This window comes from Ornithorhynchus anatinus, chromosome 5 (genome assembly GCF_004115215.2).
Source record: "Ornithorhynchus anatinus isolate Pmale09 chromosome 5, mOrnAna1.pri.v4, whole genome shotgun sequence".
Taxonomy (NCBI): domain Eukaryota; kingdom Metazoa; phylum Chordata; class Mammalia; order Monotremata; family Ornithorhynchidae; genus Ornithorhynchus; species Ornithorhynchus anatinus.
The window spans coordinates 58,946,443-59,090,265 of NC_041732.1; the positions used below are offsets into that span (position 1 = coordinate 58,946,443).

General features: G+C 46.7%; 3 protein-coding genes and 3 non-coding genes across 6 annotated transcripts; 4 read left to right on the top strand and 2 right to left on the bottom strand.

The window, feature by feature from the left end:
* Nucleotides 1-35,128: 35,128 nt before the first annotated feature.
* On the top strand, nt 35,129-42,798 carry LOC103166456 (basic phospholipase A2 homolog). The gene is made up of 4 exons (XM_029066752.2): nt 35,129-35,172; nt 37,748-37,892; nt 39,159-39,256; nt 42,520-42,798. The coding sequence occupies exons 1-4, from the start codon at nt 35,133-35,135 to the stop codon at nt 42,690-42,692; spliced, it is 456 nt and encodes a 151-aa protein (XP_028922585.2). The 5' UTR covers nt 35,129-35,132; the 3' UTR covers nt 42,693-42,798.
* A 7,966-nt stretch (nt 42,799-50,764) lies between these two features.
* Nucleotides 50,765-50,902, top strand: LOC114812488. The gene has a single exon (XR_003760141.1). It is a non-coding gene; the product is annotated as a small nucleolar RNA SNORA7 (small nucleolar RNA).
* A 5,670-nt stretch (nt 50,903-56,572) lies between these two features.
* On the top strand, nt 56,573-61,579 carry LOC100073869 (group IIE secretory phospholipase A2). The gene is made up of 4 exons (XM_001505509.4): nt 56,573-56,612; nt 57,966-58,110; nt 59,712-59,818; nt 61,348-61,579. The coding sequence occupies exons 1-4, from the start codon at nt 56,573-56,575 to the stop codon at nt 61,488-61,490; spliced, it is 435 nt and encodes a 144-aa protein (XP_001505559.2). The 3' UTR covers nt 61,491-61,579.
* A 21,671-nt stretch (nt 61,580-83,250) lies between these two features.
* OTUD3 (OTU deubiquitinase 3) lies at nt 83,251-113,926 on the bottom strand. Its single transcript, XM_029065615.2, has 8 exons — nt 113,662-113,926; nt 107,741-107,889; nt 102,844-102,956; nt 94,948-95,070; nt 91,270-91,377; nt 90,529-90,625; nt 88,366-88,571; nt 83,251-87,807 (listed from the first exon to the last, which is right to left on the bottom strand). The coding sequence occupies exons 1-8, from the start codon at nt 113,898-113,900 to the stop codon at nt 87,631-87,633; spliced, it is 1,212 nt and encodes a 403-aa protein (XP_028921448.1). The 5' UTR covers nt 113,901-113,926; the 3' UTR covers nt 83,251-87,630.
* An 8,095-nt stretch (nt 113,927-122,021) lies between these two features.
* On the top strand, nt 122,022-122,159 carry LOC114812600. Its single transcript, XR_003760251.1, has one exon. It is a non-coding gene; the product is annotated as a small nucleolar RNA SNORA7 (small nucleolar RNA).
* An 18,626-nt stretch (nt 122,160-140,785) lies between these two features.
* On the bottom strand, nt 140,786-140,923 carry LOC114812349. Its single transcript, XR_003760005.1, has one exon. It is a non-coding gene; the product is annotated as a small nucleolar RNA SNORA7 (small nucleolar RNA).
* Nucleotides 140,924-143,823: the final 2,900 nt, after the last annotated feature.

Below are 143,823 nucleotides of genomic sequence, written 5' to 3' on the forward strand. Positions count from 1 at the left end.
TGGCAGAGCTGGGATTCGAACTCATGAGCCCTGACTCCCAAGCCCGTGCTCTTTCCACTGCGCCACGCTGAGTAATAAATAATATACACAAATATACACAAGTGCTGTGGGGAAGGGAAGGGGTAGAGTGGAGGGAGGGAGTAGGGGGAATGGGGAGGAGAGAAGGGGCACAGGGAAAGGGAAGGATCAGTCTGGGAAGGCCTCCTGGAGGAGGTGAGCTCTCAGTAGGGCTTTGAAGAGGGGAAGGGAGTTAGTTTGGCGGAAGTGAGGAAGGAGGGCATTCTCGGTCAGTGTTAGGATGTGGGCCAGGGGTCGATGGCGGGACAGGCGAGAACGAGGCACAGTGAGGAGGTTAGTGGCAGGGGAGCGGAGTGTACAGAGTGAGCTGCAGAAGGAGACAAGAGAGCTGAGGTAGGAAGAGGCCAGGTGATGGAGAGCTCTGAAGCCAAGAGTGAGGAGTTTTTGCTTCATGCGAAGTTTGATAGGCAACCACTGGAGGTGTTTGAGGAGGGGAGTGACATGCCCAGACCATTTCTGTAGGAAGATGATCCGGGCAGAGGAGTGAAGTGTAGACTGAAATGGGGAGAGACAGGAGAATGGGAGATCGGGAAAAGCTGATGCAATAATCCAGTCGGGTTAGTATGAGAGATTGTACGATCACAGTAGTAGTTTGGATGGAGAGGAAAGGGCGGATCCTGGTGATATTGTGAAAGTGAGACCAGCAGGTTTTGGGGACGGATCGGATGTGTGGGGTGAATGAGAGAGCGGAGTCAAGGATGACACCGAAGTTGCGGGCTTGTGAGACGGGAAGGATGGTAGTGCCATCCACAGTGACGGGAAAGTCAAGGAAGGACAAGGTTTGTGAGGGAAGATAAGGAGCTCAGTCTTGGACATGTTGAGTTTTAGGTGGCGGGCGGACATCCAGGTGATGTCCTGAAGGCGGGAGATAGGAGCCTGGAGGGAGGGAGAGAGAACAGGGGAGAAGATGTAGATTTGGATGTCTTCTGCTCAAAGATGACAGTTAAAGCCATGGGAGCAAATGAGTTCAGCAAGGGAGTGAGTATAGATGGAGAACAGGAATTGTACTCTCCTAAGAGCTTAGTACAATGCTCTGCACCTAATAAGCCATTGATTTATTGCAAATACAATTCATTTATTGAATGATTGAGAGAGAAAGCCACCACCTTACCCCTTCTTACCTCCCTCTACAACCCAGCTCTCAAGCTTCGCTCCTCTAATGCCAACCTTCTCTCTGTGCCTCACTCTCACCTATCTCACAGCTGACCCCTAGTTCATGTCCTGCCTCGGGTCTGGAACGTCCTCCTTCCTCAAATCTGACTGACAATTACTCTCTCTGCCTTCAAAGTCTTATTGAGAGCGCATCTCCTCCAAGAGGCCTTCCCATATTAAGCCCTTCTTTTCCTCTTCTTCCACTCCCTTCTGCATCGCTTGACTTCCTCCCTTTGTTCTTCCCACCTTTCCAGCCCCACAGCACTTATGTACATATCTGCTTATTTATTTGCATCGATGTCTGTCTCTCCCCCTCTAGACTGTAAGGTTGCTGTGGGTAGGGATTGTGCTCTATGAATACGATTGAATTTCATTTGATCTGTACTTATGGAGCGCTTACTGTGTGCAGAGCACTGTACTAAGTGCTTGGGAAGTACAGTTCAGGAATGAACGAATAAGTGAAGAGGATGGAGAGGATCTTGAGATTCTCCTCTAGGTATATGATTAAATGTCTTGAAGCTAATATGAGAGTTGGAGGAGTTGGAATTTTCCAGAAGAGGACCAGAGATGATGGCCAATAGCTTAGAATTTTTGCACCCACACCATTTGGGTAGAGGGGTGTGAAGTATTCTCAGCATTTTACGGGATGATGTTTTATTTCAGACCCAGGATCGAGCTGTACAGAGTCACCCGAAGAACATGTCGTTCCCATCCTCCCCCCAGCAACAAGCACAGAACTTTCCTCGCTTGCCCAGGGCAACAGTGTTGAACAGTCCTCCTTGCTCTGGCCGAGTCCTTCCTGCTTAATAATAATTATTCTGGCAACCGGTAAGCACTTGCTATGTGCCAGGAACTATACTAAACTCTGGGGCAAAATGGGGATTAAGACTGTGAGCCCCATGTAGACCAGGGACCGTGTCCAACCAGAATACCTTGTATCTACCCCAGCGCTTAGAACAGTGCCTGGCATAGTAGGCATTTAACAAATACCATTAATTTTAAAAAAAGGGAGAGTGAGTCAAGGAAAAGAGGCCTTAACTGAGGAAGGCTTCTTGGCAAAGATATGACTTTAATAACGCTTTGAAGATGAAGAGAGTGGTGATGGCTTAGAGCCAGAGACCAAAAAGCCCAGTGGGGAGAGCCTTGGCAGACCTGCAGGGAAGAATGGAAACCAAAGCAAACACTGTGGCTTTCAGACTGGAAACTGCCCCGGATACTTCTTCCCAAATGCCCAGCTGCTTCTGTCTGGCTTGACAAGCCCTTCCTGATGTGCTGATGATGATGTGGCAAGAGCAGAGAATGTGTCTGTTCCTTTGCACTCTCCCAGATGCTTAGTTCAGTATATTGCACAGAGTAAGAGCTCAAAAGTTGCCATGGATTGATTGATCGATCTGTGTCGCTGCTAGAGTCACAGTGGGGAGAAGTGGGGTCAGGAGGCTGGAATATAGCGATAGTCTGGGATTAAGGAACAGAGCTGGGATTAGGGAAGCAGCGTGGCCCGATGGAAAAAGCTTGGGCCTGGGAGTCAGAGGACCTGGGTTCTAATCCTGGCTCTGTAACTTGCCCACTGTCTGACTTTGGGCAAATTACTGCACTTCTCTGTTCTCTTTCCCACTTAGACTGCCAGCCACATGTGGGACCTGGTAATCTCAAATCTACCCCAGTGCTCACTACAGTGATTGGAACATTGTAAGCATTTAACAAATCCTACAGTTATTATTATTATTATAGCTCAGAATAGAGATGGAATGGTGGAGTCTAGAAAAACCTCCTCTAGGGAATATGTGGTGGGTCAATCAATCAGTGGTATTTACTGAGCACCTATCCTGTGCAGAGCACTGCTCTAAGCCATGAGGACCTTGGTGTTATTCTGTAAATTATTTTAATGTTTGTCTCCTGATCTAAACTGTAAACTCTCTGAGGGCGGGGATCATGTCTACTAACTGTGAGAAGCAGTGTGCCTTCCTGGTTGATAGAGCCTGGGAGTCGGGAAGGACGTGGGTTCTAATCCCAGCTCTGCCACTCATCTGCTGTGGGAACATGGGCAAGTCACTTCAATTCTCTGTGCCTGAGTTACCTGATCTGTAAAATGGGGATTAAAATTGTGAGCCCTATGTGAGACAGGGACTGTGTCCAACTTGATTAACCTGTATCTACCTCAGCATTTGGAACAGTGGCTGGCACATAATAAGCACTTGAAGAACACCATAAAAAATGCTGACATCTTCATGTGCCTGCTGTGTGATCTTGGGCAAGTTACTTAATTTCCCTGGGCCTGAAAATTTTAAAAATGCCATTAAAAAAATGTAAAAATTTTACTGTATTGCACTCCCCAAATGTGGAATACAGTGATTTGTACTCAGTAGGTGCTCAATTAATGAGACCCTCCATTAGACTCTCAGTTCTGTTGTATTTTTTATAATATTTGTTAAATGCCTACTATGTGTTGGGCACACTGTTCTAAGTGCTGGGGTAGACACAAGTTGATCAAATATGACACAGTCCATGTCCCACATAGGGCTCACAGCCCTAATCCTCATTTTACAGATGAGGTAACTGAGGCATAGAGAAGTTAAGTGACCTGCCCAAGGTCTCAAAGCAGATGGTGACAGAGTTGGGATTAATGTAGTCTCCCAAGTGCTTAGTACAGTGCTCTGCACACAGTAAGCACTATATAAACCCTATTTTAAAACAGTATTTGTTAAGCACTTACTACTTGTCAAAAGCTGTTCTAAGCACTAGGCAGATTCAAGGTAAGTCAGACACCATCCCTGTCTCACATGGGGCTCACAGGTATCGAACAGGAATTGAATCCCTATTTTAAAGTTGAGGAAACTGAGGCACAGAGAAATTTGACTTGCCCAAGGTCACACAGCAAGCATTTGGGTAGAGCCAGGATTAGTCTTCTGATTAATCCCAGATCTGTGCTCTTTCCATTAGACCATGCTGCTTCTGATTGATAAATACCATTGACATTATTATTTCCTTGGGCCATGAAGACTTGTTTGCAGGCGTCCTTTCCTGGGAATTCTTTATCTCGTCAACCACCTGATCAGAAAGAGAGGGGAGCTGGGAAGGGGGAGAGAACATACATCCAGGGGAAGCTCCTCTTCCACAGGGAGAATCGAGCTACTGTTGCTGAGTTTCTGCCTTCAATCTAAAGAAATTTTTCAACATCCAGGCCAGAGGACAACTGGGATTTACCTTTTCCAGGAAATATAGAAAATAATGATGATGATGGTACTTGTTAAGCCTGGATTATGTTCTAAGCACTGGGGTGGATACAAGATAATCAGGTTGGACACAGTCCCTGACCCAAACGGGGCTCACAATCTCAATCCTCATTTTACAGATGAGGTAACTGAGTCACAGAGAAGTTAAGTGACTTGCCCAATGTCACAGAGCAGACAAGTGGAGGAGCAGGGATTAGAACCCAGGACCTTCTGACTCCCCAGCCTTTGCTCTATCCACCACCCCACGCTGCTTCATCAGTGGAGGGGGAGACCTCCTAAGGTAAGTTAGAAGCAGGATAGGTGGGGGGAGTCCGGCCTAGGAATTGAAGCCTCCCTACACAATTCAATCACTCAGTCAACAGTATTGACTGAGCCCCTCCTGATTGCCTACTTGAAGATACAGTGGAAATAGTAGACATGAGCCCCTGCTCTCAAGGAGTTTACAATCTAGCAGGGGAGACAGAAACTTAAATGAATTACAGCTAGGAAGAAATGGCCTAATGGAAAGAGCATGGGTCTTGGAGCCAGAGGACCTAAATTCTAATCCCGGCCCCTCCACTTGTCTGTTTATGTGACCTTCACTTCTTCCTCTTCAAATGCCTTCCAGTCGTTTCCGCCCCATAACAACTCCATGCACACACCCTCTTCAGCACATCCCATCTTCTGTCATAAAATTGTTATAGTACGCATATCCACGGAGTCTTCTTGGTAAAGATACGGAAGTGGTTTACCATTGCCGTCTTCCACGCAGTAAAAACTTGAGTCTCTGCCATTGCCGCTGATCAGCATTTTCATCACTTGATCATCGGCCCTTGACTCTTTCCCATGCCACTACTGCCCAGCATGGGTGAATCGACTTTGTCTGACGCTTTGGCTTAGCCCTTTCCATTATGGGTAGCCCTAAATGGAATAGCGCTAAGGTTCATCAGTGTATGTAAACTCTCTTGGCACGATAAGGCCTCGATTCATAGGAGTGAATCAGCTACCTCATCTGTAAAATGGAGATTAAGACTGTGAGCCCCATGTGGGACATGAACTGTGTCCAACCTGATGACCTTGTGCTACCCTAGTGCTTAGAACAGTGCCTGGTACAGAGTAGGTGCTTAGCAAATACCATTAAAAAATATATATCCACATTAGTGCTACGGGTAGTAGAGAGCCACTCGAGCAATCAATCATTTTTATTGAGCACTTATTTTATGTAGAAACTGTACTAAGTGCTTGGGAGAGTACAATATAACATAAGGAGCTTGCAGTCTAGCGGGGGAGACAGACACTGATATGACTCCTTCCCTTCTTCCAGCAATCTGGGAGTCAGAGGATTTAGATTCTAATCCTGGCTCTGCTAATTGCTTGCTGTGTGACCTTGGGTAGGTCGCTTAACTTCTCCATGCCTCAGTTTCCTCAACTGTAAAATGGGGATTAAATACCTCTTCTCCCTCCTACTTGGACAGTGAGACCTGTGAGGGCCAGGAACTGTGCCCTATCCAAGTAACCTGTACGATCCCAGTACTTCAAACATTGCTTGACACATAGTAAGTGCTTAAAAAATAATGTAAAAAACTCAATCATTCATATTTATTGATTACTTACTGTAGGCAGAGCATTCTACTAAGTGACTAGGAGAATACAGTATGAAAGAATTGGTAGACATGTTCCCTGCCCACAAGGAGCTTTCAAGGCACTTACGTACATATCTTTATACTAGATTAGAGCACGGGTCTGGGAGTCAGCGGGTCATGGGTTCTAATCCGGGCTCTGCCACTTGTCTGCTGTGTGACCTAGGGCAAGTCACTTCACTTTGCCTCATTTGCCTCATCTGTGAAATGGAGATTAAGACTGTGAGGCCTGTGTGGGACAGGGACTGTGTCCAACCAGATTATCTTGTTTCTACCCCAGAGTTTAGAACAGTGCCTGGCACTGTTGACAAATACCATAAGGTTGGGGTTTTTTTAGGTTGCTTCCCCCTACCTTTAATTGTTTTATAAGGGTCTGTCTTCTTTTTAGATTGTAAATTCTCTGAGGGAAGAGATCTTATCTAATTACTTTACTGTGCTTTCCCTCCCTTCAAACCCTTACTGAAGGCACATGTCCTCCAAGAGGCCTTCCCAGACTAAGGCCTCATTCTGTCTTCTCCCATTCCTTTCTGCATCACCTTGATTTGATAGCACTAATCTGTAATATATCCATAATTCACTTATTGATATTAATGTTTTCCTTCCCTTCTAGACTCTAAGCCCCTTGTGGGCAGGGAATGTGCCTTCCAATTCTACTGTATTATACTCAAAGTGCTTAGTACAGTGCTCTGCACATGGTAAGAGTTCAATAAATACAATTGATTAAAAAGCTCCTTGTGCAGTCCTCTGCACAGAGTAAGCATTCAATAACTACTATTGATGGATTGATTAAGTGCTTATGTTAGATAAAAGGGTTCAAGTGGCAGCTGGGGGAAATAGAGTGAGGAGATAAGAGTTTATTGGGAAAAACTTCCAGGAGGAGATAAGAACACACAGTAAGTGCTCAGTAAATATGATTGAATGAATGAGATTAGAAAGGGACCAGAACTGAACCTTGAGGCACTCCCACAGATAGGGATTGAGAGGCAGAGGAGGAGCCTGCAAAAGATACAAAAATGGAAGGGCCAGAGAGTTAGGAGAACTAGGAGAGGATGATGTCAGTGAGACCAAGGTGGAATAATGTTTCCAGAAGAAGGTGGTGTTTGCCAGTGTTGAAGACAGCTGAGAGTTTGCGGAGGATTGGGATGGAGTAGAGGCCATTGGATTTGGCAAGATGGCAAGCATTGTGAGCTCTGAGTAGGAGATTTCTGTGGAACGAAGTGGGCAGAAGCCAGACTATAATAATAATGTTGGTATTTATTAAGCGCTTACTATGTGCAGAGCACTGTTCTAAGCATTGGGGTAGATACAGGGTAATCAGGTTGTCCCACGTGAGACTCACAATCTTAATCCCCATTTTACAGATGAGGTAACTGAGGCACAGAGAAGTTAAGTGACTTGCCCACAGTCACACAGCTGACAAGTGGCGGAGCCGGGATTCAAACCCATGACCGCGGACTCCCAAGCCCGGGCTCTTTCCACTGAGCCACGAGAGAATTGGAGAAGAGGAACTTGAAAGAGTGGGTATAAGCAACTTGCTCAAGGAGTCTGGAGAGGAAGGATAGGAGGGAGATGGGGCAATAACTGGAGGGAGCCATAAGGTCAAGGGAGAGTTCTTTTAGGATGGGGAGACATGAGCATGTTAGAAAGCACTGGAGAGTGAACAGTTGAAGATGGTAGTCAGGGAGGGAAGAAGGAGGGGGCAAGTGCTTTGATAAGGTGTGAAGGGATGGGGTTGGATGCGCAGGTGGAGGGGGTGGATTTTGAGAGAAGGCAGGCGATATCTTCTCGAGGTACTTCTAGGATAGTAGGAGGGAGGTACTGGAGAGGAGCAGGGGAGATTTTAGGGAGTTGAAACCTGATAGTTTCAATTTTCTTCACAAAGTAAGTGGCTGGGTAATTCATTCATTCATTCAATTGTACTTATTGAGCACTTACTGTGTGCAGAGCACTGTACTAAATGCTTTGGAGAGTACAAGTATAGCCTTATTTCTCACCCCATAATAAATATAATTCCTCATGGAAATGGTACAGAGGGGTCCATGAATTAGACCCTAAGATCATTTTGTTTTATAACTGCTTTTCAGATAGTCTTTTCTTTCCTGGTAAAAATTTGGAACCAGATCCTTTTTTTAAAACTGGTATTTATTAAGCACTTCCTATGTGCCAGGCACTGTACTAAGCTGTGGGGTAGATACAAGTCTAATCAAGTTGGATGCAATAATAATAATAATAATAATGGTATTTGTTATTATGTTTAAGCTCTGTTCTAAGCACTGGGGTAGATACAAATAACCAGGTTGTCCCACATGGGGCTCACACTCTTAATCCCCATTTTACAGATGAGGGAACTGAGGCACAGAGACGTTAAGTGGCTTGCCCAAGGTCACACAGCAGACAATACATGTGTACATGTCCCACCTGAGGCTCATAGTTTTAATCCGCATTTTACAGACGAGGTAACTGAGATCCAAAGAAGTAAAGTGATTTGCCCAGGGTCACATAGTAGACAAGTGGCAGAGTGGAATTAAAACTCAGGTCCTCTAACTCAGGCCCGCTCTATCTGGTCCACACTGCTTTTATATCCTGCATTCAAATTTTCAGTACCACGGCTCCCACCTCAGCTCCTTCCACAGCTCAAACAGTGCCTGTGTTCACCAGGACGTCACAGGGGGAAAGTACCAGCTCTGGAGCAGAGGGAGTTAGGAAAATTGGTCTGGTATGGGTGAATTCGGGGGTGATTCGTGGGTCTTGAGGACCTGTTCTGTGGGGTGTCAGGGTTGACCACCTCATTTTCTCCCCACCACCAGGGTGTCCCAGATCCCTTACCATCCTAAACCCCCTTTGTACATCTCTGTTATTTTCTCAGGGGCTTTTGCTACCTCACAGTGGCTGAACGGAGCACAGAGAAGTAGGCCTCAGACCCTGCCTTTGGGCCCCTAAAAGTAAAGAAGCCTGTGCTACTTAATCTTTTTGGTCCACCAAACTGGCTGCCTCGGCATAAAGGACCCCAGGCAGGGAGTTCGGTAGAGGTGGGGAGAGAAGAGAGAACCATATATTCATTCAATCGTATTTATTGAGCACTTACTGTGTGCCAAGCACTGTACTGAGCGCTTGGAAGAGTATACTATAACAACAAACGGACACATGCCTTGCCCAAATGAGCTCACAGCCCGGAGGGGGAGAATCGACAATAGACTGTGATTGGCGCTGTTTGAGATTCCTGAAAGGAATTCAGGACGAAGTGAATCTGAGAAAGCCCAAAGCCAGGCTGACGGAGATCTAATCAAGAAATAGGGTGGCCCAGTGGAGAGAGCTCCGGGATGGGAGTCAGGAAAGCTCGGTTCTAATCTCAGCTCTGCCACTTGCTTGCTGTCTGACTTTGGGCAAGTCACTTCTCTGGGCCTCAGTTTCCTCATCTGTAAAATGTATGATGTTACCAGGGGTTCTCAGCCCTAAATCCCACCTGAAAGAGCCCCCCGCCCCCGAGAGATACTTTAGGAGTGCCCAGATCTGATCCAGCCTCCACTGGGTCCTAAAATCCCTCTAGATCTCCCGTTCTCAGGGCTCCTCAAGTCTCTGCACCCCTGTCACTGCTACAGCTCTTTGACTCTTCATCACCCATTCTTCCTCCCCCTTAGGAGGTGAGTCCCGCGTGGGATAGATGGGGACTGTGTTAATCTGGTTGTAGTTTATCTACATAGTATAAGTGCTCAAGAAACACCACCATTATTATCAAAGAAGGCTGGTGAACTAACGGAGTTTCCACAGACTCAGGACCAGCCCCACCTGCAGGGGTCTGCTGTGACCCCAGGAAAAGGCAACCAGCCCTATTTTTTAAAGGTATTTGTTAAGCACTTAAGTACTAAGCACTGTACTGAGCGCCAGGGTAGATAATAATAATAATGTTGGTATTTGTTAAGGGCTTACTATATGCAGAGCACTGTTCTAAGCACTGGGGTAGACACAGGGGAATCGGGTTGTCCCACGTGGGGCTCACAGTCTTCATCCCCATTTTACAGATGAGGTAACTGAGGCCCAGAGAAGTGAAGTGACCTGCCCACAGTCCCACAGCTGACAAGTGGCAGAGCCGGGATTTGAAACCATGACCTCTGACTCCAAAGCCCGTGCTCTTTCCACTGAGCCAAGATGCAAGTGAGTCAGATTGGACACAGTCCATGCCCCCCATGGGGCTCACAGTCTTAATTCCCATTTTACAGAGAAGTGAAGTGACTTGCCCTGGCAGAACTATCAGCACCCTGGAGAAATTTCTTCTGCAGGCTCACTGGGAAGTTGTGGAACTGAGTGTTCTTGGCTGGGGAGAGAGGAGGCCATCTGATGTGTTTGGTAATATTATCTGGGGACAGCAATCATATTTATTCAGTGCTTACTGAGTGCAGAGCACTGTACTAAGTGCTTGGTAGAGTATAATAGAACAGAGGTGGCAGACATGTTCCCTGCTCACAAGGACCTTCCGTCTAGGGGGGAAACAGACATTAATATGAACAAATAATGGACAATTCCAGAAGTGCTGTGGAACTGGGGGTGAATAAAGGGTGCAAATCCATGTTCCAATTCCGGCTCCACCACTTGCCTGCTGTGTGACCTCGAGCAAGTCACTTCACTTCTCAGTTCCCTCATCTGTAAAATGGGGACTAAGGTTTTGAGCCCATGTGGGACATAGACTGTGTCAAACCAGAATACCTTGTATCTATCCAAGTATTTAGTGCAGTGCCTGGCACCTAGTAAGTGGTTAACAAATACAGAAAAAATAGGAGCTATAGGGTGTGAATCACTTGAAATACGCTCTCTTCTAGAGGATTGGGAATCATGACCTTTCAGAGTAATGACCTTCATGGCCTTGTGTCTGAGAGCAGTAGATCAGGAACTGAAAGTGATTCATCTGTCATCAGCTATTAGCTAAGCCACTCTTTCACACCCAAGGAACAATTACCATCAGCTGCATCATCATGTCATACAAAAGGCCGATTTCATGTTTTGGTATTCTGGGCATGTTATGTTATGCTAAACTGACACTTTGGCTATCGAATAATAATAATGTTGGTCTTTGTTAAGCGCTTTACTATGTGCCGAGCACTGCTCTAAGCGCTGGGCAGCGCTTAGAACAGTGCTCGGCACATAGTAAGCGCTTAACAAAGACCAACATTATTACAGGGTAATCAGTTTGTCTCACATGAGGCTCACAGTCTTCATCCCCATTTTTACAGATGAGGTAACTGAGGCACAGAGAAGTTAAGTGACTTGCCCACAGTCACACAGCTGACAAGTGGCAGTCTATGAGGGGGTTGAAAGACAGTTAGTACTTTAGGTTGTGGATTCTGACAGAGCCATTCATGACCTTGGTTTCCTCATCTATGAATGAATCGACCCAGTGTTTAGCGCAGTTCCTGGTACATAGTAAGTGCTTAACAAATACTATGGAAAATAACCCACATGCCAGCGAGGAGGGATCCATCCCAGGGTGCTTCACAGATGAGATAGTAGGGTGAGCTTATTTTAAGTGCACATCCACTTCCACTTAGTAGAGGGAGCACAGGCCTGGGACTCAGAAGGACCTGGGCTCTCATCCAGGCTCAGCCTCTGATGTGCTGTGTGACCTTGGGCAAGTCAATTCACTTCTCTGGGCCTCAGTTACCTCAGCTGTAAAATAGGGTTTAAGACTGTGAGTGCTGCGCTGGTTACAAGCAAATTGAGTTGGACATAGTGTCCCATGAGGAACTCACAGTGGGACATGGATTGGGTCCAACTTGATTAGCCTGTATCTATCCCAGTTCTTAGAACAATGCTTGGCGCATAATAAGTGCTAACAAATACCATTAAAAAAAGGGTCATCTCCTGGCTAGATAAGTTCCTCTACTTGGGGTTATCACGCTCCAGTGAGTGTTACATCTCCTCCAACTCAGCTGCACAAGGTAGGGAAGTAGGAGGACTATTTGCGGTGAGGAGTCCTTTGGATTTCTGTGGGCAGTGCTTACGGAAAGGACAAAACAGACAGAGTCCTTAACGGAAAAATACAAGCTCTTTATTTCTTCCTGGCACAGGCTCAGTTATACATGCATCATCGTTACACCTGAACCACCAAGAGTGCACAACTTTGATTTCTAGCTAGCGTTTTCAAGGAGGGTGGGAGCAACTAATTCCTAAAGACTCAGTATCTCCCATTCCCTGGAGCAGTTTCTCAGTGCTCAAGGAGTCGGCCCCTTGAGAAGCAGTGTGGCCTAGTGGCTAGAGCACAGGCCCGGGAGTCAGAAGGGCCTGAGTTCTAATCCTGACTCCTCCATTTATCTGCTGTGTTACCTTGGGGAGGTCACTTCTCTTCTCTGTACCTCAGTTAAATGGGGACTGAGACCGTGAGCCCCACATGGGACGGGGACTATGTCCAACTCAATTTGCTTGTAACCACCGCAGCTTTTATTACAGTACCTGGTACATAATAATAATAATAATGTTGGTATTTGTTAAGCGCTTACTATGTGCAGAGCACTGTTCTAAGCGCTGGGGTATATAGGTTCATCAGGTTGTCCCACATGCGGCTCACAGTCTTAATCCCCATTTTACAGATGAGGTAACTGAGGCACAGAGAAGTTAAGTGACTTGCCTACAGTCACACAGCTGACAAGTGGCAGAGGTTAGATAGTAAGTACTTAACAAATGCCATTACTATTATTATTGTTATTATTCTTTGTGCCTCAGTTACTTCATTTGTAAAATGGAGATTAAGACTGTGAGCCTTATATGGGGCATGGACTGTGTTCAACCCAATCATCTTGTATTGACCCCAGTGCTTAATTCAGTACCTAGCACATAGTAAACACTTAACAAATACCTTTTTAAAAAAAGAGTTCCTCACTATGTCTCAGTGGTCACAGTAGAGGTCCCTCTGACACCAGGAAGCCGGCCCGGGTCCCAGACCAGCTAGAAAATCCTTACTTCTTCAGTTACAAAGATTCTTCAGGTTCGTTCTGTCCTTTATAACCCTTCCCTCAGTCTCCGGTTCAAGCAGTGCCAGACTGATCCATCCCACCTTCCTGATGACCACAGTGGTCAGCAAATTCCTCCTTAGAAGCTTCCTCTTTGTCACGCTTCCTCTTTGTCACCTAGCAATGAGGCAAAGTCTGCGAGGTTTTGCAAGCTGCACCTTCCTAGGCTTTGTGACGGTTCACAGCGGCTTAGCAGAAGCACAGAAATCTGGAGGTCAGTGGCCTAGGACATGGGCACAGAAACAAGGTTGTTTGTTCATTCATTTATCCATGCATTCGCCCATTCATCCATCCATTCCTTCATTCAGTGGGGTTTATTAAGCAACTGCTTTATGCAAAGCTCTGGACTAAGCATTGGGAGCAAAAACAACTTTGAGAGTAAGATAAGACCCCTGACTCCCAGAGATCACGGTCCCAGAATAAGGGAGGGAAAAGGGAACCCGCCATAGATATGTTAGAAAAGATAAAAGAATAAAAATACAAAAGGAACATAAAAGAAAAAGACAGTGGGAAATGTAATAATGTAATAGTAATACATGTAAAAATGTAATAAAATGTAATAATAATGAGAAGCAGCTTGGCTCGGTGGAAAGAGCCCGGGCTTTGGAGTCAGAGGTCATGGGTTCGAATCCTGGCTCTGCCACCTGTCAGCTGTGTGACTGTGGGCAAGTCACTTAACTTCTCTGTGCCTCAGTTCCCTCATCTGTAAAATGGGATTAAGACTGTGAGCCCCACGTGGGACAACCTGATTACCCTGTATCTACCTCAGCGCTTAGAACAGTGCTTGGCACATAGTAAGCGCTTAACAAATACTAACATTAACATTATTAATAACAATGGGTTTTATGGTTAGAGGGGCAGATTTTCAGGCTTCTTGAGGGTCACAGGTTAACAATCCTAGTCATAGCCACATCTTTCCAATTAATCAATCAATCAATGAAATGCATTTATTGAGTACTTAATGTGCGTAGAATACTATACTAAGCGCTTCCCAGTGTTTTAAAGACTGAGAAGGCCTCATGCTGATGCTGCAACTTCTCCCTGTGAAAGTGGTGCAGAACAGTGGCTGATGGAAAGTTCCAGTGGCATGTAGGCAGGGTAGCTTCTCTCCTAATAATAATAATTATGGTACCTGTTAAGTACTTACAATGTGCCAAGCACTGTTTTAAGAACTGGGGTAGACACAAGTTAATCAGGTTGGACACAGTCCCAATTTCACATGGGGCTCACACTCCTAATCCCCATTTTCCAGATGAGGTAAATGAAGCACAGAGAAGTGAAGTGATTTGCCCATGGTCACACAGCAGACGTGGTGGAGGAAGAATTAGAACCCAGCTCCTTCTGACTCCCAGGGCCGGGCTCTAACCACCAAGTCCATGCTGCTCCTGAGCATCAGACCCTGAGCTGGTGAAGTAGGGACCCGGCAGAGCCTCTCTCTTGCTGCACCTTTTCCCTCCTGTGTTTATTTTTCTTTCTCTCTTGTACATTTTCCTACTCCATGGCCAAGTAGTCTTTTTAAGTTGGGGAAAAGGGCTGGGAATTTCCCGGAGATGAGTGGTTAGTGTTACGGGCTCAGATTTTCCTTGAGTCTTTCTGGCCATGACCGATGCAAATTAAGCAGGATTACAGTCTTTGTGGCAGTGAAATCGTGACTAGACGTGAGCCCCGTGTGAGACAGGGATGGGACTGACTATTTTGTACCTCCCCCAGTTCTTGGCGCATACTAAACACTTATCATTATTATTATTTATTTAGTAGAAGTGGTAGTAAGAGTAGTGGTGTGAGCCCGTCATGGGGCAGGGATTGTCTCTATCTGTTGCCAAATTGTACATTCCAAGCTCTTAGTACAGTGCTTTGCACATAGTAAGCACTCAATAAATACTACTGAATGAATGAATGACGGAGGTAGAATAGTAGTGGTAGTATTAATAATGATGACATTTGTTAAGCGCTTAATGGGTCGGTCACTGAACCAAGTGCTGGGGTGGATACAAGCAAACCAAGTTGAATCCAGTCCCTGTCCCATGTGGGGCTCATTAGTCTCAATCCCCATTTTACAGATGAGGGAACTGAGGCCCAGAGAGGTGAAGTGACTTGCCCAAGGTCACACAGCAGACAAGTGGTAGAGCCAGGATTAGAACCCGTGATCCTCTGACTCCCAGGCCAGGGGTCTAGCCACTACGCTCTGTTCCATCGGGGATCAGAAGGCAAAACTATGAGGTCTTAGGGAGGAGAGGTCTGAATCAGTGGTGGTCTGAGCTGAGAATGCACAGGAAAACAAGGCGTTGACTCTGTGAGTTACACTCTGCCCTGAGGGTCAGACGAGAATGTTCTCTGTTGGCTCCTGTCAGAAATGTCTTACCTTGCAGCAGGAAGGAGGCAAGTCTGTCATGACTCTAAATTGCCAAAATGGCCACCATGCAAGGTGGAAGGGAAGCAAAGGATTCTGATGCCTAGACTGTAAGCTCCTTGTGGGCAGAGAATGTGTCTACCAATTCTGTTGTATTATACTCTCCCAAGCACTTAGTACAGTGCTCTGCTCACAGTAAACAGTCAATAAATGCCACTGATTGATTGATGTGTTGGCTGCAGATGGACTCAGGTATTCTGAGCCATCCAAGATGGATGGAGAGAGGGAAGTGGAACAAAAGATGCAACTGATGCAAAGTTGTGGCAACTTATGGTCCCTGGAAACCATTTGCCAGGCAGATTATGCCAAGCAGTCTGGAAGACAAGGCAGCGCGGCTCAGTGGAAAGAGCACGGGCTTGGGAGTCAGAGGTCATGGGCTTGAATCCCGGCTCTGCCACTTGGCAGCTGTGTGACTTGGGTAAGTCACTTAACTTCTCTGTGCCTCAGTTATCTCACCTTTAAAATGGGGATTAAGACTGTGAGCCTCATGTGGGACAATCTGATTACCCTTTATTTACCCCAGCGCTTAGAACAGTGCTCTACACATAGTAAGCGCTTAACAAACGCCAACATTATTATTATTACTATTATCCTAGGCACACGGGTCTGTCTCTAATTCTCAAATGCTATTCTTCAGGCACAAGTCCCACTGTTTCGCAGCACCCACTGCAGCACAACTCTCACCCCAACTCACCTCTCAACTTCAACTCTCACCTCAATGGTCCTTGCATCCCGATTTTCTCCCAGATGCCAATGGCTTCCATGCCTCCTGCCACTCAATTGCCTGGAGCTCAGCAGCCTAGATTGGCAGCAGGACAGGAATATCCTTGGCCATTGACCACCCAGCGTTTGACGAAGCAAAGAAGCAGTGTGACTTGTGGAAAGAGCTCTGAATTGCTCCCTTTATTCAGCCCCCCTTCCAGCACCACAGCACTAAAATATCTGTACTTTATTTATATTACTGTCTGTCTCCCCCTCTAGACTGAAAGCTCATTGCTGGCAGGGAATGTGTCTGTAATTCTGTACTCTCCCAAGCTCTTAACACAGGGCTCCACACCCAGGAAGCATTCAATAAATATGATCGAATGACTTAATGAATGGAAGGGAGAGAAGAGGAAGGGAACAGAGGGGAGAAGAAGAAGTACAAAGGGAGAGAAGAGGAAGAAAAGGAAAGCCCAGTGGGCTAGGACTGGCAGAGATTAGATTCCCTTCCTCTCCTTCCCCTTCCCTGCCACGTCCCCTCTCTTCAAGGATGCAAGAGGGCAGTACCCAAGGGTAAGGGCAGCTGGGCAGGGGTAACACTGTGTGGCTGCTCCTTCTTGGCCCGGGCCCACCAGCAGAAGACAGAACCCATTCCCCCTCCCGGGCACAGCCTCTTGTATGGATCAGGTGCTTCTGATCTCCTCAGCTAGGGAAGGAAACACAAAATTTATTATAGTAATAATTATGGTACATGTTAAGTGCTTACTATGTGCCAAGCGCTGGGGTAGCTACAAGTTAATCACTTTGGACGCAGTCCTTGTCCCACCTGGGTAAGTAATTTGCCCAAGTTCACACTGCAGACGAGTGGCAAAGCCAGGATTAGAACCGAGGTACTTCTGAGTCTGAGGCCCATCCTCTTTCCACTAAACCTACGCTGCTGCTCAATGTGGCGCTGAGGTACTGCCCGGCCCGGAGACTAGGGGAGGGTATCTCAGGGCTGAAGGGTCGAGGACTAAGACCTGCTCTGATCCTGCCCCTGCCCGTTCCAGCTTCTGCCCGCAGCCCCTCACCCCGGCTTCCCTGTCCCCCGGACTCCAAAGAGCTGTCGAATCTGGGGAGGTTCGAGCGTGGGCAGGGATTCCGCCGCTTCAGCTGACAGGAGGGGCAGGAATCCCTCTCTGCAAAGGGACAAGGGCTCCATCGGGGCAGAGCAGGGCAACCACAACCCGGCACCAGTGGCACAGAGAGAGTGGCCCCAGTGACATGGTCTGACTCCTCCCAGGACCACCCAGAATCTCCCAGGGCCTCCTCAGCCCCCCAGGGACCTCAGCCAGGGGCCTAGGGTGTTCTGGAGGTCAGCGTCCACGCACCGCACCTGGCACAAGTCTCCGAACAGGCTGCCTGCTGCTGAATATCCACACCTGTCCTCCCTCCCCCTCTCCAACTGTAACAGCCAGACAGAACCCAGTGGTGCAGGGCCATCTGCTGCCGCTTTTAAGTAACTTTTAGGGAGGTAAGTTATGCTACCGTGCACAGCACCAGCACTGTGGGCTGTTTTGGCAAAGAGCCTCCTCTTAGCCCCGGGATCCCGGGCTGAGGGTTTAAATGTTTCACCCTCCCACTGCTCCCAACCTCCCCTGGTTCAAAAGCCACATTTGCTTTCAAGAAGAGCGAGCTAGAGCTTCCGAGCCATAGGTTACCAACCTCTCACTCGGGACATGGGACTTGGGTCCAGGGTTGGACAAAGTGTGCCCAAGAGCTGGGCAGATGGGCATGACGTCCTTTCTGTCCCGCAAGCCGGTAACCTTGGCAATAGTCTCGGCTCAGCTCTTTCATTTAACTCACATATTCAGATCTTGTCAGTTCTTCCTTCGCAGCAATTCCACAAACTGCCCCTTCCTCTTCAAATTGCTATCACACGGGGCCAAGATCTTATCAAACTGAGCGTTGACCCCCTTGCTGACTTCTCTGCATCCTCTCACTCCCTTCTCCAATCCATACTTCACTCTGCTGCCTGAATGATTTTTCTAAAAACGATTTTTCTCTAGAAAAAGATTTTTCTAGGGAAGCAGCGTGGCTTAGTGGAAAGAGCACGGGCTTGGGAGTCAGAGATCGTGGGTTCTAATCCAGGCTCCGCCACTTGTCTGCTGTGTGATCCTGGGCAAGTCACTTCACTTCTCTGGGCCTCAGTTACCTCATCTGTAAAAAATGGGGGTTAAAAAATGTGAGCCCCACGTGGGACAACCTGATTTCCCTGTATCTACCCCAGCACTTAGAACAGTGCTCAGCACATCGTAAGCGCTTAACAAATACCATTATTATTATTATTAAAAACACTTTCAGTCCATATATCCCCTCTCTGCAAGAACCTCCAGTGGTTGCTCATCCATCTCCGCCTCAGAGAGAAACTCCTTACCATTGGCTTAACAGCTCTTTATCAGCTCACCTCCCCTACCTCACCTCACTGACCTCCTACAATAACCCAGCCCACACACTTCGCTCATCTAACATCAGCTTATTCACTCTACTTCGATTTCCTATATCTCGCCACCAAACCCTTGCCCGTGTCCTCTCTCTGGCCTGGAACTCCCTCCTCCTTCATATACCACAGACCATCACTCCCCCCACCTTCAAAATCTTATTAAAATCACATCTCCTCTAAGAGGCCACCCCAGACTAAGCCCTCATTTCCCCTCCTCCCTCTCCCTTCTGTGTCACCTTTGTATCTTAGATCTGTACCCTTGAAGCATTTGATATTCAACCCACTTCCAGCCCCACAGCACTTACGTACATATACGTTTTTGTCTCATGCTGTAGAGTCAACTCCGACTCGTACTGACGCCATGGATGCATCTGTCCCAGAATGTCCCACCTCCATCTTAATCGTTCTGAAAGTGAATCCATAGAGTTTTCTCGGTAAAAATACGGAAGTTGTTTACTATGCCTCCTTCCACGCAGTCAACTTGAGTCTTCTCCCTCGACTCTCTCCCGTGCCGCTGCGGCCCAGCATGGATGAGTTTTGACTTGTAGCAGATTGCCTTCTACCCGCTAGCCACTGCCCAAGCTAGGAATGGAATGGATATTCATTCATTCATTCATTCAGTCGTATTTATTGAGCGCTTACTACGTGCGGAGCACTGCACTAAGCGTTTGGAATGGACAATTCGGCAACAGATAGAGACAATCCCTGCCCAACAACTGGCTCACAGTCTAAATGGGGGAGACAGATAACAAAACAGAAAAAAACAAGTAGTCTGGAGTAAATATCATCAAGATAAATAGAATCTTAGATCTATACACATCATTAACAAAATAGAGTCATACATAATATAATAATGTTGGTATTTGTTAAGCGCTTACTATGCAGAGCACTGTTCTAAGCGCTGGGGTAGATACAGGGTAATCTGTTGGTCCCACATGAGGCTCACAGTCTTAATCCCCATTTTACAGTTGAGGTAACTGAGGCACAGAGAAGTTAAGTGACTTGCCCACAGTCACACAGCTGCCAAGTGGCAGAGCCGGGATTCAAACCCATGACCTCTGACTTCCAAGCCCAGGCTCTTTCCACTGAGCCACGCTGCTAATATATTCAAGTACGCACAATGCTGTGGGGAGGGGAAGGGGGAAGAGCAGAGGGCAGGAGAAGGGGGGAATGGGGAGGGGAGGAGGAGCAGAGGGAAAGGGAAGGCTCAGTGTGGGAAGGCCTCCTGGAGGAGCTGAGCTCTCAGTAGGGCTTTGAAGAGGGGAAGGGAGTTAGTTTGGTGAATGTGAGATGGGAGGGCATTCTAGGTCAGCGGTAGGATGTGGGCCAGGGGTCGACGGCGGGACAGGTGCGAACAGGGGACCGTGAGGAGGTGAGTGACAGAGGAGCGGAGTGTACGGGGTGGGCTGTAGAAGGAGAGAAGGGAGGTGAGGTAGGAGGGGGCAAGGTGATGGAGAGGTGATGGAGAGGTAATGGGTATGCTTCTGCTTGACTCTCCCGCCTGTAGTTGAGACTGGTAGAGTACTGGAAACTCTCCAGGTGTGACCCTGAGAGGGGGTACAGATTCATAATTTAATTTAACGTCTGTCTTCTGCTCTAGACTGCAAGCTCTTTGTATGTAGGGAACATGTCTTCCAACTCTGTTTTATTGTACTCTCCCAAGCATTTAGTACAGGCTCTGTACACAATAAGCACTCAATAAATAACATTGATTGATCAACTGATACTTGACAGACCACCACTCCCCCCCTCTCAAGACCCTACTAAAATCATATCTCCGCCAAGAGACCTTCCCTAACACCTCTGTCCCCCACCCTATTTGCCCGCTCCTCTGTGCCGCCTATTTACTGATATTCACCGTACCCTCAGCCCCACGGCACTTATGTCTATGTCCTTTTATTATGACACTTCTCCTATCTGCACCTTATTTTAATGTCTGTTTCCCTCTCTAGTCGGTAAGCTACTTGAGGGCAAGGTTTTGGTAGATCTGTTCCCTGCCCTCAGTGAGCTTACAGGCTACAGCGCAAGCTTACAGTCTATTGGGACCGTAATAATCAATCCTCCCAACGGTCAAATCGATCATCATTTTTCTATTCCGAAATCAAACGCATACTCTCATCCTGAACATATGGAATGAATGAGTTCAGGTTCACATTATGTCACCTCCTAGAAATGCTTTGGAGCCATGTCGGCTAACTGGAAATGAGAAGCGATGACTCGTTGCACCGGTTTACTGGACTGTGGCTCTTTACTGAGCATTTCCACTCTTTCCCAAGAGTCTCCCGACTCTGAGGCTCCAATAAGGGGAAACTAAGTACTTTCTCTTCAACTTGGCACCCAAAGTGGGTTCGCAGACCACTTCCCTAAGGTAAGGCAGCGGGGGAGAACGGGGGAGATGAGCCGGAAAGAACAGCCACTTCCTTGGGGGTTGGAGGCAGTGGGAGTCCTTTTGATTTGTCAAGGAAGAAAGATGCTCTGTACAAGCGGTCCACAGGGAGATCCTACAACCTGCCATTCAGCCAGAGCTCATCAGGAGGCGACTGGCCGAAATTGCCCTGGGGCCTGCACTGACCTGACTCTCTGCCAGCCCCGAGAGGTCTGTTTAATCACCCCGGCGATGGCCAGCATTGGCCTCCCCACTCCTCTGAGACCCATTGGTCAGACACTAGGGCAGTACCGCTCCGGGTCTTCTCATTCCCGACGAGAAAAGCCGAGCAGAGGAGATGCAGAAAAGGAAAACACTGCAAGGCCGGAGGAGGAGATACAGGCCAACATTCCTCGCGAGCCTCTGGTCATCCTATCGGAATCCCTATCGTGTCCAAAGCACCCCCATTTCCCAGGATGGCTATCGTTGGCCTCTTCTGTCAGCCTCCCCTCCTTCTCCACCCCTGCCCACCGCCGACCCATTTCAAGTGCACTGAGCAAATTCCTTTGCACTTTGAGACTCTTAGGCAATAGGTAGGATTCGCTAGCATAATTCACACATTAGCTCCAGAGCAACCACCCCTGGACAATTCCAAGACCCCCAGCCCAGTTGGGAAAATTGGGAGTCCCACTGTAGGATCAATCAATCAATCAATCACATTTATTAAGCACTTACTTTGGGCAGAGCACTATACTGAGCACTTGGGGGAGTACAATAAGAGAAGCAGTGTGGCTTAGTGGAAAGAACATGGGCTTGGGAGTCAGAGGTGATGGGTTCTAATCCCACCTCTGCCACTTATCAGTTGTGTGATTTGGGGCAAGTCACTTATCTACTCCGAGCCTCAGTTACCTCATCTATAAAATGGGGATCTAGACTGTGAGCCCCACGTGGGACAACCTGATTATCTTGTATCTACCTCTGTGTTTAGAACAGTGTTTGACACATAGTAAGCGCTTAACAAATACCATCATTATTATTATTATTACAACACAACAGAATTTGCAGGCATGTTCCTGCCCATATCAAGGATCAAATCTTTCCCTCATGTTTCCCCGACCATCTCCCCTGACTCTCCCTTTGTCTCTCATCTCGGTCTCCCTGTTTAATAACAGTAATGATGATAACAGTAATACTAATAGTAGTAGTAATAATAGTAATGATGATAGTGGAGAAGCTTGACTTAGGCATGGGAGTCAGAAGGTCTTGGGTTCTAATCCTGGCTTTGCCCCTTGTTTGCTCTGTGGTCTTGGGCAAGTCACTTCACTTGTCTGTGCCTCCACTCCTCATCTGTAAAATGGGGATTGAGTCTGTGAGCCCCAGGTGGGACATGATCTGTGCCCAACCTGATTTGTTTGTATCCACCCCAGCGCTTAGTACAGTGCCTGGCATATAGTAAGCACTTAACAAATACCATTATTATTATTATTACTGCCCAGGATGCGTTCAGTAAGATGAGGTAGGAGGGGGCAAGCTGTTGGAGTGCTTCAGGCGTTTCTAACTAATGCGGAAGTGGATGAGCAACCACTGGAGGTTCTTGAGGAGTGGACTGATCCTTTCTGTTGAAAAATGATCCATGACTCTCCCCGCCTTCAGAGCGTTATTGAAGACACATCTCCTCCAAGAGGCTTTCCCTGACTAAGCCCTCCTTTCCTCTTCTCCCACTCCCTTCTGCAGTTGGATTTGCTCAATTTATTCACCACTCCCTCAGCCCCCCAGCACTTATGGACATACCTGTAATTTATCCATTTATATAAATGTCTATCTCCCTCCTAGACAGTAAGCTCATTGTGGTCAGGGAACTTGTCTACCAACTCCGTTATATTTTATTCTCCCAAGCTCTTAGTACAGTAAGCTCTCAATAAATACAATTGATTGATTGACTGACTGACTGGAATTGGGAGAGACAGGAGGCAGGGAAGTTAGCAAGAAAACTGATGCAGTAGTCAAGAAGAGATAGGGTAAGTGCTTAGATCAGCATGGTAGCGCTTTGGATGGAGAGGAAAGGGCAGATTTTAGCAATATTTTACCAATACATTCGAGTTGGTACACCTGTTCCCTGCCCACATTAAACTTACAATCTCATCAACCTTTTTATCTCTTTCCCTGTCAGATCACCCAAGTGTGGATTAGTAGATAGACCACAAACCTGGGAGTCAGAAGGACCTGGGTTCTAAACCCTGCTCTGCCACATGTCTGCTGTGTGACCTTGGGCAAATCATTTAACTTCTCTGTGCCTCAGTTACCTCATCTGTAAAATGGGGATTAAAGGTGTGAACCCAATTTGGGACAGGGACTGTGTCTAAACAGATGGTCTTCTATCTACCCCAGTGCTTAAAACAGTACTTGGCTTATAGTAAATGCTTAAAAAAATACTATAATCATTATTTATTATTATTACCTTCACGAGGCCCCTGAGGTAGGTAATAAAAGCCACCCTCTATCTACCCCGCTTCAAGGGCAAAGCAACCAATCATGTATTGCTTGAGTTTCTCAGTTCTCATGCTAAAGTTGGCTGGGGGTGGTGGAGGAAGGGTTTATTGGAGGGGGCGGGGAAGGAAGAAGGGCACATAGACTATTGGGGTTAAATACGCCAACAGGATTCAGGAAAAGGACAAATCGATTACTCCAAATAGTCCCTCTGAGCTTTCTACATATCACGTGCCACTACCATGTCTGATGATTTTCAACATTTTGGTTTTGTTTTTTTGCAGCTCAGATAGATGCCAGCTGAGGGGTTGTTCGACATTCTAACTTTGGTCAACCTGAAATCCTCTGAACTGCAAGCTCTCTGTGGGCAGAGAATATGGTTAGATTGTTATGTGGTTAGATTGTACTCTCCCAAGCGTTTAGTCCAGTGCTCTGCCTACAGTAAGTGCTCAATAAATACGATTGACTGACTGAAATCTTGATTTGTCATCCCACAGTTGGATCATGTCTATTTCAATCAATAACATTTATTGAGTGTCTCTTGGTTGTGGAGCAATGTACTAAACATCTTGTGCATCAGGGCAGGTCAAGAGGAATCCAGCTCAGCCTTGGGAGGGGACTCAGTCTGGAAATAAGGTCGGTGGCCCCCGATAATGTGAGAGAAGCCAGGACCTTCCTCCAACTCTCCCAGTGCTAGGAGTGGAGGACGGGGCATGAGTGCTGGGCCTAGAGGAGAAGCCTCAGCAATCGCTGGGCCCTGCTGACCTCTGACTACATGTCCTGGGCCTCCAATCAATCAAAGGTATCTACTGAGCACTTCCTTCGTGCAGAGCACTGAACCAAGTATCTGGGAGCGTGTAATTCAACAGAATTAGCAGTCACATTCTCTGTCTCTACAAGCTTAGAGTCTAGAGAAGGAATTTACAGGCCAGGGAATGCACACCTAGCTCCACCACATGTCAGCTGTGTGACCTGGGACAAGTCACTTCACTTCACTGTGCCTCAGTTCCTTCAACTGAAAAATGGAGATTAAATCCTACTCCCTCCTACCTAGTCAGTGAGGCAGTTAGGACAGGGACTGTGTCCAACCTAATAACCTTGTATCTACCCCAATTCTTAAAGCAGTACTTGACACGTAGTAAGTGCTTAACAAATATGATAATAGTAATAATAATAATTGTACTATTTGTTAAGCACTTATTGTGTGCCTAGAACCTAAACACTGAGAAGCACTCAGATATAAGGTAATCAAACTAGACATATTCCGTGTCCCACATGGAACTCACAGTCAAAGAAGTGGGAAGAACGAGGATTTTATTCCCATTTTACAGATAACTGAGGCACAGAGAAGCTAAGCAACTTGCCCAAAGTCACACAGCGGACAAGTGGCAGATTGAGATTAGAACCCAGGTTCCCAGACTCCCAAACCCATGTACTTTGCACTCAGCCATACTGCTTCCCAGGGAAATAGAACCCACCATCACTAATGGAATCCGTTTCAGGATTTAATAAGCATCAAGAAGTTCTTCTTTGGGCTCACCTGCATCCTCCCTGTCTCCTGTCAGCAAATCAGTCTAGGTTAAACTGTATCTAGCACTACTCAATAATAATAATAATAATAATGATAATAAAGCTACTTGTTAAGCGCTTACTATGTGTGGAGCACTAAGAGCTGGAGTGGATACAAGCTAAACAAGTTGAACTCAGTCCCTGTCCACATGGGGCTCACAGTTTTCATCCCCATTTTAGAGATGAGGTAACTGAGGCAGAGAGAAGTGAAGTGATTCGCCCAAGGTCACACAGCAGACAAGTGGTGGAGCCGGGATTAGACGTTCTTCTGACTCCCAGGCCCCAGATCTCTCCACTAGGCCATGCTGCAGATCCACCGTAGTGGGGCACCTGGAGAACTTGAAGCGTGATATTGTACTCTCCCAAGTGCTGAGTACAGTGCTTTGCACACAGTAAGCGCTCAATAAATACAATTGAAAGAGTAGCCTGCAAGACCGGGAAAGGCATAATAGACACTACCAAAGTTCAGAACAATAATGATATTAATATTAATAAATAATTGTGGTATGTGTGAAGCACTGTACTGAGCAGTAGTGGTGATACAAGATAATCAGGTTAGGACACGGTTTCTGTCCCACCCAGGACTCAAGGTATAAGAAGGAGCGAAAATAGGTCCTGAAACCCCAGATAAGAAAACCGAAGCACAGAGAAGTTAAGCAACTTCGCCAAGATCACAGAGCTGGCGAGAGGCAGAGCTTGGATTAGAACCCAGGTCCTCTGACTCCCAGGCCCGGTCTCTTTCCACAAGGCCAGGACTGAAGAGAGGGATATTTTCATAATGCCCAAGTACAGTCCATGCAAGACTCTTTTCAGTGAAAGCAGGTGACTGATAGAGCAAGCGGAAATGGGTGAAAACTAGAATACAAGGGATTAGGGTTGTTTCCTGTCCGGTAGAGTAACCGATAGGAGTGCCAAGTCTTTGAAAACCAGAGAGAAGATTCTCACCAGCCTCCTGCCGCATGGAGGGGGAGCCATTTAATAGATTTAATAATAACTGTGGTATTTATTAAGCACTTACTATGTGCCAGGCACTGGGGTTGGATACAGCCTACTTACTAATAACTGTGGTATCTATTAAGTGCTTACTATGTGCCAGGCACTGGGGTTGGATACAGCCTCTGTCCCACATAAGGCACACAGTCTTAATTCCCATTTTACAGATGAGGGAACCGAGGCCCAGAGAAGTGAAGTGCTCAACGTCCCACAGCAGGCAAATGGCAGAGCCAGGATTAGAATTTAGGTCCTCCTGACTCCCAGGCCCGTGTTCTATCCAATAGGCCACACAGCTTTACTAGGCAATGCTGCATTTCTGTTATCCCTTTGTCTGCACCCGAGTAATGAGTTCTTGTTATGTCCTGATTTCCCCCACACCAGAGCCTTAGCCTTCCTCCCTCATCCAGCGTTTCCCAGTGTCTGCGGCCTCAACCGTCACGGCGATAAGAACCCCAACCACAATCCCACCCGGGCTCTGTCTGCCAATTTCATTCACTCATTCAATTGTATTTATTGAGCGCTTACTATATGCAGAGGACTGTGCTAAGCTCTTGGGAGAGTACAGTATAAAAATAGACACATTCCCTGTCCACAAAGAGCCTACGGTCTAGAGGAATTAGGCTGGGCGGAAAGGTGGGGGGGGTAGGGTTTCTGTGTGGGCATGATCAGGGAGCACAGAAGGGGAGGTAGGTGAGTATATTAGAATAATGTTGGTATTTGTTAAGTGCTTACTATGTGCAGAGCACTGTTCTAAGCCCTGGGGGAGATACAGGGTAATCAGATTGTCCCACGTGAGGCTCAGTCTTCATCCTCATTTTACAGATGAGGTAACCGAGGCACCGAGAAGTTAAGTGACTTGCCCACAGTCACACAGTTGACAAGTGGCAGAGTTGGGATTCGAACCCATCACCTCTGACCCCCAAGCCCGGGTTCTTTCCACTGAAATTATAGTATCCTTGGGCTGGGTAAAGTCTTGACCGGCAGCAGGGGTCTGGACTCAATACCCTTTTGAAGTCCCTTCAAATACTCTGATTTTAGAACCTGCAGTGAAACCCAAACATGGTTTAGTTTTTCCTAAACAACGGTCACATGTTATTATGGCCTCCCTTGTGCAATGAAATAATAATAATAATGATGATTATAATAATACTGGTATTAAACATTTACTATGTGCCAAGCCGCACCAGATTAAGTGCAGAGGTGATTCAAGGCGATCAGGTCGGGCACTGTCCCTATCCTACATGGGGTTTACAGTCCAAGGGGGAAGGAGAACTGATAATCTATCCTCATTTTGCAGATGAGGGCTCTGAACCCTAGAGACTTGCCCAAGGGCACACGGCAAGCAAATGGCGGGGCTGGGATTAGGGCTCAGGTTTCCTAATGCCCAGTCTTGCGCTGTTTTTTGTCGTCATGTGACTTCTACAAATGTGGTCTGGCCACCGGGGGAGGTTTGAGGGCAACCTGACCACCAAATGTTTGGGCAGTCAGGGAAGAGCTGCGGCCGTGGATGTGAGGCGGATCAATGGGGCAGTGAGATACCGGGGAAATCACCACCTGGCTAGAGGTCTCTGCTCACGGGTCTCAGGGGTCTCGCATTCCCAACCAAATCATCCAGATGTAGGCAGCTGATTTGCTACGCGAGCCTGTGGTCTGGAAGGTCCAGGTTCACAGGGGATGAATGATCATCAGAGAGTCATTCTGATAGATTCAAATTCATTTAAAAGCAGAGGTCTCGCCTCATTTTCTCTTCTCATTCAGTGGACACCCAAGCCGCGTGGCTTAGTGGTAGAGACCAGGCTGGGAGTCAGAAGGACTTGGTTTCTAATTCCAGCTTCGCCACTTGTTTGCTCTGTGCCCTTGTAAAGTCACTTCACTTCTCTGGGCCTCAGTTACCTCATCTGTAAAATGGGGATTAAGAGCCCCATGTGGGACAGGGACTGTTTCCAATCTGATTAATTTGCATCTACCCCAGTGCTTAGAACAGTGCTTGGCACATAGTAAACACTTAACAAGTACCATAATTATTATTATTAGAAGCAGCGTGGCTCAGTGGAAAGAGCCCAGGCTTGGAAGACAGAGGTTGTGGGTTCTAGTCCCGGCTATGCCACTTGCCAGCTGTGTGACTTTGGGCAAGTCACTTAACTTCTCTGGGCCTGTTACCTCATCTGTAAAATGGGGATTCAAACTGTGAGCCCCACGTGGGACAACCTGATCACCTTGTATCCCCCTAGCACTTAGAACAGTGCTTTGCACATAGTAAGCGCTTAACAAAGACCACCATTATTATTATTATTATTATTAGAACAGTACTCTTGAATAAATTCCTCAGATCTGCACTTGGATCTGAGACCTTTGGGCATTTGGTATTCACCACCCCCCATCCCCAAAGCACTTATGTACATAACTGTAATTTATTTACATTAATGTCTGTCTCCCCCTCTAGACTATAAGCTCTTTGTGGGCAGGGAACGTACCTAACGACTGTTGCACTGTACTCTCCTGACCTCTTAGTACTGTGCTCTGCACACTCTAAATTATTAATAAGCACCATTGATCGATTGCTTGATCTGCACCTGAGCCACAGCCTGCCCCAAATAATTATTTTTTACACTCTGCTTGCAAAACTCACCCATGCTCCTCCGTATAGGCCGTTCTCCATCTCTGAGAATGAAGATATAGACATCTTATGGTGTGAGAGAATGTGTTAAGGCCATGATTGCTCTGAATTTATTGAGCGCTTACTCTGATCAGAGTGGTCTCCTAAGTGTTTAGGAGGGTGCTGTAGAATTGTGTTATTTGTTGTGGCCAGGGAATGCATCTACCAACTCCACTGTACTCTCCTAAGTGCTAAGTAAAGTGCTCTGCATACAGCACTCAAGAAATATGATCGATGGATTGATTTAGAATACATTTGCACTTTTAGAGTTCACAATTACTGGGATTTCTCTTGATCAGCACACTGTTCTTTGTGAAGGAGATACTTTTCTCCACTGCTGTTGTCTTATGCTGTCGAGTCATGTCCGACCTATAGCGATGCCATGGACAGATTTCTCCCCAAATGCCCCACCTTCATCTGCAATTGTTCTGGTAGTGTATCCATAGAGGTTTCTTGGTAAAAATACGGAAGCGGTTTACCATTGCCTCCTTCCACCCAGTAAACCTGAGTCTCTGCCCTCGACTCTCTCCCATACCGCTGCTGCAGCACGGGTGAGTTTTGACTTGTAGCAGATTGCCTTCCGCTCGCTAGCCACTGCCCAAGCTTGGAATGGAATGGGTGGGCTTCTGCTTGACTCTCCCTCTAGCAGTCGAGACAGGTAGAGGACTGGAAACTCTCCAGGTGCAACCCTGTGAGGCCCTTTTCTCCATTATCTCTGAGAAATTTGGACACTTTCAAGAGATTTTCTTCCTTTTACTCCTTCCCCACTGTCCCTCCCCATTCCCCCTCCTCTCCCATCATCCTTCTCTTCCTTCTTTAATGTCGCTCTTTTTTTAATGGTATTCAGGCATTATACTAAGTGCTGGAGTAGATACAAACTAATCAGGTTGGACACAGTCCATATCTCACATGGGGCTCACAGTCTTAATCCTCATTTTACAGATGCGGGAACTGAGGAAAAGAGAAATGAAGTGACTCGCCCAAGGTCACTCAGTTGACAAGTGGCAGAACTGGGATTAAAACCCAGGTCCTCTGACTCTCAGGCCCATGATCTTTCCACTACCCTTACAGGCTTTTCAAAAACCCTTGTGGTCATTGAGAATATGAGTGCTATTATAAAAGATGTCATGTAGATGTGTCTGCGTGGTCATATCTATTTTTTGACTTCTGTGGGCAGAGAACAGTCTATCAACTCCATCATATGGTACTCTCCTAAGTACTTAGTATGGTTCTTTTACATAGTAAGCGCTCAATAAATGCCACTGACTGATTCGTTCACATCTACCAATTCTGTTGGACTTTTTCCAAGCCCTCATTACAGTGCTCTGCATGTAGTAAACACTCAATAAATACTATCGATTGACTGATTGATTGAAAGTCAGGGGTCAGGGAAGCCCTCCAGAGGAATAGCATGGGAGAGAAAACTCCTTACACTCATACACTCCCTGGCTCCACCCCCTCCCCACCCTGCCCTACCCCCAGAACCACCTCCGCTCCCTTTAGAAGGTAGGACTCAGGCGGCAACCGCTCAGTCTGGAGAGCGTTAGACCTTCCTGTCATCCCTAGAAGGTGGCACAACTCAGCTCTGCCCAGGGGAGATGGAGTCAGGCCCTGCCTGGAGGTAAGGAGGAAAGGAGAGAGGGAAGCGGGACAACCAAAGGAGAGAAGAGAGAGTGGCACAGGAAGCTGGGGATGGAGAGAAAAAGGAAGAATAGTAAGGGATGAGAGTTGGAAGCCTTTAATTCAAATCTGGGAGGGTGGAATGAGCCATTCTAAATTTCCTCTAGTGCTCTCAAACCCCTGCAAATTCCTAAGTTATTACTCTGCTGTCCAGTCCCTTAACCGTTTGTTAAGGCTGCATCAATAAATCCCACTTCCCGAGTTTCCTGCTAGCCAGCACTTCTGTGGGTGACATATTGTCGGTCTCTTCTCTGAGGTGTTAGAATGTGTGTTGACTCTCTTGGTTCCTGAGCAGCTCTGCTTCTCCCCCGAACCTCCCCAGATGAAACCCTGGGCATAACCAGAATGCAACGGACTCCTCTTTGGCCCAGTCCAAAGGAGTAGCACTTCCTTACTAGTTGATCATGATGAGAGAAGTCCTTCAGGTTGGCACCCTATATGACTAGGGGGCTTGGGTGAACTTGGTATGGCTAAGAAAAATTGAGAAAAATTTGCTTAATACAGTGCCAGGCAAATAGTAAGATTTTAACAGGTCCTATAATTGTTATCATTATTATTATTATTATTATTAAAGCCACTCTGGCTCCTCAAACTATCAAAGCTTTTAATTTTGAGAAAAATTGCCCACTGCCCACCAATGGGGGAAAAGAGGGGTCAATTGCTAAAAAGAAAGTGTTGTGGAAAATGCATGTTCTAAAAACGTTTGGGCCCAATCTTCTTTTCCCCCAACCATCATCTTCAACTGCTCAAACTCCCTATTCAACCTCACTAGCCCCAACCCCTCATCTCCTCATAGATCTCGTATTTCCCATTTCCTCCAGGACAACTCCACACGGATGGCTCATCAGCTCAGTCTGTCTAAAATTGAACTCCTCATTTTTCCTCCCAAATCTCTCCTCTCCCCGACTTGCCCTCTTCCTTTGACAACATCCTCTCCGGCTATGAAGTCTGCCACCTTGGTGTTATCCTTGACGCCCCCCTCTCAAAGCCCAAATTGGGTCTGTCGCTAAATCCTGTTGACTTTTCCTCAACAATATTTCAGGGATTGGTCCCTTCTTCTCCATCCAGATGGCCTCTACGTGGGTCCAGGCACTTGTCATATCTCAGCTCACTCACTGTAATAATAATGTTGGTATCTGTTAAGCGCTTACTATGTGCAGAGCACTGTTCTAAGCGCTGGGGTAGACATAGGGGAATCAGGTTGTCCTACATGGGGCTCACAGTCTTAATCCCCATTTTACAGATGAAGTAACTGAGGCCCAGAGAAGTGAAGTGACTTGCCCACAGTCACAAAGCTGACAAGTGGCAGAGCTGGGATTCAAACTCATGACCTCTGACTCCAAAGGTCCACTGTATCAGGAACACACAGAGAAAACATCTGCGTTCTCAGCACCCATCAAGCTCGACCCCTCCACACACTGCCTCTCCAGCCCCTGGAATTACTCTATACCATCTGTAGTCTGGGCTGACTCTCTCTCTCCCTCTCCTTTCCCTCTTCCCCTTTCTCTCTCTCTCTCTCTTTCCCACGCTAGTCTCAGGCGAAAATGGATTTACCTGGCAGCAAAAAGGGATGGGGAGGTAGTAGGAGGAGGAAGGTGCCTTTGTACCTTCTGTTTCTTCACCCAGAGAGAGTGGATAAGAAGAGCCTGCCCATCCAAGCTGTTCATTGGTTTTTGTCTTCTCCACCCAAGGAGAACAAATGAAGAATATTCAGTCCATCCTCTCCGGCATCCAGCCAGCCCTGATTTCCCGTAGGCATTAAGAGTCAGGGGTGCCCACTGGGGAAGCACGCATGCCCATGAGAGGCAAGATGGGTTAGTAGATAGAGCACGGATCTGGGCGTCCGAAGGTCATGGGTTCTAATCCTGACTCAGAGACTTGTCTGCTGCGTGACTTTGGAAAAGTCACTTTATTTCTCTGTGCCTCAGTTACCTCATCTGTAAAATGGAGATTAAGACTGTGAGCCTCTGTGGGACAGGGACTGTGTCAAACCCAATTTGCTTGTATCCAACCCAGAGCTTAATACAGTGCCAGGCATGTAGGAAGAGTTTAACAAATCCTATTATTGTTATTATTATTATTAAAGCTGCTCTGGCTCCTCAAGCAATCAATCGAATTTATTGATTTCTTTCTGTGGGCAGCACATTGTACTAAGAGTTTGGGAGAGTACAATGGATTTAGTGGCTGTAATCCCAGACCTCAAGAAACTTGCAATCTAGTGTAACTTGCAATCTCAGGGAGTGCTGCTCCAATCCAGGGACCTAGGGGCCTGTCCTGACCTGAATAATCAATCGATCAGAGGTATTTATTGAGCACTTACTGTGTGCAGAGCACTGTACTAAGTGCTTGGAAGAGTAGGGTACATACAGTCTGAAGACATGTTCCCTGCCCCAGAGAAGCTTACAATCTCCAGAAGCAGCATGGTATAGTGGATTGAGCATAGACTGGGAATCAGAAAGTCATGGGTTCTAATACCGGCTCTGCCACTTGTCAACTGAGTGACCTTGGACAAGTCACTTCAGTTCTCTGTGCTTCAGTTACTTCATCTATAAAATGGGGATTGAGACTGTGAGCCCCACGTGGGACAGGGACTGTGTTCAACCCGATTAGCCTGTACCCACCCCAGCGCTCAGTACAGTGCATGGCACATAGTAAAGCACCTAATACCACAGTTATTCTCATTATCTATTTCCAGCATGGTGATCCCACCTTCCTCAATTCCCTCCTGTCTCCCCTCCCCACTGCCCACCACTTTTCCTGTTACAGCATCTTCGTACAGTCATACCCTGGGTCCAGAAGGAAATGTCTTGTGTGGTGGGCACTCCCTCCTCTGCACACCGGCCTGGGAGATGGGGCACTGGGGAGAGGGAAGGGGGTGCTGCAAAATCAAGTAGCTCTTCTCCTTGAACGGATACCTAACCATGGCTTCAATGACACTGTCCTCTCCTGATTCTCCTCCTATCTCTCTGGCCGCTCCTTCTCAGTCTCTTTGGTGGACTCCTCCTCTGCCTCCCTCCCCCTAAATGTGAACATCTCTCAAGATTCAGTTCTGGGCTCCAATCCCAGCTCCACTACATGTCTGCTATGTGACCTGGGGCAAGTCACTTAACTTCTCTGGGCCTCAGTCACCTCATCTGTAAAATGGGGATTAAGAGTGGCAACCTCATGTGGGACAGGGACTGCGTCCAACCTAAATGACTTGTACCTTACCCAAGCTCTGAGAACAGTGCTTGGCACATAAGTACAACAGTAATAATAATAATAAATTAACCTGTCCAAAACAGAACTCCTCATCTTCCTACTCAAACCCTGCCCTCCCCTGGTCTTTACCATCACTGTAGACAATACCACTATCTTTCTTGTCTCAAAAGCCTTGACTCATCTCTCCCATTCAACTCACATAATCTATCACTAAATCCTGTCAGTCCTACCTTCACAACAGTGTTAAAATCCACTCTTTCCTCTCCATCCAAACTGCTCCGATGCTGACCCAAGCACTTCTATCCCTCCTTGACTGCTGCATCAACCTCCTCACTGACCTCCCTGCCTCCTGTCTTTCCCCTCTTCAGTGCTTACTTAACTGAGCTCAGATCAGTTTTCTAAAACAACATTCAGTCCACGTCTTCCCCCATTCCTCAAGACCCTCCAGTGGGTGCCCATCCACCTCTGCAACAAACAGAAACTCCTTACCATTGTCTTCAAAGCACTCAATCAACTTGCCCGCTCCTACCTTACCTCACTGATTTCCTACTACAGCCCAGGTGGTATTTTTCACCCATCTAATATTCACCTAATCACTGTACCTCGATCCCATCTACCTTGCCACTGACTCTGCCCTGGAACTCCCTCCCTCTTCATATAAGACAGTTATAATTCTCCCCACCTTCAAGGTCTTATTAAAATCATATCCCCTCTAAGACACCTTCCCCAACTAAGCCCTCATTTTTCTCAACTCTCTCTTTCTTTTATATCCTCTATTCACTTGGATCTGTACCCTTTAAGCACTTCGTATCCACCCCACCCTCAGCCCTAGAGTACTTATGTACATATCTGTAACATTTAAATATCTGTCTCCTGCTCTAGACTTTGTAAGTTCCTTCAATCAATCCATCAATAGTATTTATTAAGTGCTTACGGTGTGCAGAACACTGTATTAAGCACTTGGGAGAGTACAAAAGCAATATAACAGAGTTGGTAGACACATTCCCTGCCCCCAGTGAGCTGACGGTCTAGAAGGGGAATCATTACAGACCAACGTCTCCATTGCTGTGAGCAGATATGTGGCACCCGGTACTGACCTCATCTACCAATTCTGTTGTATTATACTCTCCCAATCACTTAATACCATGTTCGGCACACACTAAATGCTCTATAAATACCATCAACTCGTGGATTGAATTACCTACAGTCCTTGGGATGAGCAGCATAACAAAGTGGATAGAGCACAGCATGGGAGTCAGAAGGCCATGGGTTGTAATCCCACTTGTCTGCTGTGTGATCTTGAGCAAGTCACTTCACTTCTCTCTGCCTCATTTACTTCATCTTTAAAATGCTGTGAGCCCCACATGGGACTGTGTCCAACTCGATTTGCTTGTATTCACTCCAGCGCTCAGTACAGTCAGTGTTTAACAAATACCAGCGTTAATCCAGCTTTGCCTTCGGGGTAAATTAAGGGCTTTCTTTCCTGTTTCAAAGATCCTGGAATAAGATGGAGACTGTCTTCGTGCTCACACTCCTGGCTGTCTCAGGTGAGTCCCATGAAGGCCCTTACCCCGAGAACCTTGGCATCTTCTCCCAGATCTCTGGCGTTGTTCTCACTGGAATCTCAGAGATTCCAGCCTAGCTCAGCACCAAGAGAGCGATGTTGGGAGCAGAGACTCCATATCAAGCAGAAACCTCCGAACAGATCAGTCCTCTCCATCCTACACATTCTAGCTCCCCTCCCACGAATAATAATAATAACTGTGTTATTTCTTTAGTGTTCACTATGTGCCAGGTGGTGTACTAAGTGCTGGGGTGGGTACGAGCAAATCAAGTTGGACACAGGCCCTGTCCCACATGAATTCACAATCTCACTCCCCATTTTACAGATGAGGTAACTGAGACCTAGAGAAATGAAGTGTCTTGCCCTACGTCACACAGCAGACAAGTGGCAGAGCTGGGATTACAACCCACAACCTTCTGACTCCCAGGCCCATGCTCTATCCACTGCGCCATACTGTAAGCATCACTCTTTTCAAGCCCACCGCCTCACTGTGCCCTCTCTCTTGCTGTTGATCTCTTGCTCCTGTCCTTCCCCCTGACTTGAACTCTTTCCCCATTCACATCTAATAAAGATAACTGTGGTATTTGTTAAGCACTACTTGCTTTGTGCCAGTCACTGTACTAAACACTGGGGTGGATATAAGCAAATCAGGTTGGCCACAGTCCCTGTCCCATAGGGGGTTCATAGTCTCAATCTCTATTTTACAAATGAGGTCACTGAGGCACAGCGAAGTAAAGTGACTTGCCCAAGGTCACACCCCAGACAAGTGGCAGAGCCAGGATTAGAACCCATGACCTTCTGACTCCCAGACCCATGCTCTATCCACTACTCCTTGCTGCTTCTCTGGCAGACCACTACTTTTCCCATCTTTAAAGCCTTTCTAAAATCATACATGGTCCACATCCCCTAATGAATCTCTCAGCTCTCCACACTATTACCCTCCTAAAGCCACGCTGGCACTTCCGTGTCACCTAAAAAGCAGCGTGGCTCAGTGGCAAAAGTCCAGGCTTGGGAGTCAGAGGTCACGGGTTCTAATCCCAGCTCTGCCACTTGTCATCTGTGTGACTTTGGGCAAGTCACTTCACTGTGCCTCAGTTCCCTCATCTGTAAAATGGGGATAAAGACTGTGAGGCCCCCGTGGGACAATCTGATCACCTTGTATCACTCCAGCGCTTAGAGCAGTGCTTTGCTCATAGTAAGCACTTAACAAATACCATCATTAAAAACTTGGGTACGCACTTCCATGTGCCCCCTCCAGTCTTCCAGCCCTGAACATACCTATAAACTCTGCTGTTTCCTCCTACAGGCAATTTATTTTAGTGCCTCTGTCCCCTGCTACATTACTAGACTGTGTCCTACCTGATTAACCTGTATCTACCCTGGGGCCTAGAATGGTGCTTGGCCCATAGTAAGTGCTTAACAAATACCATAATTATTATTATTATTAGATCCTTTAGCATAGAGATCGTGCTTAGCACATGGTAAGACCTTAACAAATACTACCATTAATATTGTTGACCACCATTAATATCGTTGTTATTATTAGTTTATTATACTCTTCCAAAGTGGTTAGTTCAGTGCTCTGTAAGGAGCAAGAACTCCAGAAATACTACTGATTAGAACTAGATGGAGCAGAAGCAGTGTGGCTTAGTAAGAATCAACATGCCTAGTGGAAAGAGTACGGGCCTGGGAGCCAGAGGACTTGGGTTCTAATCTTGTCTGCTGTGTGAACTTAAGCAAGTTGTTTCACTTCTTTGTGACTCAGTTACCTCATCTGTAAAATAATAGTAATAAAATGAGGATAAAGACTGAGAATCCCATGCGGGATATGGAGTCTGTCCAACCCCATTATCTTGTATCTACCCCGGTACTTAGTATAGTGCCTGGCACATAGTAAGAGCTTAACAAGTACCATTAAAAAAAAAAATGGAGCTGGATTGCCCTAAGGAAAAAGGCAATACTGGGAATTAGGAGATCTGTGTATACAAGGCTGACATGCAAATCTTTGAAGCATTTGTATTTTTTCCTTTATTCATTCCCCTTCCTAGCCCCACAGCACTTAGGTACATATCTCTTATTTATTTATATTACTGTGTGGCTCAGTGGAAAGAGCCCGGGCTTGGGAGTCAGAGGTCATGGGTTCGAATCCCGGCTCTGCCACTTGTCAGCTGTGTGACTGTGGGCAAGTCACTTAACTCCTCTGTGCCTCAGTTACCTCACCTGTAAAATGGGGATTAAAAAACTGTGAGCCCTACGGGGGACAACCTGATCACCCTGTATCTAGCCCTGTGCTTAGAACAGTGCTCTGCACATAGTAAGCGCTTAACAAATACCAACATTATTATTACTGTCTGTCTCCCCCCTCTAGAACAGGAAGCTCGTTGTGGGCAGAGAATGTGTCTATTATTCTATTGTCCTCTCCCAAGGGCTTAGTCCAGTGCTCTACAAACAGTAAGCGTTCAAGAAATACAATTGACTGACTACACAAGGGAACCGTAGCTTTCCTACCTCCAGACCCAGACTGAGAGTCTAACTGGTTGGTCTGAGCTGTTTTACAGGGGTGATTGTCGTTCAGGGGAGCATTTACGAACTTCGAAACATGGTCCAAGAATCAACAGGCCAACCTGCAGTGCCCAATTACTCCACCTACGGCTGCTACTGTAGCTCGGCCAGACGAGGGCTGCCCCTGGATGAAACTGACCGGTAAGACCTTATTCCGACTCCCAGAACTTCCCACCTGGAAGGACAGATGGGCTGGGAGCAGAAAATCCAGCGGCCACCGGTCCATACACAGAAATACATAGGAATCCAGGCAGGCTAATGGAAACAGGTATTGGGACTTACCCAAGTCGGACCAGGAAAAGGACATGGATTGGAAAAGGGGTGGGGCCCAACTGTCAGAATTGGTTTCCTGGTGTCCCCTGGAGCAGAGGGGAGCAACGAGCTAAACAGGGAGGCAGATCAGCTTTCCACAACAGTGGGAGTCTGCCCTGCCCTCACCAGCACAAGTGTGTGAGCCCCACCTCCCCACTAAGGGGGAGAAGGACAAAGCAGACACAGTGATCTTCAAAAAGCCCTTCAAGGGCTGCCTTGTCCATTCCCAGCCCTCCAGGTGATAGAACACCCAAGTCATCCAGGGCACAGAAGGGCACAGAGTGGGGCACAAACAAGATTTGAAAAGAGACAACTGAGAAGCAACGTGGCCTACTGGAAAGATCACTGCCTGGGAGTCAGAGGACCTGGGTTCTAATCCCAACTGTCATTTGTCTGTTGCATGGCCTTGGCCAAGTCACTGAATTTCTCTGGGCCTCTCTTAGCTCATCTGTAAAATGGGGATTAAGACTGTGAGCCTTATGTGGGTCAGAGACTGACTGATCCAACCCAATTTTCTCATATTTGTCCCAGTGCTTAATACAGTGCCTGGCACCCAGTAAATCCTTAACAAAGACCATAAAAAAACCTCTTCAGCTTCTCCTTCCTCTCCCAGAAAAGATCCCACAGAATTCAGGGGGCACTCAATCAGAGGCAAGTATTCCAACGCCCCTGGCCCTGGGAAATGATCCCCCCCTTTTTTTTTAAATGGTATTTATTAAGCAGTTACTATGCACCAGGCACCATTCTAAGCACTGAGATAGATACAAGGTAATCAGGTTAGACAGAGTCCACACCCAATTTGGGGCTCACAATTGCAATCTCCATTTTACAGATGAGGAAACTGAGTCCCCGAGAAGTGACTTACCCAAAGTCACACAGCAGTCAAGTGGTAGAACCAAGACTAGAATCCAGGCCCTTTTGACTCCCAAGCCCATGCTCTAACCACACTCCCGAATCCTTCCCCAAAGCCTCTTAGGTTCAGCTAGTCCTTCTATTTAATCCCCAGTCTCACCCTGGAGCACAGAGTCAGAATCTCTTCTGGGCAGCCAAGCTGCATCATGTGACCCCCTGCCCCTGTTCTTCCTCTGCCACCAGATGCTGCCATAATCACAAGTGCTGCCATTCCCAGATTCGCAATTGCAAATTGAACTCCACCTACTCCTACAGCTTCTGGGATGGAATCATCAGGTGCAGTAAGTCGCTCTTGGATCAACCAATCAATCAATCATTGGCATTTATTGAGCGCTTATATGCTCAGAACACTGTACTAAACTCTTGGGAGAATATAATGCAACAGAATTAGGAGACACATTCCCTGCCCAAAATGAGCTTACAGTGTAGATGGGGGGGACAGAAAATAATGATAACAATAATAATAATAATAATGGTGTTTAAGTGCTTACTATGTGCCAAGCACTGTTCTAAGCACTGAGGTAGATAGAAAGTAATCAGGTTGTCCCACGTGGGGCTCACAGTCTTAATCCCCATTTTACAGATGAGGTAATTGAGGCACAGAGAAGTTAAATGACTTGCCCGAGATCACACAGCAGACAAGTGGTGGAGCCGGGATTAGAACTCACGATTACAAATAAATAAGTAAATTATAATGTATAATTTTAAGGTATGTATATTAGTGCTGTGGGGTTGGAGCGAATATCAAATGTCCATAGGTCACCGATCCAAGTGCGTAGGTGATGCAGAAGGGAGAGGGAGCCGGAGAAAAGAGGGCTTAATCGGGGCAGGCTTCTTGGAGAGATTTTAGGGAAGATGGAGGCTAAGAGGTGGCCTGGCTCCCTGCTAATGGGCCAGAAAGCCACCATTTGGGGGTCTCTTCAGCCCTGATTGGAAACCACCTGATCTTGTCAGAGATCTGGAGTGAGTGAAGGGGCCACCTCTATTTCCCCCTTGGTGTCGGCACCCATGGGAGAGACTCTTGGGATCGTATCTACGTGGCGCCCTGAACTCACTTCAGAATCTCTCCCAGAGAAACTACCTGGAGACCCTTCTTTAGCAGTGAGACTTCCCCTGATATTGTGGTTTTCACAGTTGAGATATCTCTTCAGAGAAGAGGATTTCATTCCTCAGCTTACTTAAAGCTCAGTCAATCAATGGTATTTTTTGAGCATCTACTGTGGGTTGAGCATTGTACTAAGCATTTGGGCCAGGTAGTACTTGGGGAGCAGTGTCGCCTAGTGGAAAGAGCACTGTCCTGAGAGTCAAAGGATCTGGGTTCTAATTATGTCTGTGCCTCTTGCTCACTATGTGACTTTAAGCAAGTCACTTAACTTCTCTGACTCTCAGTTTCCTCATTGGTAAAATGGGGATTAAATCGTACTTCCTCCTACATAACCTGTGAACCTCATGTGGGACAGGGACTGTGTCCAACCTGATTAGTTTGTATCTAGTCCAGTGCTTAGTTCAGTGCTTGGCACATAGTAAGCACTTAACAAGTACCATGATTAGTCCCTGCCCTTAAGGAATTTTCAAATGAACTGGCAAAGCTTCCATCCATGTATTATTTATAATGAGTGGGAGAAGGAAAGATACAGATTCAATTGGAAAAGCAAGAGGAAGGATAACAGACTCTGGGAATAAAGAAGTGAAAGAATAAGTAGAGTATATAGGTCATTATGTACATAATGTACACTGAAGAAGCAGCGTGGCTCAGTGGAAGGAGCACGGGCTTAGGAGTCGGAGGTCACGGGTTCTAATCTCGGCTCTGCCACCTGTCAGCTGTGTGACTTTGGGCAAGTCACTTAACTTCTCGGTGCCTCAGTTACCTCAACTGTAAAATGGGGATGGAGAATGTGAGCCCCACGTGGGCTAACCTGATTCCCTTATATCTACCTCGACACTTAGAACAGTGCTCGGCACATAGTAAGCACTTAACAAATTATTATTTGTTATTATTTATTATTATTGTTTGTTATTATTATTATTATTATTATTATTATAAGGGCCAAGGAAAGTGCTAGGGTGGAAGGAAATTGGGGTGAAGAGCCCTGAAATGGTGGAATTCAATGAAGAAGAGGCTTCCTGGATTTCAGGAGGACTTTGAGACTGGGGAGAGTTGTGGATTGTCAGATTTTAAGGGAAGGGGGTTCCAAAAAAGGGGAGGAAAAAGGGAGTGGGTGTTGGCACAGTAGACCTGAAACTGTGAGAGAAGACAACTTCAGGGCATCCCCTGCTGCCCCAATTCCACCCCAAAACCTAGAAGGACGGATGGAATCCGACCAGCTTTGAGACAGCAGCAAGGAATAGACTGGACCTTTGGCTCCCTACTGCTTGGACTCCCTACCTGGGCAGTTCAGTGATGCTAGACACCAGGTGTATTAGTGCCCTGATGACTGCTTGCACGGCAGCTTAGTACAGTACTTTGCACACAGTAAGCGCTCAGTAAATGCGATTGAATGAATGAATGAATTCTGCTCCCATCCTCACCCTACCAGCTTCCCTCCACAGTGAGAGCTTCTGAATAGCTGTGTAGTGTGAAGGGGGCAGCAGCTGAGGGGAGGAGCCGGGGGGCTCAGTAAATATTACCACTATTTACTGCTTCTCCTACTTCTTCGCTGCTCCGGCTTGGTGGGAAGCAATGACTAGAGAAGAAGGAGGAAGAGGAGGAGGACCAGGAGGAGGACCAGGAGAGGAGAAGAGGAGAAGGAAAATGAGGAGGAGGAGGAAGAGGAGGGACAGAAGGAGGAGGAGAAAAAGGAGAAGGAAAAGGAAAAGAAGGAAAATATTTAAATGTTTACTGTGTGTGAAGTACTGCCCTAAGCGATTGGATAGGCACACGTCAAGCGGATCCCGTGCTGTCCCCATCCCACATGGGGCTCACAGTCTAAGATGGAAGAACAACAGTATTGGAGTCCCTATTTTACAGATGAGGAAACTGAAGCACAGAGAAATTAATTGACTTACCCAAGGTCACACAAGCAGCATGGCTCAGTGGAAAGAGCACGGGCTTTGGAGTCAGGGCTCATGAGTTCGAATCCCGGCTCTGCCACTTGTCGGCTGTGTGACTGTGGGCAAGTCACTTAACTTCTCTGTGCCCCAGTTCCCTCATCTGTAAAATGGGGATTAAGACTGTGAGCCCCACGTGGGACAACCTGATTCCCCTGTGTTTACCCCAGCGCTTAGAACAGTGCTCGGCACATAGTAAGCGCTTAACAAATACCAACATTATTATAAGTGACAAAACTGGTATTAGAATCCACCCAACTCGAAAAGTGCAGCCCACTTACCAACCAACCCCTCACTCTTCCCCCATCGGGCAATAGATTCAGGAGGCAGAGAGAACATGCAGCTTTAGTGTCTGAGGTTAAAGCTCTGGACCCGGGACTCTATCCCTAACACCTTCCTGCTCCTCCCTAGACTATAGAGGCTGATTCCTCTTCCCCCGGGATGCTCTTCCCCTGGATGTTCACCTCTGAGCCCTGCTCTGTTTCTGTCCCGGCAGTTTCGGAGGACCCTTGTGAGCAGCAGCTGTGCCAGTGTGACAAGATAGCCACCTACTGCATGACGCACAGTCTGGCCTCCTACAACAAGCTGTATCGTTACTATCCCACGCAAGAGTGCGTCGGAGCGAAGATGGAGTGCAAGGAGACCTTGGACCTAAGCGCCTCTCCTTAAGGAAAACACATCACTCCAGTCCCCCCGCCTCCAAACCACCCATTTGGTCTTCCTTCCTCCTCCTGTCTCTCATGCCCTTCTCTCTCACTCCTCTTGTTCCCTGGCTTCTCTGTCCCGTCTTCTCTCTTCTTCTTGTGGGCTCGGAACATGCCTACCAACTCTGCTGCATTGTATTCTCCCAAGCACTTAGTAGTGCTCTGTGCCTACAGCGAGCACTCAATAAATACCGTTGATTGATTAATTGATTCTTCTGGCTCTTCTCGGAGTCCCCAGAGCCTGCCCCAACCCCTGGGACCCTTCCCCGAGGTCTCTGTTGTTTCACGCCCCGGAGTCACTTCTTCCTACATCTCTTCTCCACCCAGCTTCCCTTTGACCTTCCTCCATTTTCCCTCTCTGGTCTCCTCCCACACTCACCGTTTCCTCAGGAAACCTCCCGTCCCAGCTTCTACTCCCCATCCTTTCCCACGGTGAGAAGCAGCATGGCCTTGTGGATGGAGCACAGGCCGGGGAGTCGGAAGGATCTCGGTTTTAATCCGCCTCCACCATGTGTCTGCCACGAGACCTTAGGAAAGTCATTTCTCTGGGCCTCAGTTTCCCCATCTGAAAAATGGGGATGAAGACTGTGAGCCCTATGTGGGGCAGAGGCTGTGTCTAACCCGATCAACTTATCATCTACCCCAGCAGTTAATATAGTGCCTGGCACATAGTAAGCACCTAAGAAACACCATAAAAAAGGTCCCCTTCTCAACAGCACATCAACACCTGGAGAATCAGGCTCTCCAGGCTTCGGCCCCATCCCAGTTCTAAATCTTAGGGATTCTAAATCAATCAACCAATCAATTAATGATATTTACTGGGCGCTTACTGGGCGTAGAGCAGTGTGCTAAGCAGGACAAACTGGGTTTGGGTTGGGGGATCAAGGCTGTGTTGGATTCCTCTTGGAGGGCTTTCCATATTGGTCCAGTAATTCTTGGCCTGTAGTGAGGATCTGGGGGGTGGGGTGGAGGGGACCTGGGCCAGTTCTGGATCCCGGAGAGCAGGGGCAGAGAGAGAAGGGGAGGGTGAAAAGTTTGCATCACTATTACATCAGTCAGGCATAGCCCCGGGAGGTATTGCAGGCTGAGTCTGGCCTGGGAGTCAGAAGGTCATGGGTTCTAATCCTGGCTCAGCCACTTGTGTGGTGTGTGACCTTGGGCAAGTCACTTCACTTCTCTGTGCCTTAGGTACCTCATCTGTAAAATGGGGATTAAGACTGTAAACCCCACGTGGTACAGGGACTGCGGCCCACCCGGTTATCTTGTATCCACCCCAGTGCTCAGCACCATGCCTGGCACACAGTAAGCGCTTCACAAATCCCATGAAAATAATCTGACCTTCAGACCTGCAGGGGAAGATGTCGGGGATCAAGGGGACGGGGAGAGCAGGTACTTAAAACCCAACTTCTTCCTGGCAGCCTTGAGACTAGGAATCCACCCGGAATGGTCCGGAAGCCTGGGTGCTCAGGTGACTGGAGAACCATGGGTCTGCCCCATTCTGATCAAAACCCAAAGAGGTCAGAGAAACGGCCCTTGGCTAAGAACCGCAGAGACAGAAAGCCCGATCTCATGGCTCTTCCCTTATCTTTCAACTCTGTTGTAGTGCACTCTCCCAAGCGCTTAATGCAGTGCTCTGCACAAGGTAAATGCTCAATAAATACCATTGCTGATGATCGTTCCTCTTTCCCCAGTCTCTGTCCTAAAGGGCCACAGAGAGGCCTGCAGGAGTTCAGCGATCTTTCCTAGAGGTCCTTACAGATGCATGCTTCTCCCTAAACATCCACGGTACTATCTTACACCCTTTATAGCCCACAGGGCAGAATAAACTAAAGACACAGAGAAACCAAGTCTCAAACAATGGGACCCAGCAGGCCACTTAAGAGAAAGCCCTGCAGCTGACAGCTGAAGAGGGATTGCTCTCCTTAGACAAGGTGTTCTGACAGAGTCGCCCCTGTGTGAATCAAATGTCTCAACCCAGAAAGTAATTAAGCTTTTTAGGCCCACAGGGGAGGAGGACATGGATTCTAATCTCAGGTCTGCCACTTACCTGTTGTGTGACCTTGGGCAATTCACTTCACTTCTCTGAGCCTCAGTTACCTCATCTGTAAAATGGAGATTAAGACTGTGAGCCCCACATGGGACAGGGATTGGGTCCACCCTAACTTGCTTGTGTCTACCTCAGCGCTTAGTTCAGTATCTGGCACATAGTAAGTGCTTAACAAATATCATTATCATCAATAACAATATAACAGACACATTCCCTGCCCACAACAAGGTTACTGGCTAGCGGGGGAGACAGACATAAACATAAATAAATAAAATTACAGATACGTACATAAGTGTATGGAGCTGAGGGGGGGGGGGGATGAATAAAGGGAGCAAGTCAGGGTGATCCAGAAGGGAATGGAAGAAGAGGAAAAAAGGACTTAGTCAGGGATGACCTCTTGGAAGAGATGTGCCTTCAATAAGGTTTTCAAGGGGAGGAGAGTAATCGTCTGTCAGGTATGAAGAGGGAGGGCAGTCCAGGCCAGAAGCAGGATGTGGGCGAGAGGTTGGCGCCGAGACAGACGATATCGAGGTACAGTGAATAGGTTGGCATTAGAGGAGTGAATTGTGCGGTCTGGATTCTAGGAGAATAGTGAGATGAGGTAGGATGGGATAAAGTGAGTGCTTTAAAGCAAAGCCCTTGCTTATCTTCTGGCCAATCAATCAATCATATTTATTGAGTGCTTACCATGTGCAGAGAACTGTATAAAACACTTGGGAGAATGCAGTAAAAGAGACTTGGTAGACACATTCCCTGCCAACAGTGAACTCACAGCCTAGAGGGGCAGAACATCAAAGTTGATATGGGTCTCAGAGAAGACCCTCACAGCCTTTGGTGGGAATTGGAATCTGAACTAAATTATTGGCTGAGAAGAGCCACTTCTCTGAACAAATCCTGACTGGCCACCCTAGATGAGAGCCTGTAGGATGAGACTGGTGGGGCAAGGGAATTAGTGTGATGCCAGCCAGTGCCATATCTGAGGTCTCTATGTTGGCCTGGGCAAAGGTGAACAGCATAGCATAGCCATCACCATGTCTTCAGTAACAATAATGGCATTTATTGAGCACTTATTGTGCCAAGCACTGTAAGAATAATAATGATAATAATAATAATAATAATGATGTTGGTATTTGTTAAGTGCTTACTACGTGCAGAGCACTGTTCTAAGTGCTGGGGTAGATACAGGGGAATGAGGTTGTCCCATGTGAGGCTCACAGTCTTCATCCCCATTTTACAGATGAGGGAACTGAGACACAGAGAAGTGAAGTCACTTGCCCACAGTCACACAGCTGACAAGGAGCAGAGCACTGTCCTGGGCAGGAAAACTGCCCAGGACTGTGCTTTGATCAAATTGAGTCAAATAAAGTTCCCTGATCCTGCCCCAAAATAGTTTATGAGAGAAAAATCATCTCATTTGTACACCTGGAATCCAGAATGGGGCAGTGTCAATTTCATACGGGGGGGAAAGAATGATCCATACAGCAGTGTGGCCTAGTGGAAAGAGAACAGACCTGGGAGTCAAAGGACCTGGGTTCTAATCCTCTCTCTGTTGTGCGACCTTGAGTAAGTTATCTCATTTCTCTGTGTCTCAGTTCCATCATCTGCAAAATGGGGATTCAATACTTGTTCGCAGCATGGCTCAGTGGAAAGAGCATGGGCTTGGGAGTCGGAGGTCAGAGGTTCTAATTCCGATTCTGCCACTTGTCTGCTGGGTGACCTTGGGCAAGTCACTTAACTTCTCTCTGCCTCAGTTCCCTCATCTTAATCTGGGGATTAAGACTGTGAGTGCCATGTGGGACAACCTGATTACCTTGTATCTACCTCAGTGCTTAGAACAGTGCTTGACACATAGTAAGCGCTTAACAAATGCCATTATCATTATCATTGTTCTCTCTCTCCCACTCAGACTGTGAGCCCCATGTGGGACCTGATTATCTTCTATCTATCCCATTGCTTATTACAGTCCTTGACACGTAGTAAGCACTTAACAAATATCAGTATGCCTAGTGGCAAGAGCACAGACCTGGGAGTCAGAGGACCTGGGTTCTAATCCTCACTCTGCCACTTGTCTCTTGTGCTACCTTGAGTAAGTTACCTCATTTCTCTGTGTCTCAGTTCCATCATCTGCAAAATGGGGATTCAATTCTTGTTCTCACTCTCTTATTCAGACTGTGAACCCCCTGTGGGACCTGATTATCTTCTATCTACCCCAGTGCTTATTACAGTCCTTGGCACATAGTAAGCACTTAAATATCAGTATGGCCTAGTGGAAAGAGCACAGGCCTGGGAGTCAGAGGACCTGGGTTCTAATCCTGTTCAGTTGCCCTACAGAAAGCTCACCTCCTCCAGGAGGCCTTCCCAGACTAAGACCCCCTTTTATTTTGCTCCCCATCCCCTTCCCATTGCCCCAATTCGCTCCCTTTGCTCTACCTCCCTCCCCGCCATACTTGTGTATATATGTGTATATTTATAATTCTCTTTTTTTTAATGAAATGTATAAATCTAGAATTCTTTTTATTTATAATAATACTACTGATGCCCATCTCCCCCCTTCTAAACAGTGAGTCCATTGTGGGCAGGGCTGTCTGTTGCTGAACTGTATTTCCCAAGTGCTTAGTACAGTGCTCTGCACACAGTAAGCACTCAATAAAAGCGATTGAATGAATGAATGAATCCTGCCTCGTGTCACTTGTCTGCTGGGTGACCTTGGGCAAGTCATTTCAGTTCTCTGCGCCTCAGTTACCTCATTTGTTAAATGGGGATTATGACTGTGAACCCTATGTTGGACATGGACTATGTCCAACCTGATTACCTGTATTTACTGCAGCACTTAATACAGTGTCTGGATCATAGTAAGCAAGAGCTTTCCAAATACCATAAGACCCCCCAACAATTATTATATTATGATATTCCTAGGAAATGGGAGTCAGGCAAGGCCAGAAGACCTTTCTGAAAAAGTACTTACTAAACCCACGGTTCCCCATCTGTTCACCTAAATAGTTACTGGCCTAGTGCAGTGCTGGGTATTGATGTCAGCTGACCACCCATCAGCTGACAAAAGAAAAATGTTCTCATGTCACAGTGTTTTGGTGAATTTTGGTTGAGAATTCTGGTTTCTTTTGCTGGGCTTATAATTTGCTTAATTGGGAACGGCAGGCATTGGAATTTCAGCTTCAGTCATTATATGGGCTTTGTTGCTATTAATAAAAATTAATCATAGAATCCTAGAAATGGATAGGGCCTCAGGACATCACTTAGTCCAGCCCCTTGCTTCTGGGGAGGTGAATAACAAATGCATTTCCAGACCCCAAAGAGTTAATAATAATAATGATGGCATCTGTTAAGCACTTACTATGTGCCAAGAACTGTTCTAAGTACTGGGGTAAATACAAGGTAATCAGGTTGTCCCACGTGGTGCTCACAGTTTTTATCCCCATTTTACAGATGAGGTAACTGAGGCACAGAGAAATTAAGTGGCTTGCCCAAAGTCACACAGCTAATATGTGACAGAGGTGGGATTAGAACCCATGACCTCTGACTCCAAAGCCTGTGCTCTTTCCACTAAGCCATGCTGATTCTCTAAAAGGTCTATGGGATGAAGATCACGGCTTTGACTACCATCTCTACGCAGATGACACTCAGATCTACATCTCCACCCCGTCCTCTCCCCCTCCCTTCAGGCTCGCATCTCCTCCCGCCTCCGGGACGTCTCCACCTGGATGTCGGCCCGCCGCCTAAAACTCAACGTGAGCGAGACCGAGCTCCTCATCTTCCCTCCCAAGCCCTGTCCTCTCCCAGACTTCTCTATCACCGTGGATGGCACGACCGTCCTTCCCGTCTCTCGGGCCCGCGATCTCGGTGTCGTCCTTGACTCGTCCCTCTCGTTCACCCCACGCATCCTATCCGTTACCGAGACCTGCCGGTTTCACCTCTACGATATCGCCAAGATCCGCCCTTTCCTCTCCACCCGAACGGCTACCTTACCGTTACGGGCTCTCGTTATATCCCGGCTAGACTACCGTGTCGGCCTTCTCTCCGACCTCCCTTCCTCCTCTCTCGCCCCGCTCCGGTCTATTCTTCACTCCGCCGCCCGGCTCATCTTCCCGCAGAAACGATCTGGGCATGTCACTCCCCTTCTTAAACAACTCCAGTGGTTGCCTATCGACCTCCGCTCCAAACAAAAACTCCTCACTCTAGGCTTCGAGGTTCTACATCACCTCGCCCCTTCCTACCTCTCCTCCCTTCTCTTTCTACCACCCACCCCGCACGCTCCGCTCCTCCGCCGCCCACCTCCTCGCCGTCCCTCGGTCTCGCCCGTCCCGCCGTCGACCTCTGGGCCGCGTCCTCCCGCGGTCCCGGAACGCCCTCCCTCTTCACCTCCGCCAAACTGATTCTCTTCCCCTCTTCAAAACCCTACTTAAAACTCACCTCCTCCAAGAGGCCTTCCCAGACTGAGCTCCCTTCTCCCTCTACTCCCTCTTCCGCCCCCCCCCCTTCACTTCTCCGCAGCTAAACCCTCTTTTCCCCCCATTTCCCTCCGCTCCTCCCCCTCTCCCTTCCCAACCCCTCAGCACTGTACTCGTCTACTCAACTGTATATATTTTCATTACCCTATTTATTTTGTTAATGAAATGTACATCGCCTCGATTCTATTTAGTTGCCATTGTTTTTACGAGATGTTCTTCCCCTCGACTCTACTTATTGCTGTTTTCGTCTGCCCGTCTCCCCCGATTAGACCGTAAGCCCGTCATACGGGAGGGACTGTCTCTATCTGTTGCCGACTTGTTCATTCCAAGCGCTTAGTACAGTGCTCTGCACATAGTAAGCGCTCAATAAATACTATTGAATGAATGAATGAATGAATCTCTTATAGTCCATTTGCATGTTTTATCACCCTGAAAGTCATAAAATTCTTTCAAGTGCCCCACAAGAGTACCCCACAAGAGTATTTCCATCTTCCTCTTGTCTCCCCGTCTAGATTGCAAGCTCACTGAGAACAGAGAACAACATGTCTACCAACTCAGTTGTAGTGTACTCTCCCTAGTGCTTAATACAGTGCTCTGCACAGAGTCAGTGTTCGATAAATACCAGTGACCGATTGATCGACCCTCAGAGATCACAGCGGGCTGCTGTAGGCATCTTCCCCAAACTTTTAAACTTCCCCGTCCATTTAAACACCCACTGTATCTCCTTACCTTTACCTTTTTGAGGCTTAAACAAACCCAAGTCTTCTTCGTTAGTGTCTGTTTTTCCCCCTTTCATCATTAGTGTTGCTCTTCTCTAATAATAATAATAGTATTTTTAAGCACTTATTATGTGCCAAGCACTGAAGTAGATACAATCAGATCAGACACAGTCTCTATTCCACACGGAGCTTACAGTGTAAACGTGGTAGGGAGAGGAGTAAAAAGCTATTTAATCTCCATTTTGCAGAAGCAGAAACTAAGGCCTCAGAGAGGTTAAGTGACTTGCCCAAGATCACACAACAAGGAAGCGTCAGAGCCAGGAGTAGATCCCACGCTTCCTGATTATTAGCCCCAAATTCTTTCCACCAGGCCACGATGCTTCTCTGGACTCTCTCCAGTTTCTCTGCATCCTTTTCAAAGTGCAGTGACCCTAACTAGGTAGATCACTATACTACGGGTCAATCCAGGGCTCCAACTTGCCATTTAGGATCATGTTTCCCGAACTCATTCTCTTCAGAAGGCAGCAGCCACACCTCACAAGTCATGGCAGGAGTCAGGGCTGAGTCCGGAGTCGGTTGAAATTCAATCAGTCCATCAATCGGCCCACCTATGTGCAGAACACTTTACTAAGTGCTTGGAAAAGAACTGTACACAGAATAAATGCGATTCCTGCCCACAAGGAGCTTACAGGGCAGGGACAGACATTAACATAAATTGCATCTAGGTTAAGTTGCCGTGGTTCCCTTTCTTCCCCATCCAAACTGCATCCTTACACCCACTGAAATATATCCCTACCGCCAATTTCCCCTCTCAGGGTGGCACCTGGAGAGTTTCTAGTTCTCTATCAGTCACAACTACAGGAGGGAGAGTCAAGCAGAGGCCTACCCATTCCATTCCTAGCTTGGCCAGTGGCTAGCGAGTGGAAGGCAACCTGCTACAAGTCAAGACTCCCCTGTGCTGGGCAGCAGCAGCGTGGGAGAGAGTCGAGGGCAGAGACTCATTTATTGCACGAAAAGAGGCAATGGTAAACCACTTCTGGATTTTATCAAAAAAACCTCTATGGATACGCTACCAGAACAACTGCAGATGGAAGTGGGGTGTTCTAGTAGAGACGCGTCTACAGTGTCGCTATGGGTCGGACATCACTCGAGAGCAGAAGACAACGACAACAATCACCAATTTCTCCCCAGCCTTTTCCCCAAACAGCAATCTCCCTCCCTCTCTGCAGCCACAGGTATAAATTCACCCAGAATCTCTTTTCTCCTCGTCCCTCTCCTCCTCCCCGGAACACCTTTTCTCCATATCTGCATGAAGTGATCTGGGTTGGTAACGTGGAAGGGGACTGAGTTTAGGGGAAGCCACGAGGCAACCTGAAGAGATGGACTTAAAATCCCTGCTGGGAGTCCAAGCTTAATTCAGATGTGCCTCGATAATGAAACCGTTCCTGTTCGGCTCATCACCTGAGCTGTGGTGAACTGCAAGCCAGTATGGTGACCTCAATAAAATAAAAAGGAAGTGCTCAGCTCAGGAGTCCTGAATTCAAGTCTCACCTCCACTAGTGATTCACTAAGTCTGGGCCACTTGACCTCCCAGGGCCTCTGTCTCCCCGTCTGTAAAATGGGTTGCTAATGATACTTGTTGGGCAAGCCCTTAGGATGAAAGGAACTTGGAGCTGTGACATGTGATTACCAGAATGTGCGAGGGCTCTTGACTCAGAACCTGAGGCTCCAGGTGTGTCAGCGCTTGTTGGGGATTTAATATCTTGTTAGGCTGATTAATCCAAAACAATGCCCACAAGTCACAAGAGTAGCTCACTAAGCTAAAGAAAATTCATAGGTCTCCCTCATCCTTGCTCTAAAGAGAAGACTGGTGTGAGAACAGGCATAGGGAATAGAACATTTGTTTTTTTTTATTATTATTATAGTCAGCCAATTGTACGTATTCAATTTTAGTACGTGCAGAGCACTGTACTAAGCACTTGGGAGAGTAATGATAAGGATGGTATTTGTTAAGCACTTACTATGTGCCAAGCACTGTTCTAGGCGCTGGAGGGGATACAATAATAATAACAACAATAATTATGGTATTTGTCAAGTGCCTACTATGTGACAAGAACTGTTCTAAGCACTAGGGTAGATACAAGGTAATCAGGTTGTCCCACGTGGGGCTCACAGTCTTAATCCCCATTTTACAGATGAGGGAACTGAGGCACAGAAAAGTTAAGTGACTTGCCCAAGGTCACACAGCAGACAAATGGCAGAGCCGGGATTAGTACCCACGACCTCTGACTCCTAAACCCATGCTCTTGCCACTGAGCCACGCTGCTTCTCTTACAAGGTGATCAAGTTGTCCCACGTGGGGCTCACAGTCTTAATCCCCATTTTACAGATGAGGGAACTGAGGCACAGAGAAGTTAAGTGACTTGTCCAAAGTCACACAGCTGACAAGCGACAGGGCTGGGATTAGAACCCATGACCTCTGTCTCCCAAGCCTATGCTCTTTCCACTGAGCCACACTGCTTCTCTGCCCACAAAGAGTTTAGTGTGTAGAGATAAAAATAATTATTAAGTACTTATTATATGCCAGGCACTGTGCTAAACCCTTGGGTAGAGACAAGATAATCGGACCAGACACAGTCCCTGTCCCACATGGGGTGCACAGTCTGAGGGGAGGGAGGACAGGCATTTAATCCCCCATTTGCAGATGAGGAAAGTGAGGTGCAGAGAAGTGAACTGACTTATCCAAGGTCACCTAGCAAGTAAGTGGTGGAGTTGGAATTAGAACGCAGGCCCTTGACTCTTAGCCCCATGCTCTTTCCACAAGATCAGGATCTCCAGGCCCACGAATCTGCTCTCCACCAGAGTTCTACCAACATCCACAAGAAGTAGTGTGACCTAGTGGATAAGAACCAGGGCCTGGGATTCAGAAGGACCTGGGTTCTAATCCCGGCTCCATCCCGGTCTGCTGTGTGACCTTGGGCAAGTCACTTAATCTCACTGTACTTCAGTTCCCTCATCTGTCAAATGGGGATTAAAACTGTGAGTCCCACGTGGGACAACCTGATCACCTCGTAACCCCCAGGGTTTAGAACCCCATAGAGAAGCAGCGTGGCTCAGTGGAAAGATCGTGGGTTTAGGAGTCCGAGGTCACGGGTTCTAATTCCGGCTCAGCTGCTAGTCAACTGTGTGACCTTGGGCAAGTCACTTAACTTCTCTGTGCCTCAGTTGCCTCATCTGTCAAATGGGGATTAAAACTGTGAGCCCCTCGTGGGACAACCTGTTCACCTTGTATCCCCCGGGGTTTAGAACAGTGCTTTGCACATAGTAAGCGCTTAACAAGTACCACAGTTTATTTTTATTTTTTTTATGTGGGACAGAGACTGTGCCCAGTCCATTTTCTTGTACTCACCCCAGGGCTTAGAACGGTGCCTATCATATATTATGCACTTAATAATAATAATAACGGTATTTGTTAAGTGCATCCTATGTGCCAAGCACTGGTCTAAGCACTGGGGTAGATACAAGATAATCAAGTTGTCCCACATGGAGCTCACAGTTTTAATCCAGTTGTGGTAACTGAGGCACAGAGAAGTTAAGTGACTTGCCCAGAGTCACACAACTGGTAAGTGGCGGACCAGGATTAGAACCCGTGACTTCTGACTCCCAAGCCCATTCTCTTTCCACTAAGACATGCTGCTTCTCTAACAATGCCACAATTATTATTATTAGCCAAAACCAACATTCAATCTTGTGTCCAAGAGCTAGAGGACCTTGAAAGAGTGCGGATGGTGTGAAGCAAGCCAGACCCATCCTCCACTTTCTGATCAAAAGTCCTTTAGCTGGAACCCAGTGGTCCCCAGTGTTTTCACACTGTGCTCCTGGCCCAAAAAAGAGGAACAGAGTGAGAGCATATCACTCTGGGCCATCCTCCCCCGGGGTCACGCTTGCTGCCATCCAGACAGGGAAAAAACTGGAGGCGAGGCTGGGGTAGTGACGGAGAGGGGTCTCTGAGCAGAGAGCAGAAGCTGGAGAAAGCCGGAGAGACCCCCATCGTGGTCTGGGTGTCCGTCCCTACCGGCTTCAACACCGGGTCGTTGACCGCGGCCCAACGTCTTCTATCGAGGGCCTTCCCGGGAATGGAGCAACATGTGGGGATGGGGGCGATCCACCTTGACCTTGAGTACGGGCAGCTCAGTCGAGATATTTTTCTAGCTACTGCAAGGGGAGATGACACTTCACATGGCTCAGTGGAACGAGCTCGGGCTTTGGAGTCGGAGGTCACGGGTTCGAATCCCCGCTCTATCACTTGTCAGCTGTGTGACTGCGGGCAAGTCACTTGAATTCTCTGGGCCTCAGTTCCCTCATCTGTCAAATGGGGATGAAGACTGTGAGCCTCACGTGGGACAACCTAATTACCCTGTATCTCCCCCAGCGCTTAGAACAGTGCTCGGCACACAGTAAGCGCTTAACAAATACCGACATTATTAGTAAGCAGGCCCTCTGGCACAGGGCTTTAGAAAACAGAACCAGTCCCTCTAGACTGTAAGACTGAAGCAGCATGGCACAGTGGATGGAGCATGGGTCTGGGAGTCAGAGGCCCATGGGTTCTAATCCCGGCTCTGTCTCTTGTCTGCTGTGTGTGACCTTGGGCAAGTCACTTCACGTCTCTGGGCCTTCTAGACCGTGAGCCCGTTGTGGGCAGGGATTGTCTCTATTTGTTGCTGCATTGTACTTCCCAAGTGCTTAATAAGTGCTCTGCACACAGTACGTGCTCAGTAAATACCACTGAATGAATGAGCTTCATCTGTAAAATGGCGATTAAGACTGTAAGCCCCCCGTAAGGCAGGGACTGTCCAACCCGATTTGCTTTCATCCATCCCAGCGCTTAGTACAGTGCATGGCACACAGTAAGCGCTTAACAAATACCATTATTATTATTGCTAATAATAATCATTATTATTATTATTCTAAGCTCACAGTGGGCAGAGAATGTGTCTATTCATTGTTACAGTTTACTCTCCCAAGAGCTTAGCACAATGCTTTGCCCACAGTAAGCACTCAATAAATACCACTGACTGACTGAACTTTAAGTGACACGCAGAAGGGTTTTCATTGCTTTGCCAAAATGTACTGCAGCTAGGGATCGGGTTAAGAGCAATCGATCGATCCATATTTATTGAGCGCTTACCGTGTGCAGAGCTCAGTAATAATAATAAGAATAATAATGTTGGTATTTATTAAGCGCTTACTATGTGCCGAGCACCGTTCTAAGCGCTGGGGTAGACACAAGGGAATCAGGTTGTCCCACGAGGGGCTCACAGTCTTAATCCCCATTTTACAGATGAGGTAACTGAGGCACAGAGAAGTTAAGTGACTCGCCCACAGTCACACAGCTGACAAGTGGAAGAGCCGGGATTCGAACTCATGACCTCTGACTCCAAAGCCCGTGCTCTTTCCACTGAGCCACACTGCTTCTCATGCTACTTCTCAGTACTAAGAGCTTGGGAGAGTACTAAACAACAGAGGTGGGAGACACGTTCCCTGACCACGGAGAGCTAATAAAGCAAATGTAGTTAAGCATCCTACGGGACCAGCTCACAAAGACTGAGCCTTCACCCTAAAAGTTGCTAGCAGAGCTGTTAGTGTTTAAACTGGGTTGGGAGCGCTAGTGCTAACTTGCTGTGTAAACTTGGGGAGGAAATAATAAGAATAATGACAGTAATAGTAATAATAATAATAATATCTGTTACTGTACCAATCAGGCAGTCAATCATATTTATTGAGTGCTTACTGTATCCCTTCTAGACTGTAAGCCCAGCGTGGGCAGGGATTGTGTCTCTTTATTGTTGAACTGTACTTTCCAAGCAATTAGTACAGTGCTCTGCACACAGTGAGCGCTCAATAAATACGATTGAATGAACAAATTCAGGGCACTGTGCTAAGCATTAGGGAGAGTATAATAAAACAATTATTATGATACCTATTATTATTATGCGCCAAGCACTTTTCTAAGCACTGGGGTAGATACAAGTAAGTCAGCTTGGAGGGGTCCCTATCCCACATAAGGCTCACAGTCTTCATCCCCATTGTACAGGAGAGGTAACTGAGGCCCAGTGAAGTGAAGTGACTTGCCCGACGTCACCCAGCAGACAAGTGGCAGAGCTGGGATTAGAACCCAGGTCCTTCTGCCTCCTAGGTCCGGGCTCTCTTCACAAGACATCCTCTGCTCAAGAGGGTTTAGGAAATCAACTGAGAGGTGGCTAGAACAACGCTGAAGAGAAGAGGGTTTTGAACAAGTGGTTACGGCCTGCAGGGTCCAGCCAAGCCAGAGAAATCTGGGAGAGGAAAGAAGTTGTGGGAGGTGAAACCACAGAGGGCACTTAGGATCCTCGAATGATGACTGGGCAGCTCAGACCCACGCTGGGTAACAGGCCCTCTCCAATTAATTAGAATTGTAAATACTGACGCATCCCTGGCCATCCAGCTGAGGACTGAACCCACCTGGGTATTTAACTATTCGGGGTGCAGGACAGGGAACTGCAAGGAAAACCGAGTCTCTTTCTATTTCTTCCTCGGCTCGTCTTCCCACCCCACCTCATCACCCGCGACCAGAATGAAGAGTCCATCTCCCATCCCCTTCCTTTTCCTCCTGGGTAAGTGATGGTGGCTGCTGCCGGCCTCTCGGGGCTCCAGTGATGCCCAGATCTCCCAAGGGCACCAGCTTTATTGGAAGTGGAGCTGTTGGGGGAAGAGGAGGGAGGAAGTAAAGGTTAGAGGGATCTGGGTCACGGAGGGGTGTGGGAACATGTCTCACTAGTCAGAAAGAGTTGGGAGTTCTCTAGAGGTGGTTTCTTGAGCCACGGGCCACTCAGACCGGATGTGCTTAGAGTGTTGAGAAAACAGGTGTTAGTCAGGTATCAGGGTCACAGGTTAGGGTGTTGAGGAAATGGATGTCAGAGTCGGACTCAGGGTCAGGCTTTTCACGGAAGCCCTGGCCACAGAGATACAGAGGCACAGAGACACCGAGATGCAAATGCACAGACACACAGAGGCAAAGAAGCACAGACACAGAGGCACAGAGAGATGAAGATAAAAATACACCGAAGCACACAGGCACAGAAGCATGGAAGCACAGAGATACCGGGGTACAGGGATACAGAAATAGAGACGCAGACACCCAGAATCAAGGCTACAAAAAAACGGAGAAAGGCACAGAGATGTAGAGAAAGAGAAACGCGGACACTCGAGTCAGAGCTTCAGAAGAACAAAGACATAGAGACACGGACACTCAGCGTCAGAACTACAGAAGAACAGAGACACAGATACAGAACAGAGGAACAATATCAACGATTCAGAAGAACGATTCTGCCCAGAGATACACGAAGACACCAGAGTCAGAGCTACAAAAGAATGGAGGCACAGAGATACAGGTTTAGCGACACAGAGACAGAGACACCCGAAGTCAGAGTGACAGAAAAGAGAGTTACAGCGATACAGAGATAGAAATACAGAGCCACAGGCACCCAGAGTCAGAGCTACAAAAGAAGAGAGGCACAGCGATACAGAGATAGACATACAGAGACCCAGACACCCGGAGTCAGAGCTACAAAAGAACAGAGAGACACAGAGATAGAGATACAGAGACACAGATAGAGTCAGAGCTACAAAAGAACAGAGAGACACAGAGCTAGAGACACAGATAGAGTCAGAGCTACGAAAGTATAGAGGCACAGCGATACAGAGATAGACACACAGAGACCCAGGCACCCAGAGTCAGAGCTACCAAAGAACAGAGGCACAGAGACAACAATTCAGAAGAACAGAGGCACCGAGATGCAGATCAGAGGTGCAGAGACCAGAAGTCAGAAGAACGGAGGCCCAGAGGCACCCGGATCCGGCGACGCGGTACCTGTGGGGCTAGGATGGAGTCCGAAGGGGAAAGGAGGCTGGGGCCGAATCCCCAGGCACGGGGGCTGGCCCGGCTGGCTCCATCTCTCTCTTTCCAGCGCTGGCTCTGGCTGGCGGGAACCTGCTCCAGTTCGGAGTCATGATCGAGAAGGCGACAGGGAAACTGGCCGCATTGCATTATAATGACTACGGCTGCTACTGTGGCATTGGAGGCTCCAAACAGCCAGTGGACCAGACCGACTGGTGAGTACCAGCCGAGAGAGCCTTCCCACAACGGAGTCCGGGTGCTGGCCGATTCGATGGGGGTTCCTTGGTCCCCTGGGACCCTCCCCCCAGCCCCTGGCTGGATTGCTATGGTACTGGTCGCCACGAGGCCGTGGTTTTAGCAGATGATATCCCTGAAATCCTGAGATGGATTTGGCTTTTCAAATCCAAGACCGGATCCAGACTTTTTTTAAAACAATGCTATTTGTGAAGTGCTTACTAGGTGCCAGGAGCTGTACTAAGTGCTGGGGTAGATCCAAGCTAATTAGATTGGACACATTCCCTGTCCCACGTGGGCCTCACCGTCTTAGTCCCCATTTTACAGATGAGGTAACTGAGGCCCAGGGAAGTTAAATGACTTGTCTAAGGTCGCATAGCAGACAAGCAATGATGCCGGAATTACAATCCAGGTCCTCTGACTCAGAAAAGCCTCTGGGTTTGCTCCCAGACACTAAGTATCCCTGACGGGAGGTGTTGGGGCTGTAGGAATGGAGGAGGGGAAAGACCGGAATACCGATCCTTGATCTTGAAGATCATCCCGGAAAATCTCAAAGCCACCTCTGAATCCCTGACCAGGTCCAGCCCCTTGGGTGAGGCTGGCGGGGCGGAAGAATCGGCGTGACTTTAGCCAACTTCTTTAGCCTCTTCTCCATATCCGGCCAAGCGGTGTTGTCGTGAACAGCTACCAGACGTTCAGCCGGGGAAGGCAGAAGGCAGGGGAAGTTCATTCCAAGTTGGTGCAATCGATCGATCGACCAGTTGTATTTATTGAGCGCTTACTTTGTGTAGAGCACCGTACAAAGGTCTTGGGAGAGTACAGTACAACAGAATTAGCAGCCACGTTCTCTGCTCATAACGAGATCACAAGTCTAATGGGGGAGACAGACATTAATAGGAATAAATACATAATCTTCCGAAGTTTCCTGAGCAGTGACTCCGGAGGTGTAACCTATAGCCCGCTGGGGCCCCGCAGAGCGGAGAATCACTGGGGTAAAATTGTATCATTGCCACTCTGTTGCCCTCTAGCTAAAGCGGTGAATCTACACCAGGGCACGCTGGGGCACAGGAGTGTCAGTCAGAGAAGCGGCATGGAGTAGTGAATAGAGCATGGGCCTGGGAGTGAGAAGGTCCTGGGTTCTAATCCCGGCTCCGCCACTTTGCTATGTGACCCTGGGCAAGTCACTTCACTTCCCTGGGCCTCAGTTACCTCGTCTCTAAAATGGGGATTGAGACTGTGTGCCCTACATGGGGCAGGGACTGTGTCCAACCCGATTTGCTTAGTATCCACCGCAGTGCTTAGTCGGGTGCCTGGCACATAGTAAGTGCTTAATGAATACCACAATTATCAGTCAATCATATTTATTAAGTGTTTATTGTGTCCAGAACACTCTACTAAGCATTTGGGGGAATACAATATAATAATAGACTTATTCCCTGCCCACTAGCTTACAGTCTAGAGGGTGTCCTTGGCTGGTGCCAGAGAGGAGCATGCCCTGCCCTCTGGGGTCTCCAGATGTGCTGCCAGTCTCCCCAAGAACCTGGAAATGCTCTCATGCCGGACTCCCCCACCCCCACCCCAGGTGCTGCCATGCCCATGACTGCTGCTATGGACGGATGGCTGAGCTGGGCTGTGACCCCAAGATAGAAAAGTACGATTTCTCTGTCACCAGGAACAACATTGTCTGTGGTATGTGGAGACTTGTCATAAGTGTCCCGTGAGTAGTACAGCAGTGTTATCTTTCCAACAGCGGGAAAGAGAAAATACTGGTACATGCCTACTGGTGTCGGCATATGCACAGATATGGGCAACAGTAGTATGTATGTCAGCGTACATGTGACGTGCAGGGGGTGTGTGATATTTGAAGTTTTGGGGACATGTGTCCATTTGCCTTTTGTGATTACATATATATGTAGTGTGTGTGTGTGTGTGTGTGTGTGTGTGTTTGTGTTTGTGTGTACACCTGGTTAGATTTTAATCTGATGGTGGATTCCAGCCCCAGGTTCCATCTACTTTCCCCAATCCACTCAACTGTGTGGTAAGAAGGTTCCCTTCGAGGTGCAGAGGCTTTTTCACGGGCTGGGAGCCTAGACAGTGCTATTATCCTAAAGGACTCTGGGGAAAAGGAGCTCTGGGGGAGAGTATCCTGCATGCTGGGAGACCAAGAGGGGATCAGGGGTTGGGGGTGAGTGGGGGAGGTGGGGACCTGGACCAGCTTCCCTGACTGGAGTGAGGCAGGGCCTGCAGGACTGGAAGAATCCAGGAGTCAGGACTTTGACAAATCATGAGAGGAGAAGGGACTAGTTGTGGGAATCCAAGGGCACCAGGAACCCTCACGGAGCAGGCCTGGATGGAGGAAAACTTGACATGCCCTGCCCAACGAGAGCCACCCTGAAAGGTCTGTTCAATTCTGGGTTCAACTTGGACAGAAGAGGCCCAGAAAGGCAGGTCACTTCCATGGATGATCCACTCCAGAGGTGTCCAGAGGTCCTGCAGTTGACCCCTTTCTCTTTCTTGGAAGTCTCCAGACCAGAACCAGGGAGGCTAGAGGAGGGTCTTTGAGACCACCTTGGCTCTGGAGCAATAGGAAGGGGCTGCCTCAACCCTGACTTGGGGCCCAGCTTTCTCCAAGGGGACAATCACACCACCATTTTCACCCTCTGGAGCCACTCTCTCTTCTCTTTCCAAGGGATTCAGAATTCATTTCAGATGGAAAAAGAAGGAGCTTTCGGGCTGGCAGACACACCAGTGGAACACTCGCTCTCCACTGGCTCCATGCTATGCCCCCAGCCAGGACATGGATTGATGAGGTCTAGGAGGAAGGGATAGAGCAGGGCCAGGGAAATGCAACCCAGTCACTCTTCCCTCCTCTTCTTCAGTCCTGCTCCACCCTGCCAGCTCAATGGCTGGGAAAGAGGAAGAATCAGGGAAAAATCATTTCCTATTGCCACCACCTCTCCTGGAATTAGAAGTAGCAGGCATAATTGTAACCATGGCATTTATGGAGCCCCTAATGAATGTAAGGAACTCTAGTGTTTGAGAAGCACGACAAAGCCCAAGACAAGAATGAAAGGGGGAGGCAGACTCAGAAGTATTCCAAAGTAGTTTCCCTCCCCGAGGACTGTCCTCATGAAGCGTCAGGAAAGGAGACTTAAGGGGGTCCAAATAGATCATCCCAATCCCGGGCCCTGCTCCTCATTCCCTCTGTCCCTTTCCAGCCGGCAGGACAGAATGTCAGAGACTGACGTGTGACTGTGATAAGACGGCGGCGTTGTGTTTCCGAGGTAACGCCAGCACCTACAACCGGAAGTACGCCCACTACCCCAACAAGCTGTGCAAGGGCCCAACCCCACCCTGCTGAGAGGGTGATGGGGGTAGGGCTCTAGGTGGATCGGGCCCTTCCCAATTTCCCCGGCACTGTACGCCCATCAGTCCAAGTCACCCCAACCTCCAACAGAAGCCTAGCTTAGCTCCAGTGGCAAAAATCTGAAATAAACCTGCTTTGGGAACACTCTGGATTCTTCTTTGACAGGGCCTACCTCAGCGTCGAACATCCCAGTGGCTCAAGCAAGGGCCTGGAGTCTGAAGGTTGTGAGTTCAAATGCCGGCTCTGTCAACCGCATGCTCTGTGACCTTGGGGAGGTCACTTCTCTGTGCCTCAGTTACCTCATGTGTAAAATGGGGATTGAGGCTGCCCCACATGGGACAGGAACTGTGTCCAACCTGATTTGCTTGTATCCACCCCAGTGCCTGGCACATAGTAAGCGCTTGACAAATACTATTATCATTATTATTCTCCTCAACCGTATCCCCTGACCCCTCAGTTACCTCACAGTCCGGGTCCGGCCCCCGAGAGACAGAGCCCGGCCTGTAGCTGAGGCCAGCCGTGAAGACTGCTTTATGAGTCCTGGTAATGAAAGAGCTGTCGCCTCACTCTCTTTCATCCTGGGGAAGGAACAAACAAACTGAGGGTTAATAGAGCCTAGTGATCACATGCCCTGAGAAGGGTTAATTGAAGGGACATTGGCTCAGAGCCCCAAATCTGGGGCCGAGGGATGGGGGAAGGGTCCGAGATGGAGTTCCAGCTAGGAAGATTCAAAACCCTGCTCGTACTGCCCCTCTGACCGCAGGCTTTGGGAGACCGTTTGAGACCACAGGCTGCCCGTCTTGATTATCTTGTATCTTCCCCAGTGCTTAGGACAGTGCTTGGCATATAATCAAGCACACAACAAATACCACCATCATCATAATTGTCGAGAATTTTAATGCTAATAGTAATTATAGTATGGTATTTATCAAGTGCTTACTTGTTGCCAAAGCATTGGGCTAAAGGTTGAGTAGATAAAAGATAATAAGGTCAGGTACAACCCCTGTCCCACGTGAGGCTCATAATCTGAAAGTGAGGGAGAGCCTGTATCTTATTTCCATTTCATAGATGAGGAAACAGTCGCAGAGCGGTTAAGTGATTTGCTCAAGGACACACAACAGCCCAGTGGCAGAGATTTGCATTTGTGTGTGGTATTTGTTACGTGCTGAGTGCCAGGCACTGTACTAAGCGCTGGGGTGGATACAAGCAAATCAGGTTGGACACAGTCCCTGTTCCCATGTGGGGTTCACAGCCTCAATCCCCATCTTACGGATGAGGTCACTGAGGCATCAAGAAGTGAAGTGATTTGCCCAGAGTCACATAAAGTAGACAAGTGATGGAGCCAGGATTAGATTCATTCATTCAATTCATTCAGTCGTATTTATTGAGCGCTTACTGTGTGCAGAACACTGTACTAGGCGCTTGGAAAGTACAATTCAGCAAATGTTCTCGATGAGACCGGAACATGGGTCTCTTGACTCCTGATACTATACATTTTCCAAAAGGCCACTCTGCCTCCTTGGAAGGTTGTGCTAGATCATTGACAACTCATCTCACTGCTTCCCTTCCTTCCATCCTAATCCATCTCCTATTGGATCCACCCCATCCCTTACTCTCCTGCGACCTTGTGATAACAAAGAGGCGGGTAGGAGCTCTGATAGCACACAGTACTGCTAAATAAGTACGATTGATTGATTCTCCAAAGAAGTGGGGGTGGATGGAGAATAGCGAGAGACCCGGATCTGAGCCCTGAGGGACTTCCATAAGTAGAGGGTGGGAGGCAGAGGAGGAGGGGTTGGTATTTGTTAAAGCGCTTACTATGTGCCGAGCATTGTTCTAAGCGCTGGGGTAGATACAGGGTAATCAGGTCGTCCCACGTGAGGCTCACAGGTAATCCCCATTTTACAGATGAGGTAACTGAGGCCCAGGGAAGTGAAGTGACTTGCCCACAGTAACACAGCTGACAAGTGGCAGATCCGGGATTCGAACTCATGACCTCTGACTCCCAAGCCCGGGCTCTTTCCACTGAGCCACGCTGCTTCTCTTTTGCAGGAGGAGCCTGCAAAAGAGCCTGAGAAGGAAAGGTCAGAGAGGTAGGAGGAGAACCGGGAGAGGACGGTGTTAGTGAAGCTCAGGAGAATGACGGGCTGAAAACGAGACTGTCCAGAATGAAACCACACGACTGGCCCTCCCCCGAGTCATTTCCCATCCTTGGGACTGTCAAGTGCCTTCTCTTCCAAGTGAACTTAGAAAAGCCAAGTACCTTGTCTACCGCCCTAGAGAAGCTGCCGTTTTTCCCAGTGAAGAGGACTTTTCTTCTTCTCCACCATCTCATGGCTACCTCCCCAGTTCCATCCCTGTTGGTCCCCAGATTGGGGAGCGAGTTTGGATTCACCCCACCCATGGAGTGCTGGACAGTCAGGGATCTTGCTACCTGGTGGCAGTGGGAATAATAATAATAATAATGATTGTGGTATTTCATTCAATCATATTTATTGAGTACTTACCATATGCAAAGCACTGTACTAAGCGCTTGGGAGAGTACAATATAACAACAAACGGACACATTCCTGCCCATAAGAAGCCTACAGTATTAGTTAAGCACTTACTACTTGCCAGACCATGTACTAAGCACTGAGGTAGATAGAGCAGCATGGTTTAGTGTTGAGAGAATGGCTTAGAGAAGCAGCAGAGCTTAGTGGGTAGAGCGTAGGCTGGGAGTCAGAAGGACCTGGGTTCTAATCCCGGCCCTGCCACTTGTCTGCTGTGTGACCTTGGACAAGTCACTTCACTTCTCTGGGCCTCAGTTACCTCATTTGTAAAATGGGGATTAACAATGGGAATCCCATGTGGGAGAGGGGTTCTGTCCAACCTAATTAACTTGTATCTACCCCAGTACTTAGAAAAGTGCATGGTGCATAATAATAAGTATCATAATCATTGCTATTATTATTATTATTATTAGATATAAGATGATTGGTTTGGAAACAGTCCATCAGTCTCAATCCCTATTTTACAGATAAGGAAAGTGAGGCCCAGAGAAGTGAAGTGAGTTGCCCGAGATCACATAGCAGACAGGTGTCAGAGTTGGGATTGGAAACCGGGTCTTTCTGACTCCCAAGCCCGAGGACGGAGGTGGTGGGCTGGGCTGGTGAGGAGCGTGCCCAGCCTCCATGAAGAAGAGTAACAGGAAGTATCCTGGGTAGAGGGCAGGGGGGATGTCAAGGGGAAATATCCACTCCCCGAGTCTTCTGTCTCCCCTGTGGAGGAGCCCAGTGGGATAACTAATGCAGCCTCCACTCCCAGAGTTCTGATAGGGACCTGGTTCTGAACGGGCCTCTCCCAGGGCAGCAGCGCCCCCGACCAGGAGTCCCTGTCCATTAAACAGAAAATCAATCAATCAATGTTCATTCATTCATTTAATTGTATTTATTGAGCACTTATTCTGTGCGGAGCACTGTACTACGTGCTTGGGAGAGTGCAATACCGCAATAAACAGACACATTCCCTGCCCACAATGAGCTTATAGTCTAAAGCTCTTATTCTGTGCAGTCACTGTACTAAGTACTTGGGAAGGTACAATCCAGTAGAGTTGGTAGACATGTTCCCTGCCCACAAGGAGCTGACTGGGAAACAGTAATTCAGGAGAGAAAGTCCCTTTCTAAGTTTTGCTCCCAGAAACCTAATGGCCATGCTCCTCAGTCCATCTTTCTCTTTCCCGGCTGTGTTTCTCTCTCTCTCTCTCTCTCGCCTGGGAGTCAGAGGACTTGGGTTCTAATTCTGGCTTCACCACCTGTCTGCTGTGTGAACTTGGGCAAGTCACAATTTCTCTGTGCCTCGGTTACCTCATCTGTCAAATGGGGATTAAGACTGGGAGCTCCATGTGGGACATGGACTGTATTCAACTTGATTAGCTTGTATCTTCCCCAGTGTCTTGCCTATAATAAGCACTTTAGAAATATCATTTTAAAAACATCCAAGCCTGTTGTTGGGTAGGGATTGTCTCTATCTGTTGCCGAATTGTACTATTTCCAAGTGCTTAGTACAGCGCTCTGCACACAGTAAGTGCTCAATAAATATGATTGAATGAATGAATGTCCAAACTATTTATTTATACCTACCCCAGGGCTTAGAACAGTGTCTGACACATAGTAAGTTCTTAACGAATACCATTTGGAAAAAAAAAAAGAATTCAGTTTGGTTCTATTGCCCAAAACTCATTTTCTTGTCTTGGGCTCCCTTTTGGGGCCCAATTCCAGGCTCTGACCGAACCTCTTTTTTTATGGTATTTCTTAAGCACTTTCTATGTACCACGCATCTATGTACCTGAGTTCTTTCCACTAGGTCATGCTGATGACAAGCTGAAGCTGAATGTAGAACGTTCAGCGGAACAACCTCCACTGGCCCATCTCATTTTAGACAGGAAAGTCTCTGCTAGTCCAACACATCAGGTCAGAATGACCAAATAGGGATCGTTCTTCAAGACTGCTGCTGTTCTGCATGTTCTCAAAAGGGATAAGACTATAAGCCAAGGAAAGATGGAATTTTGACACCCCAACCTACCCATACTCCCCTCCCTGCTACTAAATAGGGGAGACGACCCCAGAGGTTGCGGGGAAAACACTTACAATCCTACTCTGACCTTACTATTCCTTCATTCATTCAGTAGTATTTATTGAGCGCTTACTATGTGCAGAGCACTGTACTAAGCGCTTGGAATGAACAAGTCGGCAACAGATAGAGACAGTCCCTCCCGTAAGACGGGCTTACGGTCTAATCGGGGGAGACGGGCAGACGAGAACAGCAATAAGTAGAGTCAAGGGGAAGAACATCTCATAAAAACAATGGCAACTAAATAGAATCGAGGCGATGTACATTTCATTAACAAAATAAATAGGGTAATGAAAATATATACAGTTGAGTAGACGAGTACAGTGCTGAGGGGTTGGGAAGGGAGAGGGGGAGGAGCGGAGGGAAATGGGGGGAAAAGAGGGTTTAGCTGTGGAGAAGTGAAGGGGGGGGGGGTGGAAGAGGGAGTAGAGGGAGAAGGGGAGCTCAGTCTGGGAAGGCCTCTTGGAGGAGGTGAGTTTTAAGTAGGGTTTTGAAGAGGGGAAGAGAATCAGTTTGGCGGAGGTGAGGAGGGAGGGCGTTCCAGAAGCGCGGGAGGACGTGGCCCGGGGGTCGACGGCAGGACGGGCGAGACCGAGGGACGGTGAGGAGGTGGGCGGCGGAGGAGCGGAGTGTGCGGGGTGGGCGGTAGAAAGAGAGAAGGGAGGAGAGGTAGGAAGGGGCAAGGTGACGGAGAGCCTTGAAGCCTAGAGTGAGGAGTTTTTGTTTGGAGCGGAGGTTGATAGTCAACCACTGGAGGTGTTTAAGAAGGGGAGTGACACGCCCAGAGCGTTTCTGCAGGAAGATGAGCTGGGCGGCGGAGTGAAGAATAGACCGGAGCGGGGCGAGAGAGAAGGAAGGGAGATCAGAGAGAAGGCCGACACAGTAGTCTAGCCGGGATATAACGAGAGCCCGTAGCGGTAAGGTAGCCGTCTGGGTGGAGAGGAAAGGGCGGATCTTGGCGATATTGTAAAGGTGAAACCGGCAGGTCTCGGTAATGGATAGGATGTGTGGGGTGAACGAGAGAGACCGGTCAAAGATGACACCGAGATTGCAGTGAGATTACCACATTTTTTTCTGACCTGTGACCTGCCTCATTATCATTACAGGAAGTAAAATGAAATCCCCGGTACAGAAGTCTTCGCATAGTGGATAGAGCACAGGCCTAGGAATCAAAGGGTCACGGATTCTAATCCCGGGTTCATCATTTGTCTGCTGTGTGACTTTGGGCAAGCCTCTTCACTTCTCTGGGCCTCAGGTATATCATCTGTAAAATGGGGGTTGAGACCATGATCCCCAAGAGGAACAACTCAACTTCCTTGCATCCACCCCAGTGCTTAGTACAGTCCCTGGCACATAGTAAGCACTTACAAATACCATCATAAGTCATATGAAGTTAGGTTGGATCAAAGGCAAAGTAAAGGCTCAATAAGTACAGTACCCAGGGCTCCAACAAGATTAAACAGTGAAGAAATTGATTCCTGGAATGATATCAATACCTTCAGGGCAAATATAGCAGAAAAAGAACTGCATCGAAGCAATCAAAGAATCAAGTAAGGGACGGAAAAACTTTCTCCTTGTAGTTTATTCTTGTTTTATTCTAGACTATAAACTCCTTATGAGCAGGTAGCATGTCTACCAACTCTGTTGTATTCTACTCTCCCAATACGTAGAGCACATAGTACAGTGCTCTATATACAGTAAGCTCTCAATAAATAACATCGACTGATTGATTTTCAATTAAGTTTATCCTGTTGTACTTTGCTGGTTTCACTGTGCTTGCCCTCATAATAATAATAATTTTGGTATTTGTTAAGTACTTACTAGGTGCCAGGTACTGTGCTAAACCCCTGGGTAGTTATAATACAAACAGATGAGATATGGTTCCTACCTAAATGGGACTCATGGCCTAAAAGGGAAGGACATCAGATATTTAATCGGCATTTTACAGTGAGGAAACTGAGACAGAGAGAAGTCAAGGGACTTGCCCAAAGTCACTCAGAAGGCAAGTGGTGATGCCGGGATTGGAACCCAGGTGTTTCGATTCCCAGTCGTGTGTTCTTTTCACTGCATCATGAGAGCAAGGGCCTCTTAGAGGGGGTCAAGGAACTCTTGCCTGGCATTCAGTAAGGCTTTGAAAGTTGGGAGAGTGATTGTTGGATATGAAGAGGGAGGGCGTTTCCAGGCAAGAGGCAGGACATGAATGAGAAGTAAGTCGGGGATTAGACAAGTTAGAGGTACAGTAAGAAGGTTGGCATTAGAGGAGCGAAGTGCGTGGGCTGGATTCTAGTAGGAGAGCAAGGAGGCAAGGTAGGAGGGGGCAAGGTGACTGAGTGCTTTAAAGTTAATGGTGAGGAGTTTCTGTTTGATGTGGAGGTGGATGGGCAACGGTTGGATCCCAAAATGACATCCCAACTTCATGAGGGAGGCACTACTCATTTCTCTCCTCCTCCCCATCCCCAAGTGGATACGGGGAACAGAACAAATGATGAAGCTCACTGTGGGCAGGGAACGTGTCTACCAAGTGCTTAAAGCAGTGCTCTGCACGCAGTAAGTACTCAATAAACACCACCGATTGCCTGATGAAGAACCCTGAGGTGTCCCAGCTTCTTCCTCATTGGCTCTTATCCCCTCTACTCATACTGTTTGGTTGGTGTCATTCCCCTCCCCCTTTCTCTTCTGCCTCTGGAGAAGTCAGAAAAAAGGCTTTTAAACATTCACAGCGTGAAGCTCTAATAATAATAATGTTGGTATTTGTTAAGCGCTTACTATGTGCTGAGCACTGTTCTAAGCGCTAGGGTAGACACAGGGGAATCAGGTTGTCCCACATGGAGCTCAGAGTCTTAATCCCCATTTTACAGATGAAGTAACTGAGGCACCGAGAAGTTAAGTGACTTGCCCAAAGTCACACAGCTGACAAGTGGCCGAGCCGGGATTCGAACCCATGACCTCTGACTCCAAAGCCCGTGCTCTTTCCACTGAGCCACGCTGGATATCACTCTGGCAGTTCAAGTCCAGGTTGGTCTTTGGACATTATTAATAATAATAATAGTAATAATAATAATGACGGTATTTGTTAAGCACTTAATATGGGCCAGGAGCTGTTCTAAATTCTAAGCCCTGGGGTGGATACAAGCAAATCGGGGTGGACACAGTCCCTGCCCCACATGGGGCTCACAGTCTCAATTCCCATTTTACAGATAAGGTAACTATGGCATAGAGAAGTGAAGTGGCAGCAGACAAGTGGCAAATTAGAACCCATGACCTTCTGACTTCCATGCCCATGCTCTAGCCACTATGCCATGCTGCTTCTCCAAGAAAGTGATGGGAGCTCTTTTCCTGGAGAGTAGGATTTGACCCAGCCTGAATTAACCATATGAATCCCAGCAAGCTGGACTTTACAGTGCCCCATGAGAAGAGAAGCAGTGTGGCCTAATGGATAGAACACACGTCTGGGAGTCAGAAGGACCTGGGTTCTAATCCCGACTCTGCCACTTGTCTGCTATGTGACCTTGGGCAAATCACTTCACTTCTTTGTGTCTCATTTGTAAAATGGGGATAAAGACTGTGAGCCCCATGTGAGGCAGGGACTGTGTCCAACCCGATTTGCTTAGTATCCACCCCAGTAATAATAATAATAATAATAATAATGATAATAATGTTGGTATTTGTTAAGCGCTTACTATGTGCCGAGCACTGTTCTAAGCGCTGGGGTAGACACAGGGGAATCAGGATGTCCCACGTGGGGCTCACAGTCTTAATCCCCATTTTACAGATGAGGTCACTGAGGCACAGAGAAGCTAAGTGACTTGCCCACAGTCACACAGCTGACAAGTGGCAGAGCTGGGATTTGAACTCATGACCTCTGACTCCAAAGCCAGTGCTCTTTCCACTGAGCCACGCTGCTTCTCTAAATAATAATTCATTCATTCATTCAGTAGTATTTATTGAGCGCTTACTATGTGCAGAGCACTGTACTAAGCGCTTGGGATGAACAAGTCGGCAACAGATAGAGACAGTCCCTGCCGTTTGACGGGCTTACGGTCTAATCGGGGGAGATGGACAGACAAGAACGATGGCGATAAATAGAGTCAAGGGGAAGAACATCTCGTAAAAACAATGGCAACTAAATAGAATCGAGGCGATGTACAATTCATTAACAAAATAAATAGGGTAATGAAAATATATACAGTTGAGCGGACGAGTACAGTGCTGTGGGGATGGGAAGGGAGAGGGGGAGGAGCAGAAGGAAAAGGGGAAAAGAGGGTTTAGCTGCGGAGGGGTAAAGGTAAATAATGATAACGTTGGTATATGTTAAGCACTTACTATGTGCAGAGTACTGTTCTAAGAGCTGGGGTAGATACAGGGTAATCAGTCTGCCCCAAGTGAGTCTCACAGTTAATCCCCATTTTACAGATGAGGTAACTGAGGCACTTAACTGAGAAGTTAAGTGACTTGTCCACAGTCACACAGCTGACAAGTGGCAGAGTTGGGATTCATTCAATAGTATTTATTGAGCGCTTACTATGTGCAGAACACTGTACTAATCCCTTGGAATGAAAAATTCAGCAACAGATAGAGACAATCCCTGCCCACTGACGGGTTTAGGATTGCTTGGCACATATAAAAACACATAACAAATACCATTTTTTTTTGAAAGAAGAGCATTCCACTCCACCACTTCTTTAGCGTTCACATCCCTGCTCAGGCCCTGAGTTCCTGTTTTCTGCACTCAAATGGGGTTGAAACCTCTTGCTTAACCTGTGTTGCCCTTAGGAAAGATTAGGACATCAATGTCGAGTTACTTGCATGATTCAACCTTTATGGCTGAGAGGAACTCACTGTTCCAGGACTGATCATTGATCACTGTGTCATTGATCCCCGGCTCCCTGGAGTTCCACCCGAGTGAGTGTCTCGTTTTACTGGAATGCCTGCTAGATGTGGGAATTAAACCGAAACGTACAGCTCCTGGCCGGGACAATAAAGATCAAGACTCTTTCCTTGGCGGTCAGAGTTGAAATTACAAATCGGAACGCCCAGGGCAAAAGCAAAGCATCGTCCATAGTTAGTCACCCCCAGGTCTAAGCACTGCCAAAGAATAAATTAACTTATCTGTTTCACACTTTCTTCATATATCAAATGGGGATTAAATCTCTGTTTTCCCTTCTAGGTAGACTGTGAGCCCCATGTGGGTGAGGGGCTCCGTCTAACCTGCTTATCTTGTATCTACCCTAGCAGTTATCACAGTGCTTGATATCACATAGTAAGCATTTAACAAAAACTATTATTATGATTAGTAGTAGTAAGATTGTTATGCTTATTCTTGTAGACTGTAAACTCACTATGGGCAGGGAACTTGTCTACCAACTCTGTTGTATTGTTATATTGTACTCCCCCAAGCACTGACTCCAGTGTTCAGCTTATAGTAAGCGATCAATAAATACAATGGATTGATTGATTGCTCTGCATACAGTATGTACTCTACAGATACCATTAATTCATTGATTGATGGATTAGATGCTCCCTCTGACCCAGTGCCTACATGCAGCCCTCCCACATAGCACTGAATGAGACTGCAGAAAATAGAATATTTTTCTTGGCATAAAACAGAAAAATGGTATGATTGGAGGGATGGAGAAAACTGCCAGGAATAGTGATCTGGGGAAGTGAAGCGGGAAGTAGAGGGAAAAAAGGTTGCCTAGGAAAAACAATGGAGAGTAGTTTTAGTCATGCACAAGTCCAGATTTACTCTAAAGCTCCTCCACGAACAAGGCCGGCCCCACAGTCATCTCACACAACTCATCTCACACAACTAGTATGGTCTAGTTGTGGTCTAGGTCATGGGTTCTAACCCCAGCTCTGCCACGTATCCACTGTGTGACCTTCTCTGGGCTTCAGTTACCTCATCTGTCAAATAGGGATTGATACTGTGAGCTCCACATGGGACAGGGACCCGATTTGCTTGTTTCCACCCCAGAGTTTAGTACAGGGTTTGGCACGTAGTAAACACTTGACAAATACCGCAGTTATTATTATTAGTGGAAAGAGCATGGACCTGGGAGGCAGAGGACCTAAGGTTCTAATCTTGGCTCTGCCAGTTGTGTGACCTTGAGCAAATCCTTGAATTTATCAACACCTCAGTTCCCTTCTCTGTAAAATGGACATTAAATACCTGGTCTTCCTCCCCAGTAAACTGTGATATTTAATCTGTCATCGGATCCTATCAGTCCTACCTTTGCAACATCACTATAATCTGCCCTTTTCTCTCCATCCAAACTATTACTCTGCTGATATAAGCACTTATCATGCCCTACTTGCTACATCAGCCTCCTCTCTGACCTCTCTGTTTCCTGTCTCTTCCCACTCCAGTCCATATTACACACTGTTGTCTGGATCATTTTTCTAAAGAACTGTTCAGTCCATGTTTCCCAACTCCTCAGGAACCTCCAATGATTGCCTATCCACCTCCACATCAGCATGAAACTCTTTACCAATGGCTTTAAAGTACTTAATCGGCTTGCCCCCTTCTACCATACCTCGCTGCTCTCCTACTATAACCCAGCCTGCGTACTTTGCTCCTCTAATACCAACCTACTCACTGTACCTCAGTCCTCACTGATGACCTCTGGCCCACATCTTCCTTCTGGCCTGGAACTCCCTCCCCTTTCTTAACCACCTTCAAAGTCTTAATAAAATCACATCTCCTCAAAGATGCCTTCCCTGATTAAGCCCTCATTTCCCCTAACCCCTCTCCCTTTTACATCACCTTTGCACTTGAATCTGTGTTCTTTAAGCACTCGATAGTCACCCCATCCTCAGCCCCACAACATTTATGTCCATATCCACAATTGATTTTAATGTCTGTCTTCCTCCTAGACTGCAAGCTCCTTGTGGGCAGTGAATATGACTGCTAACTCTGTACTCTCCCAAATGCTTAGTACATATGGATTGATATGATTAACTGAGTCTCATAGAGGACAGGCACTTTGTCTCTCCTGATTAGCAGCATAGCTTAGTGGAAAGAGCCCGGGCTGGGGAGTCAGAGGTCATGGGTTCTAATCCCGGCTCCACCACTTGTCAGCTGTGTGATCTTGGGCAAATCACTTAACTTCTCTGGGCCTCAGCTAGTTACTTCATCTGTAAAATGGGGATGAATACTGTGAGCCCCATATGGGACAACCTAATTCCCTTGTATCTACCCCAGTGCCTAGAACAGTGCTTGGCACATAGTCAGTGCTTAACAAATACCAACATTATTATTATTATTATTACTCACTGCTTAGGACAGTATGTGCTTAACAGATACTACAATTATTATTATATTATTATATTTCAATCAGGGTTCTACCTATTGGTGGGGGGGTGGAGGACACGCAGACTGTGGGAGATTTCAGCGATACTGAGTGGATCTGGAAAAAGACTGCAATAGGAGATCAGGAAGCCAGTAAAACAGTGGACAGGGTCCTTTTTTATGGTATGGGTTAAGTGCTTACTATGTGCCACCACTGTACTAAAAGCTGAGGTAGATATAAGCTTCTCGGGTTGGACACAGTCCCTGTCCCACACGCGGCTCATGATCTCAATCCCCACTTTACAGTTGAGGGGACCGAGGCACAGAGAAGCGAAGGGACTAGCCCATGGTCATAAAGCAGACAGGTGCTGGAGCTGGGATTAGAACTCAGGTCCTTCTGACGCTCAGGCCGTGCTCTATCCACTAGGCTACGCTGCTTCCTTTTCTCAGGTCAGCTGGATTCCAGGGGAAGAGTCTGGAAGCACCACTGACAAGAATTTCGAGGGCTAGGAAAGTGTGGGGGTTTGTGGGTGGGTGGGGTTGGGGAGGGGGAGGAGGAGTAGGCATCCATCATAAATTGACTGCAAGGGGTGGTGTATCTTCCTTGTGGGTTTGGGATCGGAAGGCCCAGAACACCAGACAGTTGGGGCTCTTAGAGCCTCATCCTTAACTATTGGGGGTTGGTCAAGCGCTTAGTACAGTGCTCTGCACATAGTAAGTGCTCAATAAATACTATTGAATGAATGAATACCCCTCTTAGCCCCATTGCATCCACAAACAGATGTCTTAAAGGGTAAACTCTTGCAGGTAGGGAACATGTCTACCAACTTTGTTACACTGTACTCTCCCAAGCACTTAGTACAGTGCACTAGACAGCTTACTGTGGTCACGGAATGTGTCTGTTTATTGTTGTATTGTACTCTCCCAAGCGCTTAGTACACTGCTTTGCACACAGTAAGCACTCAAATACAATTCAATAAACCCGATTGAATAAAATACAATTAAATGAATGCTCTGGACACAGTAGCGCTCAGTAAATACTACTGAAGAAGCAGCATGGCGCAGTGGATAGAGCATGGGCCTGGCGGTCAGGAGGTCGTGAGTTCTAATCCTAGCTCCACCACTTCTCTGCTGGGTGATCTTGGGCAAATTCACTTCACTTCTCTGTGCCTCAGTCACCTCATCTGTAGAGAAGCAGTGTGGCTCAGTGGAAAGAACCCGGGCTTAGGAGTCAGAGGTCATGGGTTCTAATCCCGGCTCCGCCGCTTGTCAGCTGTGTGACTTTGGGCAAGTCACTTCACTTCTCTGTGCCTCAGTTACCTCCTCTGGAAAATGGGGATTAAGACTCTGAGCCCCGTGTGGAACCTGATTACCCTGTATCTACCCCAACGCTTCGAATAGTGCTCGGCACATAGCAAGCGCTTAACAAATACCAACATTATTATTATTATTATTATTATTAAAACGGGGATTGAGACTGTCAGCCCCACGTGGGACAGGGACCGTGTCCAACTCGATTTGCTTGTATGCAACCCAGCGCTTAGTACAGAGTCTGACACGTAGTAAACTCTTAACAGATGTGATCATCATCATTGAAGTCGGGAGAGGACCGTGGACAAATGTAATAAATATCTTCCCTCTAGTGGAAGAAAGAAAAATTTCATTACAAGGAACGGTTCAAAACACTCAAAGACACACTCAAGATCAGGGGAAACCAGTTGGAGGTAAATAGTTACACTTCATCATTCATATTATAAAAGAAAGCTCTGAGCCAGGCCGATTCTCTCACGCTTTCAAAAATGAGGGTCCCAAGCCATTCCAGAAAATAGTGGCCTTAGGATTTCTTACAACTGAAACAGAGGAAGCGTTGTAAGGAATAGCAAGACACAGTCGCAGACAATGCTGCGTTTTGGTTGAAAAGGAGACGTCTGTTGTCAAAGATAATCCGACGAGGTACGCGCCAACCCAGTTGGCAGCAGGTCTCCTGGGGCACGAATTTCCTAAGGATCACGAGAGGAGGGAAAAGCAAAAACAGTGTTAAGCACTGCAAATGACAAACTCGACAGTACAATCAGTCTGTTTGCTGAGCACTTACCGGGTGCAGAGCACTGTACTAAGTGCTTAGGAAAGTACAATAAAATACAGTTGATAGATCTGTACTGTTTGTTTTCCTTATGGCATTTGGTAAGTGCTTACTATGTACCAAGCACTACACTAAACACCAAGTTAAATATAAGGTAACCAGCTTGGACACAGTCCCTATCCCACATGGGACTCACAGTCTTGATCCCCATTTTACAGGTGAGGTAACTGATGCACAGAGGAGTTAAGTGACTTGTCCAAGGTCACCCAGCAGAGAAGTGGCGGAGTGGGGATTAGAACCCAGATCCTCCGACTCCCAGGCCCATGCTCTTTCCATGAGGCCACATTGCTTCTCCCTAGTTTTGTGTGCCTTTTTCTTTTGATATCTCATTGTCTGAGTGTAGCAATGTCTGATTGTTGTAATTAGTTTACCAAAGTGCCACAGTATGATGGTGAATATGCCCAATGCTACCTTAAAGAAATGAACCTTCCCTGGCCCAGAAAACTATATTCAGTTCATTCATCTTAAATGAGCAATTGTTCACAAGTGGTTCAGAGATTGCAAGTAGGGTCTTACGAAGCGAGAGGTAAGAAGAAACATACCTAATAACAATAATAATAATATGTGAGAAGCAGCGTGGCTCAGGGGAAAGAGCCCGGCTTGGGAGTCAGAGGTCATGGGTTCGAATTCGGCTCTGCGACTTGTCGGCTGTGTGACTGTGGGCAAGTCACTTCTCTGTGCCTCAGTGACCTCATCTGTAAAATGCGGATTAACTGTGAGCTTCACGTGGGACAACCTGATTACCCTGTATCTACCCCAGCGCTTAGAACAGTGCTCTGCACAGAGTAAGCCCTTAACAAATACCAACATTATTATTAATAATTTGTTAAGCACTTACTATGTGCCAGGCACTGTACTAAGCTGATAGATACAAGCACATTGGATTGGACGCAGCCCCTGTCCCGCATGGGGCTCACGGTCTCAATCCCCATTTTACAGATGAGGTGAGGCACAGAGAAATGAAGTGACCTGCCCAAGGTCATAGAGCAGACAAGTGGCAGAGCTGGAATTAGAACCCATGACCTTCCGACTCCCAGGCCCTGGACAGAGATGCATTTCTAGTTTTTCCTAAAGCATAAGTGAGAGTGGAATTGGGGCAAGGTTAGAAGGGGCAGATGAGTTCAAAACACTGAAGTTACTTTTTTTAGGGGGTCAGGTCAGGCTAAGACAGGAACTTCATGGTAGCAGAACATTCTCAGTAGGTCCTGAATCAACCAATCCTATTTACAGAGCACGTACTGTGTGCAGAACACTGTACTAAGTGCTTGGGATAGTTCAACACAACAGACTCATTTCCTGCCCATGACGAGCTTAAGAAACCAGCTTTTGATTTTACTCCTAGCAAGCACATTGTGGTATTTGATAAGTGCTTACTATGTGTCAAGGGCTGTAATAAGCACTGGGGAAGATACAAGATAATCGGGGCTCACATAAAGCTTACAGTAGAGGGAGAAGAGGTACTGAACAGCAGCGTGGCTCAGTGGAAAGAGCCCGGGCTTGGGAGTCAGAGGTCATGGGTTCAAATGCCGACTCTGCCCCTTGTCAGCTGTGTGCCTGTGGGCAAGTCACTTCACTTCTCTGGGCCTCAGTTCCTTCATCTGTAAAATGGGGATGAAGACTGTGAGCCTCACGTGGGACAATCTCATTCCCAGCGCTTAGAACAGTGCTCTGCACGTAGTAAGCGCTTAACAAATACCAACATTACTATTTTACAGATGAGGGAAGTGAGGCAGTGACTGTCCAAGGCCACAGAAGCCGGGATTAGAACCACTCAGCTCCTCTGACTCCCAGGCCCTTTCTCTTTCCACTAGGCCACACTGCTTCTTCATATACTCTCCCAAGTACTTAGTACACAGTAAGCACTCAATTAATACGACTGAATGAATAAATATACAGTTGTCCTTTGAATTCAGAGAGAGATCAGGTCCTGTGGATGGGTGTTTGCTGAAGGATTCTCTGCCACGCTGCCCCCCCCTTTCCCTCTGCTCCCCCTCCCCTCCCCCAATCCCACCCTCTGCTCTTCCCCCTTCCCCTCAGCACTGTGCTCATTTGTATATATTATTACTCTATTGATTTTGTTAATGAGGTGCATATCTCCTTATTCTATTTATCTTGATGATGATGTCTTGTTTTTTTTGTTGTTTTGTTTTGCTGTCTCCCCCGTTTAGACTGTGACCTCGTCATTGGGCAGGGGCTGTCTCTGTTGCCGAAATGTCCATTCCAAGCGCTTAGTACAGTGCTCTGCACATAGTTAGCACTCAATAAATACTACTGAATGAATGAATGACACACAAAAGAAGAGTTGGGACCATTTACTAGCCTCTTAGCCAATGGAGGAGTATGAACAGCAGCAAGGGGAAGCAGCGTGGCCTAGTGGATAGAGCCCGGGTCTGGGAGTCAGAAGGACCCGGGTTTTAGTCCCAGCTCTGCCAATTGTTTGCTGTGGGACCTTGGGCAAATCACTTCAATTCTCCGGACCTCAGTTACCTCATCTGTAAAATGGAGATTAAAACAGCGAGCCCCATGTTGGGACAAGGATTGTGTCCAACCTGATTATCTTGTGTCTACCCCAGCGCCCGGGGCAGTGCTTGACACATAGTAAGCACCTAAGAAATACTAGAATTATTAGTAGTAGTAGCAGTAGTAACAGGATAACTCACCCACTTGGAAATGCTGTAGGAAACACGAGGGCACAGTAGCGTCTCTTGCTGAAAGAGGTCTCACAGACATGTTCTGTTCCACAACCACACACTGCACCTGTTAGTCCTCCTGTTGGATACATTGAGGTGAGGGAGTATGGATGGTTCAGAGTAACCCAACACCGTTATTAGAAAAACAACTCAAGTTCCGCCCTGCTGAAAGTAGTGATCATCTCCCTATTCCCGACTCTAAATTTCTAACACATCTAGAGCTTGGCAGTCAACCTTGGAAATAAAGTGAGGTGTAGGATGGAATAATAATGAAATATCAATCGATGGTGTTTAATAAGTGCTTCCTGTACTAAGTGCTCGGGAGAGTGTAAAACAATAGATTTGTATTGGGCCACTTATCAAAGCCACAGTTGAGAAGCAGTAGGGCCTAGTGGATAGAGCACAAACCTGGGAGTCCAGAAGGACCTGACTTCTAACCCCGCTCTGCCAGTTGCTTGTTGTGTGACCTTGGGCAAGTCACTTCACTTCTGTGTGTCTCAGTTTCCTCAAGTTTAAATAGGAGGCAAAACAGGTATTTAATCTCCCCATTTTTCAGTTTTCTCAACTGCAAAATGGAATTTAAATACCTGTTTTCTCTCCTACTTAGACTGTGAGTCCCCCTGAAGGACAGGGACTGTGTCCAGCCTGAGTTGTTTTACCTACCCCAAGCACTTAGACCAGTGTTTGACAGTGCTTAAAAAATAGCAATTAAAAAAAAAATTGGGAGACAAGATCCTATCAGCCCTAGAGGAGCTGATAGACGAACTTTCCCTCTCTAAGACGTTTGGAACTATTTCCTGCGGAGGAAGAGTATGTGGCAGTAAAAAGAAAATGCCTTAAAGCAGAGCTTACCAACCAGAGGTACAGTAATGCTTTTTAAGGGCTATAGCCATCATGGCAGCCAATGGAGATAAATCCTGGAAAGTCCAGGAGCCCAGCAAGGAGCAGATGAGGACAGAATACTTTGCTCAGGGTTCCAGGCTCTCAAGCAGAGCAGCAATTTCTTCACCATCTGCTCTGGCTTCACCATAAAGGAGTCTGGGCGAGGAAGAAGGGAGAACCCAGGATGGGGAAGTACATGAGAGGGACCAAACTACCAGGCTGTAAGCTCATTGTGAACAGAGTGTCTACCAACTCTGCCATGTTGTACTCTCCCAAGTGCTTAGTGTGGTGTTCCACACAGTAAGCGTTCAATAAATATGATCGATTGGTTCAGGGGAAGCCAGGAGACCACAGGGAGACAGTACCTGAAAAACAGTGAAGACCCTTCTGTTGTCGTAACAGCTAATCCAGTGGTCTATTGCTTTTCCGAACAAGGGCAGAGCAGGGAAAATTTAGGACCAATCTTCCAAGTCCAACAAGGATGCCCCCTAATTCCATTATATTGTACTCTCCCAAGCTCCCAAGCACAGTAAGTGCTCAAAAAATGCAATTTATTTCTCCCTGGGCTCATCTTTCTGTAAGGCAGAAGGCGAAAGTCATCTCCATAACCAAAGTTACAACCAAATGAGAGTAGTAGTCACCTACAAGCAAAGTGGTGGCATTGGAGGTCAGGAGTCCAACATTGAACTTCCATTCTACTATGTTCAGTTGAGGGTAGGTCGGGAATGAGAAGCACAGAGATCATGGCCTAGAACTCAGGAACTACCAAGGCAACTGGGCATGCCGCTGGGGACAAGGCATCAGCCTCTGCTTTTTTTTTTTAATTGGTATTTGTTAAGTACTTACTGTGTGCCAGACACTGTACTAAGTGCTAGGACAGATACAAGCTAATCAGGTCCTACATGGGGCTCCAATCTTCATCCCCATTTTACAGATGAGGTAACAAGCACAGAGAAGTTGTGACTTGCCCATGGTTACACAGCAGACAACTGGTAGAATCAGGATTGGAACCCAGGTCCTTCTGATTCCCAAGCCTGTGCTCTGCCCATTAGCTTCTCTTTGGCCACAATTAGATCTTATTCGTGAAGAAATCCTGGTGAGGTCTGCTGCACCCTGGCTGCCTATTCAATTAATGGTATTTATTGAGCACTTATTGTGTTCAAAGCACCGACTAAGCGCTGGAGAAAGCATACTACAACTGAGTTGGTAGAGGTGTTCTGCCCCCACAACAAGCCTACAGTCTAGAGGTAGAGACAGGGGACTCTGGGCCTCAGTGGGAAAATGCCTGGTGGGGAAGGTGGGCATGAGAGGTGCTGGGCAAACCACTAGCACTTCAATCAACTCTTCCCCACAGGTTCTCAAGATTAACCATTGTTCTTAATGGGACACTCCACCACCACCATCATCATCATCAATCAAACCAATCAATTGTATTTATTGAACACTTACTGTGTGCAGAAAGCTGTACTAAGCGCTTGAGAGAGTACAATAGATTTGGTAGACATGTTCCCTGCCTGTAACCGCTTATAGTCTAGAGGAGGGACACAGACATTAATAGAAACTATGGATATAAAAATAAATGCTGTGGGGCTAAGGGAGGGGTGAATAAAGAGAGCAAATCCAAATGCCATCCAATCAATATTCCTAATTTAATGTCTGTCCCCCTCCTCACCGGATCTACAGCATGGCTCAGTGGTAAGAGCCCGGGCTTGAGAGTCAGAGGTCATGGATTCGAATCCCGCCTCTGCCACTTGTCAGCTGTGTGACTGTGGGCAAGTCACTTAACTTCTCTGTGCCTCTGTTACCTCATCTGTAAAATGGGGATTAACTGTGAGCCTCACGTGGGACAACCTGATTACCCTGCATCTACCCCAGCGCTTAGAACAGTGCTCGGCACATAGTAAGTGCTTAACAAATACCAACATTACTATTATCTACATGATAAGGGATTGTGGGATTGTATACCACAGTCATTTCCAATAGATTGTCACCTAGACAAAATGAAATTTTCCAGTTTGTGGAAGAATGCATTCTAGGCATCCAGAGTGTAAGCTCATTGAGTGCAGAGATCGTGTCTACCAATTCTATCATACTCTGCCAAGCTCTCAGCCCAGTGCTGTGCACAAAGAACGTGCTCAATAAATTCCATTGACTGATTTTGGAAGTGGCGTCGGTTGTTGGGTCTAACGTGGAATAAATGGCTGAGTTGGAAATTTCGGAGTTTTTGACCTGGGTTGTTTCAACAACCAATAAGGGATGCCGAAGAGGCAAGGCAGGTGATTGGTATCTTTTTCTGCTAATCTAATAGTAAGTAAACATTTGGGCAGGAGAGAATGCCACCATTCATTTTAGTGCAGGTGAAATCAAAAGGCAACAAAATTCAGAGGTATCAGAATTATTTCATGAAATAATTTCATTTTAATGGAATCAAGCTTGAATTTTTCATATTCTTTATTAAAATGATCTTTTCCTTCCCATGAACAGCAAAACCCAACAGAAAATAGACAACAAACGCTATATCTGCCCAAGTCATACCTTACAGTAGGTTGAAAAAGTTTCCCAGAATCTGCAAGACAGGGTTGAACCCCAAATGGGCAAGACCACAAGCCCGGGAGTCAGAAGACCTGGGTTTTAATCCCAGCTCTGCCAATTGCTTGTTGTGTGACCTTGGGCAAATCACTTCATTTCTCACCTCGATTTCCTCAACTGAAAATGGGGGTTAAATCCTACTTCCTCCTAGTTAAGACTGTGAGTCCCACGTGGGATGGGGACTGTGACTAACCTGATGAGCTTGTATCTACCCCAGTGTTTAGAACTGTGCTTGATACATAGCGCTTAACGAAAGAGAGTGAGAAAGAGAGAAAAAGGAAAGGAAGGAAGAAAAGGAAGAAAGGGAGGAAGAAAAAGAAAGAAGAAAAGAAATAAAGGCAAAGGAAGAAAAATAAAGAAGGAAAGAAAGGAAGAAAAAGGAAGAAAGAAAAGGAAAGGAAGAAAAAGGAGGAAAGAAAAAGAAAGGAAGAAAGGAAGAAAAAGGAAAGAAAGGAGGAAAGAAAGGAAGAAAGAGAAAAAGAAAGAAAGAAAAAGAAAAGAAACTGGGAAAGAAAAAGAAAGAAAAAAGAAAAAGGAAGCAAAAGAAACTAGGAAAGAAAAAGAAAAGAAGAAAGAGTTTTATAGAAATCCAAGAAAAATCCCCATTCTAGACTCTCTCCATGGGGTTTTCCCTCCTTGTTCAAGGGCCATCTTTAGACTCTTCTTCCATCCCTAATGGCCCCAAGTGATGTCCAGAGGCCTCAAAGGGCCCTTGCTGCACATAGATATGGTACCTAAATTAGGAGGAATTTGGGAACATGGGAAGGAGGATCAGAGCGAGGCCTGGAAGAGTCCACTGCGATGAAATCATCGCTACGTAAACAGTACAGTTCTTTGTGCTTAAAGATGTCACTGACAGTAACATTCACTCACAGGTGCATGCAGGAGACTGAAAAACCTACTGGAGAGTACACAGTCTTGCTGTGCTGCCATATTTGTGGTTTTCCACGCTTGGCACCCTTTTCATTTTTGCCTCACGAACCTTACAAAACATCCGTTCCAATGCAACTTTCTTCATTGTTGTATGCTGGGCTGGTCCGCCTGCAGCAATTGACTCCATTTTCAGCTGGGATTCCACAATTGTCTACCGCTTTATTTTTCTGTGTACTTATAAATGTCTCCTCTGTCGTCCTTGCTTTTGGTTTCCGGATTCCAGCTCACCAAAGACAAACCCTCTGGGCCTTGTGTTTTCCTCACACGCCCCACCCACTGATGATACTGTTTATAATGGGATTTCGCCCACATCTTATTATCTCCCGGAAGACGAAACTGTGGGCTGATTACATTTTGGAACCAATGCGCCAAGCCGTTCTTAAAGGCTCACGTCTTGGTTTTGTGGAACTATTTGAATGGTACACCTTTAAAAGCAGCAGCCTCGAACTGCACCTATCATTTCACAAATGCCTGTTCAGCTGGACACCAGCAGTGTCTAACTGTCCACGCGAATGCGTTTTCTTCCCACAACATGGCTTAATGAAAAGTCCTTAGAGCCAGAGAGTGCCGAACCCACCACTCGGTCTCATTCATTCACAAAACTTGTTCAGTCATTGATAAAAACAACTCGAAAGCTTTGCTTTTAATCTACAATTGATCGGTTATACAAAACTCCAGTTTCATAAAGTGGCACATCTGTGCAGCTTCTATTGCACCAAGTCTTTAAAATGAAGAACATAGAACAGAAACATTTGGTTTGGAAAACACTGCAGATAGCCAAATACAGTACTTTGGTTCATTTTTTAAGTGTCAGATCAATGGAAATCCACAGAAAGATAACACCTTGGGGGTGTACCATTTAAACAGACTGTAGGTCTCAGGTCTCACACTTGCAACTCTATGGCTCCTGATCTCTTGGAGGTCTAAGGTATCTCCGGAGAGAAGTTAAAATAAGCGTTGTGCAATTGGATAACATGAAAAAAAGGCTCTCTGGAGACTCATCTTCACTCTCTCTCACATATACACACATACACAGACACACACACAATCAGTCTCTCTCTCTCTCTTTCCCTTTCTCTCTGTCTCTCCCCCCAGAAAGGGAAATACAAGTATACTACAGTTTCGGCCCTAGACACGTTGGCTTTGACTCCTGAGTCACCGGAAGTGCAATAGCTTTTAACTTTCTTTTAAATGAATTTGCTGCTGGTGAAGAGGTGCTGGACTGATGTCGATCAGGAGACGCACAAAAAAGGAAGAGCAAGAGAGGAGTCACACAGGTTTTCGGCATGGACGCCATTCCACCGTGTCCCTCAAGCAACGGTGAAGGGACCGGGGTTAGGATGAAACGGTCTACGGGCCTCGATCTGAGGTGAAGGACACCAAATATGAACGTTCTTGTCAGAAGGTACTACAGCCAGATGTACCAATTGGCTTCCCAGGGGAATCACATAATTGTTGACAGGTTGCCTTCCCTTCCTGACGAACTGTGGTGGGATTCCACAAGATAATCTAGTAGGGAAAGACTCTGTATTACTGATCCCACACTTATTTGAAACACTCCATTTCAGTGCCTCAGTGGTGGGAAACACAAGATGGAGAATGGCAGAAAGAATCGGAGAGGCAGCAAAACACGAGAAAAATTGATGGACTTGATCTGGCGGATTCAGAGTTCAAGCGCCGATATAACCTCAAGGGAGATAGGTCAATTTCTATTTTTATGACCACTGTGGAGGGAGAGACAGTCACTGGCCCAACAAATGAAGTCATTAAACTCTACTCTCTTCCAACCCTGAAAGGACCTTTTGGGCAAGAATGACTTTCCAAAGCTACTTTCAACTCAGAGTCCCTTTCGGTACCTTCAGAGGGGAAAAGGATCTCAGCAGTTATGGTATTTTACATTTTCAGGAGGTTGAACTGATTATCGCTGCATCCACTCCATCGAGGAGTTCTAAATCTGAATGGGGTAAAACCCTAGCAGAGACTTAGGGAGTTCTTCTGAAAGAAGAAAGGTGTAGAAATGGAAGCCATGACACGGCCTAACATCTCTGCTAAACGAGCATTCACAGTGTAGATTTCCCACGCTAAAATCCAGAACTTCCCCAGCACCATGGCCAGCCGGCCAGGCCAGCCTATGCACGCTTAGTAGAGGGAAAAATACAATTTTCTCCTTTAAAACACATTCACAAGCGCTCTGCACACAGTAAGCGCTCAAAAAATCTGACTGATTCACATTCAAGGACTTCCCTGGAGTAGCTTATCCAAATAATACGCTCATTTCTCCTCTCCCTAGTCCAGTTCTTGCTGCACTCCAGGAACAGTATGCTTTTTAAAATCTTGATATGGCTATAGAAGTGCTTTCAGGACTTATGGAAGAAAAACTACCTGGTTTGTGTGACTCGAGGGGATACCCACTTCTGAGGTGGCAGGAGATACTTCCTGATACCATCGCAGTTGGGTGCTATCGGGAGCAAGAAAGTAAGAGGGGCGGAATGGCAGTCGCCAGATTTACAGACATAGTCCCAGAAGGAAGGCAGCAGCAGCTCCATTAGGGCCACAACTTTCTCCAGACAGCATCTGCCATCCTCATGTTTCCTGCCCACGCTCCAACCCCCCTCCGCCCGGCCCCCAACCCCTTCTGCAGCTCAGTGTGGCAACTAATTGGGGTTACTGAAGCCCATCCTTAGAGCGTACACTTCTGCCAGGTTGTTTTCACTTTATGCAACAACACACTCATCCAGGGAGCAAATCTTATAGCAGGAACTGCAAGCACATGCCAACAATCACAATCCACCCCCTTAATCCCTGTTGGCACTTCCTACACCGACCAGGAGTTTGAGCAACAGGAATCGCCACACTCACTTTGGTCCATTATCTCCTTCCCGATCGTACTGAACAACGTAGCATGATTTCTCCCTTACGTCTCTCCTGGACGTAGCGGCCAGTGAAGCAGGGACGGAGCTTCCTCTACCGTGTCTTGGCGAAGTTCCTTTTAATCAGTTACCTCTGACCGATCAAGATCCACACACCAGTCTCCCTTTTGCTTTCCGGCTGGGTCGTCCATCCAGCGCAAAAGGAGGGCAGTTCAAATCAGAAAGAGCTCTGTTCCAGAGAAGGGCACCAGCAGCACATGTCCTCAAGGCTAGAGTGTCCAGAAAAGAACTTATTTAAAGGCAGACTTCTAGAAGAGCTGGGATAAGGAAGTAGAGGCTAGTAAATGCAGGGAATTCTGCAATATGCAGAGGCGAAGGTTGTAAATGAGATCAATATGCACAGTCCGTGTCCCGTGAACTATTTAAAAAACCTGAAAAACATTACGCTGTATTCTGAAAAGGTCCCAAACCACCCCCTTCTGGGGAAAAAAAAACCAACCCTCCAAAAAAAGCCCCCATGAGATGATTCATAATTACAGTGCAATTCATCAAAAGCTTGGACAAAGAAAATGAACAAACATCAGAAAGCGGGGATCCATCCAGTTGTTAAAAAAAGGTATAATCCCATGAATCTAGGGCCGGCCTAGACTATATGCATACAAATCAAATATTGCTTGTAGATTTCCCCCTACTGGGACTTTTTATAGCTGTTGGAATTGTTTCTTAAAGAATCTGACCTGCAAATAATGTCACTTAACTCATGACTTGTAGCCAAACGTTAGCCCCGAAAATGAAGTTTGTCAGAGATGAGTCAGTCCACATATTCAGCTTTTAAAATCCTACTCTCCATACATCTAAAAAACCTGGGTACTGCCACCTCTTCTCTTTTTCCAACCTATCCACACTAGTGTAGAATCAGACTTGCAATGACCCAGGTCAGAGGCATTGACAAAGATGTCTAACCGGAACGCCTGGCTCCAACTTACTCAGACCTCTGTGGGGGAAGTTTTAGACCTCAAAAATCCCAAACAGGGGTTACGAGGAAAGAAAAAGTAATTATACTACCCACTAAGCTTAGTTTTCATAATGCTAAAGAAACCTAGGTAGCAGCTTTCTATATCTGAAAGAGAGGAAAAGGAATTCCAGGTGCCCAAATGACTTTCTGTTGTTGCTTTTTAAATGCCAGTCTTTGGATACCCTGGATCGCAACTCATAAAAGAGGCTTTGGATTCACAGAATTCATTTTGGGAGAAGCTTTTCCCCAGAAATAAATCAGGAAATCCTACACCCCTCTTATTCTACGAAAGCAGTTTGGTAAAAGGAGGCTCCTGCACCAAGCATTTCAGAACCCCAGCAATCTCCTGTAAACAATAGCAAACCATCTATTCATCTGCAAGACACCTACTCAAAAAAAGATACATCAAACAGCCCTGGTTTTCCTGCACAGCCCAAGCGTCGTTAACAGTCACGAGTCTTTATCGTATGGCTTGAATGCAACAGAACTGAGAGACTCTGCATCCAGGCGGAAACATTACAGTAGAAGGTGGAGAAATACAGACTGATTTTTCATCCTGTTGAAGAGCTCTGGAAAAGATTTCCTGAATTCTGTTTTAAGCAGTTTGGATTAGAAGAAAAAGTGAAATCTAAATTTGTTCCTGAGTTGGAGATCATTTACAAACTACCCTGTCATTAATCCTTAAAAACTGAGGGGTAAAAGAAAAGAGACTGGTCATTCTTGGATTTTTAACTATGAATCTACAGTATTAACAATAATACAGGAAAACTCGCCCCCTCAGATGCTAATGAAAGAGCCCAAGACCACTGAACTCAGAGTGTAGTACGAGACAAGCCACATTTCAATTTTTTTTCACCTGGCCTAATCTCCCTCATCAGCTGAAGTCCTCGGTGATGTAACAGCTAAGGTTTGTACTGCACTTGTGGTTAAAGAAAAATAAGTTAAACAAAAACAAACACGAAAAAGCATGCATTAAGGAAGCGGTTTAGAAAAAAGAGCTGGAGACAAACTATTGTTGTGTTTAAAGATGGCTTCGCTGGAAAGCTTGGGACACCTCCGGGTTCAACGATTCCTTTTCCTTCAGCTTACTAAAAATGCCTCACGCCCACAGAGTCAAATGTTCAGAGCCGCAAAGGTCTTCACTAAGGTGATTTGGGTATTAGCATCCGTCTCACTTCTGTTATTATCTGTATTATTACTTCTGTTCTCCAGGGCTTTCTGGCGATGCTTCTCTTCCTGTCTCTTCTTCTTTTCCAGGCGCTGCTGCTCTTTCTTTTGTTTACTCGTTACCTGAGAGAGAAGACAGAGTCCGTGAATGCGGTGAACCTTGGCGACCGAGGGCCGCTGCCTGCCGAAAAGAAAAGACAACTGGGCCAAAAGTCACCCTGGAGATAAATCCCTTTTCAGCAGAACCTGAGGAAACTCTCCCATCAGCATGAATATCTGCTTCTTTCTGCAACTCTATCATCCCTGCGGCTGATAGAGTCCTCAGTACCACAGATAAAAGAACAAACAAGCCATTTTCCTTACAGCTTTCACCTACCAGCTGGTTATTGGATCACTACTCACCCAACACCTCAAAAAAAACCAAAAACCTAAAGTAAAAAAAAAAAAAAAACACCAAAAAAATAGCCCAGCATTAACTGGAACATGCTCAGTTCTCAGTTCCAGGTGACAACTTTCTCCATTCTTACCTGATGCCCGGGAAAACTTTAGAAAATAGCAGACACTCTTGGCCTCTTTGTTTCCACCATGTACAGGATTTAGCCTTTCTTTACTCCAATTTAAAGTCTGAGTTCCTCTCAACTTTCAACCGAACCATGCGCCCATCCCCTCTGCGGCAGATACCTTTGGGAGCTGGCTTTTATTTGCTTTATTTTCTTCAGTCGGGCTACGCTGAATCTTGTTGTTTTCTGTTCCACCTTCACTTGAGCCTTGGCTTCCAGAGGTTTTGGCTCCACTTCCGCTCTCCTCCCATAAAGGACCGCGTAGTTTCTGAGTTTGGCTGTCGGGCTCCAGTTTCTCTTCGGACTCTTCCGAGGAAAGATATGGAGCTGAAATAAATTGACAGCCTGAAATACTTACAGAATACGGTCGCTGCGGAAAAGCAATTCTGGAACTGGAACCCCTATAATGTTTTGATTTGGAAAGCCCATTTTCTTAGGGACCTCTGCTTAGGAATGCCTAAATATCACATCATCCTGACCTGGAATAGGGAAGTGCTGGGATGGGGGAGAATGGGGAGGCAGGGGGAAGGGAAAGGAAAGGAGGGAAGGGGTGGAAAGAAATACCCTGACATGCAGTACTTTTCTATGACAGGATCCAAAAGCAGTTGATGATCTTTTCCTCAGAAAGGGCATTCTAGAAATCTGGTGCACTTTAGGTTAATTTACTAAAAAGAGAAGCAGTGTGGCCTAAGGAATAGAGCATGGGCCTTGGAGTCGGAAGGAACGGGGTTCTAAGCCCGACGTTCCCTATCCTAAATACGGCTTCTCCATCTCCATACCCACCCATGTGCGTTTTTTTCTTTTGGTTTTATAAGATGCCTTTTCTTGAGAAGGTCAATGAATAATAATAATTATTGTTGTTAATAATAATAATATTAACCATGATGGCATTTGTTAAGCACTTGCTAGGTGTGAAGCACTGTACTAAGTGCTGGGGTAGATACTGACTTCAAAGCTCTCCATCACCTTGCTCCGTCCTACCTCACCTCCCTTCTCTCCTTCTATATCCCCGCCAGCATACTCTGCTCCTCTGGTGCTAATTTTCTCACTGTGCCTCCATCTCACCTGTCCCGCCGACGACCCCTGGCTCACGTCCTACCTCTGACCTGGAACACCCTCCCTCCTCAAATCTGCCAATCACTCTTCCCCCCTTCAAAACCCTCCTGAAGGGCTCACCTCCTCCAACAGGCTTTCCAGACTAAGCCCCCTTTTTCCTCAGCTCCCCGTCCCAACCCTGTCACCTCGACTTACTCCTTCTGCCCTTCCCCGCCTCTACCCGTCCCACAGCACTTATGTATATATTTCTATTTATTCATATTGATGCCTGTTTACTTGTCTTGATGTGTGTACATCCATAATTCTATTTATTTATACCGATGCCTGCTGACTTGTTTTGATATCTGTCTCCCGTCTTCTAAACTGTAAGCCCAGTGTGGGCAGGGATCGTCTCTCTATTCCTGAATTGTACTTTCCAAGCGCTTAGTACAGTGCTCTACACACAGTAAGTGCTCATTAATATGACTGAATGAACGAATGAATACCATCCCTGTCCCACATGGGGCTCCCGGTTTAAGTAGGAGGAAGAACAGGTATTGAATCCCCATTTTGCAGATCAGGGAAATGAGACCCAGGGACTTGCCCGAAGTGACCCAGCAGACAAGCGGCGGAGCTGAGAGTAGAAACCCGGTCATCTGACTACCAGGCCTGTGCTCTTTCCACTAGGCCACACTGCTTCTCTGACTAGAATAGAGGCCACAGACAGAACACCTGTCGATGATGGGATTGAGACCTCATCATTATCATCAAACAATTCTCACCAAGCATCTGCTGTTAGTGTAGCCATGCTTGAAGTGCTTATGTAATTGAAGTCAATCCACAGGGAACATCAGCTGCAGCCAGCAGTTGAGAAGGACCGTGGCCTAGTGAACAGAGCACTGGCTGAGGAGTCAAAAGGACCTGGGTTCTAATCCCAACTCTGCCACGTGTCTGCTGTGTGACTTCGATTAAGTCACTTCACTTCCCTGGGCCTCAGTTCCCTCATCTGCAAAACTAAGACTGTGAGACAGGGACCGTGTGCAACCTGATTGGCTGGTATCTACACCAGTGCTCAGAAGAGTGCTTGACACATAGTAAGTGCTTGACAAATACCATCATCAACCAGCGGCAGACACGTGTAACAGGGGTGAAAGTAAGAGAAATCCAGTATCCAGTGCAGAACATGCTGGTCCTGTCCAAGGACGCTACCTGATTTTGATGGTTTATAAGCAGTAAACTCTCTACTTACTATTTCTTTTCCCTGGGTTCATCTGAAGCATGGCCAGTATTGCAGATTCAATGTTGTAATTCTCAGTTTCCAGGTTCTGGACTATTAAATTCACATCCTACCCAAGAAACAAAGAGACTCTTTGGCATTTTGGTTACAGGATCCCGCACACCTCTGCTCTAACAATCTGACTTCTGAAAAGAGGACCAAAGCTGAAGTCAAACAAATCTTTACTAACTGCCACAAATGTTATGTTGTCTTACTACATTTTTCTTCCAGCTCTAAAAGAGAAAAAAAAAAAAAAGCATGAAGTTTTACAAGTGCTGTTCACTAACAGAAATACCTCCCAATATTCCTTCCTGGTAGAAGAAATATCAGGAAAACCTACCAAAATGGAGGGAAAGGGATCATTATTGGCTGTTAATTTTACTTAACATTACAGGTTTCTATAAGATCAAGTGCAGACTCGTCAACCTTAGTTTGGGACTAATTGTCTCATGAGTTGTTGACACTTAAAATGCCCCAAAGGACTGGGATAGAAACTGTTCTGTAAGCTCATTATGGGCAGGGAAAATGTCTACCAGGTCTGTCATATTGTACGCTCCACAGCGCTTACTCCAGTGCTCTGCACACAATTAGCACTCGATAAATATCCCTGATGTGACACCACAGTCAAGCAGATGAGTCCCATGCCCAGCATAGCTTACAGTGTACTAAGCATCCAATGGGGGTACTAAATGAACATCCAGTTGCATTACAAACTTTCTGAGCAGCGTCTTCCGCTTCATCCTTCAAGTCCTCTTCGAACTCTTCCCTCTTTGGCTTGATTTTCTCTCGCCTATTTGCTTCATCTTTACTAAGCATCTGGAACTAAAAAGCAACCCAAAGTGACATACAATATTTATTTATTGAATCTATTCATTTCTTTATATTAATGTGATTTATAATAATGTCTGTCTCCCCCTCTAGACTGTGACCTCTTTGTGGGCACTAATGTGTCTGTTTGTTGTTATATTGTACTCTCCCAAACGCTTAGTACAGTGCTTTGCACACAGAAAGCGCTCAATAAACGCAACTGAATGAATGAATGAATGAACGAACTCACGGATTTAGACTTGCTGTTTGTGACATCTTTGTCAGAGACCGTAACCTCAGACACTCAACGAAGCCCAGGAAACCCTACCTCACAGGGGAGCTGTGGGGAGTAAATAAAAATAACTAATGTAAGGTGCTTTGGCAATAAAAGTACCAAACAGATTTAGGAACCAGCGTGGCCTAGTGGATAGAGCATGAGCCTGGGAGTCAGAAGGACCTGGGTTCTAATTCCACCTCTGCCACTTGTCTGCTGCTGTGTGACTTGGAACAAGTCGCTTTGCTTCTCTGTGCCTCAGTTACCACAACTGTAAAATGGGGAATAAGACAGTGAGCTCCAAGGGGGACAAGGACTGTGTCCAACCTGATTAGCTTGTATCTATCCCAGTGCTCAGAACAGTGTTTGACACATATTAAGTGTTAACAAATATCACCGTTGTTATTGTTTTAATCCTGGTTCTTCCACTTGTCTGCTGTGTGACCTTGGACAAGTCACTTCACTTCTCTGTGCCTCAGCTATCTCATTGGCAAATGAGGATGAAGACTTTGAGCCTCACATGGGACAGGAACTCTACCCAATCTGACAACCATGTATCTACCCCAGCGCTTAGTACGGTGCCTAGAATGTAGTAAGTGCTTAACGAATGCCATAGAGAAAGGAAGAGGCCCTGAAATAGGGCAAAAGCACTGGAAAACTACTGCGGTTAGAGTTTGCCTCCAGAAGTGTTCCCAGGGAAGTGTTCCACCTTCATCCAGGCACAGACTTTACAGGTCTAGTTAGTCCTCTAGGCAGTAAGTTCGCTGTGGGCAGGGAATGTTTCTCCATTTTGTTATACTGTACTTTCCCAAGCCATTAGTATAGTGTCCTGCACACAGTAAGTGCTCAATAAATATGAATGAATGAAGTCATCTTGGGGCCATTTGAGTGTTAAAGTGACGGCCAGAGGCTAAAGTGGACCCGGGATCAGGGGTTACTGCTGGGGACATTCAGGGGAACTCTGCAAACTGCCACTCTCAGAGAAATCAGAAACGTGTGCCTTCTATGCTGCATTTCACAGTGGATGGCCAAAACCTTGTACCTGCAAGAGAAGCAGGGTGGCCTGGTGGAAAGAGCACGGGCCCCTAGGCTGTAAGTTCGTGTGGGAAGGGAATGTGTCTGTTATACTGTTACACTGTACTCTCCCAAGTGCTTAGTGCAGTGCTCTGTACATGGTAAGTGCTCAATAAATTTGATTGACTAACTGGGAGTCGGAGGAGCTGCGTTTTGGGGGGGCTTTAATGACATTTGCTATTGTTACTGTTATTGCTATTGTTCTTGTCTGTCCGTCTCCCCCAATTAGACTGTAAGCCCGTCAAAGGGCAGGGACTGTCTCTATCTGTTACCCATTTGTACATTCCAAGCGCTTAGTACAGTGCTATGCTCATAGTAAGCGCTCAATAAATACTATTGAATGAATGAAATGAATGAATTTGTTACGCGCTTACTATGTGCCAGGCAATGTTCTAAGCACTGGGGTAGATACAAAGTAATCAGGTTGGACACTGTCCATGTCCCATATGGGCCTCAGTCTTAATTCCCATTTTACAGACAAGGGAACTGAGGCACAGAGAAGTTAAGTGACTTGTCCAAGGTCACAGAGTAGACAAGTGGCAGAGGCAGGATTAGAACCCAGGCCCTTCTGACTCCCAGGCCCAGGTTCTATCCACTAGGCCATGCTGCTTTTCCCACTAGTATATTCTTTTTCAGCACTTTCTCCAGTGCTCTGCACACAGTAAGTCTCTTCCTCTACACTGTAAGGTTGTTGTGGGCAGCAAAATGTGTCTGTTCTCTTGTTCTACTGTACTTTCCCAAGCGTTTAGTACAGTGCTCTGCATGCAGTATGCACTCAGGAAATACCTTGGTTTATTGAGCGCTTAATAAATTCTATTACTATTACTACACTGCTGCTACAGAGGGCGATTTCAAATTTCCGCCAGGCTGGCTCTCTGGATCTTGGGGGATCACCCCCTTGCCCCAACCCAGGAGTGGCAGTGGTGATGGGGTGGTTTTGACACGATCACCCCTCTCTGCTTCTCCCCTAAAAAAGGGTGAGCACTGGGGGAGGGGGAGGGGAAAAGGGACTAATCAAGCAAATATAAGGAACTATTTTTTTTTTTTGATGGAACGAGGGGAGAGAAAGGAGGTGACCAAGCAAAGAAATGTCATTTCCAAGTCTGACATAGGTTCAGAAAACCCTTCAGGCAGCACTGTGAGAGGGGGAGGGGAAAAGGGACTAATCAAGAAAATATAAGGAGCTATTTTTGGGGGGAGGAGGGGATGGAATGAGGTGAGAGAAAGGAGGTGACCAAGCAAAGAAATGTAATTTCCAAGTCTGACATAGGTTCAGCAAACCCTTCAGGCAGCACTGTGGGAGGGGGAGGGAAAAAGGGATTAATCAAGAGAATATAAGAATCTATTTTTTTTTTTTTGGATGGAACAAGGGGAAAGAAAGGAGGTGACCAAGCAAAGAAATGTTATTTCCAAGTCTGACTTCCCCCTCTGATGTTGACATAGGTTCAGAAAACCTTTCAGGCAGAAGAAAACTTTAATGTAAATGGGACATTGTGTACAATTACATTCAAAGGCAAAATTAGAGTTCAATCAAGTCCTCCTGAATGGGAGACAGATTTTGAACAATTTCACTGGTCCCAAATCTCCTGAGTTAAAAAAAATCCAACTTTCAGAGAGTTCATTTTAATAAAAGTAATCATCAACCATAACCATAGAGTTTATTCATCTCTCAAACTCAAGGTATATTTTGTGGGAGCACCAATTTTCTTGACTAAGCCCTCATTTCCCTTACTTCCTCTCCCTTATGCATCGCCCTCATAGTTGGATTTTCCCCTTTATTCACCCCACCCTCATCCCCAAAGCATTTACGTACCTATCCATAATTTATTTTAAAGTCTGCCTTCCCCTCTAAAATGTAATCTCCTTGTGGGAAGGGAACACGTGTACCACCTCTGTTATACTGTAATACCCTAAGTACTTACAACAGTACTCGACACACAGTAAGGGTTCAGTAAATATGACTGATTAATTGAGCACCTGAGGTACTGCATTACAGGTCTAAAATACCCTGTTGCTACTAAATGTCATGATGGGGAGCCAAAATCCTCACCTGTAATTTCTTTTAATTCCTCCTCCCTCGCGGGAATGTAAACTCTTTGAGGGCAGGGAATGGGTCTACCAAACGCATCATACTCTCCCAAGTGCTCAGGATAGTGCTCAGCACAAAGTAGGCACTCAGTGAATACTGTCTATTGATTCCTAAAAGACTCAGAGAAAACTGGAGAGAAACATCCCACCTCAGTCTGCAGATGGGCAGGAGCTTCGGAGTTGTCATTTATTCTCCGCACGCTGTCGTAGTGTTCTCCATACCGATATGCAATGTGCAGCTCTCTTACATTGGATTTATCTGTACCACGAATCTGAAAGCAAATGGAAAGAAAAAGTGACTTCTGAGATAGAGTTAGATAGGGGAATTTTCGATTACCTTTTTTTTTAAAATGGTATTTGTTAAGCGCTCACTATGTGTCAAGCACCGTTCTAAGCGCTGGGGTACATTTGAGGTAATCCAGTAGGAGACAGTCCTTGTCCCACATAGGGCTCACAGTCTTAATTCCATTTTACAGATGAGGTAACTGAGGCACAGAGAAATTAAGTGACTCGCCCAAGGTCACACAGGAGACAAGTGATGGAGTTGGGATTAGAACCCAGGTCTTTCTGACTCCCAGGTCCATGCTTTAACCACTATGTCACGCCGCCTTTCGATTTAAGAATATAAATGGCACGTATCGTAAATGATTGAGTTACCTTGGGAAACTTCTAAGCACCTTAACCACAGAAACAAGACTTTTGGAAGGCCAAGGAAAGAATTCTGCCTGATCAATTTTCACCACAGAAACAAGACTGTTGGAAGGCCAAGAAAAGAATTCTGCCTAACCAATTTTCTGGGTCATCCATCTCTATAAAGAACAATCATTTCTCTCAACTCTTGTGCAATTTGATTAATTGAACACACACTCGGAAAAAGAATCAAAAGCACAGCAAGAAAAGACTGTGAGCACTATGTGGGACAGGAACTGTGTCAGAACTGTGGACCTTATATTCACCCAATCCTGCATAGTGTCTAAAAATAATGGTGAAATTCGTTAGGCACTTACTAAGTGCCAAACACTGTATTAAATGTTGGAGTAAATACCAAATAGAAGGGTGGAACTCCAGACCCTGTCCCAAATAAGGCTCACACACGAAGGGGGAGTGAAAACACATCTTTAATTCCCATTTTCTGATGGGAAACTGCTGCATAGAAAAGTGAAGCAGCGTGGCCTAATGGATAGAGCTCAGGCCTGGGGGTCAGAAGGACCTGGGTTCTGATCCTGGCTCTGTCATTTGTTGGGGAAGCAGCATGACTTAGTGGATAGAGCACAGGCCTGTAAGTCAGAAGGTCATGGGTTCTACTCCTGGCTCTGCCACTTGTCAGCTGTGTAACCTTGGGCAACTCACTTCACTTCTAGGTGCCTCAGTTACCTCATCTATAAAATGGGGATTAAGACTGTGAGCCTCACGTGGTTGCCTATCGACCTCCGCTCCAAACAAAAACTCCTCACTCTAGGCTTCAAGGCTCTCCATCACCTTGCCCCTTCCTACCTCTCCTCCCTTCTCTCTTTCTACCGCCCACCCCGCACGCTCCGCTCCTCCGCCGCCCACCTCCTCGCCGTCCCTCGGTCTCGCCTATCCCGCCGTCGACCCCTGGGTCACGTCCTCCCACGGTCCCGGAACGCCCTCCCTCCTCACCTCCGCCAAACTGATTCTCTTTCCCTCTTCAAAACCTTACTTAAAAATCACCTCCTCCAAGAGGCCTTCCCAGACTGAGCTCCTCTTCCCCCTCTACTCCCTCTGCCATCCCCCCTTTACCTCTCCGCAGCTAAAGCCTCATTTTCCCCTTTTCCCTCTGCTCCTCCACCTCTCCCTTCCCATCCCCACAGCACTGTACCCGTCCGCTCAACTATATATATTTTCGTTACCCTATTTATTTTGTTAATGAATTGTACATCGCCTTGATTCTATTTAGTTGCCATCGGTTTTTATGAGATGTTCTTCCCCTTGACGCTGTTTAGTGCCATTGTTCTTGTCTGTCCGTCTCCCCCGATTAGACTGTAAGCCCGTCAAACGGCAGGGACTGTCTCTATCTGTTGCCGACTTGTTCATCCCAAGCGCTTAGTACAGTGCTCTGCACATAGTAAGTGCTCAATAAATACTATTGAATGAATGAATAATCTGATTACCCTGCATCTACCCCAGTGCTTAGAACAGTGCTTGGCACATAGTAAGCGCTTAACAAATTATTATTATTCACTTCTCTGAGCCTCAGTCACCTCATCTGTAAAGTGGGGATTGAGACTGTGAGCCCCATGTGGGTTAGGGGCTGTGTCCATCTCAAATCACCTGTATCCACCCCAGCACTCAGTACAGTGCCTGGCACATAGTAAGTGCTTAACAAATACAGCGTGGCTCACTGGAAAGAGCACGGGCTTTGGAGTCAGAGGTCATGGGTTCGAACCCCGGCTCTGCCACTTGCCAGCTGTGTGACTTTGGGCAAGTCACTTAACTTCTCGGTGCCTCAGTTCCCTCATCTGTAAAATGGGGATTAAGACTGTGAGCCCCACGTGGGACAACCTGATTCCCCTGTGTCCACCCCAGCGCTTAGAACAGTGCTCGGCACATAGTAAGCGCTTAACAAATACCAACATTATTAAATACCACAGTTATTAATATTATCTGCTGTGTGACCTTAGGCAAATCACTTCACTCTGTTCTTCAATTTCCCTATCTGTAAAATGGGGATTAAGGCTGTAAACCCCAAGATGGACATGGACTGTTTCTAACCTGATTAGCTTGGATCTACCCCAGCACCTAGTACAGTGCCTGGTACACAGAAAAAGCTTAAAAAATACCATTTAAAAAAAAATAAAGTGACTTCCCCAAGGTCACAGAGCAGACAAGTGACATAGCTGGAATTAGAACCCAGATCACCTGATCCCCAGGCTCATGCTCTTTCCATACAAAGGCCACACTGCTTATTGAAAGGGCCTAAGAAATCATATAACTAGAACAAATGAATCCTGAAATATCAAATATAGTATCTTTCAAATTCTACAAGTGAAAATTAAATCTTTGCTTTCCTCCACCAAAAATGAAAGACGTATGGTCCAAGATAACAGGATATTCTTCTACTCTAGCAAAAACCCCTTAGTTTCTCCCTAACAGATTGATATCTCCCCCTTGCAATCCTAGGTAAATTACCTTAAGACAAAATCAAATGAAAACCCCTTTCCCCTTAGGCAATCAATAAAAACCAACCAACCAGCTTTTCTTTGCTTATTTTGCTGTAAAATGATACTCTGAACTGTAACAATAGTCTGAGCATCAAATCCATAACCCTGAGCACAAATATATGCAGAGTTCTGAGATTCAGAACACCTGGAAACTTCTCCAAGCTTGGCTCTCAGCCTTGGGCAGTTGAAAGAGATTAAGTAATTTGCCTAGTTTTTCAACTTGTAAGAAGAAACAACAGCACTTGATTCTCAGCAACAGTGTTAGAATGTGTCTATTCACTTAAATGCTTGACTAAATGCTTTAGGTAAAGCATTTTAGACCTCCAGATACAGAAGGAGATTTATAGATCAGTCTATCCATGGTATTTATTGAGTGCTTACTGAGCTCAGATCACTGTCCTAAGCGCTTGGGATAGAACAAGTGCTTAGTACAGTGCTCTGGACATAGTAAGAGCTCAATTAATACCACTGATAGATTGATTAAAAGTATAATACGATAGAGGTGGTAGACATGATCCCTCGCTGGCAACAGGCTTACAGTAAACAGGAGTTTACAGTCTCCAAGATAAAATGTCAAGGGCAGTAAAAGACTGTCGCCAATTAAAAAAAACAAAACCACAAAACTTCTGAACTTAAATCTTCACATCTTCAAAGTGTCTTTTGGAAATAATAAAATAAAAATTCATCTGAAATACTCATTCCAGAAGTAACTGGAGACAAAAGCAACTTAACAATTGCATCTCCCCATTTACATTTCTACAGTTTTGTGAATAATCTCTTTAGCCAAATTGAAGGAGAGCAACAATTTTGAACCAATTTTTCCACAGCGGACATGCAAAAACACTGGGTAAGTTTCACCTATTTACAATCGGTGGTGAAAGATGTAAAAGAACAATGAATCAAAAGACCAAGAAGTACCCATTAGTGTTCTGGGAGAAAGAAAACAAGTCTCAGAATCTCCTAAATTAGCAACAAGAGAAATACCTGTTCAAATTTAGTTTTCTGGAACTAGGTTTTATTAATGAGCTGCTTCGTGATCCAAAATCTGCGATAAAGTCATTCAGTGAAAGGCTCCAACAAACAGCAGGTTTGTTTTCAGTATAAGAAACACACCTTCATTTGCGGCAACTCTTCAAGCATTTGACAGAAGTAAAATGAGGAGCCAAGCTCGGTAATCAAACCCATGTAATCAACACCTCGGGGGAAAAAACCACTGGGGAAGGAAAAGCAGCAGGCTGTGGTTGCTAAAATGGCACAGAAAATATCTACTCACAGATAAGTAAATGACCCAAAATACCCAGTCCAAATACAAAGAATTAAAAAAAAAATATCCAGGTAACTTTCTCAGGAAGTGTAAAGTCACTGACATACTGAATTACAGAGACGGAAAGAAACTGAGCATTCTTCAGGGTTGATCCTCATTCATGATTCATGCCCCACCTCATGTTGCTTGCGTAGAATCTTCCACCTTAAGGCATTTTAGACATCACTCATTTATTTGCACTACCACGGTCTTTTTGTGATATGTGTTAAGCATTTACTATGTGTCATGTTCTTTACTAAGCGCTGGTACAGATACAAGATAATCGGGGCAGACATAATTGTGGTATTTAAGTGCTTTCAATTTTGTGTCGAGCACTGCCTCGTGGCCCAGTGGGTAGAGCATGGGCCCGGGAGTCAGAAAGACCCAGGTTTTAATCGTGGCTCGGTGACTGGTCTGCTGCATGACCAGGGCAAGTCACCTCACTTCTCTGTGCCTCAGTTATTGCATCTGTAAAATGGGGATTAAGACTATGAGCCCCATGTGGGATGGGGAAGTTGTCCAACCTGATATCTTGTATCTACGCCAGTGCTTAGAACAGTCCTTGACACACAGTAAGCGCTTAACAAATACCATTACCGTCATCGTCTTTGCTATGGAACTGAACTTGTTTAAAGGAAAAGCTCTGATGCCTCTACTGAGGCATTAGCATCTCATTTACCCTGCCGATCAAAACTGCCAGAGCTGGTCAAACTAGGGTCTGTGAACCTATGTGGAATACTTCAAAGCTCTAAAAAGAATATAGTCATCAGGACACACAATGCGGACAGAAACTCTAAGTTCCTCATGGGCAGGGAAAACATCTACCAACTCTGTGATACTCTCCTCTCCCCAGTGCTTAGTATAGTCAGAGAAGCAGCGTGGCCTAGTAGAGCACAGGCCTGAGAGTCAGATGACCTGAGTTCTAATTCCGGCTCCACCACTTATCTGCTGTGTGACCTCGGGTAAGTCACTCGAGAAATGTATCTCTTTACTGTTGTACTGTATTTTCCCATGTGCTTAGTACAGTGCTCTGCAGGTACACATTAAGCACTCAATAAATATGACTGAATGAATGAATGGTTACCTTATCTGTGCCTCAGTTCCCTCATCTACGAAACAAGAATTTTTTTTGTACTACTACTTAGACTGTGAGCCCCACTTGGGATGTGTTTATCCTGTATCTACCCTAGCGCTTAGTACAGTACTTGGCACATAGTATATGTTTAACAAATACCACAATTCTTATTAATTATTATTACAGTGCAATTAAGCCAGTGAGCACTCGATATATACCACTGATTGATAATGGGAACTTGGCTTCCTGGTGCAGAAAAATTGTTTGCTTTTCTCACTAACTCTCTCTGTTACCTCAGCTGTCCCATAGCTCCTACAGTGTGGATGGATGGCTACAAGGAGGGTTCGTGGGAGGCTGGGAAGTAAACATGCGAGGGACAGGTATGTAATACGGTGAAGAGAACTTCAAATGCTACCTAGAGAAAGCAGGGGCACAGATTATCAAAAAATATCTGTGCCTTGCTGGCTCCCAGAATTTTCAATAAAAATATATAAAATGCCATTTTATCAAAATGTTCGTTCCTCCAGTCAGTGAATGGTATTTACTGAGTGCTAAGCGCTAGGGAGAGTAGAAAGGAAGCAGAACACCTATTCCCATCCTCAAGAAGCTTAAAATAATAATAATAATTGTGGTAGGTGACAAGCAAGCAGTGTGGCATAGTGGATACAGCACGGGGCCTGGATTCTAATCCCGGTTCCGCCATTTGTTTGCTCTGACACCATGGGCAAATCACTTCACTTCTCTGTGCCTCAGTTACCTCATCTGTAAAATGGGGATTAAGACTGCATCCAACCTGATCACTCTTGTTTCTACCCTAGCATTTAGAACAGTGCTTGGCACATCGCAAGTGCTTAACAAACACCATCATCATTATTATTTACTGTGAGCCAAGCGGTGTACTAAGTGCTGGGATAGATACAAAAAAATCAGGTCGAGCACGGTCCCTTCTCCTACATGCAGCTGGCAGTCAAGTACTAGGGAGAAAAGGTACTGAATCCCCATGTTGCAGATGAGGAAGCCAAAGCTCAGAGATCACAAAGCAGGCAAATGGCGGAGCCGGGATGGTCCTCCAACTCCTTGGCCTGTGCTCTCCCCACAAGGCCACATTGCTTCTCAACCACCTAACAGGGGAGACAAAGATGGGAGGAGGAGGAAGAAGGAGGAGAAAATAAGTAGCAGTAAAAATATGTCAGGATGAAATCCCCAAACATTTGCAAATAACCTCCACACACACCAGTGCTGAGGTCAGGAATGAAATAAGTGCTATGCTGGTGGACTGAAGTGACTACGGTACTGTGAATTAATTGGGGAAGGCTTCCTGAAGTAGTATGATTTTACTCCGTGTACATGTAGCAGGATACTTCCTAACAGGGGAGACAAAGATGGGAGGAGGAGGAAGAAGGAGGAGAAAATAAGTAGCAGTAAAAATATGTCAGGATGAAATCCCCAAACATTTGCAAATAATCTTCACACACACCAGTGCTGAGGACAGGAATTAAATAAGTGCTATGCTGGTGGACTGAAGTGACTAGGGTATTGTGAATTAATTGGGGAAGGCTTCCTGAAGTAGTATGATTTTACTCCGTGTACATGTAGCAGGATACTTCCTAACAGGGGAGACAAAGATGGGAGGAGGAGGAAGAAGGAGGAGAAAATAAGTAGCAGTAAAAATATGTCAGGATGAAATCCCCAAACATTTGCAAATAATCTTCACACACACCAGTGCTGAGGACAGGAATTAAATAAGTGCTATGCTGGTGGACTGAAGTGACTAGGGTATTGTGAATTAATTGGGGAAGGCTTCCTGAAGTAGCATGATTTTACTCTCTGTACATGTAGCAGGATACTTCCTATCACCAACACCATCCCAAGAACTAATTATTTTGTTGCTGACATTCTAGAGATTACTTCAGTATGGCCTCAGGGTCCACGCTTATGACATCGAACCATATTTAGGTATGCTTCGATGTACATTTCTTTGATGCCACACCTGTAAACTCTCTTTGTGCTCACTAATTCATAAATGTAGTACCTCCTGTTTAGGCTTACAGTAAATACAGCAAGCTATCCTGTATGACTCATTGTCATGTTTCATGCTCCTTCAAAGTTGACAAGACAAAGTTCATTACCAAGAGCATCTACAAAGATCTCAGAATGAGGTTACATCAGAAGAAACTACATTATACTAAAGAAAGGTCTAGTGGGAAGAGCACAGGCCTGGGAATCAGAGGACTAGGTTCAAATCTTGGCTCCTCCACCTGCCTGCTGGGTGACCTTGGGTAAGTCACTTCATTTCTCTTTGCCTCAGTTCTTTCATCTGCAAAATGGGGATTAAGGCTATAAGCACCATATGGGACATGGACTGTGTCCAACCTGATTAGTGTGTATCTACCTCAGCACTTAGGTACACTTAGCACTGAGATACACTCAGTACCTGGCACAAAGTAAAGTGCTTAACAAATAACCTAAAAAAAAAAAGACTTACCTGCCACAAAGGAGCATTAAGCTGATGAATCACCACATTCATTTGATGGTTTCTTGCAAAGGCTACAATAGCATCGTTGCCAGCAAAAGTACCAGGTTTTGCCAAACTGGCAACTGGAATAAAAATACAAATGGAAAAAAGAAAAAGGGAAAAAAAAAAAAAGACAACTTCAGAATGAAAGTACAGTAGCAAAATAGAAGCAATGTTTCAGAGATTATTCTACAACAAACAACAAGAACTGGGGATACGAGGAAAGAAAGGCTTTGGGCTGATGCAGATTAAGTTGGTCTAGGCTGGTTAAATGTGCCCCTTCGAGCCTGGGGGGAATGGTGCCGTTTCAACGGGGCCACAGAAAAGCAATTAACACTGAAATGTTGGGCTCAGTCAATCAATCAATGGTATTTATTGAGCGCCTACTGTGTGCAAAGCACTGTTGGGGTGGCAAAATCCAAGCTTTCCAGATCCTTAGCGGGAAGGTCAGCTGGTGTTACACAACCAGAGAGGCTGGGTCTGCAAAACTGCTACAGGAGAGGGAGTTTAAATAAATTTTCAGAACTAACCAGAACTATTCAACTGACTGCCCATATCTATGTAAACTGGCACTGAAATGTCCTATTTCCCAATAAAATGATTCATGAGTTGGCTCATCTCCAACAGCAACAAATGTTACTTTCAGATTAGAGGTCGCGATTATTCCACAAAGGTTCCGATCCATCAATCAAGATATGATATTTACTGAGTCCTTCCGTCATACAAACCACTGTTCTAAGCACTTGGGAAAGTAGGCTACAATAGATTTGGCAGAAACAACCCCTGCCCGTAAGGAATTTACAGTTAAGAGAGCAGCTTACAGTTCTGTGGCAAGTTAATATTCCCTGGAATTCCTTCAATGGTATTTATTTAGGGCTTATGTGCAGAGCACTGTATTAAGCGCTTGGGAGAGTACAATATAACACAGTTGGTAGACACGCTCCTTAACCACAAGTTTACAGTCCAGAAGGGAAGAAAGACATTATAAGAAATTACAGATAAGTACAGAAGCATTGAGGGGCTGAGGATGGGGCGAATAAAGGTTACAAATCTGAGCGCAAAGGTGACGCAGAAAGGAGGGGGAGTAGAGGAAACGAGGGCTTGGTCAGGAAAGACTTCTTGGAGGAGATGCAATTTTAATAAGGTTTAGGAGACGGGACAAGAGAGAGATGGTCCAACAGATATGAAAGGGGAAGGAGTTCCAGGTCAGAGGCAGGATGTGGGCAAAGGGTCGGCAGGGAGATAGATGAGATCGAGGTACAGTGAGCGGGTTGGTGTTGGAGAAGCAAAGTGAGCGTGTTGGGTTGGAGTAGGAAATCAGTGAGGAGGAGGGCAAGGTGATTGAGTGCTTTATAAAGTCAATGGTGAGGAGTTCCTGTTCATTGTGGAAGTGGACAGGCAACCAGTGGAGGTTCTTGAGGAGTGGGGAAACATGAACTGAATGATCTTTTTAAGAAAAATGACCTGGGCCACAGAGGGAAGTATGGACTGGAGTGGGGAGGGACAGGAGGCAGGGAGTTCGGCAAAGAGGCTGATGCAATAGTCAAGGCAGGATAGGATAAGTGCTCGGGTCAGCAGTAGTTTGGATGGAGAGGAAAGGTGGACTTCAGCAAGGTTGGGAAGGTAGAAACAGCAGGATTTGGCAACAGATCGACTATGTGGGTCGAATGAGAGAGATGAGTCAAGGATCGTGCCAAGGTTACGGACTTGCGAGACATGGAGGGTGGTAGTGCTCTCTACAGTCAGGGGAAAGTCATGGGGAGGACAGGGTTTGGATGAGAAGATGAGTTCTGTTTCAGAAATATTAAGTTTGAGGTGTCAGCATTTGTTTTTAGATCGATTCCTTTGTTGCTCATTGCTCTCAGAATCCGGCAGCAACTCCGAACCACTGGCTCTGAAGCATTCGATTATTTCCCTTTGACCTATCCACTCTCTTTTCCCATCTTATCCCAGCTCATGATCTTCATTCTTCTCCATCTTACCTACCCTCTTAGTTTATTGTTTTCTCCTGCAACCACCTCTTTTCTTACATACTCTTCCCTACTTTTTAAAAAAAATTTGCTAAGCACTTACTACGTGTCAAACACTGTTCTAAGCGCTGGAGTAAATGCAAGTAACTAGGACGGACACAAATAGTCCCTGTCCCACTGCGGTTCACTAAGTAGGACTGTGTTTTATGTGCAGAGCACTTGATTGATACTATGAGCACATAGGAAGTGCTCAAAAAATACCACCGATTAATTGATTGAGGGAGAACAGGCACTTAATCCCCTTTTGCGGTTGAAGAAACTACGGCACAGAGAAGTTAAGTGACATGCCCAACGTCACATAGCAAACAATCGGCAGAGCCAGATTTAGAACCCGGGTCCTCTGACTGTCAGGCCCATGTTCTTTCTACTAGATCACGCTGCTTGGAACTCCCTCCGCTTTCATATCCAACAGATCACAGTTATCGCAATCTTCAAAGACTTTCTGAAACATACAACTCTAGGAGGCCTTCCTCTTATATCTCAAATTTCCCTGCTTTATAATCCCCACTTCCACTTCAGCCTTTCCAGACCACCCATACCCTCATATACGCACAATCCGTGTAACATTTCTGTACATATCTTTAATACTGCATTACTTCCCCCTAGCTGGAATCTATTTAAATGGTTGTCTCGCTGACTAGACTGCTAGAATCTTGAGGGCAGGGATCATGTAATAATGTAGCATTTAAGCGCTTACTCTGTGCCAAGGACTGCTCTAAGCACTTGGTAGATACAAGGCAATCAAGATGGACGCAGTCCCTGTCCCATATGGGGTTCACAGTCTTGATCCTCATTTTATAGATGAGGTAGCTGGGGAACAGAGAAATGAAATGGCTTGCCCAAAGTCACACAGCAAACATGTGGCACAGCTGGGATTAGAACCCATTCTTCTGACTCCCAGGCCTGTACTCTTTCCACTAGGCCACGGTGCTCAGTTAGTACTGTGCACTGCATTTATGATATTGATATGATATTGATGAATTGATGGTCACAAAAGAGCCAGGGATTCCATCTGCTTCCCTTTCCACTCTCTTAAGTTTGATTTTTCCATGCAACTCCAGTGGTCATCAGGCATTCTCAGGAGCCAGATCTTAAGTCACTTTACTCATCTACTTTCAATTTTCTCCCTCCAGCCAGCGAGGGGATGGAACTCCACACTTGTAAATTAAAAAGCATTTTGCCAACGCTCACAGCTTTCTAAAAACGTTAGCTTATTTTTAAAAAAGAGCTTCAGTATTGGCTTCCTGTTTACCTGACCTATGAAATCTCCCTTGCTTATTCAGGTTTAACATCCTGATTTTGATATCTCACCTCAGCAATAAAGGGGCAGAAATCTGTGGAAAAGAAAAGAGGCCATTACATTTCATCTGTCAGACCTCACTGCTCTCTCCTGAGAGAAAGAGCACAGGATTGGGAATCACAAAGCCCGGGTTCGAGTCCCAGCTCTGCCACTGCCCTGCTGAGTGACCTTGGGAAGGTCATTTAACAGCTGGGTCTGTTTCCTCATCTGTAATGCTCACTTTCTCACCGTACCTCGTTCTCATCTATCTGGCCGCCGACCACTCGCCCACATCCTACCTCTGGCCTGGAACGACCTCCCTCCTTGTATCAGATAATTGCTCTCCCCCACCTCAAAGCTTATTGAAGGCACATCTCTTCCAACAGCCTTCCCTGACTAAGCCCTCCTCTCCTCTTCTCCCACTCCCTTCTGTGCCGCTCTTACTTTGCTCCTTCATTCTTTCTCCCATCCCCATCGCATATAGGTACGTATCTGCATATATCTGTAATTTATTTATATTAATGTCTGTCTCCCACTCTAGACTGTGAGCTAGCTGCGGGCAGGAATGTGTCTGTTTTTATACTGTACTCTCTCAAGTGCATAGTATAGTGCTTTGCACACAAAAGCGCTCAATATATACAATTGAATGAATGTAAAATGGGCACAAGATAAAATGGGAATCCCATGTGGGACAGGGGCTGGGTCCTATCTCATAAACTTGTGCCTACCCCAGCCTTTAACCCAGAAATGCCACGATTCATATTATTACGTTGCCTCACCCTATTCACTCTCCCTTCTGCAGGCCTATGCACTGGGGTTTTTTACCCCTTAAACACTTTGCTACTCACTTCCTTCACCACTCCACAGCCCGTTGGTCCATATCCTTATGCTCAGCCGCTTCCTCTCTCTGTAATTTTTTATAGCGTCTGTCTCTTCAACTAAATTGTAAGATCCTCAAGGACAAGGATAATATCTACTAACTCTATTGGATTGTACTCTCCAAGGAATTGATACAGTGCTCTGCACGCAGTAAATGCTCAATTAAGCAAGGGAAGCAGTATGGTGTAGTGGATAGAGCAAGGGCCTGGAAGTCAGAGGATCTGGGTTCTAATCCCGGCTCCATCACTTATCTGCTGTGTGACCTCAGGGAAGTCACTTAACCTCTCTGGGCCTCAGTTCCCTCATCTGTAAAAAGCGAATTAAGAAAGTAGGCCTAAGTGGGACAGGGACTGTGTGCAACCCCGTTATCTTGTACCTACCCCTGTGCTTAGAACAGTGCCTGGCACATAAGCACTTAAAAATACTATTATTATTATTATCATCATTAATAATAATTAGGTACCATTGATTGATTGGTTCATTTCCAGCCCACTCTACAACTCTAAAAAACTATCTTAAGGATTCCAAAAACAAAGAACCTGCATGTGAGCTTATACTGGGGGATACACTCCTTCTTCTTTAGTTGGGAGAGTAGGGTGGGGAGGTGGGGGTGCTGCTGATTAATTTCATTACCCAATACACTCTTCCAGGAGGGTCCAGCTTCCCCCAGTGAACCTACCATGTTTCTCAAAGGGAATGTCATCCTCCACAAAGGGCTCAAAATCCTCCCGCTGTCTTATCATGTAGTCAACAGTTTCCTGGCGGTGTTTGAGATGACTGCGTGAATGCCCCTCCAGTTGATCGCCCAGGGCTCGGAACAGACAATTGCTGTCAATGGAGAGATGATTTTTTGTTTGCTTGTCTCTTTTTTTTTTTTAACTAATCAAGGACGTCAAGAATAATATAAAGAGTATGTACACAAGTGGGAGCACATTATGCCCAAAGAGGGCACAATCTACTCTTTGGCAGGCAAAGATTCTCCACATCATCTTAGGAAGCGTTCGGTTACACGGGGTAAATGACAATCTACATCCACTGCCTCTTTTCTGAACCAAACTTCTGCTGCAGCTTTTTTGAAACACCTCTCCAGCCACTCATTTCACAGTGAGAGTCCAAATGATAAGGATTTGTTAAGCTCTCGAGACAAGCTGAATTCTCCTCGACAACCTAGGAGTCAGAACTCTCTGCCTCTTACTTGAATCCACACAGGGGAAACCTATGCAAAGGAAAACTTCCAAATCCGCTGTAATATGCAACAACACAAAATAATAATACTAGTAATGGTATGTGTTAAGCACTTACTATATTTCAAACACCGTTCTAAGTGCCGGGAAAGATACAAGATAATCAGGCCCCACACAGAGCTCACGATCCAAGTAGGAGGGGGGAGAGGTATTGAATCCCCATTTTACAGTTGTATAACTGAAGCACAGGGAAGTTAAGCGACTTGCCCATGGTTGCACAGGAGCCATGTGGTAGAGCCAGAATTAGAACACCGGTCCTCTAGCTCCTAAGCCTGTGCTTTTACAGTAGGACATAATGCTCCTCATGTTTTTCTCTTAGCACTTTGCCTCTCAATCTAGGAATAATAATGTTTCAATCATTCTTGACACATGAAAAATTGAACGCGGTACCGTATTTTCTAAACCTGGAAGGCAATAGACTTCTCCCCAATTTTCAGGTCTCTCGACTTGTTCAATATTTTGAAATTTTATCACTTTCACAAAGGATCAACTCCAAACCAACTGAAACGAGAGATAGGAACAGTCTGGTTTTATTCGAACTAGGGAGTGGAGGGGGTGGGTGGAATCAAGCCATTTTGAAGTGAAGCAGTAAAAAAAGTCATGCCAAACAGCTAATTTTCCACCTGGAATGTTGTTTTTTGTGATATTCAAAATGCTAATGACTGAAGGCCAGAGTACGCCTCACCAGTTTGGCAGAATGCTCTCCTGATTTAAGGGCCAAATGTGCAACACGCATTATTGAGAAATGAAGGAACTACGGAGATTTCCATATCTGAAACTCCGGATTTATAGCGAGTCGGGAAAGAGAACACAGACAACTGTACGGAACCCTACAGACCAACAAAATGCTGGTGAACTGCACCTGATAACGTTTAATTGGGCATTGTTCGGAAACACTAATTCTTCCTAAACCTCGTTATTTTCAATTTATTAATTTAAAGAGAACATGAAAGCTGATTTGTTTTCCTGTGCCTAAATCCAAACCCACTCTGTGGGCCTGAACCCTTGCCATCCTACTTAATATAGACAGTGGAACACAGTGCTTGCATTATAAACAAGTAAAATTATTTCCAGGATTAAATTGTGCTGAACTTTATCACAAAGCAACGTAATGTAAGGAGACACGGGTTAACTCATCCCTAGGTACCAATTTCCTAAATGCTTCTAGTGCCACAACCCCTAAATATGCCTTTGAGCAAGTCATTTCATCTGCAGAGACCTCCCTCAGGCGGCACAATGCTGTGATTATGTCAAAGGGGGAAAGTGGGGCAGCAGAGATTTTAAGCTCTTTTCATGGTATCTGTTAAGAACTTGCTGTGCGTCAAGTACTGTTCTAAGCGCTGGGACAGATTCAAGTCAATCAGGTGGAACAGTCCCTGACAGTCTAAATAGGAGGGAGAACAGGTATTCAATCCCCATTTTACAGATGAGGCAACTGAGGCACCAAGAAGATAAGTGACACACAGCAGGCAATTGGTGGAACCGGGACTAGAACCTCCTAACTCCCTGATCCGTGCTCTTTCCACTAAGACCACGCTGCTTCTTCTTGGGAATGTTCCTTAGCCCTTCCACTTATCCAGTGGATGGCTCAAAAAATAGTGATTAAAAATACTTCATAATAATAATGTTGGTATTTGTTCATGCAGGCTTCATGCATGCAGGCTAAGAGCAAGAACCGGGGTCCAGTTTCAGTGATCACGTTCACATGATGGAAGGAGACCCCTCGGACTGGCACTGGTCGCTCCTTCGGGCAACCCGAAGGGACCTCTCCCGCCGCTTCACTGAGAAGCTAGCTGCCCCAGCTCTCTTGTCTCCTAAACCGTACTTCCTGCGTCCCAGAGAGATGCCAATCTTTCAGACGGAGCCAGAGTGCAATCTTCTTAAACCCACATCAGCCCGGAGCCTCTGAGGGGGTCCTAAAGGGTGGCAGAAGGGTTGGATAAGATACCCCGCAGGTGCCTAAGCATCAGCCAAGCACCCTCCTCTCCAAATTCCATTTCCAACGGGCCTCAGGGGCGCTCAGGGTTCTGCTGGGATTAGATGGCGCTTCTCTAACTTGCTTCCTTGACCGGGATGCTCCCTTTCCCTCCTGCTCATCAAATATTAAGCAGGAGTCCTCGGTGTGCAAGGAATGGTATGATGCACTGGGGGAGCTATGCCCCGTCCTCCAGCTCCAGGGGGTGACCGGTCACCTGGAAAACGATGCGTCGGCTCCCGTGGCAAATGACTCGATTTGAGTTCTCGCGGCCAAAAGCATCGGGGAGAGGAGTGAAGATCGGGGCTGCTCCCCGTCCTCCCTCCGGCCCCAGATTTCCCCAAGGATGCTCACAGCCTGGGGGAGTCTAGCAAGGAGCAAAGATGGGGATTGCTGCCTGCCCTTCCCCTGGTGTCCCAGGGGATGCTCATGACCGTGGGGAGTTTAGCGAGGAACAAATATCAGGGCTGCTCCCTGCCCTTCTCTTGGCCCCCATCTCCTACGGATCCTTGTGACCTCAGGGAGTCTAGCAAGGAGCAAAGATTGAGGTTGCTCCCAGCCCTTCCCCTGGTCCCCAGTGTCCCAGGGGGAGCTCGTGACCTTGGGGAGAGTAGCAAGGAGCAAAGATGGGGGCTGTTCCCCCCTTCCACCCTCCCCTGATCTTCCCGGGGATGCTTGTGACCTCGAGGAAGGAAGCAAAGGGGCAAAGATGAGGGCTGCACCCCATCCTCCCCCTGTCTCCCCATGGGATGCTCATGATGTGGGGGAGTCTAGCAAGGAGTATTGGCCCCCAGTGAGAAGCTTGTGACCTCGGGGAAAGTAGTAAAGAGCAAAGATGAAGGCTGCACCCCATCCCCACACCCCTTGGTCCCCTGTCTCCCCAGGGGAGGGGGGCTGCACCCTACTCTCCCGCTGGTTCCCTGTCTCCCCGGGGGATGCTCATGATGTGGGGAAGTCTAGCAAGGTACAAAGATGGGGGCTGTACCCCATCCTCCACCCCCAGTCCCCTGGTGATGCTGGTAACCTCGGGGAGTCTAGCAAGGAGCAATGCTGGGGGCTGCATCCCATCCTCCCCCTGGGGCCCCTGTCTCCCTGGATGCTCAAGACATGGGGGAGTTTACCAAGGAGCAAAGCTGGGGGTTGCTCCCTGTCCTTTTCCTGGCCCCCGGAGGGATGCTCATTACCTCAGGGAAAGTAGCAAGGAGCAAAGCTGGGGGCTGCACCCCACCCTCTCCCCAGTCCCCTGTCCCCTCGGGGAAGGCTCACGACGTGGGGGAGTCTATCAAGGAACAAAGCTGGGGGTTGCTCCCTGCCCTTCCCCTGGCCCCTGGGGGAGTTGCTCGTGGCCTTGGGGAAAGTAGCAAGGAGCAGAGCTGGGGGCTGCACCCCATCGTCTCCAGGGACCCCTGTCTCCCTGGGGGATGCTCATGACATCAGGGAGTCTAGCAAGGAGTAGAGCTGGGGGCTGCTCCCTGCCCTTCCCCCTGCCCTCTGGAAGGATGCTCGTGACCTCAGGGAAAGTAGCAAGGAGCAAAGCTGGGGGCTGCACCCCAACCTCCCCAGGGACTCCTATCTCCCCAAGGGATACTCGTGACATCAGGGAGTCTAGCAAGGAGCAGAGCTGGGGGCTGCACCCCATCATTCATTCATTCATTCATTCAATAGTATTTATTGAGCACTAACTATATGCAGAGCACTGTACTAAGCACTTGGAATGTACAATTCGGCAACAGATAGAGATAATCCCTGTCCACTGACGGGCTCACAGTCTAAACGGTCCCCTGTCTCCCCGGGGGATGCTTGTGATGTGGGGGAGTCTAGCAAGGAGCAAAGCTGGGGGCTGCACCCCATCGTCCCCCAGGGCCCCTGTCTCCCCAGGGGATGCTCGTGACATGGAGGAGTCTACCACGGAGCAAAGCTGGGGGTTGCTCCCTGCCCTTCCCCTGGCCCCCGGGGAGATGCTCGTGATCTCGGGGAAAGTAGCAAGGAGCAGAGCCGGGGGCTGCACCCCACCCCCCACCCCTGATCCCCTGTCTCCCCGGGGGATGCTTGCGATATGGGGGAGTCCAGCAAGAACCAATGCTGGGAGCTGCACCTCATCCCCCACCCCCGGTCCCCTGTCTCCCTAGGGGATGCTCGTGACATCAGGGAGTCCAACAAGGAGCAGAGCTGGGGGCTGCACCCCATCCCCCACCCCCGGTCTCCTGTCTCCCCGGGTGACGCTTGTGACATGGAGGAGTCCAGCAAGGAGCAAAGCTGGGGGTTGCTCCCTGCCCTTCCTCTGGCCCTGGAGGGATGCTCGTGACCTCGGGGAAAGTAGTGAGGAGCAAAGCTGGGGGCTGCACCCCATCCTCCCCTGGTCCCGTCTCCCCAAGGGATGCTCATGACGTGGAGAAGTCTATCAAGGAGCAAAGCTGGGGTTTGCTCCCTGCCCTTCCCCTGGCTCCCGGAGGGATGCTCGTGACCTCGGGGAAAGTAGTGAGGAGCAAAGCTGGGGGCTGTCCCCCCCACCGTCCTCCCCAAGGACTCCTATCTCCCCGGGGGATGTTCGTGACGTGGAGGAGTCTACCAAGGAGCAAAGCTGGGGGTTGCTCCCTGCGCTTCCCCTGGCGGATGCTCATGACTACGTAGCAAGGAGCAGAGCTGGGGGCTGCACCCCAACCCCTGTGTCCCCGGGGGATGCTCGTGACGTGCAGGAGTCCAGCAAGGAGCAGAACTGGGGGCTGCACCCCATCCCTCCCCCCCCGGTCCCCTTGGAGGATGCTCGTGACGTGGAGGAGTCCAGCAAGGAGCAAAGCTGGGGGTTGTTCCCTGCCCTTCCCCTTGACCCCCGGAGGGATGCTCGTGACCTCGGGGAAAGTAGCGAGGAGCAGAGCTGGGGGGCTGCACCCCAACCTCCCCAGGGACTCCTATCTCCCCGGGGGATGCTCGTGACATCAGGGAGTCTACCAAGGAGCAGAGCTGGGGGCTGCACCCCAGCCCCCACCCCCGGTCCTCCTGGGGGATGCTCGTGACGTGGAGGAGTCCAGCAAGGAGCAAAGCTGGGGGTTGCTCCCTGCCCTTCCCCTTGACCCCCGCAGGGATGCTCGTGACCTCGGGGAAAGGAGCAAGGAGCAAAGCTGAGGGCTGCACCCCATCCTCCCCAGGGACTCCTATCTCCCGGTGGGGTATTCATGACGTGGAGGAGTCTATCAAGGAGCAAAGCCGGGGGTTGCTCCCTGCCCTTCCCCTGGCGGATGCTCATGTCCTCGTAGCAAGGAGCAGAGCTGGGGGCTGCACCCCATCCTCCCCAGCATCTCCCCGGGGGATGCTCGTGACATCGGGGAGTCCAGCAAGGAGCGGAGCTGGGGGCTGCAGCGCGGGCCCCTCCGGGCCGCTTACCCGTCGCCCGGCACTTCTCGCAGCTTGAGCCCCAGGGCCTGCAGCTGGTTGGCGAAGCTGAGGAACTCGTCCTCGGGACCGGGGCGGGGGCCGGGGCCGGGCCGGGGGTCGGGCCGGTTGCGCCGCTCCTTGGCCAGCGCTCTCCGCGCCGCTCGCTCGTCCCGTTTCCGCTCCGCCTCGGCCTTCTTGCCGCCGCTGCCGGGGCCGGGCCGGGCCTTCACCGCCTGCTTTCGGGACATGGTCCGGGCCCCGGCCCGCTGACCGCCGCCGCCGCCGCCGCCGCCGCCGCAGGGGAGGCAGAGCGACGCGAGCGACTAAGTCCCGCGCTGCCCCTTCTGCGCCTGCGCCCGAACGCCCCCCCCCACCGCCGCTCCCTTGTCACGTGACGGGGGCGCCCAAACCGAGTTCGCCTCGCGAGCTCCCCCGCCGGCGGAGATGGGAATGACAATGGTGAATGATAACCCTAATGGTGGTATTTGTTAAGCGCTTACTATGTGCAAATCATAATAATAATAATGTTGGTATTTGTTAAGCGCTTACTATGTGCAAATAATAAGAATAATGATAATGTTGGTATTTGTTAAGCGCTTACTATGTGCAAATAATAAGAATAATGATAATGTTGGTATTTGTTAAGCACTTACTATGTGCAAATAATAATAATAATGGTATTTGTTAAGCGCTTACTATGTGCAAATAATAACAATAATAATAATAATAATTTTGGTATTTGTTAAGCGCTTACTATGTGCAAATAATAATAAGAATAACAATAACATAATAATAATAATAATGGTATTTGTTTGGGCAAATCACTTCACTTCTTGGGGCCTCAGTGACCTCATCTGTAAAATGGGGATGAAGACGGTGAGCCTCACGTGGGACAACCTGATTACCCTGTATCTACCCCAGCGCTTAGAACAGGGCTCGGCACATAGTAAGCGCTTAACAAATACCAACATTATTATCATTATTATGTGCAGGGCACTGTAGTGAGCGCTTGGAATGGACAATTCGGCAACAGATAGAGACCATCCCTGCCCAATGACGGGCTCACTGCAAGGTCATCGAGTTATCCCACATGGGGCTCACAGTCTTAATGCCCATTTTATAGAAACGCTCTGGACATGTCACTCCCTCTTCAAAACCCTCCAGGGGTTGCCTATCAATCTTCACACGAAGCAAAAACTCCTCACTCTTGGCTTCAGAGTTCTCCATCACCTGGCCCTCCCTCCTCACATCCGCCAAACTAACTCTCTTCCCCTCTTCAAAACCCTATGGAGAGCTCACCTCCTCCAGGAGGCTTTCCCAGACTGAGCAATTCCTCCCCTCCTCATCCCCCTACTCCCTCCCTCTGCTCTACCCCCTTCCCCTCCCCACACACTTGTGGATATTTGTATATATCATTTATCACTCTATTTTATTAATGATGTGTATATATCTATGATTCTATTCATCAATTTTGATGGTATTGATACCTGTCTACTTGTTTTGTTTAGTTGTCTGTCTCCCCCTTTTGGACTGTGAGGCTGTTGTTGCACTGGGATTGTCTCTATCGGTTGCCAAATTGTACTTTCCAAGCGCTTAGTACAGTGCTTTGCAAACGGTAAGCGCTCAATAAATACGATTGAATGAATGAATGAACAGATGAGGAAACTGAGGCATAGAGAAGTGAAGTGACTTGCCCAAGGTCACACTGCTGATAAGTGGAGGAGATGGGATTAGAACCCACGCCCTCTGACTCCCAAGCCTGTGTTCTTTCCACTAAACCACACTTATTCCCCAAGCATAATCATGAATGATAATACTAATCGTTGTACCTGCTAAGTGCTTACTAGGTGCTAAACACTGTTCTAGAAAAGCAGCGTGGCTCAGTGGAAAGAGCATGGATTTAGGAGTCAGAGGACATGGGTTCTAATCCCGACTCTGCCACTTGTCAGCTGTGTGACTTTGGGCAAGTCCACTTCTCTGGGCCTCAGTTACCTCATCTGTAAAATGGGGATTAAGACTGTGAGCCCCATGTGGGACAACCTGATTACCTTGTATCCCTCACCCAACGCTTAGAACAGTGCTCGGCCTATGGTAAGCGCTTAACAGATACCATTATTTTTACTGACTCCGTCCTCTCCTGGTTCTCCTCCTATCTCTCTGGCCGTTCATTCTCAATCTCCTTCACGGGCTCCTCTTCCCTCTCCCATCCCCTAACTGTCGGGGTTCCTCCAGGGTCAGTTCTTGGTCCCCTTCTGTTCTCCATCTACACTCACTCCCTTGGTGAACTCATTCGCTCCCACGAGGATGAATCCCAAATCTCCATCTCCTCCCCTGTTCTCTCTCCCTCCCTCCAGGCTCCTATCTCCTCCTGACTTCAGGACATCTCCACCTGGATGTCCACCCGCCACCTAAAACTCAACATGAGCAAGACTGAGCTGCTCATCTTCCCTCCCAAACCCTGTCCTCTCCCTGACTTTCCCGTCACTGTGGACGACACTACCATCCTTCCCGTCTCACAAGTCCGCAAACTTGGTGTCGCCCTTGACTCTGCTCCCTCATTCACCCCACGCATCCAATCTGTCACTAACACCTGCCCGTCTCACCTTCACAACATTGCCAAGATCCGCCCTTTTCTCTCCATCCATACCACTAACCTGTTTAGTACAATCGCTCATCATATCCCCACTGGATTACCGCATCAGCATCCTTTCTGATCTCCCAACTTCCTGTCTCTTCCCACTTCAGTCCATACTTCACTCTGCTGCCCGTATTATCTTTCTACAGAAACGCTCTGGGCAGTAAGGTCTCAATAAATACGATTGATTGAATGAATGAATGAATGTCACCCCCCACCCCCACCAAAATCTCCAGTGGTTGCCTATCAACCTCTGTATTAAGCAAAAACTCCTCACTACTGGCTTCAAAGCTCTCCATCACCTTACTCGCCTCCCTTCTCTCCTTCTACAGCCCAGCCCAACTCCACTTCTCTGCCGCTCACCTCCTCACTGGGCCTCGTTCTCGCCTGTCCCGCCGTCGACCCCTGGCCCACGTCCTACCTCTGACGTGGAATGCCCTCCCTTCTCACATCTTCCAAATTAGCTCTCTTTCCCCCTTCAAAGCCCTACTGAGAGCCCACCTCCTCCAGGAGACCTTCCCAGACTGAGCCCCCTTTTTCCTCTGCTCCCATCGCCCTGCCTGCCCGACAGCACTTGTGTATATATGTACATATTTATTATTCTATTTATTTTATTAATGATGTGTATATACCTATTATACTATTTATCTATTCTGATGCTATTGATGCCTGTCTACTTGTTTTGTTTTGTTTTCTGTCTCCCCCCTTCTAGACGGTGAGCCCATTGTTGGGTAGGGATTGTCTCTATCTGTTGGCGAATTGCACTTTCCAAGTGCTCAGTACAATGCTGTGCACACAGTAAGTGCTCAATAAATACGACTGAATGAATGAATGAATGAAAGTACAATACAGCAATAAAAAGTGACAATTCCTTCATTCATTCAATCATATTTATTGAGCGCTTACTGTGTGCAAAACACTGTACTAACCACTTGGAAAAGTACAATACAGCAATAAAGAGAGACAATCCCAGCCCACAACAAGCTCACAGTCTAGAGGTGGGGGACACAGACATCAGTACAAATAAACAGACATCAATATAAATTAAAAAAAATTGCAGATATATACTTAAGTGCTGTGGGGTGGGGAGTTGGAGGGAAGAGCAAAGGGAGTGAGTCAGGGTGACGCGTAAGGGAGTGGGAGATGAGGAAAAGTGGGGTTGAGTCTGGGAAGGCCTCTTGGAGGAGATGTGCCTTCAGTAAGGCTTTGAGACAGAGGGAGAGTAATCATCTAGCGGATTTGAGGCGGGAGGGCGTCCAGGCCAGAGGCAGGCCACCAGTGAGAGGTCATCTACGAGATAGACCGAGATGCAGTGAGGAGATTAGCATTAGAAGAGTCAAGTATGTGGGCTGGGTTGTAGTAGGAGGGTAGCTAGGTGAACTAGGAGGGGGCAAGGTGGTGGATTGCTTTAAAGCCGATGGTGAGGAGTTGCTGTTTGATGGAGATTTTTGAGAAGCAGGGTGGCGTATCCTCAACGTTTCTGTAGAAAGATGATCCGGACAGCGAATTGAAGTAGTAATAGTAATAATTGTGTTATTTGTTAAGCGCTTAGTGTGCCAGGCTGTAGTAAGCGCTGGGGTAGATACAATCAAATAGGTTTGGACAGAGTCCCTGTCCCACATGGGGCTCACAGTCTAAGGAGGAGGAAGAACAGGTTTTTAATCCCCACTTTACAGCTGAGGAAATGGAAGCACAGAGAGGTTAAATGACTTCCAAGGTCATGCAGCAATCCATTGGCAGTGCCACGATTAGATCTCAGGTATTGTGACTCCCAGACTCATGCTCTTTCCTCTAGGCCATGCTGCTCCTTCCATAAAGCCTTTCCAGACTCTATCCATTGGGCCCTAGTTACTCCAAAAACTTCACAGTTGCTCCCCATCCCCATCACTGCACCTTGTGTACGTGTCTCCACGGCTGTAATTGGCTGTGTTTCACATAACTTCAAAACTATAGCAGTCATTGATTACGAAAACCCCTTACAGTTGAATATTTCAGACTGGAATCTTCACCTCCCCTCCCACTTTTGGGTGGCCGTCTCTTGCCTCCTTTCACTGTGAGTCATCCCATTCCTCTACCCCTCTTTTCCCTTTCTCCTCTTCGTCTTCGACGGACAGATTACTTTTTTTAATTCAACTCACACTGGTTTATATTAGCCCGCACTGGAGGTTTGGCTTCCGTAGGCCCTAGAGAGCAAAGCATATAAAGAGATTCACAAACGAAGAGTGAGAGAGAGACTGAGATACAGACATGTAAAGACTAAGCTCTGGTCCCTTTCCTATCATGGTTGCAGGAGCTGATTCAGGATCTCGGATTCAGGATCTCGGATTCAGGATCTCGATCCCCTCATGTGCCCCGACTCCAAGATGAAGGGCTTAGGCCGTAGCGTAACTAAGAACCCCGGCCTGGTAGTCAATAGGTCATGGGTTCTAATCCAGGCTCTGCCACTTGTCTGCTGTATGACCTTGGGCAAGTTACTTCATTTCTCTGTGCCTCAGTCCCCTCATCTGCAAAATGGGGGTTAAGTCCCCTTATCTGTAAAATGGGGATTTGATCCTCCCAGTAGGACAACAAGCAGAAGAAAGAGCAAAAAGTGGAGAGCAACAAGTTCTCGTAGGTTGTAATCAAGGGCTAGAGTCAAACTTGTTGCCTACAGGAAAAAACACAAGTCTGAGAACCAGGGGACCTAGGTCCTAATCCTAGATTCTGACTCTTGCCTGCTGTGTGGCTGGGAACAATTCATTTAACTTTCTGTGCCTCGGTTTCTTCATCTGTAAAATGAGGATGAAATGCTGGTTTTCCCTCCCTCTATGACTATAAACCCTGTGTGGGACAGGGTCTGTGTTTAATTTGGTAATCCTGTAGCTACCCCAGTATTTAATGCCTCATCAGGGCTTAGCCAATGCTATCTTTATTCACATTCTTCTTATTATGATTATCAGTAATAACGAAGAAAGCCTTGGAACATATACTGAGCTATGGTCAGGGGACAGTCCTCTCCAATGAGAAAGAGGGAATTTAATAAGCATTCTGTCCAACCTTTTGAAGTTGTAGCCTCTTTTGTCACAATCCAAACCAGCTGGGAGGCATCCAAGAGCCTCTGACTTCAAGACAACCATACACACACACTGCACTGGAACTATCCCTGGGGAATGATGGAGGGACAGGAAACAATAATAATAATAATAATGGTATTTGTTAAGCACTTACTATGTGCCAAGCACTGTTCTCAGTGCTGAGGTAGATACAAAGTAATCAGATTGTCCCACGTGGGGCTCACAGTCTTAATCCCCATTTCACAGATGAGGTAACTGAGGCACAGAGAATGGCTTGCTCAAGGTCACAGAGCAGACAGTTGGTGGAGCTGGGATTAGAACCCACATCTTCTGACTCCAAAGCCCATGTGCTTTCCACTAAGCCATGCTACTAAATGGCAGAAAGCACCCCATGATGGAAGGGATAAGCATTCAGGAGAGATGCCTCCAGTCGAGAGCGTCAGCACACACTCAGTCACCCTGGTATCGGCTCCAACAAGTGCCTGGGACTGAACATACAACTGGGGCTGGGCCTCAAATACAAACAATTCCAAACAGGAAAATCTGGCCAGGACCCTAGGCTGACTCTACTCCATTCATTTTCCCAGCCCCATAGCCACTCATTGGTTCATTGGCTCACCCCTACTCCCATTCACAAATCAGTATACTATTAAATACATATTTTATTTTTAGAAATTTTATTATAGTATTTGAACATTTGAGTTGTTTCAGAAAGGACAGAGAGGGTTACCCGTAGCAGCAGATTTACTTTAATACGGCAAGCTAGTTGGATTCCTACCTGCTTTGCTTGTAACCACCCCAGTGCTTAGTACAGTGCCTTGCCCATAGAAAATGCTTAACAAATACCAGAATTATTATTCTTAGACTACAAGCTCATTACAGGCAGGGAACGTGTCTGCTAATTCTGTTGATTAGTACTCTACCAAGTGCTTAAAACAGTGCCCGGCATGCAGTAAGCACTTAACAAATATTACAATAATTATTCCTGGACTGAAAGTTCTTTCCGGGCAGGGAATGTGTCAGCTAATTCTGCTTCTTTGTACTCTCCCAAGTGCTATATGCTCTGCATATACTAAATGCTCAATAAATGCCTCTGATTGATTGATTCCTGTGGAGCCTGATTCCCGAGCAGGGCCTCCAGGGACAGAAATTCTGAGGATTGGAGAAGTCGTTGTGACTTCCTTAGGGATGGATCAAGCGTGACTCTGCCCTTCCTACTCCACTCTGGAAAAGTGTAAAAAGAAGCAACTCACCTCAAAGACCCCTGGGAAAATGTCTGAATCCCCGCTGGAATTGTCTACTGTTGCCCACCTCAGCCCTTTGAGAATTTAATATTCAAATTCAATATAGTGCTGAGGTAATTGGTTAGGAAACCTTTGGGGAAAAAGGCAAGGGCTTCTATCACTGTTATTCTAAATTTAAGATGATGAGAAAACATTCCCTGCTAGTTGTACTGAAAACAAAGTGAAACGCAGGACTGAATGGAAGGAAAGAAATGTGATTTGAGAACCATGGTCTCAATGATCGCTTTCTGCATTCTACAACCCTCCCTGCCAGCCAGCTTACAGACTTTTGATTCCATGATTTATCCTTTCATCTTTAAGGCAATTTTCTTTGTTTCACTTCCCAGGGCTGCAGAGCCTAGACTTTCCTTTAATTTACTTTGTTCTACATTGAAATAATGTAAATGATATCCATCCCTGCGTGGACCGAACCCAATATAGGTGGAAAAATGATAGTAGTTCTTCTGGAGATAAGGAGATTAATTACATACAAGAGAAAGCTTAGAGAAGCTGAATCCTTATATACCCTAGATGGCAGCAAAATGACATGCTTTGGAATTGTTTGTTTAGCAGCAAAGAAAGAGAGAATTACACTCAAGGAGCCGGAGCAGAGGGGCCAAGGTCTGATGTTTAAAACCAGATGGGACTGAAAATTGGAAAGCGCAAGAAAGAGATTGAAATAATGTTCTTAGATAGGAAGGACTGGGAAGGATGGATGAAAGTTACTCCAGAGATTAAAGGCTCAGAAAGAAATAAGGAAGAAGGCATCAAATTTGTACGGCATGATCTGAATACTGAGACAGACGGTCAAGTTAAATCCAAGAAAACACAAAATCGGCAATATTGTCTAGAAGATAGCATCATCCTAATAGGACAGTTTAGGATGGCCCTGAGGGCTCTCTCATATACTGGAACAGGTGACACATTTAGCTTCTAAATGAAAAAAAAATGGTGAAACTGTGCTGGGAAGAATATCATCAGCAAGAGTTTGACCAGTTAAAAGTGTGGACTAAAAGAGTGTCAACTTGAAGGTATTTTGATTCTAATAGAGACAACAAAGTCTTTGCAGATTTTTCAAAACAACAGCTGAGAGTCGTGGTCATAAAAAAAAGGAAACCGTAGATTCGAGTGGAGAACAGTGAGACTATATACTTGAATTTTGACATTACACGGAGACACGGTGAAATAGAAAAACATACTATAATATTTGCCTTTATACATTTAAAAAATTCACTTGTTTTAGTATGGAAGGTCATTATTCCCTCGAAGAAACAGAAGCAGTGGAAAGAGCCTAGTGTAGAGAACTCAGGATTGGGAGTCAGGAATCCTGGGTTCTAATTCCAGCTCCACCATTTAATTTCCCCGGGCCTCCTTTTCCTCATTTGTAAAATGGGGATTCTCATCTCAGGATCTCCCCTGGAGAGTTTTCAGTACTCTACCAGTCTTGACTACAGGAGGGAAAGTCAAGAAGAAGCATATCCATTCCATTCCTAGCTAGGATAATGGCTAGCGAGTGGAAGGCAATCTGCTACAAGTCAAAAACTCATCCGTGCTGAGCAGCAGCGGCACGGGAGAGATTCGAGGGCGAAGACTCGAGTTGACTGCGCAGAAGGAGGCGATGGTAAGCCACTTCCAGATTTTTACCAAGAAAACTCTATGGATCCACTCCCAGTACGATTGCAGATGGAGAGCGGGGCATTCTGGGAGAGATGTGTCCATGGAATCAGAATGGGTTGGAGACGACTCGACACATACGACAAGACAAAATGGGGATTAAGTGCCTGCTCTCCTTTACCTTTAGATCGTTGTCTTGAAATGGAGGTCACAAAACCCTGGATTACTCGGTTTCTGAAGTACCGTACGTATGAGAATGAGACGTAAAGGTCATAATACACACAATATGGTTAAGCATTTGACTTTATAATACTTAAGCATTTGACTTTATAATACTATGGCTACAGGGATGCAAGAGGGATTCATTTGGAGAATTGCAGTCAATCCATATACACATAGGAGAATAAGTCATAAAGAGATAGCTATAAAAGAGGAATTATACCCTAGCAGCAACCTTCTGGTTTGAGCGAGCCCCGGGCCGTGGTGTAGTGGATTGAGCCCCAGGCTGGGAGTCAGAAGGTCATGGGTTCCAATCCCAGCTCCGCCACTTGTCTGCTGTGTGGCCTTAGGCAAGTCACTTTACTGCCCTGTGCCTCAGTTACCTCATCTGTAAAATGGGGATCAAGGCTGTGAGCCCCATCTGGGACAGGGACTCTGTCCACCCTGATTTGCTTGTATCCACCCTAGTGCTTAGTACAGTGCCTGGCACATAGTAAGTGCTTAACGAATGCCATAATTATTATTATTATTATTCTCAAGCAGACCTTGGGTTTCCATTGCCTGGTGTCTGTTTCAGCACTTCTGGACCCAAGGCTCAACTTCCTAGATCTTTCTGCAGTCTTATATGCCATTGGACTGTCCAGCTTAAGTGTGCAGCTGGACCTCCAAGCCTTAGCAACTGATAAACATCTCTTCCTGCCCTAGGTTCACTGACTGTCTGCAGGACTGCTAAATGCTTTTGTGTAAGGCCAAAAATCAAAGTGTTTTATAAACCGTGTGTTGGGCCGCCCCCCAGGATGTGCGGTTATCATGAGGACGCAACACCCCAAATTCCTCCTCTAGTACAATCTTCTTGGACGAGTTTGACGCCTTCAGTATAACTTTGAACACCATGAGGAACAAGGGCTGTGTCCCACCTGGTTGTACCTACCCCAGTACTTACCACATAGTAAGTGCTAAACAAATCCCACATTTATTATTATCTCGGGCAATCAATCTATGGTATTTATTGAGAATTTACTATGTTCAGAGCAACATTCTAAGCACTTGGGAGAGGACAATACAAGAGAAATTAGCAGGTACATTCCCCGCCCATAATGAGCTTACACTCTAGAGGATGCTAACTATAAATGACAAAACTTGGATGATCTTCCATCACCTCAAGCTTAAAACATCCAAAACTGAACCCCTTATCTTTCCACCCAAACCCGGTCCTTCCCTTCAGTTTTCCATCACTGTAATAGCAATAATAATAATAGTAATGTTGGTATTTGTTAAGTGCTTACTATGTGCAGAACACTGTTCTAAGCACTGGGGGAGATATAGGGTGATCAGGTTGCCCCATGTGAGGCTCACAGTTAATCCCCATTTTACAGATGAGGTAACTGAGGCACAGAGAAGTGAAGCGACTTGCCCACAGTCACACAGGTGACAAGTGGCAGAACCGGGATTCGAACCCCTGACCTCTGACTCCCAAACCCGGGCTCCTTCCACTGAGCCACGCAGCTTCTGTAGACAGCACCACCATCCTTCCTGTCTCACGAGCCCATAACCTAGGCGTTATCCTTGACTCCTCTCGCTCATACAACGCACATATTCAATCTGTCACTAAATCCTGTCATTTCCCCCTCCACAACATTGCTAAAATCTGCCCTTTCCTCTCCACCCAAACTGTTACAATCATTTCTCCTATCCCGCCTTGATTACTACATCAACCTCCTTGCTGACCTCCAGCCTCCTGTCTCTCTCCGTTCCAGTCCATACTTCACTCTGCTACTCAAATCATTTTCCTTCAAAAATGCTCAGGACATTTCACCCCACTCCTCAAGAAACTCCAGTGGTTGCCCGTCGAACAAAAACTCCTCACCCTTGGCTTCAAAACAGTCCATCACCTTGTCCCCTCCTACCTCACCTTACTACTCTCCTATTACAACCCAGCCTGCACACTTTGTTCTGTCAGTGCTCACCTTATCACCGTACCTCAATCTCTCCTTTTTTGCCTCCGACCCCTAACCCACATCCTGCCTCTGGCCCGGAATACCCTCCCTCCTCAGATCTGACAGACAGCTTCTCTCCCCGTCTTCAAAGCCTTATTAAAGGCACATCTCCTCCAAGTGGCCTTCCCTGACTAAGCCTCCCTTTCCTCTACTCCCACTCCCTTCTACATCACCCTGACCTGCCCCCTTTATCCATCCCTGTCCCTGCCACACAGCACTTACGTCCATATCTGTAATTTATTGATATCAATGTCTGTCTCCCCCTCTAAGCTATAAGCTCATCGTGGGCAGGGAACATTACTTTGTTATTTGTTATTTTGTTATTGTTATTTTGTAAGCGCTGAATAAATGAGAAGGAGCGTGGCTCAGTGGAAAGAGCACGGGCGTGGGAGGTCATGGGTTCGACTCCCGGCTCTGCCACTTGGCAGCTGTGTAACTGTGGGCACCTCATCCCACTTAACTTCTCTGGGCTTCAGTTACCTCATCTGTAAAATGGGGATTAAGACTGTGAGCCTCACGTGGGACAACCTGATTACCCTGTATCTACCCCAGCTCTTAGAACAGTGCTCTGCATATAGTAAGCGCTTAATAAATACCAACATTAAATACGATCGAATGAACGAATGAATATAAAAAATGTATTGATATTAATATCTGTCTCCCCCTCCAGATGCGAGCACACTGTGGACAGAGAATGTATCTTCCAACTCTGGTCTACGATATGCTCTGCGCACAGTGGGCTCTCAATAAATCCCACTGATTGACTGATGGATGTACTTAGTTACACCCCTTTTCAGAATTTATGTATTCATTTATTCAATTCCGTAGTCAGTTATTTGTTCTGTTTAGTCTGCAGGTACTGTTTGGTCTATCTCCGCCATTAGAGTGGGCGGGGATGTGTCACTTGCGTGTTATGTACTTTCCAAGGACTTAGAACAGTATATCGTATCCGGTGGGCGTTCCGTAACAGCTATTAGTTCTTCTCCTCCTCTTCCTCTTTCTCCACCTCATCCCGCTAATACCACTGTTAATTCATTCATATTCATATTATCAATCATATTTATTGAGCGCTTGCTATGTGCAGAACACTGTACTAAGCGGTTGGGGGAGGTACAATACAGCAATAGTCACATTCCCCGCCCACAACAGGCTTACAGTCTAGGGTGGGGGAGACAGACGGCAATACACATAAATAAAATTACGGATTTGTTCGTAAGTGTTGTGGAGCCGGGAGCGGGAAGAGCAGGGGGAGAAAGCCGGGGCGATGCAGAAGGGAGTGGGAGATGAGGAAAAGTGGGACTTAGTCAGGGAAGGCCTATTGGAGGAGATGGGCCTTCAGTAAGGCTTTGAAGGCGAGGACAATACTTGTCTGTAGAATTTGAGGAGGGAAGGTGTTCCAGGCCAGAGGCAGAATGTGGGCTAGGGGTCAGCGGCAAGGCAGGCGAGATCTACTACTGAATTTCAAGGGCAACTCGACTGCATAACTCCGTAAAAGGACAAGAGAAAATGCCCTTCAACTCTACAAGGGCAATAAATCCAGGCCGCCAGAAGAGGCTAAAGCAGAGCATAATTTCATCATTTAGGCCAAGACTTGTGGAGCTCAGCCCTGGCCCCTCCAGTACTGGTACTTCAGAGGGCTTGACATTTCAGTTATGAAAATAAAACTAAAATCTTCATTTTAGAGGTGTAAACCACTAAGCTGACAACAGCATTTGAATGCGCACAGAATATTACATGAGAAGACTGATCTTCCAAGTCAAGTGAAAACCAAATGAGTGTCCCACATTTCCTGGACGTTATGGTTGTACTGTGCTCTCCCAAGTGTTCTGCTCTGTTTACTGTGGTAAACGCTCAGGAAATACGATTGAATGAATGAATGAATGAATGAATGAATGATTTGGTAATGCTACAATAGAAGCTTCACACATTCAAAATCATTATAAATTTAAAGTAAATCTACAGAGTCTTGTAAGCCCCAGCAGTTATTTCATTAAAATTAAGCACTTGTTTAAAAAGACAAGTTCTCAGAGAGGGCGGGTGACCACCGTACTAAAAGCTTCATGCTTTCATTAGTTGTCTGGTTTCCATGGTAACACAAGGATGCAAGTAAACCTCGGGCCACTGTGAACTCACCGAAGTTCACATCTGCCCTGGATAGTCATTTGTGCTTTATAGAGGGAATATTGACCAGAAGACTGTACTGTTTATATGCACGCACACAAATGTGCACGCACAGACACTCATCTTTGCTTCTTTTCAATAGATGAAAGTGGAAATATGTCTCATCAACAGAGAAGCAGCATGGCCTAGCGGAAAGAGCACTGGCCTGGGAGTCAGAGGATGTGGGTTCTAATCCTGGATCCGCCACCTGTCTGCTTGCTGATCATTATCAACATCATTATTAATGATATTTATTGAACACTTTCTTTTGTGCAGAGCACTGTACTAAGTGCTTGGAAGAGCACAATACAGCAGAGTTGGCAGACCCATTCCCTGCCCACAATGCGCTCACAGTTTAGAGGGGGAAAAAGACATGAATATAAATCAACAATTTATTATATATGATTTAAAGATATGCAAAAATAATACTAACTGTGGTATTTGTTAACCGATTACTCTGTGCCAGGGCACTGTACTAAGCACTGGGGTAGATACAAAGTAATTGGGTTGGACACAGTCTCTGACCCACGTGGGACTCAACCTCCAATTTTTACATATGAGGGAACTGAAGCACAGAGAAGTAAAATGACTTGTCCAAGGTCACACAGCAGACGCGTGCCAGAGGCAGGATTAGAACCCAGGTTCTTCTGACTCCCAGGTCCATGCTCTATCCACTAGGCCACACTTCTTCTCCATAAGGGCTGTGGGGCTAAGTGTGGGACAAATATCAAATGCCCAAAGGTCACAGATCCAAGTGTCTCACCTGATTAACTTGTATCTACCTCGGCCCTTCGAATAATGCCTGACACATAGTACGTAACAGACTTTGGTGTATTGTACTCTTCCAAGTCCTTCGAACACTGCTCTGCGCATAGTAAGTGCTCAACGAATACCACTGATGATGACGACGATGAAAAAATAATAATAATGATAATAATAAAAGGAACAAGGGTCACTGTTCTAAAGGAATTTTCAATCTAGCCAGAAAGCCTGAAATTAAAATAAATTATAGGTAAGGGGAAGCAACAGAGTTTAGAGATTTGTACATGTGTTACTTGGGGGGACAAGTTCCCTGCTCATGGTGGGAAGACTCAAGTGCCCAGAATGTGAAAATGCCCAAGTAGGCGGTAGGGGGGAGGTTGAGGAGATGAGAGGTCAATCAGGGAAGACCTCCTGGAGGAAATGCGGAGATAGCGACACACACGCCATTGGCCCCAGTTTTCAAATTAGTCTGGCGTGCCGGGAACTGGGGTCGGGAATTGGAGGCAGGTGGCTACCAAAAACAGAGAAATTTTAAGACTATCTCTAGTATCCCACCAAGTTCGAGTCACTGGCTAGCCCTTGCTGATCTACCATCCTGGATTCAGTTGGCGTTAATTGGAGATTTACATGCGGGGGGGATATTTAACAATAATAATAGCATTTGTTAAGCACTTACTTTGTGCCAGGCACTCTCCTAAGCGCTGGGGTGGATACAAGCAAAATAGGTTGGACACAGTCCCCGTTCCACGTGGGGCTCATGGTCTCAACACCCATTTTACAGATGAAGTAACTGAGGCCCAGAAAAGTGAAGTGATTTGTCTAAGGTCACACAGCAGACAAGTGGCGGAGCTGGGATTAGAACCCATGATCTTCTGACTCCCAGGCCCGTGCTCTGTCCACTGCGCCATGCTTTATTCAGTCCGCCTCCTGTCGTATAAAGTTCTGAGATTCTTCCTCTACACCGTGAGCCCATTCTGGGCAGGGAAAATTGCTTATCGTACTGTATGAACTCTCCCAAGCACTTAATACGGCACGCAGCACTCATTCGGTGCTCAATAAATACCACTGACTGAGTGATTCAACACTGGAGCCTTCTGCCAAAGAATGTTTTTCTCTCTTCCCGTATTCAGACAGTAGCTCCTGTTCTTGTCAGAAGCAATCAGATGAGCAATGTATGAGAAGCAGCGTGGCTCAGTAGAAAGAGCCCAGGCTTGGGAGCCAGAGGTCATGGGTTCAAATCCCCGCTCGGCCACTTGTCAGCTGTGTGACTGTGGGCAAGTCACTTAACTTCTCTGTGCCTCAGTTACCTCATCTGTAAAATGGGGATTAACTGTGAGCCTCACGTGGGACAACCTGATTACCCTGTATCCCCCCCAGCGCTTAGAACAGTGCTCTGCACATAGTAAGCGCTTAACAAATGCCAACATTATTAATATGCGGTTATTCACATTCACTGGTACCTAAATCAGTCATTTATACTAGTTAATTAATGACTTGGACTTTGTACATCTACTGCCCGGCATCTTCTTGGAATTAGTGTGTGCCAGATAACAATAATGCTATTTGTTAAGCGCTTACTATGTACCAAGCACTGTTCTAAGCACTGAATGTTTCCTTGCTGGGGAATTTCAGTTTAATGTACATCGGATTCGTCTGTGGACCCTTCCTAGACTGTAAGGTCATTAAGGACAGGAAACGTGTGTGCTAATTCTGCTGTGTTGTACTCTCCCAAGTACAGTGCTCTTCACATAGTAAGTGCTCAATAAATATGATTCAATCATTCATTCATCCATTCAATCGTATTTATTGAGAGCTTACTGTGTGCAGAACCCTCTACTAAGCGTTTGGAAAGTACAATTCTGCAATAAAGAGAGACAATCCCTGCCCACACCAGGCTTGATTAATTGATTTCACCCAGGAAATTATTTAGACCACTACTGGCTGAAAGCCACCTGAGAAGGGGCATAGGGATTTCAGTGATTCAGTTGAGCGTATTTATAATAATAATAATAATTATGTTGGTATTTGTTAAGCACTTACTATGTGCCGAGCACTGTTCTAAGCGCTGGGGTAGACGCAGGGGAATCAGGATGTCCCACGTGGGGCTCTCAGTCTTAATCCCCATTTTACAGATGAGGTAACTGAGGCACCGAGAAGTTAAGTGACTTGCCCACAGTCACACAGCTGACAAGTGGCAGAGCTGGGATTCGAACTCATGACCTCTGACTCCAAAGCCCATGATTTATTGAGCTCTGTTTACAGAGCACTGTACTAAGCACTTGAGAGACTACAACTGAACAATAAACAGGTACCTTCCCTGCCCACAAGTTTACAGTCCAGAGGAGGAGGCCGACATGAATAGAAATAAATACATTACAGATATGGACATATCTGATATAATAATAACAATAATTATGGTATTTGTTAAGCACTTTCTATGTGCAAAGCACTGTACTAAGCACTGTAGAGGATCAATCATTCCAGTCCTTTAGTGGGGTGAAAGGGGAAGACGGAGGCAATTCTAGTGTCCGTTTCCAAAGAGCAAAGCGTATCTGTGCCCATCTTGTCTCCCTGACTTGCTCCCTTCACTCATCAGCGCTTAGAACAGTGCTTTGCACATAATAAGCACTTAACAAATGCCATCATTATTATTATTTTTATTCCCACCTCCCAGCCCCACGGCTCTAATGAACATTCTTGTCATCTATTTCTTTATCTTAATGTCTGCCTACCCCTCTAGACGGTAAGCTCTATGTGGGCAGAGAATGTGACTGTTTATTGTTATATTGTACTTTTTCAGTGTTTAGCACAGTGCTCTGCACACAGTAAGTGCTCAATAAATACGACGGAATGAGGGTATGAATGAAGTTAATTGGGGGTTTCCCCAGCACAGTCCTGGTTTCAGAATCCTGGTTCTGGGGAAACTTGACTGAAAGAAGCTCTTTGTTTTGAGAGGCAGAATCGTGGCTCAGTGGAAAGAGCCCGGGCTTGGGAGTCAGAGGTCATGGGTTCGAATCCCGACTCTGCCATCTGTCAGCTGTGTGACTGTGGGCAAGTCACTTAACTTCTCTGTGCCTCAGTTACCTCATCTGTAAAATGGGTATTAAGACTTTGAGCCTCACGTGGGACAACCTGATTACCCTCTATCTACTCCAGTGCCTAGAACAGTGCTCGGCACATAGTAAGCGCTTAACAAATACCAACATTATTAACTCCGTTCCCCATCCCGCCTCTTCTGTATACAACCCAGCCTTCCCAAGGGGCTCCTGAACCTGGGTGAAGCAGCATGGTCTAATGGATAGAGCATGAATCTGGGAGTCAGAAGGTCATGGGTTCTAATCCAGACTCCACCACTTGTCTGCTATGTGACCTTGGGCAAGCCACTTCACTTCTCAGGGCTTCATTACCTCTCAACTGTAAAAGGGCGATGGAGACTGTGACACGTGGAACGGGGATCATGTCCAACCCAATTTGCTTGTATCTACCCCAGCGCTTAGTACAGTGCCTGGCACATAGTAAGCGCTTAACAAGTACCATTATTATTATTATTAATAAGTAGCCACAATGCAGACCCCACAATTTGAGCCTTATCATCTTCTGCTTTTTTTTTTTTTTCTCAGTCCAGGACCACATATTCACTCTCCCTATTTATTTTGTTAATGATATGTACATCGCCTTGATTCTACTTATTTGCTATTGTTTTAATGAGATGTTCATCCCCTCGATTCTATTTATTGCTATTGTTCTTGTCTGTCCGTCTCCCCCGATTAGACGGTAAGCCCGTCAAAGGGCAGGGACTGTCTCTATCTGTTACCGATTTGTACATTCCAAGTGCTTAGTACAGTGCTCTGCACATAGTAAGCGCTCAATAAATACTATTGAATGAATGCATGAATGAATGAATGAATGAACCCCCCAAGTGCGCAGGCTTCAAACAAGAAGCTTAATAATAATAACTGTGGTATTTGTTAAACGCTTACTATGTGTCAGGCAGTGTACTCAGCTCTGGGGTACATAGGAGCCAGCCGGGCTTATCCCTTCAATCATAGAGTTGAAGAATGTGGGCCTGAGAATGGGTAGAAAGGACAACAGAAAGCAGAGGCTAGTGATCTGTTGGGGACATTACTAACTCCATTGTATTGTACTCTTCCAAGTGCTTAGTGCTGTGCTCAGAGTAAGCGCTCAGTAAATATCAATCGATCAATCAATAGTATTTATTGAGCGATTACTGGGTGCAGAGCACTGTACTAAGTGCTTGGGAGAAGACAATAGACTTGGCCCACAGCGAGCTGACAATCTAGAAGGAGAGACAGGCATTAATATAAATAAATAAATCGTGAATATGTCTATGTTTTGGGGGGCTGAAGGTGGGGTGAATACCGAGTACCCAAAGGAAACAGATACAAGTGCATAGTCGTTGCAGACAAGAGAGGGAGTCTGGGGAAAAAAAATCCTAGTCAGGGAAGACTTCTTGGAGGATATGTCCCCTTAATAAGGCTTTGAAGGTGGGGAGAGTGTGGTCTGACGTGTATGGAGTGGGAGAGATTTCCAGGCCAGAGCAGGACGTGAAAAAGGGAGAGGTGGAGCGATAGATGAGAGTGGGGCACAGTGAGCAAGCTGACACTAGAAGAGTGAAGTGGGTGGGCTGGGCTATTGTAGGTGATCAGAGAGGTGAGAAAGGAGTGGGTGAACTGATTGAGTGCTTTAAAGCCAAGGATAAGGGATTTCTGTCTCATGCAGAGGTTCTTGAGGAGCGGGAGATGTGGACTGAATGGTTGTTTAGAAAAATGATCCAGGCAGCAGAAGGTAGAATGGACTGGAGTGGGGAAAGACAGGAGGCAGGAAGGTCAGTGAAGAAGCAGATGAAGTATTCAAGGTGGGGTAGAATAAGTGCTTGGATCAGCATAGTAGCAGTTTGGATGGAGAGTAAAGAGAAGATTTTAGCAATGCTGGGAACTGACAAGATTTGGATAGACTGAATATGTCATCTCTAAGAGAGAGATAAGTCGAGGATCATGTCAAGGTGAAATACGTGGGTTTGTGAGATAAGGAGGATAGTAATATTGTTTACAGCGATAGGAAAATCAGGAGGAGGGCAGGGTTGGGTTGGGAAGAAGAGGAATTCTATTTTGGACATGTTTCGTTTGAGATATCAGCAGGACATCCAGGTAGAGTTGTCCTGAGGCAGGAGGAAATGTGAGACTACAGAGAAGGAGAGAGGTCAGAGCTGGAGAGGTAAATTTGGGAATCATCTGCATAAAGATGGTAGTTGAAGCCATGGGAGGGAATTAGTTTGCCAAAGGAAGTGGGTGTAGGTGGAGAGTAGAGGGGGACCCAGAACTGAGCCTTGAAGGACCCCCTACTGACAGAGGGTAGGAGACAGAGGAGGAGCTATCCTGAAAAAAAAAAACCAAAACTGAAAAGAATCAGTCAGAAAATCAAGAGGAGCAAAGGTTAGATAATGTTTCAAGGATAAGGGGGTGGTCCACAGTTTTGAATGCAGATGAAAGGTCTAGGAGGATTAGGTTAGAATGGAGCCCATCAGATTTGGTGAGAAGGAGGTCATTGTTCACCTTAGAGATGTTTCCATGGAATGAAGGGGGGCGGAAACCAGATTGGAAGGGATTAGCGAGAGATTTGGAGGAGAGCAAGTGGAGACAATGGGTGTAGACAACTCTCTCTAGAAGTTTGGAGAGGAATGGTAGGAAGGAGAAAATTAGAGGGAGCAGTGGAGTCAAGGGAAGGTTTTTTTTTTTTTAGAATTGGGGATCGAGCCCTTAGAACAGTGCTCTGCACACAGTAAACGCTCAATAAATAATTGAATGAATGAGCATAGTTGAAAGCAGTGGGGAAGAAGTCACTGGAAAGTGAAGAGTTGAAGATGGTGGTCAGAGAGGGAAGAAGGGAAGGGGCAAAAGTTTTACTAAGATATGAAGGGATGGGGTTAGAGGCATAGGTGGAGGGGAAAGATTTTGAGAGGAAGCGAAAGATCTCTTCTTGAGATACTGCTGGGATTATTGGGAGAATAGAAGAGGACAGAGGAGGACGGGGGGTCGGGAGAGGCACAGGGGAGATTTTAGGGAGATCATGCCTGGTGGTTTCGATTTTGTCAATATAGCTTATTAAGAGAAAGAAATGGTGGGGGCATTGGGCAGGAAGACTGAAGAGGGAGTTAACTGACTGGAACAACTGCTGGAAGCAATTGTCGGGCGGAGGAGAGAGCAGAATTAAAGTTTAGCAGCAGCAAGGCCCAGTGGATAGGGTACGGGCCTGATAGAAGTACCTAGGTTCAATCCTGGCTCCCTCACTTGTCTGCCTTTCAACCTTGGGCAAGTGGCTTCACTTCTCTGTGCCTCAGTTATCTCACCTGTAAAATGGGAATTTAGACTATGAGCCCCATGTGGGAAAGGGACTGTGTCCAACGTGATTAGCTGGTAACTACCCCAGTGCTTAATGTAGTGCCTGGCACTTATTAAGCACATAACAAATACCATTAAAAAAACCCAGCTAAGGATGGATTTAAGATGGATGAGGTCGGACAGATGAGGTCATCTGGATTTCCACCAGCAGCACTTCACACCTCTAGCACAGGGTACAGAGGAAGCATACTTTGGAGGTGGTCCAGAGCTGTGGGTTACTGATATGAGTTTAGTGGAAGGAGAGGGGAGTGAGGGAGTTGTGTTGAGTGGAGACAGTGGTGTTGAGGGTGTCATTTTGTGCATCAAGTGAAAGTAGTTTTGGTTTGGAGACCAAATGGAGTAAGATGGCTTTAGAGTATTGGAAGGGAGCTAAATATTGGTTATTTCTGTGGGGGAAAAGATTTATGTGGGGTGGGTATGGGAGAGGGAGCAGATGAGGAGGTTGTGGTATGATAAAGGAATTTCAGAGTTGGCGAGGGTAGATATTGTCAAGTAACTAGAGATGATGAGATCAAGCGCGTACCCAAGTTGCTGAGTGTGTGAGGTGGGATGAAGCAGGAAATCAGCGGAGTGGAGGAGTGAGAGGAAGGACAGTAGAAAGGCTGTCGGGGACATCCACATGGATATTAAAGTCTCCATCCACATGCAGGGATGGAGAGAGAGAGAAGGATTGGGAGAAAGGAATCGGAAAGTAGGAGGTGGGTGGTAGATGACCGTGACTGGTACCTGGATTGGGTGGCAGCGATGGATGATATGGACTTCAAAGGAAAGGAAGGAGAGGGAGGGAGAGGTGGGATAGTGTGAAAGCAGCATTAGAGAGGGAGAAGGAAGCCAACTCCTCCCCCTTCTTTCCCAGTAAGTCTTGGGAAGAGGGAGATGAGCCCCTCTCTAGAGAGAATGGCAGAGGAAACAGGGTCATCTGTTGGGAGGCAGCTTTCAGAAATGGAGAGGAGGAGCAACTAATCGGGTCAGGAATTGACAGATTCAGCTCATCTACTCTCAAGGCCAGATAAACTGGATCCCTTAGATAACCATCTCCTTTTGGAATTGGGCTTCTGGCTGGCCATTTGCAAGCCAGGAGACTCTCCTCTACCCTGCAACTCCACATCTCCTCTCTAGATCACCAGTTCTTTACACCAGTCAGTACTATAGCTGAGAAAAAATGAGACAGTTGTTTGGAAGGGAAGGGTGGGGGCGGGGCACGGTTTAATGGTATTTGTTAAGTGCTCGCTATGTGTCAAGCACTCTTCTAAGAACTGGGATAGATATGAGGTAATCAGGTTGGACCCATTCTCTGGGTTCACATTCCCTAGTCCACATGGGGTTCACAGTCTATGCGTTGAACCCATTTTACAGTTGAGGAAACTGTGGCACCGAGAAGTTGTTCTGATGTCTGTCTTCCCCCTTCTAGACTGTGAACCCACTGCTGGCTAGGGATTGTCTCCATTTGTTGCTGAATTGTACTTTCCAAGCGTTTAGAACAATGCTCTCCACACAGAAAGTGCTCAATAAATACGATTGAATTCCTTTCCAAGATCCTAGAACAAGTCGTCTACACTCGCTGCTTAGAATTCCTTAACTCCCGTTCTCTCCCGGACCCCCTCCGATCTGGCTTCCGTCCCCTCCACTCTAGCGAGACTGCTCTCTCTAAGGTCACCCGTGACCTCCTTCTTGCCAAATCCAATGGCTCCTACTCCTTTCTAATCCTCCTTGACCTCTCAGCTGCCTTTGACACTGTCGACCATCCCCTCCTCCTCCACACCTCATCTCACCTTGGCTTCACGGACTCCGTCCTCTCCCGGTTCTCCTCTTATCTCTCTGGCCGATCATTCTCGGTCTCCTTCGCGGGCTCCTCCTCCCCCTCCCTTCCTCTAACTGTTGGGGTTCCTCAAGGGTCAGTTCTCGGCCCTCTTCTGTTCTCCTTATACACTCACTCCCTCGGTGAACCCATTCGCTCTCAAGGCTTCAACTATCATCTCTATGCAGATGACACGCAGATCTACATCTCTACCCTTGTCCTCTCCACCTCCCTTCAGGTTCGCATCTCCTCCTGCGTCCGAGACGTCTCTACCTGGATGTCTGCCCGCCACCTAAAACTCAACATGACCAAAAACTGAGCTCCTCATCTTCCCTCCCAAGCCCTGTCTTCTCCCTGACTTCCCTATCACTGTGGACGGTACGACCATCTTTCCCGTCTCTCAAGCCCGCAACCTCCGTGTCATCTTTGACTCGTCTCTCTCATTCACCCCACACATCCGATCTGTCACCAAGACCTGCCGATCTCACCTTTATAATATCGCCAAGATCTGCCCTTTCCTCTCCACCCAAACGGCTACCTTACTGCTACAGGCTCTTGTTATATCCTGGCTAGACAACTGTGTCAGCCTTCTCTCTGATCTCCCTTCCTCCTCTCTCACCCCGCTCCGGTCTATTCTTTACTCCGCTGCCCGGCTCATCTTCCTGCAGAAACGCTCTGGGCATGTCACTCCCCTTCTTAAACAACTCCAGTGGTTGCCTATCGACCTCCGCACAAAACAAAAACTTCTCACTCTAGGCTTCGAGGCTCTCCATCCCACTGTCCCCTCCTTCCTCTCCTCCCTTCTCTCTTTCCACTGCCCACCCCGCACGCTCCGCTCCTCTGCCGCCCACCTCCTCACCGTCCCCCGTTCTCGCCTATCCCGCCGTCGACCCCCGGGCCACGTCCTCCCACGGTCCTGGAACGCCCTCCCTCCTCACCTCCGCCAAACTAATTCTCTTCCCCTCTTCAAAACACTACTTAAAAATCACCTCCTCCAAGAGGCGTTCCCAGACTGAGCTCCTCTTCTCCCTCTACTCCCTCTGCCATCCCCCCTTTACCTCTCCGCAGCTAAAGCCTCATTTTCCCCTTTTCCCTCTGCTCCTCCACCTCTCCCTTCCCATCCCCTCAGCACTGTACTCGTCCGCTCAACTGTATATATTTTCGTTACTCTATTTATTTTGTTAATGAGATGTACACCACCTTGATTCTACTTATTTGCTATTGTCTTAATGAGATGTTCATCCCCTCGAGTCTATTTATTGCCATTGTTCTTGTCTGTCTGTCTCCCCAGATTAGACCGTCAGCCCGTCAAAGGGCAGGGACTGTCTCTATCTGTTACTAATTTGTACATTCCAAGCGCTTAGTACAGTACTCTGCACATAGTAAGCGCTCAATAAATACTATTGAATGAATGAATAAATGAAGAGGACTTGCCTAAAGTCATACAGTAGGCAAGTGGCAGAGGTGGAATTAAGGAATCCAGGTCCTCTGACCCTTAGGCCCGTGCTCTTTCACTAGGCCATGTTGGTTATACAGATACCTGTTGGATGGCGATCAGAATAGTGAGGAATTTTAAGAGCAGAGGCTTGTGAAGTCTGAGATTCATTCATTCATTCAATTGCATTTATTTGAAGGTTTACTGTGGGCAGTGCTTACTAAGTGCTCGGGAGATTACAATACAGCAATAAACAGATTTTTTCCCTGCCCACAAGATCCCAAGATCTCTCTCTCCACCAAGATAATAGCTCATTCCCCATAGTGCCATCTTTGAACGTTAAGGACATCTGCCAAGACACCAGCTTTCCCCTTTCTCTCCCTCTAGATTGCAAACTCACTGTGGGCAGGGAACGTGTCTACCAACTCTGTTATACTGTATAAGCGCTCAGTACAGTGATCTGCCCAAAGGAAGCGCTCAGTAAATGCCATTGATTGATCGGTTGATGCTTTATGATATTTATGAGGCACCTACTCGATGTTAGACACCGTGGTAAGTGCTTGGGAGAGTTGTAACGAGGCACACATTCCCTGACCTCGGGGAGCTTACATTTTCATGGGCGAGACAGACAAAAATTATCGACAGGTAATAAAACCTGGAGGAAGAACAAGGATAAAGCAGGAGGCGGCACAAACCCACCAGGATGAGGTATAATCACCCACCTCTCGCACCTGTGCTCTTTAATCCTATTCTCAGAACTCAAGGACAAAGGTATGTTTTGTTTATTCACATATTTATTTCTGTATTTACCGTTCATTCAAATATTTACTCAGGTGTTTCATCTTGATGTGTTTGCATTTCGTGCGGTTTATAGGAGCAACCTAAGCAAGAGGAAGAGATGGGAGAATTGAGAGAGATGCTTAATCGGTCAAGCAATCATATTTATTGTATGCTTACTGTGTGTAAAGCACTATACTAAGCACTTGGGAGAGCACAATATAACAGAGTCGATAGACGCATTCCTTGCTCACAAGAAGCTCATAATCTAGAACTCTGTGAAATGTCCTTTATTATTATTCTTAATAATGAAAATAATATTATTATTAGTAATAGGTAGGTAATATACTGCGTAATTAGTGTGTTATTTATTAAACACTTACTATCTGCTAAGTGCTGGAGGCTAACTTGCTTGGCCTAAAGAGTGCAAGCTGGGGCATAGTGAAAGAAGAGAGCTGACAAGCAAGCCGAGGTGAGTCTTTTGAAGGCTATAAAGTAGATGGCCAAGTTTCTCCTTGCCACAGAAGGGTAGGTAGTCACTAGAGGTTTTCTTTTTTCTCACTCCCCTCTCCATCCCTTTATAATAATAATAGTGATGATGGTATTTGTTAAGCACTTACTATGTCCCGGGCACTGTTCTAAGCACTGGGTTAGATACAAGGTAATCAGGTTGTTCCATGTGGGGCACACAGGCTTCATCCCCATTTTACAGAGGAGGTAAGTGAAGCGCAGAGAAGTTAAGTGACTTGCCCAAGTCACACAGCTGACAAGTAGCAGAGCCAAGATTAGAACCCACGACCTCTGACTCCCAAGCCCGTGCTTTGGCCACTAAGCCATGCCGTTTCTTTATTAAGCTTTACAAAGATGATGTCTTTACTAAGGCATTGGTGCTATTAAATAGCAACTGAGACTATTTCTGGTGTCTGTCACTTTTCTTCCTCGACCAGAAAGATCTCTTTCTTCATTTTGTATTTCTCCTCCACATATTTTTCTTTTCCTCTTCCCTTCTGTTTCCTTCTCTCTCTCTCTCTTTGTCTGCCTCTCTCTATCAGTTCCCATTCCCCTCATTTTCTTCCTATTTTTCCATTCCTGGCCTACTCCATAATTCTGTCATGTGAGAGCCATAGGCATTACTTGGCTTCACCGATGATACTCAGGCTTCAAAATTTTCTGACCCAAATAGTATGCCAATAGAAAAGCTGAAAGATAAAGAAAATTGTAAAACACAAATACCCGTACTAACACTTCACAAATCCCAATCTGTGCCCACGTATTTAAAATATTCCGTTCTTTGTGAATAATGTTATTTTTGCTCAGCCTGTCCTTTTTTCTGTGAGTGGTCTGGTTAGTTTCCATCAGCTTTCTCCATTTTAGACATCAGCTTTCTTCACCCACTTCTCCTCAATCTGCACTCTCTGCCTGCTCAGAGGCAGCCTTACCTAGTAGGTAGAGCCCGGTCCTAGGAATCAGAAGGACCTGGGTTCAAATCCCAGCTCTGCCACTTGTCTGCTGTGTGACCTTGGGCAAGTCACTTCACTTCTCTATGCCTCGGTTACCTTATCTGTAAAATGGGAATGAAGACTGTGAGCCTAATGGAGAAGAGGGACTGCGTCCAACCTGATCTGCTTATATCCACCCAGAGCCTAAACAGTGCTTGCCATAGCAAGAGCTTAACAAATACCATCATCATTATTATTATTATTATTATTATTATTATTATTATTATTATCTAACTGTACTACTCTCTAGGGTCTTCTTCCTCTGACCCCTCATTTATGTTGTTCTCTCAGCCTAAAATCCACCAGACCATAGCCCTCCTCAAATCCCAACTGCTCCGGGAACGCTTCCCCAAATGATACACAACACTTCAGCCATATCAACCCAAGCCCGCAATGACATTCTCTGTGCCTCAGTTTCCTCATCTGTAAAATGGCGATTCAATACTTGTTCATTTATTTTTTCATTTAATCATATTTACTGAGTACTTACCTTGTAAAGAGCACTGTACTAAGTGCTTGGGACTACTGTGAATGTAAACTCCTACTTGGAAACATTAAAAGTTAATTAATTAAGGAAAAGTTAACATCTTTAGATTAACTCAGTTATTAATCTCTAAGTGCTGATCAAAAGGGCTAGTGCCAGTTGGGGTGAGATTTGATGGTATAAAATTTGATGGTATAAAATGGTCTAATAAAAATAATAAAAATGGTAGTATTTGTTAAGCACTTACTATTTGGAGTCAGAGATCATGGGTTCGAATCCCTGCTCAGCCATTTGTCAGCTGTGTGACTTTGTGCAAGTCACTTAACTTCTCGGTGCCTCAGTTACCTCATCTGTAAAATGGGGATTAAGACTGGGCGCACCACGTGGGACAACCTGATTCCCCTGTGTCTACCCCAGCGCTTAGAACAGTGCTCGGCACATAGTAAGCGCTTAACAAATACTAACGTTATTATTATTTACAGAGCACTGTACTAAGTGCTGATGTCTTGTCTGGTCTTGTGCCATCTAGGCGTTTCCGACCCATAGCGACACCACGGACACATCTGTCCCAGAACGCCCCGCTCTCTATCTGCAATCGTTCTGGTAGTAGATCCATAGAGTTTTCTTGGTAAAAATCCAGAAGCAGTTTAGCATCGCCTCCTTAATAATAATGTTGGTATTTGTTAAGCGCTTACTATGTGCCGAGCACTGTTCTAAGCGCTGGGGTAGACACAGGGGAATCAGGTTGTCCCACGTGGGGCTCACGGTCTTCATCCCCATTTTACAGATGAGGGAACTGAGGCCCCGAGAAGTTAAGTGACTTGCCCACAGTCACACAGCTGACAAGTGGCAGAGCTGGGATTCGAACTCATGAGCCCTGACTCCAAAGCCCATGCTCTTTCCACTGAGCCACGCTGCTTCTCCTTCCACGCAGTCATCTTGAGTCTCCGCCCTCGACTCTTTCCCGGGCCGCTGCTGCCCAGCATGGGTAAGTTTTGACTTGTAGCAGATTGTTTTCCACTCGCTAGCCACTGGCCAAGCTAGGAATGGAAAGGGTAGGCCTCTGCTTGACTCTCCCTCCCTTAGCCGAGACTGGTAGAGGACTGGAAACCCTCCAGGTGCCACCCTGAGAGGGTAAATGCTGTTGTAGATACAAGATAATCAGGTCCAAAACCATCCCTGTCTCACAAAGGGCTCACAGTTTAAGTAGGAGGAGATAAAGGCATTGAATCCCCATTTTTCAGATGAGGAAACTGAGACACAGAGAAGTGACTTGACCGAGGTCACCCAACAGGCAGATGACATAGCCGAGATTAGAACCCAAGTTCTCTGACTCCGGAGCACAGGATCACACTGCTTCTCAAGCTTACTTGGAAGGGAAGGTTTGGGGCACAACTGGAAATGTGTTAAGAAATAAAATCTCATCAAGGACTCAGAAATATCTAAGGTCAGCTCTGCAAGAAAGCTAAGATCCTTGGAAAATTACTCTCACGGTAATCAGCTACCCGAAAGACCCTGAGTGGCCGAGGCAGAGGCAGGATGTCCAAGCACTTTCAATTTCAAAACACAGCCCAGGCTCTAGAGTTTGCCCAAGTCAAGACCGAAGGTGGTGGAGAAGAAAGAACCAGTGTCACCCTGTCGGTCCTGGAAACTGCTTCGTTGCCAGCCCTGATTTATTTACCTTGAGCAAATTCTTTAAGGACACATCCCTTGACGATGACTTTTGTTTGTTATTGTGAAGCTTTGAATATGAAAGGGAATGACACAGATACACAGTCTTTTTCACGTCTAAGTCATTAGATCCTTCAATCCTGGGTTTCGGCCCCAGGCAAAGGTTCAGAGTCCTGCAAACGGCCCCGTGGGATGGGTGAGTGCCCTGGGAAACGCTAGTCCGCCTCTCCCTCCCTCCAATCTCAAGAGGCTACGTGTTCTGGCCCAATCCCAGGGGTGTGGGACCGGAGAGGAGAGGGTTGTGCTGTGCTGGGAGCCCATTTGGCTCAGAGTCATTCCAGGTCTTGGGGGGATCCCCCGGGAAACCAGCTAAGTTCTAGGGAAAATATGGGGGTTCAACATCATCTTAATCATCTTCATCATTAACAAGTTTGCAGGTCTACTGTACTTAGCAGACTGTGCTTCCTTTTCTTCACAGTGCTATTTATTGAACACCGGAGAAGCAGTGTGGCTTAGTGGATGGAGCACGGGCCCGGGAGTCAGAGGACCTGGGTTCTAATCCCAGCTCTGCCACCTGTCTGCTGCATCACTTTGAGCAAGTCACTTTACTTCTCTGTGCTTCACTTTCCTCACCTGAAAATGGGGATTCGATTCCCGTTCTCCTTCTTACTTAGACTGTGAGGCCCATGTGAGACAGGGACTGTGTCCGACCTGGTTATCTTGAATCTACATCTGTGTTTAGCACAGTATTTGGCAGAAAGAAATGAAATGTTTGCTCTTGAACAATGAGGGCTAAAACGACCACTATGGCTCAATCTTGCTGAAATTACTAAATGTTTCCAGTTTCGCAGTAGGGGAGGGGGGCGGAGGGCCAATCCCAGAATGCCTGGACATTGTGGTTCAGTCAATCAATCAGTGGTATTTATTGAGTGCTTACTATGTGCCGAGCACTGTACTAAGCATTTTGCTTTGCTGAAACTGCTTAACGTCTCCTAACTTCCCAGTATCGGGGAGCAACGTCCAGGACACAACAGGGTGGAAGTCTGAGAACCGTTTCCAACCCACCTGACCATAACGACCCCAAGGCTCCCCACCAGCCCCCCCCAAACCCTCAACACAAAGCCCTCCGCAGCGACTGCGTAGAAGCCCCAAGCTTGGAAAGACTGTGACCTAGAGGAAATAGCATGGTCCTGGGAGTCAGAGGCCCTGGGTTCTAATCCTGGCTCTGCCAATTGTTGCTTGTTGTGTAACTTTAGGTAAGTCACTTCATTCATTCATTCATTCATTCTATCATAATTACTGAGCACTTACTGTGTGTGGAGCACTGTACTAAGCTCTTGGGAGAGTACAACACAACAATAAACAGACAATTCCTCCCATATCTCTGCTCCTCGGTTTTCCTCACATTTAGAATGTGAGCCCCATGTGGGGCAGGGACTGCGTCCAACCTAATTAGCCTGTATCTACCCCAGCACTCAGAGCAGTGTTTGACCCATAGAAAATATACTATATAGTATTTAGTATATAGTATTTTTAAAAAAATACTTTTTAAAAAAGAAAAAAAGCATGAGATACTAGGTGTATCCCTCCACCAACACCACCCTTGAGCTGTCATGGGTCTATCCACCCCTGACAGCTACACCGGGGACACACTCTTCACTCAAGACCCCAAGATCCTCATTAGCAATAATTTTTTTTTTATGTTATTTATTATCTGTTCCAGACACTGAACTAAGCACTGCAGTAGTTACAAGATAATTAACTTGGATACAATCCCTGTCCCACATGGGGTTCCCAGTCTTAATCCCCATTCTACTGCTGAGGCCCAGAGAACTGAAGTGACTTGTCCGAGGTCACACAGCAGACAAGTGGCGGAGCCGGGATTAGATCCTTCTGACTCCCAGGCCCAGGCTCTATCCACTGGGCCACGCTGCTTCGAGGCCTGGGATGCCCCACAGCCTGTGTGGAGACCAGAGGTGGCTGCCTATGTCCTCGTCACGTTCCTGCTCTGCAAACTCAAGGCAGGTAGCCTTTGTAATTTTCTCAGGGTTGTAAATAATGATCTTTGGCTCCTCTGCTTACGTGTTTTGTTGCTGTTGTGCATTTCTGTAGATTGTATCCTTTGTGCTAAGCACAACTATTCTCTTGAATAAGAGTAAAGAGCCTATTCCCGGCTTAAAACCTGGAGCTTGTTCCGGCATCTTTGTGTGCGCCCTTTAGCTAGTGGCACCCCAAAACCCACTGAGGCGTCCCGTCTGAACCGGGGCAGTTGGCCTGACTGCTGGTCCGATGGAGAGTCCCCCTGCACCAGAACACTTAATAAATACCACCTTTTTTATGGTATTTGTTAAGCACCTACTATGTG

Excerpts from the sequence above, each read along its gene's own strand:
- LOC100073869 (XM_001505509.4), top strand. The coding sequence starts at position 56,573 with ATGAAGAGTCCATCTCCCATCCCCTTCCTTTTCCTCCTGG. Across the intron at positions 56,613-57,965 it reads CCCCTTCCTTTTCCTCCTGG|CGCTGGCTCTGGCTGGCGGG; the intron begins GTAAGTGATGGT and ends CTCTCTTTCCAG. Across the intron at positions 58,111-59,711 it reads CCAGTGGACCAGACCGACTG|GTGCTGCCATGCCCATGACT; the intron begins GTGAGTACCAGC and ends CCCCCACCCCAG.
- LOC103166456 (XM_029066752.2), top strand. The coding sequence starts at position 35,133 with ATGGAGACTGTCTTCGTGCTCACACTCCTGGCTGTCTCAG. Across the intron at positions 35,173-37,747 it reads CACACTCCTGGCTGTCTCAG|GGGTGATTGTCGTTCAGGGG; the intron begins GTGAGTCCCATG and ends GCTGTTTTACAG. Across the intron at positions 37,893-39,158 it reads CCCCTGGATGAAACTGACCG|ATGCTGCCATAATCACAAGT; the intron begins GTAAGACCTTAT and ends CTCTGCCACCAG.
- OTUD3 (XM_029065615.2), bottom strand. The coding sequence starts at position 113,900 with ATGTCCCGAAAGCAGGCGGTGAAGGCCCGGCCCGGCCCCGGCAGCGGC. Across the intron at positions 90,626-91,269 it reads CGGAAGACGCTGCTCAGAAA|GATGTGAATTTAATAGTCCA; the intron begins GTTTGTAATGCA and ends TTTCTTGGGTAG. Across the intron at positions 87,808-88,365 it reads ATAAAAGCCAGCTCCCAAAG|GTAACGAGTAAACAAAAGAA; the intron begins GTATCTGCCGCA and ends CTTCTCTCTCAG.